The following is a 144,179-nucleotide window of genomic DNA, read 5'->3' on the forward strand; positions in this document are numbered from 1 at the left end:
AGTCTGAAGCCCTTCAAGCAGCCGGTAGGGTTTTGTTTATACGGCCCAGTGACAGGATAATACACGACGCCCTCGGCATAGAAGACTTGCTTGAAGGGTTTAACTTACTAAAGGAAGATCTGAAAGCGAAGACCGAGAAGCTGCATGAGATCAGAGATCTGTGGTCAGCTTGCGCTTCTGGGCTCAGATCCCAACTCGGGGGCCGGGAATCGTTAGGTAATGGCTCGTTTTATGCAGGGACCGAGAGCCTGCGTTTCATCTGGCGTATTTCCCTACTGGTGTCTCTTGCATGCAAAAATAAGGGCCTGCATGTAGCAGATCTGTACCATCACACAACTGCATGGGCCAATCTCTGCAGCCACAGGCCGGATCTAGCTGATCCGAGCAAGCCCCAAGTTTTCCCAGAACCCAGGCAGCAGATCGGTGGGAAAATGCATAGAATAAGCAGAGGACATGCAGACCCTGCCATGCAAAGGGAAGAGCTCAGGCAGCTGATTGGTGGTTATATGCACCGATCCAACAGAGGGTGTGCAGATCGCGACAGGCAAATGGTAGAATGCCTCAATAGAAGCTCAGATCTGGAAGATCGCCGACAGCCAGACCATAAGGCAATCAGAAATGTCACAGTTTCAGGCAGAGCAGGACTGCAGCCAGATTGCAGACATCAGGTAACAAAAACCCGCTTTCAGATTTTCATAAAAAGCCCAGATTCGAAATCTTTTTTAGTATGGGTACATGCAGATAGTACTGTTCTGCAGCTGAAGCAGCAAATCTGTGCATTGACTGGATACCCTAGACAGATCCAACACTTAGTAAATGGCAGATGGTCTCTCCAAGACAACAGAACCATGGGAAGCTATGGGATCAGCCCAGGAGAAACCATTGGTTTGAATCTCAGACTGAGAGGAGGAGCCCCTCCTCAGGGTCAGACAAGCAGCTCAGGGGGAGACAAAAACCCCTCAGGAGGGGATAAGGGGAAAACGACAGCATCTCAGCAGCAACCCAAAGGAGGTTCCTCATACAAAAACATTCTTCAGGGTAACAAAGATACAGGATCCTCTCTAGATCAGGGCAGGTATACTCCTAGGCCATACATAGTAGATCAGTTAGGGCAAACCCCAGCCCTAAATTTTGACTCTACAGGGCTGGATGTTTTCGTTAAGTCCTATGAAACGCAGGCCCTAATCTGCCGTTTTAACAGTTTCTGGCCAAAACCAATGGATCTATTCCATTGGATTTTCAAAACTTGGACCATGGAATGTGAAATACATTTATGCTCCAAGGGTTTTTTTATAGTTAGATTCGCATCCCCGGAAGTCAGAGAAACAATCATCAGAGATGGGCCTTGGTTCTGGGGAACATCGGGGCTTTTTATGACCCCATGGTTCCCAGATTTCGATCCAAACAACATGACTGTATCCAAAGTGCCGGTTTGGGTCCGTCTATACAACCTTCCCCTTCACTTCTGGAGTGAACGAGTCTTGGAAGGAATTGGGAACAGCATAGGGAAATATATCAAAACAGATCTGGAGAGGATCGATGAAAGGGTTTTCACTTTTGCACGCATATGTGTAGAAGTTGATCTAAGCAAAGGGCTGCCAGATAACATAAGGCTGATCTACAAACAACAAAACTGGCTGCAAGCACTAGACTATGAAAATACTGCTTTCAGATGCAGGCTCTGCAGGCAGACAGGACACCTGCAAAGCACATGCCCAGAAGCAAAAAAAGCAAACAGTAAAAAGAAGCAGAAAGGGAAGCAGAGGAAAGGATGGCAATTTCCCCCCCCCCCGAACTCAGATGATGAAGAATCAGAAGCAGAAGAGGATGTCACTCCCGCAGAGAATGCAGAGGTACCCCAAGAAAGGGAGACGCAGAAGGAAACAACGCCAGAAAACAAGATCACAAAGCTCCACCAAAATCAGGCAGAGAAGACAAGCGTGGATCAAAGCATGGGAGGGATCAAACGGCATCACCACTCAGATACTTCAGACTCAGACAAGGACACAGCCACACAGATAGCAGAAACACAGTTAGTCATCGCTTCGATCGAGCCCACTCAAGGAGAGTGGCGCAAGGTCGAAAAGAAAAAGGGGAGAAAAACTTGAAGTGTGAGTTTTACTCACTGCCGGAATTCAGTTTTTTGCCTCTTTCTTTCTCTCCCCTCTCTTCTCTTTTCTTATTCCTTATTTTGCACGTTAGCCTTCTAACGCTGCGTTGGGTGCGAATGCACTCGAGCCCATATGGGCAGATTATGGAAATGCTTCAATGCATCTGTTAGTGTAACTTTTCATTTTTTAAATAAAAGGTTACCGTTTTTTTTCCTTGGAAAAAAAAGTCTAAACTTAGGGAAATTAAAATATTAATGTGAATTAATATAAAATTGTGTTAGAATGGTCCAAAAGTCATGGATCAGGCTAGATCTAATCTTAGCCATTGATTAGAGACTTAATCTCGACCGTTGAATTTTCAACGAGAAAAGTATAAGAGGTGGCTTGAGGGTCACTTGGAGAATACATCGAGTTGATCAAGATTTCGACTTTCTGAGAATGGGTTTGCTGAAGAAGTTGAGAGAGTGATCAGAGTTGCAGTTGAGGGGCAGTGAATACAGAAGCATAGAGGTAGAGATAGCACTAGAAGGATCAGCGCAGTATCCGAGAGTGAGGGACACAAAACCAGCCAGGGGTTCACGCAGAGCCAAGCAGGGCTCACGCAGAAGCAGCCAAGAGTTGTGCAGTGCCTCAGAGGGCCAGCGTGGATGACAAAGAGGGACAGAGGGTTGACGCAGTGCCTCCAGAGGCTGACGCAAGCCAAGCTAGAGTGATGTTGGGAAAACGTCTGGCCAAAAAGGGCTGACGTTGTCCTTAGAGGCTGACATTTGGGTTTCGTGGGGCAGATTGGAGCTGTGAAGCTGCCAGAGTGATTATCCGGGGTTTCAACCAGAACATCTGTCTCCGACTGATAGGTACTACTACCGAGATTATTCTCTGTTGGGTGAGCCGGTTTTGGCACCCAGATTGTATTCAGAAACTAAATAATAATAAAACCCTCAAATAGTTGCACCGGTTTTCCCGCATTGGGTTTTTCGGGGACATTTGTCCAGAAATAACGGTGTCACTTGTGTGCTTGTTTTGTTTCCTTTAGTTGATGATCTGTAATGTGTTGAGCATGTACTTGTATTTATTTTCAGTATTTACATGGTAAATAACTTGTTAATTAATCAAAACAAGTAGGCAAAAATAAATCAGAAAATACATGAAGGGTTTCTAATTGTTAGACTTAGAAACTTCAACAGTCCACAAAACAGATGATTGTCCTAGTCCGAGTTGTCCACAAGCCTAAGGTAACCCAATCACATAATTTACCCAAACAAACCAAACAATAAACTTTTGTGTCCTCCTCAGCCTCTTATCTGCTACTATACTTCTTATCTGAATTGATCACCAAATTGATGCTCAAAAACAGAGGTCTAACCTCTTATTTATATACCTTTTGTCGTTCTTAAACGAACATCCACATCTAAAATGCAAGCTGACATGTGTTGAAATGTTTAGGTCGGCTCAATGACCAGAATTAATTTCCTCAACTTGTAAAATTCATATCTCCTAAACTGCTTAGAGTTTCAAGCTGAGTAATAGCTCGTTGGAAAGGAAAAATTATGCTCTTTAAGATGGTGCGGGTCTCATGGAAGAATTATGCCTCTAAGGAGGTGAAAATTCATTTTTAATGTGACTTTTCTTAAATTATTTAGTGCAAATAATGATTAGGAAAGTATGGCTTCTTTATTTGGTTTCTCTATTGTTTATCTTCTATGTTATTTGGCTTCTTTATCGTCAAAGGATCATTTAGGACATCCATGTCATCATGATAATGTACAACAATGAGTGTATCATCCATGTCATCATGATAGTGTACAACAATGAGTGTATCATCCATGTCATCACATAATGGTGCAGTGATATGTTATAGGGCAGCCTCCATTAATTTGTCATTCCAATCATCAAGTGAGATCATCCATCTAATCTTCCAATCATGTGATCATTCAAGGGTATGGCATTATCACGTGTAGTCCTCCATATGTCATCAAGGGTTAAAGTCTAGATCATCAAGTGCATGCAACATTAGATCAAGTACTTCTTAGGGCTTCCCTAATTGGTGGTTTGACTTCTTCGTGACTTGACATCTTCATTGATGTTGTCCTAGTCAACCAACCACCAAGAGTCATGGTATCATCGTTTGGAACTAGGCATCTCAAGAATATTGACATCTCATTTAATGCCATATTGACATCAATGGCAACCTTGATTAACAGGAGTTACAAAATTTCCCCTTTACCAAAATTAGTAGAATTAACTTTGAATGACACCATAACATTCGGCTCATCTTTTCAGTGATATATTTTTTATCTCAATCTAGCCTTTAGATAAGGAGTTATGCCCATTTAAATTTTTATCTCAATCTAGCCTCTAAATAAGGAGTTATGCCCATTTGAATTTTTATACCCTTAACCTTGCCACATAAAAAAGGGATAGTCGTGCAGCTCTACCACCTTACAGGAGGTATAGCGTGGCAGCTACCATATCATAGTGTTGTAGTACCACCGCACCATCATTTCAATCCACTAGCCTACATTATATCCAAAGCTTTGCGCGGCGACATACTTATTCCCACCAATCGAAGGAAAGATCCTTATCTAGCGCTCCCATCAAGAAACAGATTTTTCTTCTCATTGTACACAGTTCCAACCCCTCCAGCATGTCATGAATATTCTTGTTACGTAACCAAGAGATTCATCGTTACGCGCCTTTCATCTATTCCACACGTTCCGCTAACTCTGCGCCGCATTACAAAATGGCACAACTATTTTCCTCTACAGTTCGAGCTTCGCAGTGATGTAGCCCCTGTCAATGTGAGCCACCATGTCATCAACACATGGAAATGTTCGGTCCAAATGGCCCCACGACCCACAACCACGTGTCCTTTGGATGACACATCAGCTCAACTCCATTCCACTTGCACCTACTATGTCGTGTTGATCTCAAGGTGACGTTATCCTACCTCGTGGCATTTCTCAAAAGTGTCATGTGTCACCCAAAATCTAACCTTAGTCATTTAAAAATACCATAACATACACTACATGTCACGTTGTCAGTGTGACACATCAACAATATTGCCATGTCATGATTACATGTCAATTGTGTCTCACGTGGCATATGACACCTTATATTGAGCTGAGGGTCCCACTAGGTCACAGACATTTGTGCACGAAGTGATTTCTTGTTTATGGATGGATAGGGATCTCTATAACGCCCTCCGTCCACTGTGCCAACACGCCCAATCTTGGAAGAACTCCTCATCACACCTTTGCATCGTGACAACAATTTTGGTAGCAAGTGGCGGAGATTTTCCAATCCAACACCCTTTGTCAACCATGGCTCTTTTAACAAACAATATCGTGGATCAGTGCAGTTTGACATGAATATTTTATGGCAATTAATGGATATTTTTTTGTCTCGTGCTCCATTAGCTCGACACCTTCATAGATCAAGGTTCTTCCATGGGAAATTTTCAAGGCTCGTCCAAACCATATACAAACCAAATCTAAGCGAGCCTAGACTTGATGTCTTAAGAACTTCAACAACATTGTGTAGCCACTCCCGGCACTTGTAACGCAAATCTAAAGTATTAGACTATGGCCTTCATGCATAACAGATTACCACAATTTCACAAGTCGTAGACAACATTGAACCATAGAGCTCATAAGCTCTAAAGCATGGAGGTCTCCCTCTCCATCCTAGCAGACAACCCATGGACTCAAGCACACCACATGGTTCAATGATATTTATTAACCATTATTCACACATTACATACAATGGAAATCAGACACAATCACAGTTAACTAGCCATACTAATATTTAACATGAGTATATATAAATGACTTTCCATTTAGGAGCATATCGACATCATAGGGATCCAAAAGTCCCTAACAACCATAAGAAAAACTCACAAATCATCAAAATACAATATGCAAGAATACGCATCCTTAAATTGATTGCATAATTAAAGTGTTGGTCATTAATAGAATGCACTTGTATGTTGATTTGGGGTAGCATCGAATGTGCTCTAGCCATGAAATTTGGCGGAGAGGTTGGGGCACATGAGATCTCCAATACCCAGAAAGGGTTTGGGAAAATTCTAAATATTTTAAGAGATATTAAAATAATTAATATTTTTAATGGAGTCCCTATGTCTAAACTTAGGGAAATTAAAATATTAATGTGGATTAATATAAAATTGTGTTAGAATGGTCCAGAAGACATGGATCAAGCCAGATCTTATCTTAGTCGTTGATTAGGGACTTAATCTCGGCCGTTGATATGTCAACGAGAAAAGTGTTGAGCTAATTTGTGTACCTAAATTAACACAATTATTTCTTATCAATCCGGGTTGTTTATGCTTTGAGGCAAGTTCACTAAATGTGAAGATCAGATGTAATCAAACCTTGAAATATAAGTTATTCAAAAGCTTAAAGTAATACATCCTACAACTCTAATTCAATTAGTTTTAAAAGAGGAAAAACATTGAAATGGTTCTTGATTCAAGAAGTCCACTTTTGCCTCAATTACCACTTAATGAATCAGAAGTTAAAACCAAGAACTTAAGATGGATAAATTATTAATGAAAGAAGCTCTTAACTTAAGAGACACATAAGGTATTTCATCATAATTCATTCATCTCAATATTAAAATCTCAATAAGAAACTACTTGCATGCAAACAAAGGAAACTAGTTTTAATTCATCATTTTAGTAGAAGGGATGCTCAACTTGAACACTTGTTTTTCCAACTTGATAAAGTGATGAATAAGCTAAGAACTAATGAAATCAATCACTATGCATGAACCATAAAGCAATCTGAAATAAAGCTTTGAAAAACTAGTTCTACAATAACCAGATTACAAGAAATAAAACTAGTTAACAAGGAAGTGTACTTAGCATGGAATGGGGGCCCTCCACCCTTGCCTTGCACACTTGAGAGGTGATATCAGAAGCTTAAATTCAGTCACACATCCATAGCATTGAACAGAAAAATAATAATAACACAAGTTTTCAAATTAACTCTTCAATCCAAAGGTGTCACAGCATAAAAGTATAATAAGTCAATACATAAGCCATCAAAGTTTTGGCTCTTAAATAATAAGTCTCATGAAACAAACTGATATATATTCACTCAAACAAACCCATCTACTCTCATCCACCTATCCAAGTCGAATTCACTACTTCCATCCCAAGTAATATGACCAATCCTATAGAATCTCAAAACTGCCCTATTTCTATGAGATTTCTGAATGACAAGTCATGATTGACTAGCACCAAATGGGCCTAATAAAGCTTGTTCTGTTCGAACTAAGCATAGCTGGCTTAGTCATAGTTCCCAAGCTGTCCATCCATGCATTCAATTCGTGCCCAAGTGTCCTGCAACCATATCAACCATAGAGCTATTACGGGAATTTTTGAATCTGCCAATTTTGCACTAAAAACCAAATTTTCATAAAAACTTTAGAAATTGAAAAATTAAAATTAAATACCTGAATGGATATCAAATATACATCAAAATGGGATGAATGAAGGGAAAATGGATGGCAAATAGATGGATTAGTAAGTTTCTTAGAGCAAAAATAAGACCAAAACTAAGGCCCAACAAAAAGTATAAGAAGAGGCTTGAGGGTCACTTGGAGAGCACACCAGATGATCAATCAATTTTCTCTAGAGCGGGGTTTGCTAAAAGAGATACAATCAATGATCGAAGTTGCAGCTGAGGGGCAGTGAATACAGAGAGAAAGAGAGGCAAAGATAGTGTCGAGAGATCAGCGCAGGAGCCAGAGAGAGTGAAGCAAAACCATCCAGGGCCACGCAAAGGCAGCCAGGAGTTGCACAGTGCTTCAGAGAGGCTAGCGTTGCTGACACAGAGGGCCAGAAGGCTAACGCAAGGCCTCTTGAGCCTAACGCAGGCCCATTCAAGGTGACGCAGGGCCAACACTGGGCAGAGAGAGGCTGACGCAGTCTAGAAAGGCAGACGTTGGGGTTTTTAGGGCAGATTGGAGCTGAGGAGCTGCCGGAGGGTTTATCCAGGGTTTCAGCCAGGACATTTGTCTCAGACTGGGAGGTACTACTGCCAAGGGAATTTTCTGTTGGGTAAGCCGGTTTTGGCACCCAGATTGTACTCTGAAATTGCTTAATAAGAAAACCCTCAGATAGTTGCACTGGTTTTCCGCATTGGGTTTTTCCGGGGACATTGGTCTAAAAATAAAGGTGTCATTTTGTGTGCTTGTTTCTGTTTCCTTCAATTGATGATCTGTAATATGTTGAGCATGCACTAATGTTTATTTTCAGTATTTACATTGTAAATAACTTGTTAAGTAACGAAACAAGTAGGTATGAATAAATAAATAAAGTGCATGGAGGGTTTCTAACTAGTAGACTTAGAAAATTCAACATGGTATTGGAGCGTGATTGCAGATCACAGGAGAACTGAGGACATTAGCCGAGCAGAGCAATAGCAGTAGAAAACAGCGTTCCCGAGTGACAGAAGTTGTTTCTAGCAGAGCAGCAACAAGGGAAGGGTGGCGCAGTGCCTGCGTCATCAAGGGTGAGCCAGGAAGAGGCAGCGCAGAGGCTAAGGGAGGCAAAGGGAGACTCACACAAAAGCTAGGAGGTCTGACGCAGTGGACTGAGGAGGCTGAGTTGTTGGTGTTGGGATTGCGCAGAGCCTAGGAGCTCTCACCTTCAGGTTGATGGGATTTAGGAGGCTGTGGGAAAGTTGCAGAGTGGAGTTGATGGGGTACTGTAGTCAAAACAATACCTAACAGGGCAAGGAGGAGGGAGTGACTACCGAGGGTTTCTAACCAAGAAATCTGGATCAGTGGTGCAGTTGCACAGACGATCAGAGTAGGGGACATCTTGACATCGACAAAAGGATTTCCGGGAGGGAAATCTAGACTCAGAGGGAGTCACATCGAAAACTTCCAGGAGGGAAGTAGAAGAGCAGCATGGCACTACACGGAGTAAGAGACCGAGATAGACTGGACGGAACCTCAAACTTCGCAGTCTCGAAGGCCAAAATCTTATCTGTATTTGACAGAAATTGTGTCAAGCACTTCGCCTTGAGGACGACAACGCTCCCAGTTGACCCAGCTGATAACGACAAGTACGAGGAGGCAATGGCGAGGACCAAGAGCATTATCCTTGACGGGGTTAAGGACCATGTAGTACCACACATTGCCAAAAAGGAAACGGAAAATGAGATGTGGGAGGCCCTAAAGAAATTGTACCAGCATACTTCTGTGCAGAGAAGGATGTTACTAGAAAATCAGATGAGGTCATATCAGATGAAGAAGGGAGAACTGATCGACGCCTTCCTCGGAGGACTGAATGAGATCCGAGATCAGTTGAATTTCATAGGAGCCACGCCGGATCAGGAATTGATGGTGAGGACAGTACTGAATGCAGTCTCAAAATACTGGGAGGTATTTTTCCAGAGTATACTGAGCAGAGGGACCCTTCCACCATGGGAGGAGATGTGGACAGCTCTTCGCCAAGAAGAGATCAGACGGCAAACCAAGGCGAGAAGCAGCAGTAAGGGGATCAGAGTCAAAAAGGAGGAGGAAGATGTTGCCCTAGCACTTGAGGGAAAGCAAGAAAAACGGAAGAAGAAGGATATCTCCAAGATCAAGTGCTTCCACTGTGAGGAGTTGGGTCATTATGCGACCCAGTGTCCAAGGAAGAAGAGTAAGGGAGAGTCTTCCAAGACTAAGGCAGCGCGAACAAGGGCAGAGAAGGAAGTGGAAACAAACAATGATTGTACCATTAGTGCACACGCACCACTTGAGCAGAAGTGGGGAGACATCGATTTGTAGTCAGGCGAACTACAAGCGATGAGGGGAAATATCCTCAAGGTACCCAGCCTCTTATATTAGACCTTGCTACAAGAGCCCCAAAGAGGAGTAGCGGGACTGGAGGAAGTGGGTAGAGACAGATGCGGATGAAGCGACAGAGAGAGCTATAGTGCAAGATTCCCAAGACAGCGCAAGGCTAGCAGGCTGCAACGGTGCGAGAGGCACGGGAGTGTTGCACCAGTGCAGGATGGCATAAAGAGGTGTGCAACGGTGCGAGATGCGAGGAATTGTTGCAGCAGCGCAGAGGTCAGAGAGGGAGCAATTGTCAGCGGTAGAGGGAGCTTCAGCATCAGCGGGTGTCTCTAGCCCAACAGAGAGGTCAAAATTGGGAGATCAGTTACTTACTTCTCAGAGACTAAGTTGCAGTGCAGCAGTGGGCAGCACGATGTAGCATGATGAGAGGAGATGCAGTGCAGATGCAGCAGTGGCAGTGGCAGAGCCATGAGCAGCAGCACGGATGCAGAGGGAGTTGTCGTACAGATGCAGCAGTGGCAGTGGCAGAGCCACAGGTAGCAGTACAGGATGCAACAGTGCAGAGGATGATGGGCAACAGGGCTAACATCATCACAGGGACCGATCCCGGATGATCAGGGTGATACTCAGTGAGAAGTATTACTAGAGCACACTCCTCGCTAAGAGGGAGTGTTGATTTGGGGTAGCACCAGATGTGCTCTATCCACGAAATTTGGTGGAGAGGTTGGGGCACATGAGATCTCCAATACCCAGAAAGGGTTTGGGAAGATTCTGAACAGTTTGGGAGATATTAAAATAATTAATATTTTTAATGGAGTCCCTAAGTCTTAACTTAGGGAAATTAAAATATTAATGTGGATTAATATAACACTGTATTAGAATGGTCCAAAAGACATGGATCAAGCCAGATCTAATCTTAGTCGTTGATTAGGGACTTAATCTCGGTCGTTGATATGTCAACGAGAAAAGTATAAGAGGAAGCTTGAGGGTCACTTTGAGAGTACACCAGATGATCAGTAATTCTATTCTCTAGAGCGGGGTTTGCTAAGAGAGATAGAATCAGTGATCGAAGTTGCAGCGAAGGGGCTGTGAGTACAGAGAGACAAAGAGGCAGAGATAATGTCAAGAGATCAGCGTAGGAGACAGAGTGTCGCAAAACCAGCCAAGGCTAACGCAGGGCCACGTAAAGGCAGCCAAGGGTTGCGCAATGCTTTAGAGAGGCCAGTGTTGTTGACACAGAGGGCCATAAGGTTGACACGGGGCCTCCCGAGACTGACGCAGGCCCATTCAGGGTGATGTGGGGCCAGTGCTGGGTAGAGAGAGGCTAACGCGGTCCAAAAAGGCAAGCGCTAGGGTTTCGGGGGCAGATTGGAGCTGAGGAGCTGCCAGAGGGTTTATCTGGGGTTTCAGCTGGGACATTTGTCTCAGACTGAGAGGTACTACTACCAAGGGCATTCTCTGTTGGGTAAGATGGATTTGGCACCCAAATTGTACTTTGAAATTGCTTAATAAGAAAACCCTCAGATAGCTGCACCGGTTTTCCCGCATTGGGTTTTTCCGGGGACATTGGTCCAAAAATAACGGTGTCATTTTGTGTGCTTGTTTCTGTTTCCTTCAATTGATGATCTGTAATATGTTGAGCATGCACTAGTGTTTATTTTCAGTATTTACATTGTAAATAACTTGTTAAGTAACAGAACAAGTAGGTAGGAATAAATCAGTAAAGTGCATGGAGGGTTTCTAACTGGTAGACTTAGAAACTTCAACATTGTAGAGGGGAAAGCCCCACTATGAACAAACTTCACACCCATCCAATACATGGCCATAGCACTCTATGATTTTGGCCACAACAACACAAGATACTTTTGATATAAACGTACATTTACATATATGTTCCTGATTTCTTATTATCACTCCGTGAGTAATGAAAACATAATCATTCAAGCATAGTAGATCCATGTTAATTCATAACAAGACATATACAGTTCATTAACAACAAAACTCTCTAATGCTCGAACACAAAGATTCTCCAACAGTGAAAGCATTTAAACCATGGAATTTCACACATGCCAAAGCAATTCAACTGAGCTCTTTACAAACAATATAAATCATTCAAATAGCTAAGAATACATCAACGGTTACAGGGATCTACAAAGCCCTTATATCATGAGCAAAATCATGCAACATATATTATTGCACACACATACAGAATTACTCACGTCTTCATCAATAGTGTTGATACACCCTTGATATATAACAACAACATTTATCTTTCAAGTGATAGATATGCACAGAGGCATGAGTAAGAAACCTATCTTATCATTTTAATGAGTGGAAACTGAGAGAGGGACTTCGACTCTCCACCAAACCATAGGCCAACTACATTGTAATTATTTCTTGTAATTGACCATCCCCGAGCCAAATTCAAAGACTGAGGAGGGAAGTGCTCAAGGGAAATGTACACCAATCAGTCAATAAAACCACCTAGGAATCTAGAGAACATAGTAGTTCCACCTACTAAACCCAGCGGGAAACCTCGAACTCCCTATGTCTTCACCTACTAAACACCAAGAGATTTTCATGAGTGCACAACTTCTCCGCCTGATATATAGGAGCCCAAAGCCTATTGTAACTCTACTTCTCAACACAAAAACTTCTTATTTACACCACGTTTATCCCATGCCTTCAAACCCTCACATATGCTTAAGGTATTAAGCCTATCTTCCACCTTTCTCTTGTGTTCCATGTCCGCATTTTCCCCTATTCCCTTTCATTCCTTTTCTTGTGTGTTGACTACCACAATCTCGTTCCATGAGAGAAACAATTCGTCATCCTTTTCTCAAGAGCGCATACACCACCTTTAATAATTGTGCAACTTTTTCATACTTCCCTCAAGGTGATAGGTGGAAATTAAATGCAAAATTCTAATTTTGGAAACTTCCCCAAGCAATTTCCCAAGCAACTTCTCCTCCTCATAGCTCTGAATCTGTGTCCTTCCTCAGCCCAGTCATTTTTTTGTTTTACATAGTTATTTTTAATGGAATTTGTACATAGTATTTACATGAGGTGCAGTAAAAGGGCTATTACATCCTCTAATGGGGTGGGGTTTGTAACAACCCTTTTTGTCACCCTTCATGTAAATATTATTATATGAACTGATCATGTAAATTGATGTGAAATATAATTGAGGACTAGACTGAGAGAGAGGACATGGATTCAAAGTTGGGAGGAGTTGCTTGGGAATGGCTTAGGGAAGTACCTAAGGTTTAAATATTGTAATTAATCCTCACCCATATCCCTATTAGATTGTACAAGAATTAACACTAGCTTATCGGTGCTAGAGGAAAAGGATGAGCTAGACCTGTGGGACAGTTGGCGTTGGTCAACACACAAAGGAAATTAGGGGAGGATTAGGAGGAGATACACTCTCGCGAGGAGAGCATTATCAAATAGACGAGAAGAGCAAGTGGAGACCAGTGAAAAAGCACACATTAAGACCAAGGTACTGTGACTTCATCGCAGCGAGAAGAAATACACAGTAACCATGTGTCAAAGCGTTGGATGAGACTCAGAATATGCTCAAGCTTGGGAGCTACTTAGGAAACATTGCATGAAGGTGAAGTTGTGGTGTTAGTAAGGTGGGGTGGGAGTGGACTATGGATTCTTGCATAGTAGGTGGAGGCACTAGTTACTCTAGGGATTCTCTTGGTTTTCATGGGTGGAGACCTTGAGGGTAAACTCTAGATTCCTATTAAATCTATGAGGTGGAGGCATGGTATGCTCTAGATTCTTGCCGGATTGCAAGTGGAGGCATGGTATGCTCTAGATTCATCTGGGATTGCAAGTGGAGGAACTATGGGATTTCGATTCTTGTAGTGTAATCGAGTGGAGATACTGAGCTATGGATTCCAATGAGTCATTGTTGGGTGGAGACATTGTGCGATTTGGATTTCGACCGAACTAGGTGGAGACACTATGGACTCTGAATTAATGGAAGTGACTATTTGGGTGGAGGCACTGTGTTCTCTGGATTCCTACCAGATTGTAGGTGAAGGCATTGTGCGCTCTGTATTCCCATGTGTTGTGAATGACTGATGTGAATTTCCCTTAAGCATTTTATTCCTCAGGCTTTGAATATGGCTTGGTGGTGGTTAAATTCAAGAAAGGATAGAAGCGCAGATGACCTATTGTTGGGAGGAGAGTTGAAGTCCCTCTCTCAGTTGCCTGTCATTGTAAGGACCAGTTCTATACTATATATATATATATATATATATATATATATATATATATATATTCTTTTTAAAATAAATCACAATAAAATACAACCAGAAGAGAAAAAAACATTGGGAATTCAAATTTATTCAGCACTGTCTAACACATTTCTGAATTTCATTCACATATCATAAAATTTACATATATTTAACTAAGGCCATAAAGAAATCATACAAAATAATATTGCAACACATATGTACCATTCACCAGAAGACGAGACTCCACTTGATTTGTCGTTACTTGTCTTCCCTTGTTGTCGGTCACCTTCGAGAGTGAATGACGACGTACTTGATCCGAATGCGATGACCCACCGGTTAACCTCCCAGCCTACTCCTTGGGTACTCTTCTTCCCCGCGGACCCTCGAGCTGCAATGGGGTTGTACAATGGAGGAATGCAATCGCTGGTAGAGGAAAGCACTCCTTGGCTCAAGAGTCCCCTCTCTACAATCCTCTACCTCACCAAACTCACTATAGTTTCGTAATCACTGCTCTGACATAGTCTCATCCATCCAACAATAAAATTCCCAAAAAGTTCCTTCTCCCATGCTTGCCCTTTCTTTTACAGGAGTCCTCATATGTGACACTTGGCATGTCATGCATAATTAAGTATTTTTTTATAATTCAATAGTTTCATTATTCACCCACCCATGTGTCACTCTCTCATCAAGGGTCTCCAAAATTATTTACTTAAATTTTAATTTAAAACTAATATTTTCCTCACCTCAGCAAGATTCGTATTTCTTCTCCTAGTTGCCTCTTGATCCCACTTTTTACTCCTTAATTTGTGTTCATTACTAAAGTCAATTAATGAGTCAAGATCTGATCCCTTATCTACTCCCTAATTTAACTCAAGTTATCTCTTAGATGGATATTCTTATGTTGGTTGTTGCCACATGGAGGTTCTCTACATTTCTCTAAAATTTAATTTATTAATACTATTTTAATTCACCATCCTCTTCTCTTAATTAGGTTTAACTATTTTAGGATTAATCTTTATCCTTACAATTATGTCTCTCTTTCCCCTTTTACCTAATTAAACTACATAATCTACCTACTATTTTCCAACATGGGAAGGGTAGAGTTTTTAAGGTAACTTATTTTATTTCTTCATATGATCCTCTTAACTCAAGTTTTATTTTTGATTTAATTACCTCGGTTTCTAACATCGTTTACCCTTGATGTAAATTTACCTAGTTTTCATTTCTTGATTATATTTATTAATTTATTTATTTTAATGATTCCAAGGGTGCCAAGTTTGGTCGTGCCCTTCAAGAACTTCCCTTGAAGTTCCAAGGGTGCCACGCCTAATAGTTTATTTGTGATGCCAAGGGTGCCAAGTTGGTCGTGCGCTTCAAGAAATTCCCTTGAAGTTCCAAAGGTGCCACACCACTTGCCCTTCAAGCATTCAGTGACTACGAGGGGAAAGTATAGGTGCAATGTCATAGACCACTATCATCTCTTATGTTGCCTGTTATAGTGAGACTAATGGTGTCGGGGATCAAGGAATCTGCCTTGATGCGCGAACCCCGGTAAAATCCTCATGAGCGACCCAACTTTGGGACCTGCCCTCAGGACATCGTGATATTCAAGGCGAAGGTGTTTCAACCTTTCCAGCCCAAGTCACGGCGGGAGTGCTAGTGGGTGAGATCGGGGACACTGTCCCACCCCTCCCATGTAGTTCCATCCACTTGTACAACCCCATCACCCATATGTGAGTCATTCAGCCAAGCAACTAATCTGTGCCTACAACCACTAACATCTCATCAGAATATAGATAAACATATATAGCAGGTTTCAAAATTGACTTTGAATTTCAAAGATAAAATAATATAATTCTTTTTTTATCAAACCAGATGTCATCAACTCGTCAAATGCGAGTGTCTTTGGTGGTTTCCTGCCATACTCAATAATCATCAGTAACAAGGTTTCTCAGTGTTAGTCATTGTCATAATAGCATCATTAACAACACCTACTCATTCACATCATTGTTCATAGTAAGCAGAACTAATGCAAGTAGGTAACATAGGGGACACATCCACCATGGCTATCATCATCATAACATCAATGGGAACATACATATCTATCAAATCTATCAACATCGTAACCTCAATAGAAAACATACCTATCCATCAAAGCTATCATCATCATGATATCAATACAGAGCATACATATCCTTTACTGCTATCATCATAAATTCAATAGAGACCAAACATAACCATTTATGCTACAATCATCATAATATCAATAGAGAACATGCATAACAATTAATGCTACAATCATCATAATACCAATAGATAACATACATAAACATCACAACCACTAAGAATAGAGTCACGTGTCCGGATCCTCAACCTGAGGTCCTCAAAGAATAAAGTGTGGACCTTAGGGTTAAATAAATGTTAATGTCATATCACTGTCAGTCGACTAAACCAGGGCACTACAGTCATCTAGTTACTGAGATAAGTTGCTTACCTATAACTTGTGTATGTTTATGCAATACCAATGATGATTGTTGTTATCTGGTTGTAATGGGTATATCAGCACCATCAATGAGGAACATGTATTCATGTATGTTGCAATGTGATGGTTTGTGAATGATTCCCATGGTCGTAAGGGACTTGCAAATCCATGTAATGTTGATATGTTCCTGAATGGAAAAGTTATTTATTTATGCTCATGTTAATTGTTGATATAACAAGTTGACTGTGGATGTGTGGGATTCCCATTATATGTATCATGTGAATAATGGTTAATGCATCTCACTAAACCACATGGTGTGCTTAAATCCATGGGTTGTATGATATGATGGAGATGGAACCTCCATGCCTTAGATATGATGAGATATTTTGTTCAATGTTGTTTACAACATGTTAAGGATTGTGTGGCCGACTCTATTATACATGTTAGACGCAATCTAATACTTTTTGTGTTACAAGTGTCAGGAATGGTTGTGTAATGTTGTTGAAATTATTAAGACTTTGAGTTGGGGCTTGCTTAGAGTGGGCATGTATTCGAATTGAACAAACCTTGAAAATTTTCCAAAGGAAGAAGTGTGACCTACGAAGGCATTGAGTTAACAAAATGTTGAATGGGAAAATTCCTGTTATCCATTGTAAATATTTATGTTTTGTTGCATCGAGTGAGCTAGCAGGTTATTGTGGAAGGAGGTGTGGTTGACAAAGGCTTCAGCATGGGAAAGTTCCCGTCACATGTTTCCAATATTGTCGTCGCATCGTGGAGGTGTGACGAGTGGTTCTTCCATATTGGAATGTTGGCATTGTAAATGAAGGGCGTGACAAAGATCCCTCTCCATTCACAAACAAGAAATAATGACTTTACACGGAGTTCTGGGACCCTGATGGGACCCAAGACCTAAGTTGAAGTGACACCTTCGAGGACTGCCATGTGACCGAACAATGTCACCCTAATCTCAGGGAAACATTAGCAAAAGGTTGTAGGAGTGGGTGAGGTGGAGGTTAGTTGATGTGTAACCTAGAAGACATGTGGTTGTGGATCATGATGACACATATGCATGGAATTCTCATGCAGTAATGACATGGTGGCTCACATGGATAGGGGTCATGTCATCACATACTGCGCTATCGTGGAGGATAATTAGTGGTATCATTTCGTAGCGGACCACAAAGATAATAGGACCTGCAGAATAAATGGAAGGCGCGTAGCGTAGATTCTCTCCATTACTTAACAGAAATGTTCATGATGTGTTGCGAAGATCAAAACTATGTACATAAAAGAGGGAAAGGCACAGTGCAATGAAAGCGCTAGATGAGGACCTTTTTGTCATTCGACAGAAATAATTTTGTCGCATCGCGAAGCTTGGAATTAAATATCCTTAGAAGAATCGGGCAATGGCAAGGTGGTGTTACGGAACTATGGCAAGTCAGGTTCCACCCTAAACCTTGTGTGATGTGGCAGTGCCATGTGTTTTCCACATGGCTAACCCTTGCTAATGTGGTAGGGTTGTGGGGCCCAATTTTCAAATGGACATAACTTTCAATTTGGAGGTTGGATTGAGGAAAAAATTATATCACCAAAAAGCTTTCGACGAGCTAAACGTGATGGTGCAGACCGAAGTTAATTTTGCTAACTTTGGAAAAAGGAGGAATTTCATAACCCAACATTGTAATGAAGACCATGGAGATCGGGCTAGTTAAAAGTAACACCTCCCACATAGTCGAGATTCTTCTAACAAGGTGGGAGGGAGCATTATACTAAATATGTATTGAATCTATCACAAAGGTTAAAAATGGAAGACTATCAACTATGTTCCACTCCTTGCCAACTAGGATTGATACTACTCTCTATAGGAAACTTGTTGGTAGCCTTATTTATCTAAATCATAGTTGATATGATACTTTGTTTGTTGTCAGTGTGGTCTCTCAATTCATGTGGTATTTACGAGAGTGTGACTTGAAGGTTGCAAAGAGGATTTCTCATTATATCAAGGGAACTTATCAACTTGGTACAAAATATTGCAGTACTAAGAACCAATTAGTCAGGCGCATTGAATCAAATTTGGTTGGAGATCATAATCACACAAAGTCTACATTAGGATAGTTTATCTTGTCTCTAGACCTATAATCTAGCCTTGATTGGTTTGAGGAAATTGTCCAGAAAATATAACTCCAAGCAATCTCCCATAATATCATCAAAATCATTTGGGCAATGCTAGAGCATGGAAACGTGATCCAAGCATAAGTGACATACTTGCTCCTAAATATTAACTTGCAAATTTCGAGAAAATTTAGCTAGCAATGCTTCTTCAATCAACTCATTGTTTCCTTTATCTTGCATGATGATGCATTGTCTATTTGTTGTTATTTCCCTATGGAGATTGAAAAATTCATTATTCACTTCATACTTAGTCGCTTCTACCATTGATGTCTATATATAGATATTAGTAGCTCTAGATTGTACAAGATCAATGAATGATATATCGATGCTGACTCTTTTTTAAATATAAACATAATAATAAAAAACAAGTTTATCCTAGTCAATCTACATTTCATTCTATCCAAGAATTTTAATTGCAAAGAAAAATTCAAAGTTATACACATTGGATGAACTATTACGATCGATGAATATTTTATCAACCAACATTTGGAAATATTCCTACTCTCCATCATTACTCATTATTTTATTCTTGAAACAAAGATGTATAGTTTTATTATATGATAAACTAGTGGATGTTCCTATAAGTGGACATTATCAAACAAGGTCAAGTAGAGAAAATAGAGATTTTCAGAATTTGGAAATGATTCTTTGGTTAATGAGTTTTAACAAACCATAACAAGTCATTATTATTTTGTTTCGAGATGAAATGCTAATACAAGTTCAAAATAAATATCAACGGTTTCTTTCCACTTTGAGTTTGAGTTTCTATATTTTGATGACAATTCCTCTATTTTAGTGATTTACTAGTTATGAATCATGTTTTCTTCATTTTATTATTCTAGTTCATGACCCTCTTTAGAATATGTGATGTTAACTATTTCCCAATGCTAACCTATCATTCAAATCTACAATAGCCCCCGAAGTTGATTCTTCATTAAAAGCTAGTTTAAAATCATCTCCTACAATATTATTTCCATATTATATTTGAAATTAGATCACAATCTATGAGAGACTCGAAGATCAACATTGATGGTCTCTATGATTAATCTTATTTCCTCATGATGGGAAGAGGTTGAATTTTCGTTGTGATTCTAAATTAGAGCACTGAGAAATAATTTCATATAGGTTGGAAACCTTTTCATTTTCTAAGTTGTTTCCTTCTAAAATACCTTATAGACGATTGTCTCTTAGACTAATAGTTTCAATGAGAGGAAAAAAATTTCTTCAAGTAATTCTACATCAGGTAATGATAGTAGCAACTAAAAAGAAATGATAGGGCAATATGCTAGGGGGACACACCCAAGATTCTATAAATTCCCCTCATAGTCTAAAGGTACTTCATTTTCTCCATCGACGGAAAAAAGCTATAGAAACCATCCAAGGACTTTTCAGGTAGATGATTTATCAATTTCAAAAAACCTGAAGTAAAGTCGTATGATCGTTTTAGAGAAAAAATCTAGAGGTTGATTTATATTCCTATGGATTCCTTCAACCTCCTTATAAAGTTCTTTATAGCCATAATTTTCATGAGCGATCATAAATTATCTCCAAGTATGAATTGATTCAGACGATGATGTCCTATACCAAGCCTTGATTCATCCTTCCAAAGTCAAGGTAAACAATCAACACATTTCATTGTCCTAAATAATTTTAGGATTTGATGTGAAAAGTTAAATTGAATGAGATGCATGCAAAGACTTTCCCTTCACCATTGAACTTCAATTTTGACAAGAGATGAAGTGTCTTTATTAGGTTGCCACCCAAGGATCTCAAAAGACTCAAAGGGTGATCCCATATAGAGATAGAGAGAGGATCCATGTGTTGGTTAAAATATTTCAAGAAACTTTGCTCCGCATGGATAGACCTATCATCGGGCCCTCCTAGTGCCAATTCTATTGATGGGTCAAAATGATTAGAATTCCTAGATATACCCCACACCGTTTGGAATAGGGAACTCATCCGCATTTTACCCTGACAATCATTAATGGTTTTAGAGTTTTGTTGACTGTATTCTATTCCTAAATTGATGGTTTCTAAATTAGAGAATAAAATGCAACTAATATAAGATGAAAATGCACGTGTCCATATGAAAGTAATAGTAACCAGAAAGCAAACATGGATCCACACATGTTGTTGTCAATAGCCCAAGAAATAGTTCATTGAAAATAAAGACAAGAATATGAGATAATGACTACAAACCTATAATAACCCAGTGTTAGGCCAACTATTTATTGTCCTACGCTCATAGATTCAGACAACATTTTTAGAAGAACAAAGGAAAAATGTAGTAGCTACACATAAGAATAGTCTATAATGTGAGATACATCCTTGCACAACTCTATTTTCCTCCCATCAAACGCTGAAGTCAAATTAGTATCGGGGGGGTTGTTGCTAGCTCAACATAATCTACCGACAATAATAAGACAACATGATTTTACCATGGTTGTAGTAGATAAATTAACCAAGACTATATATTTCCATCTTCCTTCCCATCTTTGGCAAAGGATTTTAATGAATGAGAAGGATGTGAAGATCTTTCTTCTAGAGAATTAGGGGGAGCAAAGATTACACATTGTACAACGATGGTTGATTGAAATCTTGATGGTGGTCAGTTACAAAGAGATACGTTGTAGTTAGGCCTATGGTTGGGTAAAGAACCATCCCCCACAAGTTGGTTGCAATCAACCAAATTAAACATTGGAACTCAATATGTCAATGGGATTTATCTCAATTGGCTGGCAGAATTATTATTGTTCTCTCCACCAAGGTTCAATACTCACTAGAGTCATCCCCCACACTAGTTAAAGTCAACATATCAAAAACTAAAACTCAAAAATTCCACATTCACGAATCTAACAAGTTTCTCACCACTCATTACCCCTGTGGATTATGTAATTCTTCATGAAATTTTACTTCTTATTATCAATTAAAAGTTATAAATTTTGTTAATATAAGTATGCTAGATTTGTTTGTTAGGCATTAAAAGATATTTACTCACCATTCATGAATTCATATTCTTTCCAAATTTTGTTAATATACGTATGCTAGATTTGTTTGTTATGCATTAAAAGATATTTACTTACCATTCATGAATTCTACCACTTCAAGGCATTTTAAAGTGCAAGCTTGCTCACTTTAAATGGAAACAAAAAACAAGAAGAAAACAGTCCCAAAAAAAAACAAATAAGAGCAGCAAAAATAAAGAAGAGGCAACCATTTCCAGTCCCACATCTACACCTCTTACTTGGTCGTCAGATTTCTATGTCCAAGAACTGATGAAGGCCAGGGCAAGGTTGGAAATTTTGGAAGCCAAAGAGCAAGAAAGGGACCACAAATTTTCAAAGATTACACTTGCAAATCGATTTTTAATGTAAGGTAATAGGATCCTAAAAGAACAAGTAACAATACTACAAGAGACTTTAGAGACAAGAAAACAAAAATGGGAAAACATGAAAGAATCAATGGCAGCAAACAAGTGATAATATCTAAAGCAACTCAGGTGGATACACAAATATCTCAGCAAGTAGTCATGTCCGAAAAAAAAGGCAAAAGAGATCAGGGGGACAAACATTCCAAAAGAAATCAAAACCAGCGCTATGGACATTAATGATTACATAAGGATGGAAGGAAAAAAAGATGTAAGTGCTCGTAGAGCACATGAAAGAGAACACAAAGACAAAAAAGATAGGGACACAAACTTTATTTTAAGAGGAATAAGTGACGATGGAAAAAATGAAAGCACTCTCAATTTGACAAGAGACTTTTTAAAAGAGAAATTACATTGGAGAGGGAAAATTTGTCAAGCAAGAAGGGTGGGAAAAATATGTGAAGAGAGGCCTCGACCCATAAAAGTCATCATGGCAAGTGTGCAAGACAAACACTATCTTTTAAGCAAAAAGAAACTCTTAAAAGGCTCACACTTCTTCTTAGATGAAAATCTAACTAGCAAACAACAAGAAGAGAGAAAAAAAGAAGTGGAAAAAATTAGCGCAGTAAGAAACAAAGGGAAAAGAGCATGGTTGTACAATGGTAAAGCAGTTATTGCAATGTTTGGGCCTCATGACAAAGTAGGGCCGCAATTTGGCAGTAAAGAAAAAACAATTAATTCTATAATAGGGAGGAAAACAACGGGATCAACATGGATGAAAAGAGGTGAAGACTCAAATTTGAGTCTTGCATGCCAAGCCGTTTAGCAATCAAATCCTACCCAAGTCTACCTAAGTCTAGTTTGTTGGCACTGTAGAGGTTACCCTTGGAGGAGGGGACCTAGGTTAGGACCTATTGCAGAAGCTAGAGACATAATTTGTCTCACAGAAACTCATGAACATGATGGTTGTAAAACTCCTATGTTTGATGGTTATTTGAAATTAGCAATTTGGAACGAAGCAACAGAAAATGGCAAAGGGTATGGAGGAACACTGGTTTTAGTGAAAAAAAAAGAAGGTCGTCACAATCAGTTTATGAAAGAAAATACAAATAAACAATATTTATGGTTCAAAAGAAGAGGGAATGAGAACCACATAAGAATTGCAGTATGTTATTTTGCACCTCAAGTCTCAAAAACTTACAAAAATAAGGGGCTAGATAGCAAAGACCCTTATGCAACTTTAAAGCAAGATATTGATGTATATTCTCAGCAGGGAGAAGTTATTTTAGTGGGAGATTTCAATGCTAGAACAACAAATCAACAAGCTAGTATTTTTTGTTGCAAAGAGGATCACAATCCTATCTGGCTCATTGAAGAGGAGAATCCCCAATGGTTGAGATGTTCAGAAGATGAAAAAGTTAGCAATCATTTTGGAGAGGAGTTGCTCACATTGTGTGGTGCTTTCAACTTAATTATCTGCAATGGTCTAGATAAATGGAAAAAGTTTGGGAAGTTCACTTGCAACACATACAATGGGGCAAGTGTTGTTGACTACATTATTTGTTCACAAGGCTTGATAGAAAGGATAGATGAAGTTAAGATTGGCGAGCATATGTGGGACTTAAAATCAGACCATAACCCAATTTATATAAAGCTATCTTGGTTAGAGGTAAGTCAACATAGGAGGAAAACCCAATGTTCTCAGCAATCGATATCAAGGGGCAAAATTCTTCTAACACAAGAAAATTTCACTATCTTCAAAACAATGTTGGAGAGATCAATTCAGAAAGAGAAGAGTGGTTCCCAAAGCCTCAATTGTCATGAGCTAACAAATATATTTAGAGTGCACTTGAAAAGTACAAAAGAGCAAAAAATAGGAAATCTAAATCAAATTGTTTTCTTGTAAATGCTTGGTTCGATGAGGAATGCAAAATGGCAAGGAAAACCTTGAAAAAGGCAGGCGAGGAGAAGATGAATGTAAAGTTATATAAGCATATTTTAAAAAAGAAAAAAGATGAGTTCATGCAAACAAGGCGAGAAGAGTTAATATATCTAGGCAAGAATCACCCAAAGCGTTTTTGGCAAGAACTTCAATCAAGGAAGAAGCAAATTGAAAATAATATTACAGCTAATCAATGGTTTGACTATGCAAGACAACTCTATGAGAAAGAATCAGAGGAGAAGCCTCCTCCTAGGATCAACACAACCACAAAGATTTTCACATTACAAGAAGTAGAGACAGGAATTAAAAAGTTGAAAATAGGAAAGGCAAAGGACTTGGTTGAACTTCAAGCATAATATCTAAAGTGGGGAATGAACATTCTTGCACCACACATCATGGAAATATTCAACGTCATTTGACAAGGATTCCCAAGAGATTGGACAACTAGTCAAACAATACCCCTTTTTAAAAGTGGAGACATTAATAATCCTTCCAACTATAGAACCATTATGATCAATCCTTTGTTTGAATAACTCTTCAACAGCATGGTGGAAAATAGAATCAGTGAGTGGGCGGAAGTCAAAGAAAAGAGGGCAAAAGGGCAAGCAAGTTTTAGGCCGAAACATTCTACAGTAGATCATGGTATCACGCTGAAACACATTATAAAAAAGGTTTGGGAGGCCAAAGAAGTATTTTGTTGCTTTGTTGACTTCAAAAAGGCATTTGACACAATCCCTAGAGATAAGTTGTGGAGTTGAATGGAAAAACTTGAAATTCCTTTGCATTATAGAGTTGTTGTCCATAGGCTTTACGAAGAGGTGAAAGTCAAAATTAGAACTTCAACAGGCATTTCAAAAAGCTTTAGAAGTGACATCGAAGTTGAGCAAGGTTGTCCTTTATCCCCTACTCTTTTTGGTCTATATATTGATAAATTGGAAAAGTGGTTAAATCTGCAAGGTGGGGATGGTGTTTGCTTGGGGGAGTTTGTGATAAAGCTTCTTTTATATGCTGATGACCTTGTATTGATTTTTAAATCAGCCCAGGGATTGCAAAGGCACTTATATGCCCTTGAGCATTTTTGTAAAGCAGCGGGGATGCAAGTCAATACCAGCAAGACCAAAATAATGATTTTCTCAAATAAAAAGAAGCAGAGTCAGCATGTGTTCTTCTTTGAAGGCAACATATGAAGAAGTAAAGGAATACAAGTACCTCAGGATCGATTTCAACAAGCTTAATTGGGAGCACTACAAAAAGAAGAGAATTTTAGGAGGGTGAAAAGCATTATATGTCCTTCAAAACAGATGTAGGGAGGCAGTGTTATGGGATTGGAAAACAATTAAAGTGCTTTTTGGGCTCCTAGTTTGTCCAATGATATTAGATGGGTGTGAATTGTGGGCTAGCAACATCCCTGTTTCAAAATGGAAGCAATTTGAGAAAATCCAAAAACGCTTGATCATGAGCAAGTTTAAAATAAATAAAAAAATTGGTTTCTTATGAGATAATGCTGAGTGAAACAAGGGAAACTTCCATCGAAGCAATTGCATGGTGCGTCTCATAAGATATCTTCAGAGAATTGAACAAATGGGAAAAGGTAGATGGCCTAAAGTTATCTTCAATGACGGAATGAGTGAAAGAAAGAAACCATGGATGTGAGAAAACAACAAATGGATGCAAAAATGGAACATTTACATCAATGTGTGTCCCACAAATACCAAGGATTTGAAGAGTTATGTTATGGAGAAGTTTCATGAGCATATATGGGGAAAAGAGTTGGGTAGAAAGACGAAGTACTATGTTCAATAATTCAACCCCACGTGTGATCTCCAACAAAAAGAGTACATTGGAGCTAGCATTCCATGGAGAGCAAAGATTCTTATTGCTCAATTAAGAACTAACTCGCATCAATTACGGTGCAAAACAGGTCGGTGGAAAAGACCTAAAGAAGTTTGGGAAGAGCGGGTGTGTACTTTTTGCACTTCTGGGACAATGGAATTAGAAAAACATTTCATTTTGGAATGTGATGCTTTCAGAGACATCAAAGACAATTACAACAACATGTTAACTTCGGTTCCTTGGCATTGTCTTTCAGTGAGGAGACCCTTAGAAGGTTGGGTCAGCTCATCATTAATTTGAATAATAAGAGGATTGAATTGCAAAAGGCAAAAAGCAAGGAAGCTAGTGGTCCCATAGACTATAGCTAGTCTCGTGGACGTTAAAATTTCATTCATTCACTCATTATCCTGATGCCATGTAGCCCTGAATAAGCAACTCCTAATCTATGATTCTGTGTAGACTAGATTCAGAAACTTCTGAATATCTAATGCAAACAAACCAAGTAACCAGCAAGCAGCGCCTGTAACACGTTTATTCATTCAATTTTACGATGATTCATATTCTTTTACCAGGACAATGAACTATAACATGGGACCAAGAAGTAGAAATTATTTTTAACATCTGAAAGTAACATGAAAATTGATTTACTTATAACCTAGGAAAGACTAATACGGGAATATGCAATGGATTATAATCATGCTTCAAGTTTTGGAGCGAATTTCAGCAAATCTAATGGGGCTACCTGTAAGCATTTTAAACATGTGCAGCACTGGTACTCCAAAGATTATCGCTATCATGTCGAACCCCTTTAGCACTTGATTCAAAAATTAGCTTTCCCGCACATATCTAAATGTGAGATTTATTCTCAAACCTGGCAGTTTCATCCGTTTGGGAACTGAATGTTCCCAATCCCTTTGGGTATAACCTTTCATTACAAAAAGTGAACCATGCTTGAGCATAAAGGAGTATCGGTCTTTATAAACTTGTGAAACTTGTGAATGGCTGTCTCCCCTGTTTGTTTTCAACTTTTCAAATACGTTAACAGTGTTTGACTGAAACGCCCTCTTTGTGCATAGGGGGACTGTTGATACTGCAGACATTTGGGCTATAGTCCCCTGAACTTCTGACTCACTATGTTTGATCTTTTTATCTTCTTTGGTTTCAACGCCATTGTTTAATGCCTGAACACCCTCCCCTTTTGATATCTTTGTTTTTTTCTTCCGCAACAAGAATTCACGTTCTGCACCAAATGTTACAGAGGCAATTGTAGGAGTCGGACCATACAAGACTTCATTATCAGAGTGCCAACCAACATAGTCACCCCCATGTTTGTATCTGTTTAGTAACAAACTGTTGAAAGTACTTCCTGGAAGTGCCTCGTGAACCTGCGCATGAAACTAATTAATCAATATGTTCAAAAACCTTACATTGAGTGAAGTTCCTATTCAATAAGAAGAAAACCAACTCATGAGATTTAAACTCTCTAATCAATCACCGTTTATTCCAATGACATTGGTACACACATGAGACAATCCAATATACAGGTTTAATTCCAGGCAACTAAAAATGGCTCCTCTGAAAAATATAACTTTATCATGGCAAGGAACAACTTACAGCCTGTAGAATATCTTTGAGTGGAGGATAGTCATCCCATGAATGAATGACAGGCTCATACCCACTGTATTTATATGCTGGCAAGCCACTTTTGGATACATAGCATGTCTCTCTTGGCTGCACACACATTCCATTAACCAACATTGGATATAGAACAAAATAAGATGGGAAAAGGTCAATGGACATGAAATGATAGCTGCACAGCAATTACAAAAGCATGCAGAATTATTTCCGTTAGCTAATGAAATGCAGCAGTGACTTGATCACCCACATGGTAAGCACAAAAAGAACTTCTTGAACATATCTTCAAAAAACAAAACAAGCACAGTGATTTAGATGCATTTACATTGATTTAATACAAGGTGTTTGAACGAATGCAACATGATGTGAACCTGGACAAATATTTCATAGAATATACAAGCAAATGAAGCATTATAGATGGAAGAATATTTATGGACCCATTACATTGATGTCAAGGAACACAAATGATGGGAAAGCAGACCCTGAGAAAAGGAAATGTGCATATGAACAGTGGTCCCAATTCTACGAGCAAGCAAAAAGCAAAAGAGTGGAAAAGAATTTCCATGTCAAAGGCAAAAATTCGCACTTAAGGAAACCATGATGTGAGCAGAGAGCGGAGAGCCAAAGAGAGTGAACAAGATAGAAAGAAAATGGAAGGAAATACAAGCTACTCTATGTTAGATGGCTTTAAAGAAATGTAGAAATCAAGGTTACTTGGGAGCGGGTGCGAAAATGGAGAGCGGGAGCGACATTTTCAAAAGCTCCCGGTTTGGGAGCGAATCCTGGAGCCATTTTTATATATATATATATATTGATGCATATATGTCAACAAAAACATGTAGAATGATGAATTAAATATAAAAAACATAGATTGAACCATATAACAACAATCATCTAGAAGTTATAATCGTCATCAACCACGTCCACAAGTTAGTAACATACAACATATTGAGTCTCATGAATCATGATTCATCAATCTTAAAGTTTGAAGCTTTCAAAATTCAATATATAACATTTATCATCATTGATCACCAAAGTTGCACTTGTAAGCTAAGTGTAATCATGTTAAAATTGGCAACTAGGGTCAAACTCCATGTGGGTCATCTTATTAATGGAAGCTCATATTTTTCATGGATCCCTCTCATCGAGAGATGTAGGATTGATCTAAAGATCATCCGATTCCGATAAGTATTCATGGAGATATGAATTTATTTGTGTTATGGGACAATTCGTCAAAGTCGGCCAGCAACCAAATAAACCCCACTTGTGCTCAACGTTTTAATATAAATAGAGGTGGCCTTCAAGTCATTTCAACACACTTGGAATCTCTTCCTCTCTACTTGTCTTTGGGTTTCAATAGGAGGAAGGATCCTAACGGATAACGTTGCCCTAATCCAAAGGGCAGAAGCTGAAACTAACAGAAAAAACCGGAACTGTCAGAACTGTCGAGAACAGCCGAAACTGCTGGGAACAGCCAGAACTGCCGGGAACTATCAGAACTGTCGAGAAAAGCCAGAACTGCCAGGAACTATCGGAACTGGCGGCAAAAGCCGGAACTGTCGGAATTGCCGAAACTGTCGGAACTGTCGAGAATCTCCGGAACTGTCAGGAACAGCCAAAATTGCCGGAACAACCGGGAACGCTGACGCAGAGGGCAGATGCCAGAACAGCGAGGAACTAGCGGGAAAAGTCGGAACTGTCGGGAATAGCCAGAACCGCCAAAACTGCTGGGAACAACCGAAATTGCCGAAACTACCGGAACAGCGTGAGCATCTGTCTTCGAAGAAGAGCAACATGCAAGGGACAACTAACTAACATTGGGACAGTTGTATGGTACTTAGCAGCAAATACACCAAGCATGCAATATTACAACTAGCATGCAACAACAAGCATGCTAAGGACAACAAGCATGCTAGGGACAACAAGCAAACAAGATGCAGCCAACACATAGGTGTTAAAATGGGCAACTAGGGCCAAACTCCATGTGGGTCATCTTATTTATGGCAACTGATATTTTTCTTGGATCTCTCTCATCGAGGTGTAGGATTGATCTAAAGATCATCCGACTCCAATAAGTATTCATGGAGTTATGAATTTATTTGCGTTATAAGACAATTCGTCAAGGTCGGCCAGCAACCAAATAAACCCCACATGTGCTCAACGTTTTAGTATAAATAGAGGTGGCCTTCAAGTCATTTCAACACACTTGGGATCTCTTTCTCTCTCTACTTGTCTTTGGGTTTTAGTAAGAGGAGAGATCCTAAGGAATAACGTTGCCCTGATCCAGAGGGCAGAAAGTCGGAACTGCCGAAAATGCCAGAAAAGCCGGAAAAGCCAAAACTGCCGGAAAAGTCAGAAATGTTGGAAAAGCCGAAACTGCAAGAAAAGTTGGAAAAGCTGAAACTGCCAGAAAAGCTGGAACTGCCGGAAAAGCCGGAACTGCCGGAAGAGCCGGAACTGCCAGAAAAACCGGAACTGCCGAAAAAGCCGGAACTACCAGAAAAAGTCGGAAATGTCGGAACTGCCGAAAAAGTCGGAACTGCGGGAACTGCCAGAAAAGCCGGAAAAACCGGAAAATCCAGAAATGCTGGAAATGCCAGAACTGCCGGAAAAGCCGGAACTATCGGGACAGTCCGAATTGCCAGGAACTGCCGGGAACGGCCGGAACTGTCGACACTGCCGGAAACTACCGAAACAGCGGGAGCATTTGTCTCCGAAGGAGAGCAACATGCAAGGGACAGCTAACTAACATTGGGACAGTTGTATGGTACTTAGCAGCAAATACACCAAGCATGCAATGTTACAGCTAGCATGCAAGGGACGACTAGCATGCAACAACAAGCATGCCAGGGACAACAAGGAAGCAAGGTGCAGCCAACACATAGGTCAGGATGGCAACATGGTGCAGCAATGGCACATAATGCAGTACAGTGATGGGTACAGTCATGATTAAAGAAGCGTGATGAGATGCGGCATAGTGATGATGGGTGCAGCATGGTGCAGCGCGGTGAGGTGTAGCATGATGACGAAATGCAACACAACTATACGTGAAGGAGTCACCTTGGAGAATTAGTTGAAGCAGCATGTCTTCAACTGATCTCATGTATCATCTTCTTAGAGATGATCTATGCTCTTATCTAAATAAGTCAAAGTGTTGACTTCTGTTGTAAACGTACTCTCTCTCTCTCTCTCTGTTGAACTATTGAAGGACATATAAGAAGAAATGATCAAGGGTTCCCCACATTGGGGTTTGTCCCTGGCTAGCGCCACATCTTGTGTCCTCTTGCCTTGGCTTGTCTTCTACGATTTATGTTTATGTTCTATCTGCAGTTTACTTTAATGCTGATGTGATTGCTAATCTGGAAAAGATATGGAGCTAACTGTAAAAATTGAAATAAATTGCTCTAAGATAGAACATACCTAAAATTAACAATAGGTCAGTATGGCAACATGCTGCAACAATGACACATAATGCAATACAATAATGGGTACTGTCATGATTAATGAAGTGCGATGAGATGCAGCATAGTGATGATGGGGGCAGCGCGGTGAGGTGTAGCATGATGACGAAATGAAGCACAACAATAGGTGAAGGAGTCACCTTGGAGAATAAGTTGAAGCAGCTTGTCTTCAACTGATCTCATGTATCATCTTCTTAGAGATGATCTATGCTCTTATCTAGATAATTCAAAGTGTTGACTTCTATTGTAAATGTACTATCTCTCTCTCTCTGCTGAACTATTGAAGAACATATAAGAAGAATTGATCAAGGGTTTCCCCACATTGGGGTTTGTCCCTGGCTAGCGTCACATCTTGTGTCCTCTTGTCTTGGCTTGTTTTCTGCGATTTATGTTTATGTTCTATCTGCAGTTTACTTTAATGTTGATGTGATTGCTAATCTGGAAAAGATTTTGAGCTAACTGTGAAAATTGAAATAAATTGCTCTAAGCATAGAACATACCTAAAATTAACATGGCATCGGAGCTGAGATGAAGACAATGACCAAGCAAGAGTGAGAGCAATCACCGAAGACAGTTGGGAAAGGAGAAAAAGATCAATGGATTCCTCATCCCTCTTCAAATTCACTAAGGGTGAAGTCGAAGCAGAAAATATTATCAGAATGGCATAGCATAAGTTTCTGATGGCCTACCTAAAGATGACTTCAATGGGAAGTCCGGATCTAAGGGTGAAAGGAAACGCAGATGGCTTGGTTGTAATAAGTTCGGCCATTATGCGAAGGAGTGTGAGGTAGGGACACATCACTTGATGATGATAAAAATCACTCTAGGGACATCTTCAATGATCAAAGGAATGACCGGTAATGCAGGTCATCAAGGAAATGGTCGACTCTTCAAAGAAAGCAAGGAACCCCAGGTATGAAGAATCAAATGTTGTTTCTGATAAGATAAAGAAGCATTATCTTGTATTGGCCCTCTCCTTCAGATTCTTTGGGAATCTGGCTTATTGATCGTAGTGCTTCAAGGCACCTCATCAGATAGAAGGGTGATCTCTCGAATTTGGTAGAGACGGAAACAACCATGGGATTATACTTGGAGTCGATGCCACCTATCTCGGAAATGGTGTAGGGAATGTTACCCCTCAATTGAATGAGGGTAACTCTATTCATTTTCAAGAATCTCTTTTATGTACATAATCGCAAGAAGAACGTGGTGTCCATCTCGGAAATGGAAGTCAACGGTTTCAGGGTGGCATTCATCGATGGAAAGGTACGTGTTAAAAAATAAAATTTTCAAAGATGTTTTTTCTCATGGGTTCAAGGTTGGCAATTTGTATCAAGTTACAGGATGGTCCATTGGGGATCATGTCAATTGACATATCGCATCTATAACACCGGAGGTCTACCTATGGGGCCCTACCCGATGCAAGTCAGATGGTGATAGGGATGCCTGAATTCAAGAAGAGCATGAAGGTACATGTCTGAGATGTACCGAAGGAAAATCTTATAAGGGGACCATTCCCCTCATGCAGCAGGTCCACAAGTTTGGAACAACCCGAGGAGTTTGAGATTGATGATCAGGAATCTCAAGTATGCAGGTGGAAGAAATCCCTCTATGGCTTGAAGCAAAACTCCCCCGGCGTAGTATGAGAGGATTGATAGCTGTCAGATGAAGCTGAGATTCACTAAGAGTGAAGTCGATCCAAACCATTGTTTGAAGGTTGTGGATGATAGACCTCTCATACCAGCGCCTTATGAGGACGACCTATTTTTGACGGGTGCAAACCCTCTCATTTGTAGAAGTAAGCGGGAGTTGGATTCCGGATGTGGAATGATAAACTGCAACACTGTGACTACCTCGAGGATCTTAACTTTCAGAAATTATATGGTAGTGATGTTAGAGCAGATTTGGGAAATGCCTCTGAGTTTCATAAACTCATTCGCATTGATGTTCTTGGTGAACTTCTGTCCGGATATATGTTTTTTAGTTAGCATGGTGAGCTCATATTTGGTTGAGTCTCACTAGATTGGTGCCAAGAATCTTTTGAGATATCTTCGGGGCACAATCTCTCATGGATTGAGATACACTACCAGAAATATGAAACTGCATGATTATTCGAATGCTGACTGGACAAGCAGTGTGGAGGATCACTAGAGCACTTCTCAATGCTAGTTCTCTTTGGATTCTGCTTCGATATCATGGATGAGTAGGAGCAGAAGTCGATTGCTATAAGCACCGCCGAGACCAAATACATAGCTACGAGTATGATCTCGTGTGAAGCTGCATGGTTGCAGAAACTCTTAAGTGAGTTGTTTGTACACATGATGAATACCACTGTGATTCTTTGTGACAACCAGAGGGGGGATTCGATTATTAAGGAATCCTGTATTCGATGATTGCTCCAACAGATAGACATCAGATACTGCCTTATCTGGGATACGGTAAGTCGATGAGCGAGGAGGCTCCATCGCATTAAGACTAATGTACAGGTCGCAGAAATTTTGTCAAAGCCCCGAGGAAAAGTCAAATTTGTGACTTTCCCGAACGACTTGGAGTCGTTGAGAGACCTTCTTATAAGGGTCCTGCATGTTGCATGCATTGAGCTCTGGGAGCTCTAGGGGGCTTGGGGTACTTACTGGAGCAACATACGACCACAGGGCAACTCACCCTCCCCTGGTGGTGCGCTATGTACAAGACAACATGTTCAACCTTCCCCTGTGATACCCCGTGGCGACTGTGGAACAGGATGATTAGTTCTCTTGTGGGCTGGGATGATTAGTTCTCCTGTGGAAACTATGGAACAGGATGATTAGTTCTCCTGTGGGCCAAGATGATTAGTTCTCCCGTGGCAAATGTGGAACATGATGATTAGTTCTCATGTGGGCTGGGATGATTAGTTCTCCCATGGCAATTGTGGAACACGATGATTAGTTCTCCTGTGGACCGGGATGATTAGTTCTCCCGTGCCAACTATGGAACAGGATGATTAGTTCTCCTATGGGCCGGGATGATTAGTTCTCCCGTGGCAACTGTGGAACAGGATAATTAGTTCTCCTATGGGCCGGGATGATTAGTTCTCCCGTGGCACTGTGGTACAGGATGATTAGTTCTCCCGTGGCAACTGTGAAACAGGATGATTAGTTCTCCTATGGGCCGGGATGATTACTTCTCCTATGGCGACTGTGGGGCAGGATGATTCGTTCTCCTGTGGACAGGATGATTAGTTCTCTTGTCGAGGCATCCTACCCATGCAGTTTGGGACTCATGGGAAGTACCTCTCATCTGATCAATGAGTAAGGAAATGGGGTTAGGGACCATAGTAGTACTATTGATGGACGCATCAATGTATCTAGCGTACTCCCTATGCTAAGATGACCTCCATTGATCTGGGATCAATGAAGCTGATCTGGGATCAGTATGAGTGGTTTGAGATACTCTCTTGTGATATTAATCTAGGATCAATAAACTGACTTCGGGCCAGTAAGAGTGAGGTGACACACTCTCTTCAGATGAAACTGACTTCGGGTCAATAGAGAATGGTATGAGACATTCTTGATCAATTCTTCTTCTTCATGGTTCAGCAGAGCAGAGCAGTGCAGGGCACTAATGGCAGAGATAGTACAGTCGGACATATGGATCAGCGGATGGAGTTCTCCCTAGTTGAGAGGGAGTGTTAAAATTGGCAACTAGGGCCAAACTCCATGTGGGTCATCTTATTAATGGAAGCTAATATTTTTCTTGGATCCCTCTCATCGAGAGGTATAGGATTGATCTAAAGATCATCCGATTCCAATAAGTATTCATGGAGATATGAATTTATTTGTGTTACGGGACAATTCGTCAAGGTCGGCCAGCAACCAAATAAACCCCACTTGTGCTCAACATTTTAGTATAAATAAAGGTGGCCTTCAAGTCATTTCAACACACTTGGGATCTCTTCCTCTCTACTTGTTTTTGGGTTTTAGTAGGAGGAGGGATCCTGAGGGATAACGCTGCCCTAATCCAGAGGGCAGAAGCCGGAACTACCAAGAAAAGCCGAAACTGTCGGAACTGTCGAGAAATGTCGGAACTGCAAGAACTGCCAGGAACTGTCGGAACTACTGGGAATAGCCAAAACTGTCGGAACTGCCGAGGACTGCTGGAACTGCTGAGAAACGCCGAAACTGCCGAGAAAAGCCGGAACTGCCAGGAACTATCAAAACTGTTGGGAAAAGCCGGAACTGCCGGAATTGCCGGAACTGTCGGGAATAGCCGAAACTACCGAGAACAGCGAGAATTGCCGGAACAGCTGAGAAAGCTGACGCAGAGGGCAGATGCCGGAACTGCCGGAACTGCCGAGAATAACTGGAATTGCCGGAACTGTCGGAACTGCTGGGAACAGCCAAAATTGCCGAAACTACCGGAACAGCTTGAGCATCTGTCTCCAAAGGAGAGCAGCATGCAAGGGACAACCAACTAACATTGGGACAGTTGTAGGGTACTTAGCAGCAAATACACCAAGCATGCAATGTTACAGCTAGCATGCAAGGGACAGCTAGCATGCTAAGGACAACAAGCATGCTAGGGACAACAAGCAAGCAAGGGACAACAAGAAAACAAGATGCAGCCAACACATAGGTAAGTATGGCAACATGGTGCAACAATGACACAATGCAATACAGTAATGGGTACAACCATGATTAATAAAGCGTGATGAGATGCAGCATAGTGATGATGGGTGCAGCACGGTGAGGTGCAGCATGATGACGAAATGAAGCACAACGATAGGTGAAGGAGTCACCTTGGAGAATCAGTTGAAGCAGCATGTCTTCAACTGATCTCATCTATCATCTTCGTAGAGATGATCTATGCTCTTATCTAGATAAGTCAAAGTGTTGACTTTTGTTGTAAATGTACTATCTCTCTCTCTGCTGAACTATTGAAGAACATATAAGAAGAATTGATCAAGGGTTTCCCCACATTGGGGTTTGTCCTTGGCTAGCGCCACATCTTGTGTCCTCTTGTCTTGGCTTGTCTTCTACGATTTATGTTTATGTTTTGTCTGCAGTTTACTTTAATGCTGATGTGATTGCTAATTTGGAAAAGATTTTGAGCTAACTGTGAAAATTGAAATAAATTGCTCTAAACATAGAACATACCTAAAATTAACAAATCATTACAACAAATAATATCTAACATGAAATGAAATGTTATAAAATGAAATGAAACAAAACAACTTTCAATTTTCACAAAGCATCATATTCATAATTCTTTACCAATGAGTTATAATTGCCAACTTCAAACTTAAATTGTCATATATTGTTTACAAAATATATCATAATAAATATGAAAGAGTCAACACTTATAAAAACTACTAGAAACTAGAAAAGACAAGTAAATCTATCATGTACATCTTCCTCTTGCCACCACGAATAATGTTTAATTTCTGAGTAGGTCGTGGTGGTCTTCTAGGAGTCTCCTCCTGCACAGTCCCATGACCAAAACCAAAAGGCACATGCCCTCCACGTGAGGATGTACATGGAGGCGGCGACAACAAAGGAACAAGACTTGGAACTCGAGCACTGCTACTGGATGGTGGGGGTGGCATGGTTGTTGCTTCATCTTCCTTTCTCATAAGTTTTTGCTTCTAGTTCTTCAAGATGTGTAGTGCCATCCTCCAATTTTTTTTCCTCTGGGTGGTTGTCCCAAATTTTATATGTTGGATCCTCATAAGCCCGATCACAGTGATGACTCGACAACCTCAAGTTATAGTGCACATAAACCAAGCTTTCTACCCGGTTTTCATTGAGTCTATTTCTTCTCACATTATGTATGAAGTTGTAGGTGCTCCAACACCTCTCTGCAGAAGAAGTATTTACAACCTGTGAGAGAACTTTTTTTGCCAGTTTTGGCAAAAGTCCCTAGCCGCCATATGCTCCCCACCATGTGAGAGCATCAAATCTATTTCTATCTTCCATTGCATGGAAAGAACCAAACAAACCAGTGCAACTGAAGTATTTGCCTATTTCAAGACGCAGATTAGCACATTCCTCCCTGTCAAGTATCAACTTGTTTAATGGTTGCAAATATACTGTAGATACCTCTTGATCTATATGGGGTTTGACCCTAACCCCACCCCTAGGTGCAGGTTGGCCCAAACAAGATGGAGAGTAGTATTTTGGCATAAGGATATACGCCAAGGCATGAAGTGGAACATTAAGTTTATTCCACCGTGTACACACACAATTGTGAATCAGTGTATACGAGTTGGGATCATCTTTCTAAACAATATCTTTTATTTACCCCAACATGGTATCCATTTGCTCATACACCTCCCCAATCACTGGTTTATTTGTATCTGCAAAACGAATCATGTGATAAATGGGCTTGGTTAATTCCAATACTTGCCTCACATATGCGCAAAATTGACCATCAAGAACAGTGTCCTCCACTTGTTCAAAACCTTGCTTTTCAGATGCATTTGTAGCTCTTTCCTTTAATACCTGCCAGTGTGGACTTGATACCATGCTAGCCAATGACTCTCTTACCTTCAGAAGGCCACTGAAGGTGAGGTAATAGCTAGAAAATCTAGTCTTCGCAATCTTCAACAGCTCCAATCTTGAGTGGCTGCGGAAAAGCCCATGGGTATTGCTATGATTTGTAATAAATTTTATCATTTGTTTGCCTCTCTTGTACAAATCACCAATCCATTTGTATTGTTGGTTTTTGTTCTTAATAATATCATGCATCAAAAGGTTCATTGTGTGAACCAAACACCCAGACCAAAATATGTTGGGGTATTTATCCTCAATAATTTCTCCCGTTGCCTTACAATTAGCAGCATTATCAGTGATGACATTGTATGGCCCAATACGTTCAATTGTTTCAAGTAATGGTTCTGCAATGTTGATGCCGGTCTTGAACTTGTCTGAGTAATCATATGTTGAAAGAAAGATGGCACCACTAACAAACACAGCAAGAACACTTATCAATGGCTTGTCTTTTATATTTGTCCATCCATCAGATATAATGGACACCCCATGCTCAATCCAAGAATTTGTCATTCTACTCAAAGAATGTGATATTTTTGCTTTTTCATGATCAAGTCCAATGGTTCTAGCCTTGTCATACCTAGGGCTCTTGTATCCTTTAGGGGCATCATTTATGGCAGAAACCATTTCATGCCAATAAGGTGAGCGAAGAACATTGAATGGTATCCCACATGCATAGAGAAACCGGTAAACTTTTGAATCCACATTATTCCTACACCCTTCATCAAGGAAATATGATATGGTTCTACACCTTAAAGAGATGTTTGGTGACCCTGTTCCTCCATATCCACTGTCATGGGAGGATGTTGAAGGAGTTCTTTATGCATGTGATTGTGAGCTTGGTTCAAAGAAACCCTTTGATTTTTTCGATTTGTATTGGGCTTCCTCCTCTTCCCTTATGTATTTGACTCTCTCTGTTGCTGACACACCTGTACAAGTTTTGATTCCTATTTGTTTATCTCCATCCCATGGCCTTTTCCGGCAGAGGTGCTTTCTGGCATAGGTGTAGGAACATGTGTAATTATTGTTGCAATGGAGGCAACGAAATTTAGTGGTTTTGCCCCCTTTCCCTGCTTCAGGCCTAGTAACATATTTTCACAATGGGGTTTGGTCTTGTTTAGTTTTTTGAGCTGAATCATGTTCACTCTCCTCCAGTGCCTCCTCACCAAGGTACTCCTCTCCGGGGTTTTCATCAAATCCACTATAACCCACTTCTTCATCCCCTTCTTCATGTTCAACCCTCCTTTTTCTACTCTCCAACACCATAATAACCAACAAAAAAAACCAAGAAGAAGAAAATGCCAAGCAATATAACCATGATGTTTTAAATTTGAAGTTTTGAATCTGCAAAAAAATGGAATGGGAATGAGAAATAGAGAAAAAAAAAATATTTATTTATTTAAAAAAAAAATAAAAAATAAAAAAATAAAAAAAAATAAAAATTTGCTAGATTAGAGTGTAGATCCTACCTCTTTGGCCTCCAATCCCAAGCTCCAATCTCCCCTTGCAAGCTCTTCAAACTCCTCCAAGCTCCTCTCCTTGCTTCAAACTCTCTCCAAACTCTCTTGCTCTCTCTCCAAATTCTCTTACTCTCTCTCAATGGGATGAAATGAATAATGGGAGGGGAGAGGATTTATTTATTGCCCCCCTCCCCTTCCCTCTCTCCCTTTTTCCCTCCCTTTCCCTCTCTCTCGGCCACGCAGGCGTCGCTTTCCGCCGATCAGGAGCGACTTTTCCAACTAGGAAGCAGTCAAGAGCGATCGCTCCCCAACCACTCCCCAATTGGAAAAGTTGCTCCCGACCGGAGCGCAAATTGGGAGCGAGATCGAGGGGGGGGGCGCTCCCCCACAACCCTAGTAGGAATACATTACGTTACACCATTTGGGCTTAAAACAACTTGACCAAGTCAAACATTGGTAATAAGAAATATAACATAATGTCCAAAATACATTATCATCGTTTCCTCCCGCTTAGAGGAAACTGTCAATAATATCTAATGATTAGTAGCAGTCAATCACTGCACATGGGACTACCAACCATGTGAGTGCTTGGTTGTCCATGTGTACCTTAATAACGAATAACAATTCTTTGACAATCCATGATATTTTGGTGTATCCAAAAATATGCTTCAAGACTTATCATCCATGCACCTAATTTTTCTCCACCGTGTGTGCCGTCAAAGTGCAATAAAGCGGTCTTTGTGCCCAGCTTAAGACCAAGTGGAATGGCCATAGGAGTTTATTGTTGTGTGGCTCTTAGTAATTGTTATACAATGAACTGTTGTTCCATTAACCGTTGGAACATGGACATCATATTGTGCATCATCTTTGCTTGGAACTCGATCCACTGTTGTCACCGATCTTGAAGCTCGTTAGCCAAGAGTTGGTCCTCAATCACCGTGTTCAGCAAAATTGAAGCTTCAAGTTCAAAGCAGTGAAACATGAATCTCCGATCACTCACGATTAATCGTGAGTCAAACTCTGCTCTTCCCTCAAACGATCTGATTCAACTCTGGGCAAGTCAAACTCGCGTTGACCGAGTTTGACTCGTGGTCAACATGAGTTTGACTTGCAACTCACCAATTAATTGTGATTTAGGCGACTGAGGCGATTTTCAGCGCTCAACTCGACGAGCACAGGTTTTAACTTTTAGGGTTTCCGCATTTTTCCCTGCATGGTTTAGTTAGGTTAAAAATTAAACGTCAGTGCGCAACTCACTTCTCACTACTCATGCCCGCAACTCATACACCGAGAAGGTAATAGAGGCATGGTTTCAGTTTCAGTTTACTCTACGCAATAGAGTCGTAGTGTAATAGAGGCGTAGTGTGCAGTGTGCTCCAGTGTTAGCTTCAGTGTGTGCTCTGTTAGATATTTCAGTACCAAACCATTATCGTAACACTTCAGTAGCGATCAAGAGATTTCAGTTACTATTTTTTTCACTGATTAGTATGCAGTATTTTATAAACTTTTAGACACAGATGCTTCTGGTTCTATGTAGTCAATAGTTAGGAGTCAGGACTCAGTACTTTGGATCATGTTTGGACTCATAACATATATGAGATACTTATCCATTCATGATATTTTGGACATCTATTGATATTATGCATTGTTTGGACATGGCCTTATTGATTATCAATGAAAAATATTTTTTAATTCAATATGTGTATATCTTTATTTTTTGAATTGACCGATTTTTCCCAATCCGATTAAAACTTTTCACTCTTTTGCCTTGCCAATTTATTGTCGATTCCGAGTCTGGTAACATTGGTTCAAAGTCCATCAAACTTCAAAGTAAATTGAATTTGTTTGTTCCTATTCGCCAAGCATCGAGCCAAATATCAAGCCAACTGATTGGGCAAAAAAATTTGTTGGAATTGATTGGAATTCACCTGGATCATATTTGTTGGGGTTCATTTCTAAAAATATTATTAAAAACAAAAAAACCCTAATTCTCTAATACGCAGTTCCAACTCATGTTCATTTCCATCTAATTGCAAATCGCAGCCTGTTAAACAGTAGAATTAGACTGAGCCAACATCAATTCCAATGTCTTATAGTTTCACCCTTCCAATTCAATTATATCAAAGTTCAAAAAATAATATTAAAAATGTAGAAACTTAATCAAGATTCAAATGACACCTCAAAAATTCACTGTTGAGGGATAACAATATGTAAAGGATGGGGCTGACCTTGTATGCCTTTTATGCCATCATAACTTTACTGGATCCTTAACAAGAGCAGTGGATCACCTTTTTGATATCAATGATAGCACTGGAGGTGGTGTGGAGGGATGCCCAGTAAACTCTGTAGAGCAGAAAACAGCAATGGAAAAAGACTACGACAAGTCAAAATCAAAAAAAGGAAAAAGAGAATGAAGAGGCAGTGGGTTTAGGCGAGATGTGTCTTATTAAACCCTCATCCCATCTTTCACCTCAACCATCTGCGACTCTAGCACCTTTGTCCCAATAAAAATCAGTGAAACAGTGAAATTAAAATCAATTTGGAAACATGTAGAAAAATAGGTTATTGTCGAATTATTCATGCATGTACAATCCTAATTAATGTGGCCACAAGCCTGTATTTCCAAAATGCATGTTGCGTTTGCCAAGGGGTATGTTCCTCCCTGAATCTGAGGCTCTAAGGACCACTCTGCTAAAGAAAACAAAGGGAAAAGTGACAGAGAGGTAGATGATATCAAACAACCTTGAAAAATTACAAGTTGCACAATTCTCAGTAATGGTTGATAAGATTTCCCTCATCATCCGGTTGGAAAATGTAACTATGTTCGGTCTTCATTAATGTACTTGAGTCATCATGTAATGTACTTGTCAAATGAATAAATAAAAGAAAATTTTATTATTATTATTGTGACTTATTAAAGCATGGGTTTCATGCTTGGGTCACCTTGTTTTAGGTCAAAGTCCCCTTGAGGACTTCTAGGACTTATTCTGAGCGAAAAGAGTTATTGTACTTTTAAAGAGACCCTTCTTGGGCTTTTGAATCATGTAAAAAAGTCAAGTATTGAGTCAAATATGATTTATGTATCCTCCACACCATGTCGGCCTAGAAGAAGATCAAGTCAGCCTAAGGACCCTATTCAACCTCACATGGAGCCTATAAATACAAGCTCATCGAATTCATTTGAAGCATTATTCTCTCACACAAATTCAATATCTCTTGTAGCTGGGAAAAGGTGTGAAGTTCTCTTGTAGCTAGGAAAAAGTGCGAAGTCTGTTGTCGGGAAGCCGAAATGAATGCGAGTTTGGGAAAATCTAAGGAGAAAAGAAAAGTCGAAATTTTGGTGCCTCTCTCTCTCTGTTTCGTGCTTTGGATTGGGAGATCAAACTCTCTTAAGTTTCGTTGTTGCTGGAAGTTGCCTGTTGCCGAAAGCTGCTGCCTAGTCGAAGTTGCTGGAAGGGGTCGAAGATCTGGGAGGCTGACTTGGTGTGGAGGGAAAGTCTAATCTTGGTCTACAGTGAAGAGTCTCAAAGAATAGTATTGAAAGGAAGAATTATCTTGACTGGGTTAACCCCTTAAGGGGGGTTTTTCCCTGGCATAGTACCTATATCTTGTGTCTCTTGTTTTGTGATCTTCATACACACATAATATGGTAATTGCTTAACGAAAGACAAGATAATAAAGAAGTAAAAGAAGCCAACACACTCAAGTAATTATCAAGAAAGGAGAATCAAACCCTAATATAATTGCTTTGATTTTCCAACATGGTATCGGAGCTAAGGTCAAGAAGAGTCGAAGATCACTTTGTTGGCATAGATTCTCCCTCTATGATGAACTATATAAGAATAGGTATCAACATTGCTGGAAGCTGGATCAAGAAGGTCATCTATTACTAAAGAGTCAAGGATTCTTGGCTGCTCTTACAAGTTCTCTTACTGATGACAATGCATGGATCATTGATAGTAGAACATCAAGACACATGACAGGTGAAAGTAAACAACTTCATACACTATCAAAGGAGCCACTTTCTCATGCAATGGAATTGGGTGACAACAAAAGCTATGTTGTTAGAGGCCTAGGATCAACATTGTTGAAACTGAATAATGGATCGAAGCTGCATGTCAACAACATTCTGTATGTTCTAGGTTTGAAAAAGAGTTTTCTTTCTATTTCTTGTTTAGTAGATAAAGGGGAAAGAATTGCTTTTGTTGATAGCTCGCAACTCATTAAAACCAGAGAGGAATTCACTGCCAACCTCAAGATAGATTCATCTGCGAACAACTGCTTTTCTTGTGGGCTTAGATAGCGAGCAAAGGAGCCATCAACCTAAGTTATCACCAACTTTTGATCCATTAACTCAATGTGATTTATCCCATCCTTGCTACATGTGGTGAGACTACAACTAATACTTCTCGAGGTGGTGTGGACATTAACCATTATGGTGAGAAGTGGGAACCTCTAGAGTGACCTACTTCCTCCATGTGGATTTAATTTCGCCTTCATGCCCCGGCTAATTCCAACTAGGGTGACACTTGGAGAAACCGTGAAATGATGGGACAGGTTGTGTGACATGTTGCCCGTTGAAAATAACAATAAAAACCCTTTTTATTTAGTTGGATTATGAAATTTTCCTAGGAATTGGCCAATTGATTATTGCTTCATTGGACATGGAACCATTTGATTTGGAAATCCATGTTATCAGCTAGAAACCAAATTCTATTGAGAATTGCTTCCAATAGATCCTTCGCTTGGGTTTGTTGCTACAAGTGTTTATTGATGAAAAGAGAATCTCCTACAACTGTGAGATGTCTGGGATGAAGAGAACGAGGCAAATAATGCCTTGAAGGTGCTAGATTCTTTTCTCAAAGTATCTGTAGGAAAAATTAAGAATCACAAATTTCTGATGTGTCCAACAATAGTGGCAAATATGGCCAAAGGCAGTCCACATTAAACATTGGGTGCAGGCCAAGGAATGGGGGGATACTTAGCTCAAAAGCATTGTCACCCACAACCTTGGTGATGGTATAAGGTCCATAGCGGAGTGGCTGAAGCTTCTGATGGGCCCCTGCAAGGCATTCCTTCTACAGATGCAACCAAACCTTGTCTCCCACTTGAAACTTGTGTGGCACCCGGTGTTGATCATGGCATTGTTTATACTTAGTATTGGCATTCTGCAATATATCATGGACCTATTTGTGAATGTGTTGAATTCGTTCAATAAGCTTGGTAGCTTTGTTGGTTTCAGATTGAACATGTGCAAATTTTGCCTGTGTAGTGGTAAGGGGCAGTGCAACATCAATGGGACCTAATGGTTGAAATCCCAGGCCCACCTGAAAGGGGTTGTGACCAATTAAGCTATGGAGTGCTCTGTTGTAGCTGTGTTGAACATAGGACAGACTCTCATTCCATGTGTAAAATATGCGCAAAACATGCATGATCATCCTGTTGACGACCTCTATCTGGCCATCAGTCTGGGGGTTGTGAGCTTAGTGTCCAACAATGACCAGAGTCTCAACTAGAATGCGCTTAGGAACCTACTATCCTGATCTGATATAATGGTCTGCGAGATCCCAAATGTACCACACCCATTCGAAGAAGAGCATGGCAGTGGCTTCTGCTAGGATACTCTTTTTGCAGGCAATCAGGATGGCCATCTTAGAAAATCTATCGAGAACCACAAACACACAGTCATTACCATGCTTGGTAAAAGGAAGGCCACACATATAGTCCATCGAGATGGATTCTCAAGGCCGATTAGGAGTAGGAAGAGGGGTGTACAAGCCTTGCTTCTTAATGGTTGGTTAGGCAATGGCACAACCAGCATAAAGTTTGATATACTTGCAAACATTATGTCGAAGTTTCGTACAATAAAAATGCTTCTGCAATACCGCCACTATCTTCTCCACACCAAAGTGCCTTGTTACCCGACTGTAATGTGCCTCCCAAATCAGCTTGGCACACATGCTTGAACGAACACAAAGGTGTCCCAAATAGCACAACAATGCATCCTGGAGGTGGAAGTTTGAAACTTGCTTGCCTACCATCAACATCTGGTATGTGGCAACGAATTATGAATCAATGTTGTATAGTTGTGGTCATCCAGAGGGGTCTCGTGCCCACAAAAGTTGAGAACGGTGGCGAGTGCCACAATTGCAGGCTAACTGAGGCAATCAGCGACGTGATTGGTGAGACCCTTCTTATATTTAATGTTCAAATGGACTTGTTGCAAATATGTGGACCATTTCTGATGGCAATTGTTTTGCAACTTTCCATGTGTCTGCATAAATTGAAGACATCGGTGATTCGTGTGGATGATCGTCTCCTTCCCTAGAATATAATGTTTTTGTTGCCAACAAGCCTACACGATGGAATACATCTCCTTATCATAGATGGGGTATCTCTGAACAGTACCGGAGAGTTTCTCACTATGATATGCCACCGGATGTCCGTGTTGAATGAGGACTGCACCAATAGCATAGTCGGAGGCATCTGTCTCAATCTGAAATGGTTGTTCTAATTCCGGCAAGGTGAGGAATATGGCAGAGCAAAGGCAGTGTTTCAATTCATCGAACGACTTCTGTTGTGACTCGAACCAAAAAAAACTTTGCTTTTGCTCCACCTTTGGTAACTTGACTTAAGGGCCAAGCGATATAAAAGAACCCCAACAAAAACTTTTGGTAGAAATTCTCAAAGCCCAAGATGTTGTGAAACTCTATTAGAGTCGTCAGGACCAACCAATCCCAAATGACTTGTATCTTAGTTGGATCCACATGCACACCTTGCTCATCAATAATGTAATCAAGATATTGAACCTTGTCCATTCCAAAGGAGCATTTCTCCAAGTTAGCACATAGCTTATGCTACCATAAGGTGTGAAGGACCTACCGAATATGTTGCAAGTGCCTTGCCCAACTTCTGCTGAAAATGAGGATATCATCCAAATATACAACCACGAAAGAGTTGGTGACAGCTCGCTACATGTCATCCATTAGCCTCATAAAAGTTATTGGGGCATTCACCAAACCAAAGGGCATGACCAACCATTCAAAAAGACTCGCTTTGGACTTGAAAGTGGTCTTCCACACATCAGTTGGTACTATCAAAACTTATGGATAACCGAACTTCAAATCAATCTTGTTGAAGTATTTGGCCCACTTGAGCTGGTAAAGAAGGTCGTCAATCTGGGGAATTGGGTACCTATTCCTAACTATGATTTTGTTCAAAGTGTAATGACCCACCTATAGCTATAAATAAAATACAAATATTAGCATACATACGAGGCCTCCATATGATAGCTACGTATGCATGGACCTGTATGTAATGCACTATATATAAAATAAACCCTCAAACGAACAAAAAATGTTAGTTTTAATGTTAAAATTTTAATTTGTAAATTAAAATTTATGAAATTAAATAAAATTAATTAAATTAAAATTATAAATTAAATTAATTAAATTAAATCATTAAAATAAATAATAAACTTTATTAAATCAAATTTAGATATGCAAATAAAATCACCAAATCAAATCAGATTTTGTTTTATATAAAATCAACACGTATCAAAATTAGGACACGGAGATGGAGGGAGGCAGTGAATGGAGATTTAAAAGATGGAAGGTTGTCTTGAGAATGGGGGGGGAAGAAACGAATAATCAAAAGGCGGTTGGAGGAAGTACAGTAACATGAAGTTATCCACAGTAAGGACTGAGCCTTGTTTGTTCTGAAGTTTTTGGGCACGAGGGAACAGATTGCAGCAATTGAGAAGCAATCTGGACTGAGTACCTAGGTTGTACTTAGTTTGGCTGGGAGGTTATGGTCTTTTGGTAACGGGAGCGAAAGCTGGAGCAAATCTGAAGCCTCTTCATCCGCAGGAAACCAGGTAGGTACTTCTCATCAAATCAATCAATTTGATACATGAAATTTTGTTAAATTTTAAAACAGGTTCATGAAGATTTCATAATCTGTTCAGATTAAGTAGTTTAATTATTTACAGGCTTTACAATTGGTAGATTTCATAATCTGTTCAGCGTAAATAGTTGTTTAAATCATTTACAGGCTTTACATTATGTATGTGATGACCCACCTATAGCTATAAATAAAATACAAGTATTAGCATACATACGAGGCCTCCATATGATAGCTACGTATGCATGGACCCGTATGTAGCGCACTATATATATAATAAACCCTCAAATGAATAGAAAATGTTAGTTTTAATGTTAAAAGTTTAATTTGTAAATTAAAATTTACAAAATTAAATAAAATTAATTAAATTAAAATTATAAATTAAATCATTAAAATAATAAATAAACTTTATTAAATCAAATTTAGATATTCAAATAAAATCACCAAATCAAATCAGATTTTGTTTTATATAAAATCAACACGTATCAAAATTAGGACATGGAGATGGAGGGAGGCGGTGAATGGAGATTTAAAAGAAGGAAGGTTGTCTTGAAAATGGGGGGGGAAGAAACGAATAATCAGAAGGCGGTTGGAGGAAGTACAGTAACACAAAGTTATCCACAGTAAGGATTGAGCCTTGTTTGTTCTGAAGTTTTTGGGCACGAGGGAACAGATTGCAGCAATTGAGAAGCAATTTGGACTGAGTACCTAGGTTGTACTTAGTTTGGCTGGGAGGTTATGGTCTTTTGGTAACGAGAGTGAAAGCTGGAGCAAATCTGAAGCCTCTTCATCCACAGGAAACCAGGTAGGTACTTCTCATCAAATCAATCAATTTGATACATGAAATTTTGTTAAATTTTAAAACAGGTTCATGAAGATTTCATAATCTGTTCAGGGTAAATAGCTGTTTAATTATTTACAGGCTTTACATTTGGTAGATTTCATAATCTGTTCAGGGTAAATAGTTGTTTAAATTATTTACAAGCTTTACACAAAGCCTAATAATCAATGCAAAGTCTCTGAGTCCCATACTTTTGCATGAGTACAATTGGGCTCCCACAAGGTGAGGAACATTACAAACTTCAAGGGGAGCAACGTAACACAGTACCCCGTCCGTGGAAGGCTTGGTGTTGTAGAGCATGTGACATTGTTAGTTGACGCGAAGATCTCGCCCTTGCTAGAGCCACCTGATGGTGTATGGCTACAAGTGTGGTTCTACATTAATGATTTGTTTCCCCTTGTCTAGGTCTGGTTCAAAGTCAGAACCTACTTTTGACTCTAAAGCTTTTAGCTCAACCACCAGTGGCTACTTTGTGTGACATTCATTTGTGTTATGAGTGGGGCTCTTGTGGAACACACGCCACTTTCTTGTTTCTTTTTTCATCTTCCCATTACTATTCTTTGTTCGTGGCTTCTATGTGTTGTCCTGGGGTGGTCCATCCTAGCTTTATCCTTTGTTATGTGGTTTGGGGATTCCCTTGCCCTGCTTTTGTTGTGAAGGATTCGCAGATCCAAAGCCTCACTTCTTCTGTTTAAATTTTTGCTCGATTTTGACAACATATCAATATGCTACACCAAGCGAAGATATGTCCAAGAACTACATTTCAGTCTGGATGTATTTGTGCAGACAGCCATGGTACTTGAGCACCAGATGTCGCTCAGAGTGCTTGATACCCAACTTGGTGTGTAAGGTATGAAAGATGTTTGTGAACTTTAGCACTACTTGGTCTCTTTCCTGTCGTAGTGTGGTCCATCTCAAGTACTAATCTTCGTAGCTTCCAACATTGTAATATTATTCCTTAAGAGCCTCCCTAAAAGAGTTCCAAGTGGGTGCAACTGAAAATAGTGTGGATTCCTTCGTGGCCCTTTTCTCACAGTAAGTTTCCCACCAATCCTTGACATGGGGGGCAGCCTTAAGGAGTGCAAAAGTAATATTTTCTCTATTGGAAAAATTATGGACTGAAAAATATCCTTCTAGCAGATTAACCATTTGTCTAAAGCATTTGCATCTATCTGGCCTTCAAATATAGGAATATCAAAATTAACTTGTACCTTAAAGGGAGCGGCACCTCTGAAGTGGCCACTAGATGAAGATGTGTCACCTAATGGTAGGTGTCGAAGGATATGGGAAAAAATATCCATCATCTCATTCCTTTGTCACTGGAGGGCTTCTTCGAGCAACAATTTGGTAGGATCTCCAACTCCCTCGTATTTATTTTCTTCTGCCATGGATGGTCATCAGGGTCAATGAGGACAGGCTTGCAAGGGCTCAAGCAATTCGAGTCCCAACCCCTTATACCCTGACCTTGTTGGGGGCATGCAAAACAAAACAAAAAAAACTAAAAAAGAGAGTAAATCGCTTTGATACCATTGATCTGAATTTATGACGGGAACGAAATGAAATACAGATTTAAAACCAAAACACAGACATACAATGAAACTGACTTCAATTAACAAATGGAAAATGTTGAAATTGTATACATGCATAATGAAAGAAAACTAACTCGAACAGTGGTAGCGCATCTCTGAAAAGAGATGTGACCGCTACGCACCTTCTTGAACTATGTTACAATGAGGCTCTGAGGCCTTTTTATAATGAAGAAGTAATGAGAAATCCTAAACATCCAAAAACCTAACCCTAGGATATGAAATGCCAAAGGCTTATGGGCCCCGATGGGGTAAGTTGGAACATCAACTTCTTGGGGTCGTAACTTTGGCATACAATCTCCATTTGGCATGCACGACAGACCATTGGAAAGGTATATCTAAGGAATACAATTTCTAACTACTGACGACAGTCAAACCACTGTCAACTTGTTTCCCCAAAAAAAGATCGTTTAGGGCCTCAAAACAACTCTAAAAGTTCAGGGCCTGAAAACTGCCAAAATAGGAAAATTGTGCTATGAGCCAGTGGAATAGGTGGGTGGCCACCAATATCCACCTAGATTAAACATTGTGCAACAAATTGGAGAATGGGCTTCACAAATATAGCTTCAATATGAATGCAACCACAAGGAGGATAGCCAATAAATGAAGGGTTGCAATGAAGAGGTCATCACTCAATAATAAGAATAAAAGAGTGATGGACAAAGAAGATTTTTTTTTGTGAGGTCAAAGAATAAAAGAGCATATCATGGCCACAAAAAAACAAAAGAAAGAAAATCAAAATGCAAAAGATGGCGGGACATAGAGACTAGCACGTGGACAAAAGCCTAGCATGAGCTCTACCTTCCTCCTTTGGCCATCACCCAGTTCCTGAGCACATGACACTTCATTACATCAAAAAGGAACCCTTGCATGTCTTAGCACTAATGAGAAATGAACTAACTCCTCTTAAGGGGGAATAAAGCAACTATATCATAAAGAGAAATCTCTAACCCTTGAATTATAAGCGGTAATTCAAGGAAGAATTGTTGATTTGGGGTAGCATCAAATGTGCTCTAAGCCTCATATTTTGCAAGGAGGCTTGGCCACATGCATTCCAAAGAACCCGAAAACCGTTTTGGGAAATTCCACCCATATACGATTTTATTAAAATAATTAATATTTTTAATGGAGTTCCTAAGGCTAAACTTAGGAAAATTAAAATATTAATGGGATAATCTAATTGTGGGTGTAACTTCTTGGAAAAAGACAAAGATCAAGTCAAAACGATCTGAGCCTTTAATTAGGAGTTAATCTAGGTCGTTGGTTGTCCAACAGGAAAATATAAGAAGGGGCTTGAGGGTCATTTGGAAAACACACCAAGAGAGATCAAGAAATCGATTTTCTGAAGTGAGAAGTTCTCAGGAGGAAAATTCGATAGAGGAGATTTCTTGCAATTGAGGGGCAGGAATAGTTGGGGTTGGAGTATCTTCTTCGAGACCCCGAATACTCAGCCAAGAGGCAGAGAAGCACCAGTGGAGGCAGCGCAGACCCAGGAGGGCGCACACAGTGCTTGATGCAGAGCCAGAAGGGCCAGCGCAGAGGCAACGCTGCCTTCCAGCGGAAGTCTAAAATTTGCCAGGGAGTTGTCGAATCAATCGAGAGGGTTGACGTCAGAGCTCCAAGAGGCAAGGAGACCCAGCGCAGAGCTGACGCAAAGCCTCAAAGAGCTCCACGCAAGCCCACGTGGTTACTGCGAAGGGGCAACGCAGTTGTAGCCGGGGATAGTCAATTCAATTGTCGAATCAGCCAAGATTTGCCGGGTGAAGTGATGTAATCTCACTAAGTTTTCTGCCAGTGTCTTTTTCTCTGTAACTAGATTGCCAGAAGGGCATCCAGAGTTGTATTCAAAACTACAGCTTAATAATAATAAACCCTCAAAACTGTTGCACTGGTTTTCCCGCATTGGGTTTTTTCCAAAGACATTTGTCCAAAAACAACAGTGTCTATTGTGTTGTATTTTCTTTCTTTCTTAGTATCTTGTTTCCGCTTATAATTTAATTAAGAAGGTTGCACTAGTATTTACTTTGATATTTGTCGTAGCGCATAGTAAATAACTTGTAGGGATTAACAAGTAGGAGAAGCAACATCAATTTGCTGCAGTAGGGGTTCCTCTTGTGGAATTTTCACAATAATCAAGAAGAAGTAAAAGGCACAAAAGAGGGGTGTTAAAATCAGACCAAACAGATAACTTATGTCTCCACGATTGCTCCCCCCTTTACATACATACACTCAAGGTGTCGACACCCCATCAATTGGTCCTTTTGACCATGGCACTTCGCCATGAAGCCTTTTCCCCTCCATTACCACTAACACCTATTGATTGAGGGGTCGACCTTGGAATTGTCACTTCCCCTCGAGGGTTGGAAGCACCTAATAGGGTTTGCCATTTGCCACCTTTGCTAAAGTAGGGAACAGCTTTACGAGACTTGGTCTAGTTAGATATCGAAAGGTGAACCTTGTTTGAAGTACTAAAACGCCCTTAACATTCAAGTTTGGTCCACCTAGATACATATATGATCATAGTCTCTGATGGATGGTTGCTTTCACTTTTCATGTTTTCGTCAAGTGGTCCACAACAACCCAATCCTTGAGGGCACCCACTCCACGGGTAACCAAGCCTTTCAAAGAAGTGCATGGCCTTAGCAGCATTGAGAGACTGGAGCCTCCTAATAGCATGCGCAGATGCTACATGTCCCAGAGCACATTCAATACCCAAGACATTGGTCAACTTTGACCTAGCTTTGAGTATTCTTCATGATGACACCATTGAGAGACTAGGGAGGGCTTGTTGCACCAAAGAAATCCCTAATGTTGGAGAGAAGGAGGCCTTATTTGACAATTGGAGACCACATGATAGCACCCAACTGTACTTGGGACCCCATGGGAGGATTTGAGGTGGATTTGAGGACAATCCCTCAAATTTTGGATCATCCAGGCACCTTCACACATTTGGACACCTCAACACACCTTGGCATGGCATTTGGAGCCTTAATTGGGCATGATGTCAGCATTTAGAGAGGCTATGGCTCACACGTGTGGGAAATTATGGTCTATTTTGTCATTAGCTAGTGGGTTGGCTTGTAACCCAAGTTCATTTCATGTCAAACTTGTTATTAGGGGCTTCATTAGGCTAAATTACTTGAGGTAAACCTCATATAAGTAGAGGTCACCTTCATTTCATTTGGATCATCACTTGTGGATCAATTTGGCCCTCTTAGAGATTTTGGCCTAGCTAAAATTTGTCTTGTATCTTGTGGAGATGTGATCTATTGTGGAGTTTTTGCTTATGGAGCTATTCTTTGGTTTTGGAGATGTCATTTTGGAGCAATAAAGGATTGGTTCATGCATCTATCTTGTAAGTGTTCTTTGTATTGGAATTTATTTTATGGCTATTGCATGGAATGGTTATTGTCTAGGGTTTCTATGTGCTAGTTATTATTGAAAAAATTTCCATCGAATCATTAGCAATGGTATTGTATGCATTAACCATTCTAGAATTTATGTGACAATCCCATGAGTGATTCTTCATGATAAGCTCTCGGTGTTGACTTTTCTCCCTCATAAAATGATAGCTAGGGTTTGAAACTAGGGTTTCTTATTCCCTTACTTCTTGCTAGAGTTTAGTCTTTTCTCCTAAGTAGACCTCCCTTAAACTCCATCACTTAAGGTCAAGGCACTAGCGACTGCCCTTATTCACATTGTTAATCACACCCTAAATCATCTTACAACCTAACCTTTCTCTCCATTTTTTGATTTTTGGCCTCTTAAGGAAAGTCGCTAGGCTAGGGTTAGGGTTAAAATTCAACTAGGGTTGACTGTGTTACCTTATGGAGGGATTGAACACTTGATAGTCAAGTCATTGCCTCAAAATCAACCTCTTCCTGTGGCTAATTCTTCCATTCTACGGCTAACATCCTTTTCCCTAGATAATTTTTGCCCTAGCTAAAACCCTAGTCTTGCCCTAGGCTTCAACTTAGGGCTTGTTGAAGACTTGTGCCACAAATTAATCATTTTCATCTAGTCCAAGCCTTTTCTTGGCCTTGTGATCCTAGATAAGCCTGTTGACCTTGCTTATTCTAAAACCCTATCCCATATTGTGCCCTAATTAGGGTTTCTGGAGAGAACACATTGCCTTGTTTAAGCTAGTTGAGCCATGTTCTTAAGTAGAGCATCTCTCCTTGGCCTATCCTCGTCACCTCTAACCCTTGGACTTGGTATATCCCTCAGATGACCTAACATAGGGAAGCCTCCCTTGTGGTGCAAATCCACTAAAAAGCAAGAGGTAGTGGTTGTGGTAACAGAGGGCCACACCTCGTAGTGTTGTCACTTAGTCTAGCTTTTGTCTTGTGAGCTCCCCTCACAAGCCCTATTAGATTTTGAGACAACAAGGCCCGAGGAGCTTGTTTTAGCCCATAAAGAGACTTCTTCAACTTACAAGTTTAGAAGTACCAACCTCAACAAAACTTCATATCCATCTGCTTAATTTCCCGATGAAGATACCAATTAAGAAAAGAAAACTTCACACCCATCCACTAAATCTCTTGATGAAAAATAGAAGCATGTGAAATTACCATATAAATGGTATCCATTTTGGCAATAGAAACAAGTCTCAATGTAGTTAATACCTTTGTTCTAAGAGAATCCCAAAGAAACCAACTGGGCTTATGCTTCTCAAGACTACCATCCAAACAAAACCTAGTTTTGTAGACCAATTCACCTCCAAAAACATTTTCCGCAATGGAAGAGGTACCATTTCCCAAGTATGACTTATAATCATTAGCCATAGCATCTTCCCACTCTCACTTTCCATAAGCTTCTTCATAGGACTAAGCATTGAATGTTATGACTCTTGATATAGAAGTGAATCTACATTGTTGTTTCTAACCATTTGGAGTGTCCAAAACATCACTTACATCAAAACCTTTTGCCTTTGAGAGTTTTTGTAGCCCACTTGAGGCAATGTTGTTTTTGTAGCCCATGGAATGGAATGTGCATTGGACCACAAGTCACTATGAATAATCCATAATTGAGTCGTTGTACATCTTGATTTTACCCAATCAAATTTCTTTCTATACTACTTGTCAAGGACACATCCTTCACAAACTCCATCCTTGGGAGCCATAACATGTAACCCATGATCCATCTTCAACCTGTCCGTAAGTTGCAAACTTTTGAAATTCAAGTGACCTAGTCTTTCATGCCATAAATGGGCTCACATCATTAGTGTGAACAAGGTCATAAAAACTTTGGCATAGATTAAACAAACTTGAAAAATTGTAAAGTTTCTCATCTTCAACAAGAACACTAGAAGCCAAACCATTACACTTAGTCTTACACAACAAATTTGTTAGGCCAAAATCCAACTTTCCACCTAGTTTGGATCATCTGGTAAATGGTGAGTGCATTTCTTAGCACCAAGATGTAGAAAATGATAAATATCATTGACGATGCCATTTTCAACTTCAAATTTTTCAATACTATAAATATATTGTGCAATATTATCACCAATATAAACTTTTCTAATCATATTTTTTGTCATTAACTAGGGAAAAAAAAAGAGTGAAGCATCCATAGCCATGTCATGAGTATAACTTTAATCTACAATCTCATCACTAGAATAAATATAAGCATGCAAAGTAGACGAAGTTGTTGCAGAAAAGGATTTGCCATCAAATCAAGAATAAATATGTTGCTTATGTTGCTTTTCAAATTGTTTAGTATGGTCCACAAGCTCCTCATGATATTTAAATTCAAAATGTCATAGTTTGCCACAACGCTCACAAGGTTTCTTTCCAAACTTGTTTCCTTCTTATTATATCTTCTCTTGGACTCTTAAGACACCTCGTAAAATGCTTTTGTTGTTGTTTCCCTTTGGCTACATGAGCCTTTGGCTTGAAGCCAATCTTACCCAAATTCACAACTTATTTTGTTCCTCAATCAATGTATTACAAAAGCTATCAAAATTTATACTAGAAGAATTACTACTATGTAAATTCCTCATAAAGCAGTGAGTGGAAGAAAAGACCTCACATAGAGCAAGTGGATTTTGGAGAATAGTTTGAATCATCCAGTAATCCCCTTTCATGAAGCCAAGCAATAATCAATGCAATCAAACTCCTACAAGTCCAAATGTCAATTTGTTGTTCCACTGAATAACATATGCCTCATTAGTTTGGAGAATACCCTCTCTAGAGTGCCCATTGCAAATTTAGGAGTTTCCTCCTTTTAAATAATAAAAAAATGTAACTCATCTGACACATGTATGTCCATGAAACCTCGAGCTTCATATGGCAATTACGTCATTTTTCCTTCTTACCATCATTTTTGGATTCCTTGTCCTCGTCACTTTTAATAATCCATCCCAAGTCACACTTAGGTAGAATTTATGACTTGTAAGCTTCATATCAATGGGATTGGGGGAATTGGTAACTAGGTCAAATATCACCCACATCTATATTTATGGATCCCACAATGAGATCTAAGAAAAAAAATTGCTTTCAGACAATATATTTAGTGACCTTTGAAAAATAACTATTCTCCTAACTAAAAAATTTTACCTTAAGATAAAATAACTAAGCCATTTTTTTGACTTTTTACTCCAAATTTTATTTTCGCAAAAAGGCATTTTTTCTCGTTTTTACCCCAAAGGGTGCAAAAAGTATCAAAAGCAATGTTACATTTATTGTTATTGGCAATTTATCATCGTGCCGAAAATTTAAATTATCGGCAATATCGAGGAAAATACCAGAAATTATCAAGGAATTTTAAAAAATACAAAAATAATCATTTTTTCTCATTTTTTTTACTTTTGAAACAACATCAACATCAAACAAACACATTGCTACATAAATATGAAATAAAATCGATATATAAGATGTATAAGATGTCAAGTGATACATCAAACATCAATATTGAAATATGATATTTGTCCTAAGTCATAAGATCTAACAGAATGATACAAAATCATATCAAAACAAAAAAAAATGTATCTCATGAGATGAATCATGGCAATGAAAACAACGAATTTCCCCTTCTTTGCTTGATGGAAAATGGTCATAACATCCTCAACAATGTGGGCGGAACTGGACCAAAAGATTTGATCGACCAAAAAATACATAAAATATTCAAATTTTGAAAAGAACATATAATTCATGTGCATCCATATGAATCCAAATTATTATACACATATGCAAAATTTCTCATGTATATAGCAAGGGTGCATATAAACAAAATATCACCAATTGAATCAAAATAGATCAATAGAGATGGCCTCTGAAATCCAAACAAAATCATGCTACAACAAATAGCTACATAACATCAAAATCATTGCCTATATTGGGATCCTTCTCATCAAGATCACCCTCTAAGCATTAAAATAAAATAGAAAAAACTTAACATCTTAATCAATGATTTTGCTTGAGTGAAGTGTACATTTTTACTAAGGCCATGAATAATTGAGTGAAGTGTACATTTTTACAAGGAGTCAACAATCAATGCCACCAACATCAAGGTACATATAGGGCTTAGTGATCTTGTTTAAATGTTAGTTCCATACCCTCATACATCACAAAATGTAGTAGAAATGTTTCAACCTCACCAATCCTAAAATCCTCAAAACTATTAAATCTATTGGATTTTGAGTGGGATCTAAATTTCTACTTTCTCCATATGCAATCCAATAAGGTCAGAACAACTCTCAAAAATCCCAAGTCAATTAATGATAATGTCAAAAATTTAAGTAAAAGGAAGAAAATGAAAGATGAAGGAAATTTCAAAAGGGCAAATTATCGCGATAATTACTGCCGATATTATAGTTGAAGTTGGTTTTGGCAACTATCGTGATCATTCTAATAATATCACAATAAGTGCAACATTGGACAAAAGACTTTTACAAGTATCCTAAGGGACCTTATCATCAATTACTCATATAGAGAGTAGAGGATACAATAACCATAATTAATCCTATAATGGGAATCCTTTATATATTTGATGGTGACCAATCATGGTTGGGGATGTTTATGAGGGCATATATCAAATGAGGGAGAAGCTTCAACATCTTGCTCGGTGAGAGTTCTAGAATTGACCCAAACAGTGGGGATGAATAGTAGAATCTTAGTTAGCAAAGGTCAGATACTTCACAACATTATTCAAACAATGGCATTTCTACTAAATCCAAAACGATTTAATAAGAAACCAAAAGATGATGTAAAGGTCATGCTAAATTGAACCAACTTTACAACAAGTGTGGATTTGGGGAATCTTCAAAATTATAGGGTGTTAAAATTGGCAATTAGGGCCAAATTCGACCTTGAGATAGCTCATTTCATGGAGATGATGATTGCATTGGATTCCTTTTTTCGAGAGGTCCAAGATTGATATAAAGATGATCTCATTCGAACAAGCAGAAGTGTGATTTTGAATTTATGCCCACTCATGTGCAAATTGTTCAGGTCGGCCCCATCATCATGTAGGTTCAAGAAGCCCAATGGATGTGTCTCTTCACCCACAACGAATTGTATAAATACAAGAGACCCCACTCCTCATTTTGCACATTCATCACTCACACATTCTTCTCTCTCTCCATCAGATTGGTTCGTACAGCTATTGGGAAGCCTCTCTCTCTCACACGTGTGGCAAGGAGGACGATTCTCTGGGTAGAATTACAAGCCGAAATTTAAGACTTCAGAGACAAGTTTGACCAACGTTGACCGAGGGGTTAATAACCAAGTTTGACTGTGTTTTTGAAAGTCAAAGGTTTGATTTTTCTAGGCCGCATTGTTGGGCACAAAACCGAGAAATTCTGGGTTGTTTGACCTGCGTTGACTTTAGGGTTGACTATTATTTGACTTCATAAAATTACAGCAGTTTTCTCTCCTTTGACTGAGTTTGACCAAGTTGTTTTGGGCTAAATTCATCCTCCTGATCAGGTCGAGTTTGACCAAGGAAGACCAAGTTGCTTTGAGGACGATTCGCTATTGTTTTGACCAACGTTGACTTTCTGGTTAGGGTTGAAGTTTGACTGCAGAAATTTACAGGGTTGTTTTGACTTTGTATTGGGTAAGTCAATTTTACTTTTGTACTCTCTCTCTCAGTTGAACTTTTGATTTAATAATAAGAAGAATTGATCAAAGGGTTTCCCCACATTGGGATTTTTCCTTGGCATCCACCAAATTTGGTGTCATCTTGTCTTGGCTTGTCTTCTGCAGTTTGTTTTATGTTCTATTTGCTTTTACTGTCAATGTGATTATTGTGATTGCTATTGGAAATTGTTATTGGGTTGCTAAGGAACATTGAAGTAAATTGTGCTAAGCATAGAACATACCATTGTTAACTAAAATTAACATAGTATCAAAGCCCAAGTGAACACAAAGCCCAAGCAAGAGTGAGAAAAGAAATCACTAGGGAAAGTTGATGGACAAGAATATTGTTCTAGCTTCAATGACGACTACATCATACTTCAAATCCAAGGACAAGCTCAAGGACAAATCTAACTATCATGCATGGAAGATGACTTTGGATTTGACTTTGGAAAAGAATGATGCTATGGACTATACAAAGGGGAAAGTGGTGGAGCCTCTTTCAAATGCACCTGTTGCCACAAAAATCAAAGTACAAAAAAGGTGAGGTCAAAGCCAAGAAAATTATTGTAGATTCCATTCATAAGCCTTTGGTTGCCTATATTTCTTATTTGGAAACATCTAAGGATATGTATGATAAGCTGGTTGGGATGTTCGAAGTAAACAATGCAAATGAAATCCTCTTTCTCAAGAACAAGTTGAAAGACATCAAGATGGATAGAGGAGAGTCCATACAATCCTACTTTGTGAGGATTACCAAAATCAAGAATGATCTTCTATCTATTGGAGAAGTTGTTGCTGACAGGGAGCTCACTCTTATTGCACTTGGAGGTCTTACAAGAGCATGGGATGTGTTTAACACCACCATCATCAACAATGACAGGATTCCGGGCTTCGATGAATTATTGGCTAGATGCACTCAAGAAGAAATAAGGATGATGGAGAGGGATAAGCCCTCAAATGGAAATGATCCTACTGCTTTCTTTGCTCATGCTAAGAGGAAGAACAACGTTGGTCCAAGGAAACAAGATCAGGGATTTAAGTTGGGATTCAAAGAAGGAAGAAAAGTAAGATGCTACAATTGCAACAGGTTTGGCTACTATGCTAGAGAGTGTCCTCACAAGAAGGATACTCCAAGGGAAGATGGCAACAACAACTGCAAAGGCAATGGCAATCAAAGGAACAACAAGTTCAACAACAAAGGAAAGAGGAATGCTCCCACTATTCGATATGGAAATGGTCGTCCTCCCAAAAGACCAAGAAATTCCAAGTATGAGGAAAGTAATGTTGTAGAAAAACAAAATGAATTTTATCTTATTTCCGCTTTATCTACTGCCTCTCCTCCAGATACACTGAATCATTAGTTGATTGATAATGGAGCCTCAAGGCACTTCACTGGGTACAAAGAGGCCCTCTCGAATTTGGTTGAAAAGAAGACTAACTTGCAAATCATACTTGGAGATAATGCCACCTATCCCGTGAAAGGAATAGGTATCGTCACTCTTCACTTGAATCAAGGTCAAACCATTCATCTACAAGAAGTATTGTATGTGCCCGATTTGAAGAAGAACCTAGTATCTATTTCTGCAATGGAAGATAAAGGCTTCAAGGTAGCATTCGTTGATGGAAAGGTACGTCTTTGACAAAGAAACCCTAAAGATGCATTTACGCTTGGATTTTGGGTTGATGGTCTTTATCAAGTTGAAGGAAATCCTTTAGGAGCCATGTCCTGCAACACTTCCCTTCAATCCAAATTATGGCACCGCAAATTTGCCCACCTTCACTACAAAGCCTTACCTTGTTTGTCAGGGTTGTGCAGTTAGGAAACTTACAAGGGGACCATTCCCCTCAAGTGAAAGTCAAACTTCTGATATTCTTCAACTGGTCCATTCTGACCTATCTAGTATGTTGCTCGTAACATCATTAGGAGGATACTTATATTATGCTATCTTTGTGGATGACTTTTCTCGCAAAACATGGATGTATTTCTTGAAAAAAGATGAAGTATTCAGATGGTTCCATGCGTTCAAAGCCTTGGTGGAGAATCAAACAGGGAAGAAGATCAAAATATTGAGGACCGACAGTGGGACCGAATATGAATCAAATGAATTCAATGACTATTGTACAGAATTTGGCATTAAGAGGGAGACAATCGTTGCATACACTGCTGAGCAAAATGGAGTTGCTGAAGCAAAATGGATTTGTTCAAAGAAAGAATCAAACGATCATGGAAGCCACTCGTGCCATGCTTAATGATCTAGTTATACCGAAATTCTTATGGGGAGAAGCTGCAAATACTGTCGTATATGTTCAAAACAGGTGTCCACATCAATCATTGAATTTCAAGACACCCGAAGAAGTTTTCACTGGTAAGAAACCTGATGTTTCTCATTTTAGAATATTTGGTTGTCCTGTATATTTTCATGTGTTTAAAGAGAAGAGAAACAAGTTGGGAGCATGTAGGAAGAAAGGAACTTTTATGGGCTACAGTGAAAACTCAAAGGCATATAAAATCTATGTGCCTGGTCAACGAGATGTGGAAGTAAGCCATGATGTTACATTCGATGAAGACACTACTCTTGGGAAAGCCAGAGATCTCCCCATTCTAGGAAAAGAAAATGATGATGCTACAAGAAAGTAGGAAGAACCTTCGTCCGATGAGCCTATGCCCGATGTTGAAGGTCTGATGGATACCATTGATCCACCTCTTAGTCATCCCTCTACCTCAAAGAAAAGACCATTGTGGCTCAAAGACACTCTCAAAGATGTTGAAAAGCATATTGCTCCAAGAGGGACATTTCGTGAAAGTAAGAAGCCCACCAAGTATCAAGGATACCTTCATGAGTACCATTGTTCAATTTGAGCCTTGTACGTTCGAAGAAGCCGTGAAACACCATGGAAGGATGAGATGAATGAGGAGTACAAATTCATCATGAAGAATAATGTCTAGGATGTGGTTCCTATACCCAAGGACAAGTCTGTGGTCGCGTCTAAATGGCTTTACAAAATCAAACATGGAGTTGATGGGAGTGTTGAAAAATACAAAGTCAGGTTCGTTGCTCGAGGCTTCTCTCAAAAGGAAGGAGTGGACTATGATGAGATATTTCCACTAGTTGCACGATATACCACTTTCTGTTCAATTATTGCTCTTGCTACCTCTCAAGGATGGAGCTTACACCATATGGATGTTACGAATGCTTTCTTGCCTGGCTTACTTAAGGAAGAAGTTTACTTGGAACAACATGAGGGGTTCAAAGTACAAGATCGAAGGACACGTATGCAGGTTGAAGAAAGCACTCTATGGGTTGAAGCAAGCCCCCAGGGCTTGGTATGAGAGGATTGATAGCTATCTTATGAAGTTGGGATTTACAAGGAGCGATGTTGACCCTAACCTATATTTCAAGGTTGAGAATGACAGGCCTCTCATTCTGGTCCTTTATGTGGATGATCTCTTTTTGACAGGTGCAGACCCTCTCATTTATCAATGCAAGAGGGAGTTGGCTTTTGAGTTCGAGATGAAGGACCTAGGACTGATGCACTACTTCCTAGGCCTGGAGGTCTGGAAAAAGCCAAGTGAGATTTTCTTTTCTCAAGGAAAATACAATGTGAAGTTGCTTGAGAGACGTGGGATGGTGGATTGCAAGTTCGTGTCTAATCCAATAGAACTCAACTTCAAGAAGCTATGTGGAAGTGTTGTTGGGCCCGAATTGGTGAACCCTTTTGAATATAGACAACTTGTGGGGGCCCTGATATTCTTGGTAAACTCTTGTCCTGATATATGCTTCGTTGTGAACACGTTGAGTCAATTTATGGTCGAGCCTCATCACATACATTGGATTGCTGCTAAGAATCTCTTGAGATATCTCCGAGACACAATTTATTATGGACTGAGATACACTGTCAGGAATTTGAGGTTGCATGGATATATAAATGTTGATTGGGCTGGCAGTGTGGTGGATCGTAAGAGCACGTCTGGATGTTGCTTCTCATTAGGATCTGCTTCAATTTCTTGGATGAGCAGGAAGAAGAAATTGGTTGAACTAAGCACCAACAAGGCCAAATACATTGCAGCTTGTATGGCCTGTTGTGAATTTGTTTGGTTGAGGAAGCTCTTCAGTGAGCTATTTGAGCACGTGTTGGATACCTCTGTGATTTTCTGCAACAACCAGAGTGGGATTCACCTTTCAAAGAATCTCATGTTCCACGACCACTCAAAGCACATCGATACCAGGTACCACTTTATCCAGGATATGGTACAACGAAGAGCGATAAGGCTCCAACACATCAGAACTGACGAGCAGGTTGCAAATATCCTCGCGAAGTCTTTGGGGAAGGTCAAATTCTTAACCTTTCGAGAGAGACTTGGAGTCATGGAAAGACACTCCCATGAGGGTCCCGCTTGAGTTGGACACTGAGCTCTGGGAGCTCTTGGGGGCTTGGGGTACTTCTTGGAGCTATGAGCGACCATAGGGTGAGTGGTTCACCTTCCCCTATGTGGTGCATTGTGTACAAGGTGAGTGGTTCAGCTTCCCCTGTGATACCCCATGGTGACATGCATGTAGGGTGAGTGGTTCACCTTCCCCTACTACACACGTGTGTTGGGTGAGTGGTTCATCTTCCCTTACAAAGGACCTATGCATAAGATGAGTGGTTCACCTTCTCGTATGGCATATGAGCAGGATGAGTGGTTCACCTTCTCCTGTTGATGCCCCAGCATACATCCTACCCATGTAGTCTAGGACTCATGGGAAGTATCACTCATCTGGCCAATGAGTTGGGAAACGTGGATAGGGACCATAGTATTACCGATGGACGCATCGTGTACTACCATACTCCTTATGTCTAGGATGCATGGTGTTCAACAACTTGATCTAGGATCATTTGAGGTTCTACCTTTGGGTTGACTTTTGTCAGTGAAGAGTGGTAAGATCTTGCGACTCACTCTCGATCGATTTTTCTTCATTATTACTTCAGTTCAACATAGCAGAGATGAGATGACAGAGATGGTACATGACGACAAGATGGCATGATGACGACAAATGGATTGGCAAGTGGAATTCTCCCTAGTTGACAGGGAGTGTTAAAATTGGCAACTAAGGCCAAATTCCACCTTGAGATAGCTCATTTGATGGAGATGATGATTGCATTGGATTCCTCTTTTCGAAAGGTCCAAGATTGATATAAAGATTATCTCATTTGGACAAGCAGAAGTGTGATTTGAATTTATGCCCACTCATGTGCAAATTGCTCAGGTCGGCCTCATAATCATGTAGGCTCATGAAGCCCAATGGATGTGTCTCTTCACCCACAACGAATTGTATAAATACAAGAGACCTCACTCCTCATTTTGCACATTCATCACTCACACATTCTTCTCTCTCTTCATCAGATTGGTTCGTACAGCTATTGCGCAACCTCTCTCTCTCTCTCACGTGTGGCAAGGAGGACGATTTTCTAGGCGAAATTACAGGCCGAAATTTCAAACTTTAGAGACAAGTTTGACCAACGTTGACTGAGGGGTTGCTGACCAAGTTTGACTGTGTTTTGAGGGTCAAAGGTTTGATTTTTCTAGGCCACATTGTTGGGCACAAAAAACAAGAAATTCTGGGTTGTTTAACTTACGTTGACTTCAGGGTTTACTATTATTTGACCGCAGAAAATTACAGCAATTTTCTCTCCTTTGATTGAGTTTGACCAAGTTGTTTTGGGCTAAATTCATCCTCCTGATCAGGCCAAGTTTGACCAAGGAAGACTGAGTTGCTTTGAGGATGATTTGTTGTTGTTTGATCAACATTGACTGTCTGGTTAGGGCTAAAGTTTGACTGCAGTTGACGGCAAAAATTTACAGGGTTTTTTGACTTTGTATTGGGCAAGTCAATTTGACTTTTGTACTCTCTCTCTGCTGAACTTTTGATTTGATAATAAGAAAAATTGATCAAAAGGTTTTCCCCACATTGGGGTTTTTCCGTGGCATCCGCTAAATCTGGTGTCGTCTTGTCTTGGCGTGTCTTCTTCAGTTTGTTTTATGTTCTATCTGCTTTTATTGTCAATGTGATTATTGTGATTGCTATTGGAAATTGGAAATTTTTATTGGGCTGCTGAGGAACATTGAAGTAAATTGTGCTAAGCATAGAACATACCATTGTTAACTAAAATTAACATAGGATCAACTTGCAAATGAGTAGTGCGCATACAACAAACTCAACTAAGTCTTGTAGACTTCTAGGACCAGCATGGAGCAAGGATTTGTTTGCTTCATTGGTTGGCTACTTGCTTGTTTTTCCAAGTAGCCTTAAAAGGATTCGTAAATTTTAAATCTAAAAATTTGATTTTCTTTATATTTCAGGCTTGAGGTTTTTTATTATTAAATTTCAACAAAAAGATTGAATTCTTTTCTTCACACGAATAGGTCACTAGTTCATCAGCAAATGTGAGAGATGGAATCAATATGCATTCATCTAATTTGTCAATTGGAATCACCTTACCTCACAAAAGGCACAAGATTCAATGAATGCTCGATGACATGTTCACCTTTTATTTCAACAATAGCTAGATTGCTTAGTTGGACCCAATGTTCCACCAAGTTTCCAAGTTGGGGGGACGCGGGAAAAGGGAGACGCATAGGGGGGCATGTGGGAGCACCCCCAAATTTTAGGGAAATTTAGGGGGGACATCGAGGTCTGTGTGTGTTTGTGTGTATTATAAACACGATTTAAATTCAATAACGAATACATTGATTCATAAATCATAAATGATTCAACAAGATAGAAATAGTAAAATATTGTATACAATGATTTAAATTCATCATTCATTATTTTAGAATCTGATAAGTACTAAGCAAAATAGTAGAAATTAAAGTCAAAAGACTGGAATAGTAAATTGATATTACTCAAATACAAAAATAGTAAAAAGTGATGAGTCAAAGACTTGGTCTAAGGTCATCAGTACCTGGACTCAGGACTCAAAATTTAAAACTAAAAATGAACAATGGACAATGAATCAATGTTATCAAAACTAGACTAGTTATCGAACCGGTTGACCCCAAAATTGGGAACTAGAAAAAAAATGGACCAAAAAATTGGTCAACCAAAAAATACATAAATATTCAAATTTTGAAAAAACATATACTTAATATTCATGTTCATCCATCCATATGAATCTAAACCATTATTCACAAATATGGAAAGTTTCTGATATATAGGGCAAGGTGCATATAACCAAAATAGTACCGAATGCAATCCATATTTAAACCAAAAATACATCAACAAAGAGGCTCTAAATGGCTTCTATAGTCCAAAAAAAATCATGCTACAACAAATACCTACATATCATCAAAATCATTGTGTATATTGGGATCCTCATCATCAATATCACCCTCTAAGCATTAAAATAAGATATAAAAAGCTTAACATGTCAAGTCGAGATTTTGTTTGAGTGATAGGTACAATTTTACTAGGGTTATGACAAAGGAGTTCAATAATCAATGCCACCAACATCGAGGCACATAGAGGGCTTGGTGCTCTTGATTAAATGCTAGTTCCATACCCTCATACATGATAGAATCCAATGGAAATGTTGCAATCCCCCAAATCTTGAAATCTTGAAAATTGTTAAGTCTATTGGATTTTGAGTGGGATCTAAAATTGTACTTTCTCCATATGAAATCCAATGAGGTCAGAACCACTCTCAAACAACTTGAGTCAATTAATGGTAATGTTAAAATTTCAAGTAAAAGGACATTATTACATTGCATTAATAGGGCCCTAGGGTTGAATATTAGGCTTCTCCACTTATAAATTATTGTTTGCAAGCAAAATTCAAGGGGGACGCCCAGCTCTTTTTGAGGGGGTGCCCACAAGCACCCGTTTTGGGAAAAAATTTCCCCTGTGTCTCCCTGAGTTTCCCCAAAAGGGGAGCATGGGAAAACGTTTCCCCGGGCTTCCCCCATCCCGAGTGCATGGGTGGGGAGCACGCACCCCACCCTAGGGGTACGCATCCCAACTCCCCACGGAACACTGGTTGGACCCACTAGAATGTGAAATTGTGGTGAATGGCAAAATGACAGTGACAATGACCTTACTTTAAGAGGTTTTCAAGTAGAATGCAAGGAGATATTTATGAACTAAACAGTGGTGATCAATATTAACTTGATGGCTCTGGCTCTAGCTCGGTGAGCACTCCACCAATGGCAACAAATGAAACAAGACATGACATAATTTTGGATGAATTCGATCACCAGTCTACATCCTAATACGACTTTCCCAGTGCCCAGTGTTTGGTAGGTTTATCATTTAATTTTGTTATCACTTGGCACTATGTTCATGAATCTGTAAGCTGACTTCCACATATATAACACAGTTTGGACATTATTATGATTCTAACTTTATGTACATTGTAGAGTAGAATGACGAATCTATGTCTATTGCGATGTAAATATTAGTTGTCTTCCTTTGAATGAATTGGATTATGATGTGATTTGATGGCCTGTAATCCATTATGACGTTAAATTGTGAATCTACTTTCATTTATATCCAACGCATATCTTTTTGGACCTGAGAGAAATGGATTTTTAATATGCATAATACTCTAATAGAACCATTACAGGTCCCTCTGGCCCCATTTGTTGTTTTTCCTAACATATTCTGACAGTTCACTATGCCACTGGCAAATTTAATTTAATAGATACTACAACTCATATAAGCTGGGAAAAATAAAAGAATCCAACACAAATAATATTTCTGTGATCTAAAAACAAAGAAAAGGTTCGTGTTGTTGCACTTTTGAGTAGCAGAAGAAGTCGCTGCTAAGCTAAGTCTAATGGAAACAAATACAGATTTTGAAAAGTCAAGATTTAGATACGAGGAAACAACATATATAACAATATCTTCAAATATATCTTGCTCCAAATCACTCTCACAAACTCATAAATGTACACTACTATTAAAAAAAACTTCAAATGGTGTGCTTTAAAATGAAAGGTCATTTCATAGGCAAACATTAGGATTTTAAGGCCGCATAATTTGACTTTTATATTTTTTCTGCTTTATGCTTTTATGTGTTTTCTAAAAAATAGTTTTTTTTGGGAATCTGCTTGCTTGACAACGAACATTTCTGGCAAGCCAAAAACAGATCTGGAGCAGATCCTGCGGTGATTCCAAACTGTTGAGATTTTCTGTTTTATTAAATTTGGGAAAAATCTCATGTTTGTGACAACAATAGGATTAGTTGCTATATTAGCTCCAGTATTTTTTGAGGAGGAGTTAATGCATCCTATATTTGTTGTGAGGGAATTTATGATTCAGTTTTATGCTCTAGCTATATAGAAATGTAATCCCGTAGAGGATTGTAAGAGTGTGTAGAGAAAGTAGAGAAAATAGGGGAGAGCTGAGAGCATGTGTGAATTATTAGATTTGTTGTAATCTCCTTTGAATAATAAGATTGCCAATGCCTCTGTTCTGGTGGACGTAGCCCAGATTGGTTGGGTGAACCACGTTAAATCTCTGTGTTATGGTTTTGTGAGGTTTTTTGTTTGTGTTGTGTATGTTTCTATTATTTCAGCTGCGCTTTGTTAAGTCTAACAAGTGGTATCAAAGCGGCGCAGCGGAGCGTGGAGGGCCCATCACCTACAAGTCTCTGGTTGTGGAGCTGGTGCGCGTGAGAGATCGGCTGAAGGTGGAGTTTTGGCAATTGGCGCGGTTTTAGCAGAGACAGTCGCGCCAATTTGGCAATGAACGGGTTGGCGCGTTTTATTTTTTGAACAGACGCGCCAATTGGCGCGGATCCGAGTCTGATACTCGCGCCAGAGATCCAATATTCAGATTGGCGCGGAATCGACGGGATTAAGCGCGCCAATTTTGCGACACTTAAACGGATTTTGCTCTGGCGCGGTTGATCGGCTGTCAGCGGAGCGCCAGGCAGTGGATGTGTTTTAGGCGCGGTTTTTCACTGTCCAGGAGCGCCCGGCAGATTTTCCCTCTGGTAAACTTGCAATTTTGGTTTTTTCTTTTAAAATTGTGATTACACGGTACGACAGAGGCATTTTTTAATTCAGAATTGGAGATTGTTTGTTTGATACAACATGGCAAAAACTCAAAGTGCTTGTTTTGAGATCAACAAGTTTAATGGAAAAAATAACTTCGAGATCTGGAAAGTGAAGATGCACGATCTACTTGTGCAACAAGGCGTGGCGAAGGCGCTGTTGGGAAGATCCAAACAGCGTTACCCCATGACAGATGATGAATGGAATGAATTGGATGGAAGAGCTCTGAGCGGTATTCGACTGTGTTTGGCGGATGATGTTTTGTTTAACATCGTGTCAGAGAAAACTGCTGCTGGTTTGTGGACAAAGCTGGAGAAGCTGTACATGACAAAATCCTTGACCAATAGGATTCTTCTGAAGTGACAATTGTACAGTCTGCGTATGAAGGAAGGTACAGCTATTACTGATCATTTGAATGTCTTTAATACTCTCATGGTGCAATTAGAAAGTATAGAAGTAAAATTTGAATCAGAAGATAAAGCTATAACTTTATTGTGCTCGTTGCCCGAGTCATGGGATCATTTTGTTACTTCTATCAGTCTAAGTATATCAGAAACCCTTGAATTTGATGATATTGTTGGAGCTTTGTTGTCCGAAGAGACAAGGAAGAGGTCAAATGCCGACACCTCTACATCAGAAGCAATGATGGCTAGAGGTCGTTCGAGAGAAAGACGCTCTGGTAAGCACAGCGACTCACGATCAAAATCGAAAGGGAAGAAGAGTAAGGTAAAGTGCTAGTTTTGTGGCAAATCGGGACATTTGAAGAAGGACTGTTGGAAGAGACAGCAAGCATCCAAAGAAGACTCTTCGACAGCGAAGCAAGAAGCAAACACGACAGATACAGGTTCGGCATCTGGTTCAGGTATGAGTGATGAAGTGTTATCAGTTAATTTGTCAAATCATGATCAACATTGGCTGTTAGATTCTGGTGCATCAAACCACATGTGTATTCATAGAGAATGGTTTAAGACGTATAAATCAATTAATGATGGAGTCGTGTACATGGGTAATGATGTCACGTGTAATATTGTGGGAATAGGGAGTATACAGCTGCAAATGTTTGATGGGACAACCAAAATGTTAACTGATGTAAGACATATACCAGATTTAAGGAAAAATCTAATTTCACTAGGAGCACTTGACACAAATGGATATAAAACTATAATTCAAGGTGGAGTAATGAGAATTTACAAAGGTATTTTACTAGTAATGAAAGCTAAGAAGGTAGGAAATCTACTTCAGTTAGAAGGAAGAACAGGGTCAGATCATGTGTCTACGGTGTATGAACATGACAGTAGTTCCATTCGCTTATGGCATGAAAGGTTGGGCCATATAAGCGAAAGAGGGTTAAAAATTTTGGCTGATCGCAAGTTACTTCCGAATCTAAAGTCTGGAAAGTTAGATTTCTGTAAACATTGTCTGTTTGGAAAACAAAGTAAGCAAAAGTTTAAAATAGGCAAACATACTAGTAAAGGAATACTTGATTATATCCATTCAAATGTTTGGGGTCCAGCCCCTACAACTTCATATGGTGGCTCATCATATTTTGTATCGTTTATTGATGATTTTTCTAGGAAAGTGTGGGTCTACATGTTGAAAAGGAAGTCTGATGTTTTTACAATTTTCAAACAGTTTAGAGCATTGGTAGAAAACATCACTGGTAGAACTATAAAATGTTTAAGAACTGACAATGGTGGTGAGTTTACTTCCAAGGAGTTTGAAAACTATTGCAAGGATGCAGGGATCGAGAGACATAAGACCACTGTTTATACTCCTCAGCAAAATGGAGTTGTTGAACGCATGAATAGGACTCTTTTAGAGAGAGCATGGAGTATGCTGAGTAACGCCGATTTGCAGAAGGAATTGTGGACAGAAGCGGTGGCTACAGCTTGTTATGTGATAAATTGATCACCATCCACGGCGATAGGTTGCAAGATTCCTCAAGAGGTATGGAAAGGTCACCCTTGTGATTATTCTAAACTCAGAGTGTTTGGTTGTGATGCATATGCTCTAGTGCCTAAACATCAGCAAACTAAATTAGATCCAAAGTCAAAAAGGTATATCTTTGTTGGATATGGTGATGGAACAAAGGGATATAGATTGTGGGATCCTACTACCCGCAAGATCATCATCAACAGAGATGTAAAGTTTAATGAATCCTCTCTTGTACAGTTAGATGTAGATAATAGATTGAAACAGGATGATGTATCTGATTTTCAGCACATTCAGTTTGAAAGCACTTCTAATGATAGTCATGATGACCATAGTTCAGATACTAGTCATGAATAGGTTTCAGAATCAGATCATGAATAGGGTTCAGATGTAGATCATGAACAGGTCTCAGATGTTGATCATGAAGAAGTTCCTACAGATGGTAGTTAGCAGTACCAGAAACATCTTTAAGGAGGTCCACGAGAATTAAACGTCCTCCTAAAAGGTATGATGATTATGTTACTTCAGTCGCTTTAACCGCTAACGATGATGAACCTTTGTGTTATCAGGAAGCTGTAGAAGGTTCAAAAAGTGAAAAGTGGAAAGAAGCTATGAAGGACGAGATGATGGCATTACACAAGAATGGCACTTGGGATCTGGTTGAACTTCCAAAAGACAGGAAAACTGTGGGATGTAAATGGGTTTTCAAGTTGAAACGGGGTGTGAATGATACTGAGGACAGGTACAAAGCGAGGCTGGTCGCAAAAGGTTTTTCTCAGAAAGCAGGCATTGACTTTCATGAGATTTTTTCACCAATTGTTAAAATAGTTTCAATTAGAATTGTGTTAGCATTAGTCGCTTTGCTTGATTTAGAATTGCAGCAACTAGATGTTAAGACTGCATTTTTACATGGAGACTTAGATGAGGAAATTTATATGGAACAACCGGAAGGGTTTGTTCAGCATCGCAATAAGAAATTTGTCTGCAGGCTCAAGAAATCATTGTATGGCCTGAAGCAGTCGCCTCGGCAATGGTACAAGAAGTTTGATTCTTTCATGTTGAGTCAGAAATATATAAGAAGTGAATATGATCATTGTGTTTATTTTAAGCAAGTAAATGATGGCATGTTCATTATCTTAGTGTTATATGTTGACGATATGCTTTTAACAAGCAAAAGCATAGTGGAGATCAACAGGTTAAAGGCTCAAATGGCAAGGACGTTTGATATGAAAGATCTGGGAGCAGCAAGACAGATTTTGGGCATGGAGATTTTCAAAGACAGGAGCAATGGTAAGCTGTGGCTATCACAACAGAAGTATATTGAGAAAATACTCTTGAGGTTTGGTATGAATAATGTGAAGCCTGTTTCAGTCCCTTTAGCTTCCCATTTTAAGCTTTCTTCCAGTTTATGTCCTAATACAGATGAAGTAAAGGAATATATGTCTCGAATTCCGTATGCCAATGTAGTAGGATGTTTGATGTATGCCATGGTTTGTACTCGACCAGATATTTCACATGCAGTTCGGGTTGTCAACAGGTATATGGCAAATCCAAGTAAACAACACTGGTCAGCAGTGAAATGGGTGCTTCGGTATTTGAGAGGCACAAGTGATTATTGTATCACTTATAATAAAAGTAGTGAATTTGTTTGTGGATATGTTGATTCCGATTTTGCAGGTGATTTGGATAAGAGAAGGTCAACTTCAGGGTATGTCTTTACTCTTGCAAGTGGAGCTATTAGCTGGATGTCAAAGCTACAGAATATTGTTGCTTTATCCACTACTGAAGCAGAATACATAGCTGCTTCACATGCTTGCAAAGAAGCAGTTTGGTTAAAAGGTTTGATTGGTGAGTTTGGGAGGTTACAGGACAACATCAAGTTATTTTGTGATAGTCAAAGTGCAATTCACTTGGCTAAGAATCCAGCCTATCATAGTAAATCAAAGCATATACCAATCAAGAACCATTTTATAAGACAGGTTATCACTGAAAGGGGTGTTTCTCTTGAAAAGAAGCATACGAAGGAAAATTGTGCAGACATGTTCACGAAACCAGTTTTGTTAGAGAAGCTGCGTTGGTGTTTGGCTTCTCTTGGCTTGCAGAAAAGATAAAAATAATAAATGAACAAGGCATCAGGCTAATTGTTGTCAAGGGGGAGATTGTTGAGATTTTCTGTTTTATTAAATTTGGGAAAAATCTCATGTTTGTGACAACAATAGGATTAGTTGATATATTAGCTCCAGTATTTTTTGAGGAGTTAATGCATCCTATATTTGTTGTGAGGGAATTTATGATTCAATTTTATGCTCCAGCTATATAGAAATGTAATCCCGTAGAAGATTGTAAGAGTGTGTAGAGAAAGTAGAGAAAATAGGGGAGAGCTGAGAGCATGTGTGAATTATTAGATTTGTTGTAATCTCCTTTGAATAATAAGATTTCCGATGCCTCTGTTCTGGTGGACGTAGCCCAGATTGGTTGGGTGAACCACGTTAAATCTCTGTGTTATGGTTTTGTGTGGTTTTTTGTTTGTGCTGTGTATGTTTCTATTATTTCAACTGCGCTTTGTTAAGTCTAACACAAACAAGAAACATATCTTGAGCAGGTTGGGATCAGGATCTGCGGAAATGCAGATCTTGGATCCCCCATAGGCAGATATGGTAACTATGCCGGCAACATTTTGCAATGTAGATGAGCCTTCAACTATTTAGCGATAAAGGAGATGGCCTTAAATCATCGTAGACTCATTTCAAATCATTTAGATGGAAAAACTGATTCAACTCAACCGTTGGTAGGCATATCAATATATAATTAGTTATATCAGCAATGTTAAAAGAATCAAATTTGAAGATTGCAACAGTAGCATTGTATAAGACACTTGCTTTAACTAGAGTTAGTGCCAGAGAAAAGGAAGATACAACCAAACAATTAGTGCTAACTACTGGATGACCTTTTGAGCATAGCAAAGAGAAATGAAACGTCCTTGATCTTTTTGAATTCAAGAGAAAGGAAGCATAGCCCACAAAGCTATTGGCCATATAAACGGTAACCTTACTTTTGAAGCATTCAAAGGGCAGCGTTAACCTTACTTTTGAAGCATTCAAAGGGCAGCGTTAACTTTAATTTGCATATCTGTAATGTAATATTTTGCCAGAAGACCTCCCTTCTCAATGCAAATTATTCCTTCCGATCAAAATAATCTCACTCAGAGATCAATGTCAACGAGGGCTTGGTTAGATGATAAGTGGGTTGTTTCACATCAGAGACACGTTTCACCCTTGGGAGAGAGCCATCTTACCCATGAAAGCGAAGAAGATAGCGCTTCGTAAGGTGACAACCAGAAGCTGCCACGTTGAGCCACAGATGTGTAGACAGGAAGGGTGCGAGTGACTATTCAGATGGGCATTGGGGATCACTGGAAAGGCTTATAATATACCCTGCTCTGATTAGCTTAGTCTAACTAATAGCCGACGTATTGGCCTCTTTTTTTAGATTCCTTTGGCTAGTGTTAATTATGTAATTTGAGGAATTGTGTTGAAGGGTTTTTCAGAATTTATTTATATATTTTATACACATTTTAAACCATAAAAATTTATAAATTATAATCTACACCAAAATTGTATCACTGAAGTTCAAAAATACACATTTTAAACCATTAAAAATAAAAATCACAAACTAGACCAAAATTGTATCCCTAAATTCCAAAAAACCAAAACATTGGTTAGACTACACCATTCTGATTCCCCAAATATAGAGAAAATTAGCAATTAAATGACAATTCCGTATTTGGTATTCAACTGCATTACCTTCCCATAACAGGGAGTTCTGTAGTTTCAGATTCCATTCATCCATACACAGACCACATATGAGTTCTGTAGTTTCAGGTTCCATTCATCCATACACAGGCCACATATTTACAAACAGTTTAAAAAGAGAGAGAGAGAGAAACGGAAAGAAATAAATGGGTAGGTGTAATTGGGCAGAGATTGATTTGATGAACCTGTGAACAAGTACGTCCGAAGATGAAGAGAGAAGGCCTTGTCCATGGAATGTGCTGATCCAGATAACTGAGCCACTCTAAAGACTGAGCATGAGGAAATAAACGTGGAAAGTACACAAGTTCGGATCCATTTCCCAGGTCAATCCATGTCTTCTCTTCTTTATTATTGGTATTATTCTTGCTGCTGGAATTCATCCTTCCCGCCTCCACTTCCACTGCCTTCGCTGCCAAAACCCCGCGTCAAATACTCCTAAATGGAAGGGCTTTTGTTTGAAATGAATATGAAACCGCGAACATGCGCGTAGAATCGACCACTGTGATATAGACGGAAAGGTTGATTTATACATCAAATTTTCCACTTTTCTTTGGTTCGATAGATTACTCGATTACTCATTTAAATTGATATAAATTCTCTTAAAAAGGCAATAATTTCGCTTGCATGGTATGTTAAGGATGTTAAATTATCGTAAGGGTGGGAATAATTTAATTACCATAATATTTTAAATTATGGTTAAGTTAGAAATTAAATAGGTGTTAGAAAGAAGGATTTTTTTCGTGAGCTTTAGATGTAATATTTTTTAAATATTATCTTTTAAAATATTTTTTAAATTTTATTTATTTTAAATATTTTTAAATTTTGATTTTATTAATAAAATTATAAACAAATTTTTAGATAAGAGAAAATTATAATATATATATCACATCAAAATATAACAAATAATTTGATCTCTTGGGAGCTTTGTAGATCCAGAGTTAAGATGGATCTATGTTGTTTTAATTTTCCCTTTAAAATAAGTTGCATTCCACATGAATACCATGGTTCAATACTATGGGTCATTTTATTTTTATTTTTATAGGGATATTTTTTTTACCAAGTTAGAATGTTTAGATTACATTACATTAATTTTTTTATTTAATTTCTTTTTATGTAATTTGATTTAGTCAAAATGTTAAACATTACATTACAACATTTCTACCACATGAATACCATAATTCAATATTATGGGTCATTTTATTTTTATTTTTATAGGGATATTTTTTTTACCAAGTTAGAATATTTAGATTACAGTACATTTATTTTTTATTTAATTTATTTTTTATGTAATTTGACTTAGTTAAAATGTTAAACATTACATTACAACATTTCTACCAAATTGGGCTAGAGAGCGGGGCAATGATTCCATATTCATATTTAAATTTAATTAATAAACACACAAAAATTTAATACTTACAATATAATAAGATTATTGACCATGAATATTCACCCCATTTTACCATAGATATTATTAACTTCTAAATAGGCTTTCTTACAATACCATGGGCCAATATCATGGTTTATCAAAACCACATACCCAAAAACCATAACCCATTTCAAAAATAAAATAAAATAAATTATAAATAATGTCATTCTCCCAAGCATTTGTGATTGTGATTTTTCCTCTCGTTTGTCTCCCCATGCTCTATCATATAGCAGTGTATCTATATATGTTAGATTGCACACAAAATCTGGTGATGGTAACCCTCCCACAAGTTTTGTGTCTATTTCTTTAAGCTCTCCTGATGTTTTCTCCTATAACCGAGATGGTGACTTGCCCCTTCATCATGGTTCCTTGTAGCCTTGATTATGCCCCCTCTGTTGGTTGTTCCCAACCCTGATCATCCACGTAATAATGTGGCCACCCATCCCTCTATGTTTTATGTTAACCCTTCCTCCCTCAGTTAGTCATCATTGTGCGATGGCATTGAGGTTGCTTCCTCCTTGATAACTTTTGTAAATCTTGTTCTCCCCATACCCATCCCTTATACCCCTATCTCTGTTAATTCTTCTGAAATCTTGTCCCCATTCCCACCTCTCAATATACTCCCCTTGAACTCCAACTCATTCCCTAACATAGTCCCTTCATCGAATTCTTTGAATCCCTCTATTTCCTCCACCGTCGTTGAATGCACTGTGAACCTAGATTATCCCTCTGTCGTCGTCGTAAAAACCCCCCCTCAATGAAGGACCCCCCTCTTATCCTCTTTCTTTGGTCCCTACCCCTTTACCTTTCCTTAACAACAATATGGTATCCCCCTCTGTTAATAAGAGCTATTAATCTCTCTAAGTTTTCTTTCGATCCTCCAATATATAGTCTTTTGGAGAAAAGGGTTAAACTTTGCCCTTGCTCCGAGAAAAAAAAATCCATGTGGAGGAAATTATTTGTGACATTGAATTTGGTATAAAGGATTTCCCTGGCAATATAAAAGATGTCACCAGGCAAGATTGCGTGATTGTTCTTAGGAAGGCAAAACCTCCTAAGAGCAATATCAACAAGTTAGAATTTGAAGCCCTTAAGGCCTTGAACAATAACCCTGATATTGTTATTCTCAAATCCAACAAGGTTGAGGTTGTTGTTGTCTTAGATAAGGATGACTACCAAAAAAAAATGTTGGATCACCTTTGTAACAGCACTACTTATAGAAATCTAAGTAAGAACCCTATAAAGAAGGTATCGAAAGTTTTTGTTTTAGCTATTAAATCTAATAACATCGTGAGTTTCATAAACCATAAACTTATTGAGAGCAGCCCTCTTACTCCCAATATATATGGGCTCCCCAAGATCCATAAGGAGGGAGACCCCCTTAAACCCACTGTCAATACAATTGGTGGGTTGACTTATCTTCTAGCTAAATATTTAGCCCGGAAGATCAAACCCCTTGTTGGCCTTACAAAATCCTTTGTTAAGGACTCTTCATCTTTTGTTAATGAGTTAAAGGATATTAAGCTTCAATCTGGTGATATTCTTGTTAGTTTTGATGTGATCTCTCTTTACACCAATATCCCTATCAACAAGGCTATTAAGGTGATAATCGCATTACTAATCATGATACATCCAAGTTAGTCGAGATATGCCTTATTGATGAGCCCTGGTATTGCACCAAGGATGTTGCAACTCCCAAGGCTTCTCAACTTAAATTATCAACCCAAGGTTCGTACAAACTTAGAGGTGACAGTGCTATATGCACAGCAGGTTAGGTTCTACTCATGTCACCCTCAATCATTAGATCAGATCAAGGTATTCAAAGACCACTCCTTCAACTAACTACAAAGAGAATTTCTTATGAAAGCATATCATGATTGCAAGGAGATGAACATGATTCTAACTACATAAATGAAAATGTCATTCATTAAATGTAAATGCTAATTGAAATTGCATGAAAGGAAGAGGTTAGTCTAGTTGTAGAAGTAAACCATGCTACTCTATTTGCACACTTAATCAAATCAATAGCCTACTTGCATGAATCATTTATCTATTTGCAACTTGCTTAAAAATGAGGAATTCAATCTTCAACACAACTATGAAAAAATGCTAAGTCTAATTCTACTTGTTGTCTTATGTTTGCAGTGAGGAAAGGATGGGGTTGGAGTGGTCTTAGAATCTTCCTTAATCATGAAATCAAAGCTTGGGGGGTCATTATTCAACTTCAAAATGCAAGGGTCAAAGTCTGGAGCGAATCTGGTTAAAGTAAGCAATGCTCTAAGATTGCTATAGGAAGTGCTACAAGAGGGGGGTCCGAGAGAATTTTGCGGACAAGAATGGTATCTTGAAGGTGAAGGAAGGTGGATGAAGGTGAATGAATGTGAATGAAGGGTGTGGGAGCCCCTTAGCCAAGCTTAGTACCCCTCAGAGGCTTATCTTGCACCAAATTTTAGGCCCACGGTGTCCTTCATTTACCTTGGAAGAGTGATCTTGGCGGTAGAGTTTGGAAGCAATGTAAAGTGTCCAGGAGAGAGATGGAATGGTCTGGGTGGATGTGGAAGAGTGTGCCCAACCTTGCAAGTCAACAACAATACCTGCAGACTTATCAAGCACATGCATCAAATGATCAATTTTACAGCAAAATAAATTAACATGGAAAGGATGAGTTGAATTTTATTAAAATCTACTCTACCCTAAAACACAACTCTAATTGCCAAATCAATGTTACTAACTTCTAAGTTGCAAAAACCAAGCATGCAGAAGGATTACAACCCAACATTTAACAATTTCCAATAAAACATAAAGTTTTGGGTTGTTGTTGTAGATCTTCCAACCACTCTTCCCACAAGAGAGGTGATAGGCAAACCTACAACTACAAGTTTTGTGATGTAATTCCTACTTAAACAAGAAAAGAATTGCAATGAATTGAACAAGAACAAGGAAAGAATACAAGAGAGGGACTAAAGCCTTTGGGTTGGGCCCAAACCCAAGGGTTTCATCCCTCCAAAACTAACTCAAATGTAGGCCAATAGTGAACTTCTCATTGACAAAAAATAAGAGTCACATACATCATATGAAAGATGAAAATGATAGTATCAAGCACGAGGCTCTTAGTAGCTACTCCTATCTTCCACAAAAATTTGAATCCTAATGAGCCTTTAGGCTTGTTTATTTATACAAAAAGTAGTTGAGGGAAACTCCCTTGAAAAGAGGAGTGATTCCCTCCAAAATCTCGAGATTGGTGGACCTGGTTCCCTTGGATCTTCTCAAGCACTTGAATTCCTCAACTACTAGTGAATTCGAGTTGCTGGTGAGGAATCTTTGATCTCAAGCCGAAATGGAGAGTTAATGTAGTGGAAAAGCCCCCTATATTCTCTCTGGATGTCTCCACCAAGCCCCTACATAGTAAATATCTCCAAAAATGCTTCTTTTTCCTACATATTAATCACATTAGCCATGCAATATGACAAGTACCCTTTAGTCTTCTTACTAAGCATATTATGGCTAAAAATGAGAATTAATGTGAGAAAATGAGAGTTTTAAGGGCTCGATCATAACACAATAGACCTCAAAATATACCTATTGATGGGACCCATCAGCAACCCCCTGCTGAAGGTGTTGCTCACCCTTTGAGCAACTCAATCACTGATGTGAAGTTCATTCATGGCCTTGGTGGCCTCTCTGACATCACAAGGCATCTCAGACTGTGTGACTTCTTATGGATAAAAACTTGCATTTGCTTTGGTGCATGTCCATTCCTTTTGTTCTTCTGCTTGGTTTCTTCTCTCTTGTAGGCCTAATAGTAAGGGAGCGCTAAGTTTGAGTCATATCCACTTGATCTTCAACTTTTGCATGATTCTTTTGTATAGTAGGGTTCTCTCCAAGGAATTCTTTCATTTTTTTTAGAGTGATACTCTCTGATTTTCAAATTGTGAGGTAGGGCATGCCATCTTCTTTAACAAGCCTCCAAACTTTTTTCCCCAACATCCTAAATGTGTCCTCAAAATGGAGGATAGTTTGTTCTTGGGCTGCCATATACCGAGACGCCAATTCAAGATCACTGGAGATGAGGTTTGTTGAAAATGGCAACAAGAAATGCTAAAAATAGAAGTGCTAAAAATAGCAATGCTATAAATAGCAATTTGGGTAGTTGGACAAAGCAACAAGGAATGAAAAATGGAAGTGCTAAAAATAGCATTGCTATAAATAGCATTTTGGGATGGATTCCAATTATAGTTAGTCCCTGAACTAAAATTGAGAAGTAAAATTCGAATTTGATCTTAACAGCTGTTTGTAAAATAATTGATTAATTAATCTCGAGTTATTTAGTTGTAGAAAATCAAACATGAAGTCTATGTGGGGACATGCAACAGATATCCCATTGATTGAGGAATTTATCCATCAGTTAAAGAGATAAGGATGAGTTGTAATTTGAGTTGTAATTAGTTAGCTCAGTTAACTAAGTTAAGTCCAGTTAGATTAGTTCCAACAGTTTGTGGAATTAATTGTGAGTTTAGTTAGTTAATGCTTGCATGCATGCCACTGCTGCTCTCAAGATAACTGAATATTCTCTCATAAATAACTCATGCATGTCAGTTCAGTCAAAGACCCAGTTGAGATCAGAGGAAGGGACAAGGTACTATCAGTTGGAGGATTTTCCCTATATAAGAAACTCATCCATGCAGAAGGAATTATCTCCTTCAGGTTTGTGCAGTTATTTCTGAGCCAAGTGAGCAGTGTGAGGTGGGAATTCACACATGTGGAAGCACTGGACCCCAGGAAAAATTGCACAAGGAAATAGGATGCTTAGAGGGCAGAGGAGAAGGTTGTGAGAGCCTTTGACTGTCTATGAGCAGTATTGTTTGATTGCAGAGAGAGCAGAGCTTGAGAGTTGATTCTTTTTGTAACTTGAACAAGATTTCCACTTGTATGATAGTACAAAGATTGGGGTTTTAGGCTGAAGCTTTCACTGGGTTATTTCTTTTGTGTTATATGTGATTGATTTCTCATTCTCAATTATATGTGTTCTCTTGATCTTGCTCAATTAGATTAAGCTTCCGCAAAGTGTTGTAGAAGTAGATCTTGTATTATGTTTTAGTATATTGCATAATATCCTGATCTACAATGGCAATTTCAACATGGTATTAGAGCAAAGGTGATCAAAGCAAAGAACAGTATATGAAGAAGAAAATTCGAAGTAAAAAAAAATAATAATAAATAAATAAATTGGGCCGCGAGTTTTCAGAGCATATTTGAAAATTTTTATGCAAAATTTTCGGAAACAAATAACAGATCTGGATTCCTTGCGGAAAAAGACCCAAATTCAAAAAAAAAAAAAAATCGGCTGAATCGAAGTTCGGATGAGGGAGATATCGCTGATTTAAAATCAACTCTTTTTCTAGAAAATTTTGTGACGGCGGGAAAGATGAAAAACATTGGTGTGCTAGTCAAGAACCTGTATGCTCTTGAGTTTCAAGATGCATGCAAAGCCTTGAGGAGCAAAGCGACTGATGGAGGCTTGGTGGTTGAGAGGGAGAGTACATTACCTCTCAACATGCAGCGCCAGAAGAAGTCTCAGACAATTGTGGAGAAGCCACAGTTGGTGAAGCAGCTTCAAGAGGTTATGGAGCAACAACTGGAGAAGTCGAGAGGAGATCGAGTAGAGACATCGACTCATGCAGAGACCTCCAGCAGGGGGAAATTTCGAGCCAAGTGGGCAGAGGGAACACATGCATCCATACCTTCAGGTTGGAGGTGGGGTGATGTGGAGTGACAGTCCCAAAAAGGCTGGAAAAGGGGCAGGATCATTGAGGTACCCAACCTCTTTGATTAGACCTTGCTATGGGAGCCTCGATGAGGAGTAGTAGGACTGGCTGAGTGGGTAGAGACAGATGCGGATGGAGCGGCAGAGAGAGCTACAGTGCAGGAATCCCGAGACAGCACAGAGCTAGCAGGCTGCAACAATGCAAGAGGCACAGGAGTGTTGCACTAGTGCAGGATGGCATAGAGAGGTGTGCAACAGTGCGATATGCATGGAGTGTTGCAGCAACTCAGAGGTCAGAGAGGGAGCACTTGTTAGCGGCAGATGGAGCTTCAGCATCAAAGGATGTTTCTAGCCCAACAAGAAGGTTAGTTGGGAGTTTTTTTTGTTTCTAGAGTTGCTAGAGTAACAACACTTTGAAGAAGTGTTGCATGCAGAACATTCCAAAGGTTCAGGACCGGGTTCGAGTTGAATGCCTTTCTTGTTGAGAGGGAGTGTTGAAAATGGCAACAATAAATGCTAAAAATAGAAGTGCTAAAAATAACACTGTTATAAATAGAAGTTCGGGTACCAGTGTTGGACATAGCAACAAGGAATGAAAAATGGAAGTGCTAAAAATAACATTGCTATAAATAGCATTCTGGGATGGATTCAAATTTTAGTTAGTCCCTGAACTAAAATTGAGAAGTAAAATTCGAATTTGATCTTAACAGTTGTTTGTAAAATTATTAATTAATTAATTAATCTTGAGTTAATTAGTTGTAGAAAATCAAACATGAAGTTTATGTAGGGACATGCAACAATTATCCCATTGATTGAGGAATTTATCCATCAGTTAAAGAGATAAGGATGAGTTGTAATTTGAGTTGTAAATAGTTAGCTCAGTTAACTGAGTTAAGTCCAGTTAGATTAGTTCCAACAGTCTGTGGAATTAATTGTGAGTTCAGTTAGTTAATGCTTGCATGCATGTAACTGTTGCTCTCCAGATAAATGAATATTCTCTCATAAATAATTCATGCATGTCAGTTCAGTCAAAGACCCAGTTGAGATCAGAGGAAGGGACAGTGTACTATCAATTGGAGGATTTTTCCTATATAGGAAACTCATCCATTCAGAAGGAATTATCTCTTTCAAGTTTGTGTAGTTATTTCTTAGCCAAGTGAGTAGTGTGAGGTGGGAATTCACACATGTGGAAGCACTGGACCCCAGGAAAAACTGCACAAGGAAATAGGAAGCTTGGACGGCAGAGGAGAAGGTTGTGAGAGCCTTTGACTGTCTATGAGTAGTATTGTTTGATTGCAAAGAGAGCAGGATATCTTGAGAGCTGATTCTTTTTGTAACTTGAACAAGATTTCCACTTGTATGATAATACAAAGATTGGGGTTTTAGGCTGAGGCTTTCCCTGGGTTTTTCTTTTATGTTATGTGTGATTGATTTCTCATTCTCAGTTATATGTGTTCTCTTGATCTTGCACAATTCGATTAAGCTTCTGTAAAGTGTTGTAGAAGTAGATCTTGTATTGTGTTTTAGTATATTGCATAATCTATTGATCTACTGTGGGAATTTCTACATGGTATCAGAGCAAAGCTGATCAAAGCGAAGAACAGTATACGAAGAAGAAAATTCGAAGTAAAAAAAACAAACTAGGCCACGAGTTTTCAGAGCATATGTGAATTTTTTTTTGCAAAATTTTCAGAAACGAATAGCAGTTCTGGATTCCTTATGGAAAAAGACCCAAATTCCAAAAAAAAATAAAAAATCGGCTGAATTGGAGTTCGGATGAGGGAGACATCGCTAATTTAAAATCAGCTCTTTTTCTAGAAAATTTCGTGACGGCGGGAAAGATGAAACAGATTGGTGTGCTAGTCAAGAACCTGTATGCTCTTGAGGTTCAAGATGCATGCAAAGTCTTGAGGAGCAAGGCGACTGATGGAGAATTGGTGGTTGAGAGGGAGAGTACATTACCTCTCAACATGCAGTGCCAGAAGAAGTCTCAAACAATTGTGGAGGAGCCACAAATGGTGAAGCAACTTCAGGAGGATGTGGAGCAACCATAACTCGAGGACCCGAGAGGAGATCGAGTAGAGACAACGACTCATGCAGAGACCTCTAGTAGGGGAAATTTCGAGCCAAGTGGGCAGAGGGATCACATGCATCCATACCTCCAGGTCAGAGGTGGGGCGATGTGGAGTGACAATCCCAAGAAGGTTGGAATAGGGGCAGGATCATTGAGGTACCCAACCTCTTTGATTAGACCTTGCTACGAGAGCCCTGATGAGGAGTAGCAGGACTGGTTGAGTGGGTAGAGACAGATGCGGATGGAGCGGCAGAGAGAGCTACAGTGCAAGAATCCCAAGACAGCACAGAACTAGCAGGCTGTAACAATGCAAGAGGCACAAGAGTGTTGCACCAGTGCAGGATGGCACAGAGAGGTGTGCAACGGTGCGAGATGCATGGAGTGTTGCAGCAGCTCAAAGGTCAGAGAGGGAGCACTTGTCAGCGGCAGATGGAGCTTCAGCATCAGAGGATGTTTCTAGCCCAACATTAAGGTCAGTTGGGCGTTTTTTTTGTTTCTAGAGTTGATGGAATAACAACACTTGGAAGAAGTGTTGCATGCAGAACATTCCAAAGGTTTATGATCTCGTTCGAGTTGAATGCCTTTCTTGTTGAAAGGGAGTGTTGAAAATGGCAATAAGAAATGATAAAAATAGAAGTGCTAAAAATAACATTGTTAAAAATAGCATTTCGGGATGGATTCCAATTTTAGCTAGTCCCCGAAGTAAAATTGAGAAGCAAAATTCGAATTTGATCTTAATAGCTGTTTGTAAAATAATTAATAAATTAATTAATATTGAGTTAATTAGTTGTAGAAAATCAAACATGAAGTCTATGTGGGGACATGCAACAATTATCCCATTGATTGAGGAATTTATCCATCAGTTAAAGAGATGAGGATGAGTTGTAATTTGAGTTGTAATTAGTTAGCTTAGTTAACCGAGTTAAGTTCAGTTGGATTAGTTCCAACAGTTTGTGGAATTAATTGTGAGTTCAGTTAGTTAATGCTTGCATGCATGTAACTGCTGCTCTCCAGATAACTGAATATTCTCTCATAAATAACTCATGCATGTCAGTTCAGTCAGAGACCCAGTTGAGATCAGAGGAAGGGACAACGTACTATCAGTTGGAGGATTTTTCCTATTTAGGAAACTCATCCATGCAGAAGGAATTATATCCTTCAGGTTTGTGAAGTTATTTTTGAGCCAAGTGAATAGTGTGAGGTGGGAATTCACACATGTGGAAGCACTGGACCCCAGGAAAACCTGCGCAAGGAAATAGGAGGCTTGGAGGGTAGAGGAGAAGGTTGTGAGAGCCTTTGATTGTCTATGAGCAGTATTGTTTGATTGCAGAGAGAGCAGGATAGCTTGAGAGCTGATTCTTTTTGTAACTTGAATAAGATTTCCACTTATATGATAATACAGAGATTAGGGTTTTAGGCAGAGGTTTTCCCTGAGTTATTTCTTCTGTGTTATGTGTGATTGATTTCTAATTCTCAGTTATATGTGTTCTCTTGATCTTGCTCAATTCGATTAAGCTTTTGCAAAGTGTTGTAGAAGTAGATCTTATATTGTGTTTTAATATATTGCATAATCTGTTGATCTACAGTGGGAATTTCTACATGGTATTAGAGAAAAGGTGATCAAAGCGAAGAACAGTATACGAAGAAGAAAATTCGAAGTAAAAACAAAATTGGGCCGCGACTTTTCAGAGCATATCTGAAAATTTTTGTGTAAAATTTTCAGAAACAAATAGCAAATCTGGATTCCTTGTGAAAAAAGACCCAAAAAAAAATTGGCTAAATCGGAGTTCGAATGAGGGAGATATCGTTGATTTAAAATCAGCTCTTTTTCTAGAAAATTTTGTGACGCCGGGAAAGATGAAACAAATTGATGTGCTAATCAAGAACTTGTATGCTCTTGAGGTTTAAGATGCATGAAAAGCCTCGAGGAGCAAGGCGACTGATGGAGACTTGGTGGTTGAGAGGGAGAGTACATTACCTCTCAACATGCAGCGCCAGAAGAAGTCTCAGACAATTATGGAGAAGCCACAATTGGTGAAGCAGCTTCAGGAGGTTGTGGAGCAACCACAACTGGAGAAGTCGAGAGGAGATCGAGTAGAAACATTGACTAATGCAGAGACCTCTAGTAGGGGGAAATTTCGAGCTAAGTAGGCAGAGGGATCACATGCATCCATACCTCCAGGTCGGAGGTGGGGCGATGTGGAGTGACAGTCCCAAGAAGGCTGGAATAGGGGCATGATCATTTAGGTACCAAACCTCTTTGATTAAACCTTGCTACGGGAGCCCCGGTGAGGAGTAGCAGGACTAGCTGAGTGAGTAGAGACAGATGCGGATGGAGTGGCAGAGAGAGCTATAGTGCAGGAATCCCAAGACAGCACAGAGCTAGTGTTGGAAATAATATTGAGAGGGGGGGGGGGGGGTGAATCAGTATTATCAGATCAATAAAACTTTTTCAATGCTCAGAAACATATACGCTACTTCAGTTAAGTGAACCAGCGTGTACACGCTACTGTGTCTAAAGAAAACAACGTATAACCAGAAAACTTATAATTCAGTTAGTTTTTCTTCAGTTAAGTGCATCAGGTCATTATTCACCATATTAAGAGTAAACAGATGCAGTATAACAGAACAGATCATCACACAAAAGCCACACACATGAACACCATGATATAAGGTGGAAACCCAATGTGGGTGAAAACCACCTGCTGCAAGTCGTCTCTATCTTTCTTTAATAAGAACTTCAGTTTACAATCTTTTATACTGGTGCAGCCTTATACCAGTACGCAGGCTACAACCTGCAGAAGGCTTCAACCTTCTCTCGTTCTCCAAACTTCCTTGGAAGGGAGCTCCAACCCCCTTTGCTCTTGTACTAGCTAAGATACTAGTACATAGGTGCTGGCCTACAATCTTCTTTCCTTCAGGTACCACTTTTCATCAATTTTCAGACTGGATATTCCTGAAGCACAACATTACAATCTGAAGACTATGATTCATTCACAAATCATTGAAGCATAAAACAACCAATACTAGCATCATCAATCTTTGAATCACTGAAACACTGAAACCCTGTCAACACCTGTCACCAGAACACAGAGCAGACTACAGAACTCTGTAATATCAGTCAGACCCAACTGCAAACCAAAAAATCATGCTTCAAAAGATATACGCTACTTCAATGAGAGCAACCCGCGTATACACGCGCTTTTACCGAAGACAACCTGCGTACAGATCTAAAAATAAATTCTCTTAACTTGCAGCTGTACCAGACATCAGTTAGACCCAGAACATAACATTGCGTCAGTATGTAGATCTAGAAATACGCATAATCAACCATATCATAATAGATCCTTTCAAACCATTTGATCCCGATCTCTCCTTAGATCTTGTTCTTCATCAACCGGTGAGATCTCTCCTTAGCTCAGATCAAGCAATGCATCATCAACCAATAACCTGCATACTGGATCTAATACTTCATCAGATATTCAAGCCTTTTCAGATACATTTGCCTAATGATCTTCTTCTCCTTATATAGCCTTAGGCCTTGCTCAATACCAAGAGCCAAAACCATAGAAATCCAATACCATCAGCTTCAAAACGAGGGATCAACACGTCCGTCGAGACACCATGGTCCAAAACCGTAGGCACAACTTCCAAGGAATAACCGCCACGGACCAAAGATAAGTTTTCCACATACACGCTCTTTTACTGAAGCCAACCTGCGTGTACACGCGACTTGGTATATAGCGAACCAGCGTGTATATATTTTTCTTCATACTTGTAGACTGATCATCAATTCCTTGCTGCTATCCTTCTGCACTATGATTTGTCATCAGTGTGATTTGCCAATAGAGTTCAAGCTTCTGTGATCCATATCAATTTAGAAAGAATTCTTCGGCGAAAATCACAAGGAATATCATTTGTCGACGCATTTCGAACCAACCAGTGTGGTTCATCGTCAGGACAAGTTGAAGAACAAATCCAGCTTAGCATGTTTAAATAGCTAGAGCAGAGACGCCAACGGTTACCTGGGCAAGAGGTTGACTCAAGGAGCAAGGTCAAATTTAGTTGAATTAGGTAAAAAATAAATAAATAAATAACCAAATATATAAATGATAAATTATAATATAATAATGAAAATATATAAAATATAAATTTAGTTACATTAGGTGTAAGAAAAATAATAATAAATTATTTATTTAATATATAAATGAGGAATAATAATAAACTACTTATTTCTTAATTAAATTAATAAATAAAAATAAAATAAAAATATATAAAATTTTTATATAAAAATATAAAATATAGTTATATTAGGTGTAAGAAAAATAATTTATTTATCTAATATATAAATGAGGAATAACAATAAACAACCTATTTATTAATTAGATAAATGAAAAAACATATAAATAGGTTGTTTTATTATTATATTTTTTAATTTATATGTTTTTTCATTTATCTAATTAATAAATAGGTTGTTTATTGTTATTCCTCATTTATATATTAAATAAATAAATTATTTTTCTTACACCTAATATAACTGTATTTTATATTTTTATATAAAATTTTTATATATTTTTATTTTATTTATATTTATTAATTTAATTAAGAAATAAGTAGTTTATTATTATTCCTCATTTATATATTAAATAAATAATTTATTATTATTTTTCTTACACCTAATGTAACTAAATTTATATTTTATATATTTTCATTATTATATTATAATTTATCATTTATATATTTGGTTATTTATTTATTTATTTTTTACCTAATTCAACTAAATTTGACCTTGCTCCTTGAGTCAACCTCTTGCCCAGGTAACCGTTGGTGTCTCTGCTCTAGCTATTTAAACATGCTAAGCTGGATCTGTTCTTCAACTTGTCCTGACGATGAACCACACTGGTTGGTTCGAAACGTGTCGACAAATGATATTCCTTGTGATTTTCGCCGAATAATTCTTTCTAAAGTGTGGTTTGCCATGAAGGACAACACTTGACTCATAATGCCAACAATCTCCCCCTTTGGACTTGATGGCAACAACACCAAATCAAATCACTCTCCCCCTTTGTCATCAAGGGCAAAGGGCTGTGCTCCCCCTGAGTACATGCTGATATCTTTGCTTGGCTGTGCTGAAACATGCTCCCTCTGACTGTAGGCAAGATCTGCAAAAGACGTTCTACAAAAGAACCAAGACTTATACACCATAAGGGACCTTCCTATCACCAAAAGACTCAATACATACATCCATACTCCCAACCAAGAGAGGATACATCAGAAATTTACATATAATAACCAATATTCATCCCAGGCATAGTGGGGAAACCAACATAGGCCGTTACATGACCTTGACACCATAAAGAGATATCACAAAAGAGGTACATGACATAGAGACGAAAAAATCTAGACCAAGACTTATGAAAGACACCAGCAGCATCTGATGAACATCTTTTATATCAGCAGCTAAGATTTCCTTCTGAGCTCCTTCTCCTGAAACTAACAACAGTTGTGAAACAGGACCAAAAGCATCTAAATGCCAACAATGCTTTATGAGACTTTAAGCTGCTCCCCCTGAACCTGTGCCTGCTGCACCCCCTGAAACTGTGCCTGAAGAATTCTGGCATACCCATCTCAGACCTTCTCCAACCAGAGTCTGCCCTTGTTGTTCAGAACTCCATATACGCGACTTCTCCTGCATAAAATGGCGTATGTACGCGGATATAATTTCTGCAACATGCGTACACCATACACGCGACTTTCCCTGCATAAATCGGCGTATATACGCGGATATCCCTTACGCAACTCGCGTATACCAACTTTTCTGTAGAACAGACAAGCTTCAACAGCAGGATGAAGCATCAATTACTCCCAGCTTTTGTCTGAGATATTCAAAAGTTTCCCTGGGCAGTGGTTTTGTGAGAATATCAGCAACTTGTTCCTTAGAAGGAACATACTCCAACTTGACCTTCTGCTCAAGCACTTGTTCCCGAAGAAAATGGTACTTGATTGGTATGTGCTTGGTCTTTGAATGCATGACTGGATTCTTTGAAATGCTGATTGCACTTGTATTATCACATAAGATAGAGACTGGTGGAGTGCAAGTGATTTGAAAATCCTGCAAGGTCTGCATCATCCAAAGAAGTTGTGTGCAACAAGATGTCGCAGCCACATATTCTGCTTCAGCTGTAGATAAAGCAATCGAACTCTGTTTCTTGCTGAACCAAGACACTAATCTGGAACCCATGAAGAAAGCACCACCACTTGTGCTCTTCCTATCATCTACACTTCCGGCCCAATCTGCATCTGTGTAAGCATGAAGAGTGAGATCTGTATCTCTAGGATACCATAAGCCATAGTTTTGGGTCCCTTGAAGATACTTGAAGATTCTTTTGACTGCCTGAAGATGAGTTTCCTTTGGGTTGGCTTGAAATCTTCCAACAATTCCTACTGCATGCATAATATCTGGTCTGGTACCTGTCAAATAAAGCAAACTCCCAATCATGGATCTATAAGTTGGTTGATGAACTGCTGTTGATTCATCATTTGCACTGAGGCTGCATCCTGTAACCATGGGTGTACATACTGGCTTTGAATCTTCCATGCCATACTTCTTCAACATCTGCTTGAGGTACTTGGTTTGAGACAAGAAAATACCTCCTTCATTTTGTTGAATTTGCAATCCAAGAAAGTATGTCAATTCTCCAAGCAATGACATTTCAAATTCTTTCTGCATAACCAAGGCAAAGTTCTGACTCATAGCCTCTTCATTGCTGCCAAAGATAATATCATCTACATACACAACAAGTATTAGCAATTTGTTATTTTCAACTTTCATATAGAGATTGCTATCTACTGATCCTTTTGAAAAACCTTGTTGGTGAAGATATTTGTCAAATCGATAGTACCAAGCCCTTGGAGCTTGTTTGAGACCATAGAGAGCCTTTTTCAATCTGCATACAAGGTTTGGATCATTCCCAAGAATGAAACCATCTGGCTGCTCAATATATACTTCTTCTTCTAAGTCTCCATTCAAAAAGGCTGATTTTACGTCCATTTGGAATACCTTGAAGTTTTGAAAGCTTGAGAGAGCAAGGAACATTCGGATGGCCTCAAGTCATGCAACAGGAGCAAAGGTCTCTTCAAAATCTATTCCTTCTTGCTGCGCATACCCTTTACAAACAAGTCTGGCCTTGTTTCTAATTACTTCTCCATTTTCATTCAATTTATTTTTGAAGACCCATTTAGTCCCTATAACAATTTTATCTTTTGGTCTAGGAACCAATTCCCAAGTATTGTTCTTTTCGATCTGTTCAAGTTCTTCATCCATTGCTTTGACCCAGCATTCATCTTTGCATGCCTCTTTCACATTTTGTGGTTCAGTGGAAGAGAGCAATGCCAAATACCTTGAAGCTTCTGCAATTCTTCTTCTTGTTTGTATTCCTGCTTCTTTCTGCCCCACAATCTGAGATTCTGGATGATTCTTTTGAACATATCTGGATGGAGTCTTTTCTTCTATTCTTGTCTGCTCCTCTGGTTCTTCTTGAGGTTCTTCTTCTTCATCATTCTGCCTTTGAGAATAGCCTTCATCTTCTTCAATGTCTTCATGATGAACTTGCCTAGGAATATATCCCTTCTCATCAACCACTACATCAATGCTGTCAACAATTCTGCCAAGTCTTTTATTGTAGCACTTGTATGATTTGCTATGTGGAGAATAACCAAGAAGAATGCCTTCATCTGCTCTTGGTTCAAGTTTGCCAAGTTGCTCATCAGTATTCTTAATATAACATTTGCTCCCAAAGATTTTGAAGTGGTTCACCGAAGGAGTCTTACCACACCAGAGCTCATGAGGAGTTTGAGTGCTATTTACTCGGACATTTGTTTTGTTGAGAATAATAACCGCAGCATGTGCAGCTTCACCCCAGAAAGTTGCGGGAGTACCTGACTCATCAAGCATAGCACGAGCCATTTGTTGGATTGTTCTGTTCATTCTTTCCACAACTCCATTTTGTTGAGGAGTTCTAGCTGTAGAGAATTCTCTTCTTATCCCATGTTCTTCACAGAAATCGAAGAATTCATTTGAAGTAAACTCCCCACCTTTGTCAGATCTGAGGCACTTAATTTTGTGTCCTGATTCATTTTCTGCCAAGGCTTTGAAGGATTTGAATTTTTCGAATGCTTCATCTTTGTGCTTCATAAGTCCTAACCAGACAAACCTGGAGAAATCGTCAATGAATAATATCAAATATTCTTCTCCTCGAGGTGTCCTTTTCCTAAATGGACCACATACATCTGTATGGACTAGCTCAAGAGGTATGCTGGCTGATCCTTCCTTCTCTGGAAAGTTAGTTCTGGTTTGCTTTCCAAACTGACAAGATTTGCATATAGTGTTGTCTGGAATTTTGATATCTGGAAGACCGCGAACTGCCTGATATTTGCATGCTTTCCTTATTTGTGAAAAACTTAGATGCCCCAACCTCCTATGCCATAGCCAGTGTTCATCATCCTTGCTCAAATAGCATTGTTGTGGTCTTTCTTCAAATATGTATAGATTATTTGGAGTCCTTCTTCCTTTGATCACTGTTTTGCCTGTATCAAGATCACGAACACAACATCCATTTGATCTAAATATTACCTCTGTTCCTTGATCGCACATCTGACTGACACTCAGAAGATTATGCTTCAATCCATCAACATACAAAACATTTCCAGCTTTGACCTTCTCTTTCAATGGAGCAACACCTTTTCCTTTTATGGCTGCAGAGATATCGTTTCCAAAAGAAACTTTCTTCCCCTTTTCTAATGCGGTATATGACTCAAGCTTTTCTTTGTCCCCTGTCATATGCTTCAAACATCCGCTGTCAATGTACCATAGACTTTCTTGACCTTCTGCATAAAAGGCTATCCCACATCTTTCTGGTTGTGGTTCCTTTATTCTCCATGTTCTGACATTTGAGTTTTGCTCCTTCTGAATTGTCTTCCGGAACCTGCTCCTGCATTCAGAGTCTTCATGACCAAAGTTATTACAAATAGAGCATTCAACTTCATTTTCAAGAACCGAAAAGTTGTTATAAGTCCTTTTCATGGTTTCAGTCATTCTCCCTTGCTTTTGAGCTTCTCTAGTCATGATTGTCTTGTAGGCAACACATTGAGCTGCTTTGTGACCGAAGTTATGGCAAGAAAAGCATTGGCCATTAAAGAAACTTCTGCGATAATCAGATCTATCATCCAACCGATTGTAGCTTCTATTTATTCTTGGAGCAAATTGGGAAGATTTTACCTGTGGCTGATTGTAGCTTCTGTTTGTCCTTAAGGCAGTTTGTCCCCAAATTTCTTGATGGTCTTTATTTGTTCTTGAGGTAAACTGTCCCTGATTCACCTGATTACTTTTATTTGGCCTTTGCTCGCTTCTCCTTGCTGCATCAAGATAACTTTTAGAGGTAGAGGCTTGAGATGTTTCTCCATTATATCCAAGACCTGTCTTGATCAGAGGAGATCGCTGCACATTGATAATCTCATCAAAGGTTTCAGATCCTTTAACAAATTTAAGATTAATAGCTTTTGTTTTCTCAATCTCTTTTCTAAGACCAAAAATTTCACCTTCTAGTTTTTCAAGATGTTTTTCCTTTTCATCAATTTGAAATTGTAGAGTATCAATGATCATATTCTTTTCTTCTATACATCTCTTGAGTCTAGTAATTTCATCATAAAGGTTATCCACATCTATAGCATCCATATAATCATCATCTTCAAATGCCATTAACAACTTATATTCATTACCTCGTTCATCTTCATCACTATTCGATAGACCATCACTATCTTCATGAGTGTAGTAGCTTTTCTTATTTGCACTCTGTTTCTTGTTCCATCTAGCAGGTTCCTTTCCTTTATCCTTATAAGGACATTTTGCAGCATAATGACCTACTCTTCCACAAGCAAAGCATTTAAAAGGTAACTTACCTCTGAACCTTCCAGAACCCCTTTGAAGATTTATGACAAAATTTGATTCTTCTTCCTCTTCTTCTGGGATGTGGCTTGCTTCATAATAATCTTCTTTGCCTGATGCCTTGAAAGCAACTTCTCTTCTGTCTGATGGACCTCCCTTTCTCATTTCATAAGCAGTTAGAATTCCATGTAGCTGAGACATAGTAAGAATTCGTAGATTTTCCTTTTCTTCTATTGCAGATACTTTAGATTCAAACTTGGGGGACAATGATCTTAGAACCTTTTCAACCACTATAGCCTCTTTTATTTCTTCACCCAAATTTTTCATACAATTAACAATCTCATCTACCCGAAGAAAATAGTTAGCCACACTTTCATCATTATACATCTTGAGAGTCTCATACTGAATCCTGAGAGTTTGAAGTTTAGCACGCTTTACCTGTTCATCTCCTTCATAGCTCGTGACAATTTTGTCCCATATCTCTTTTGCGGATTTGTAGTGCATTACCTTCATGAATTCCGTTTGGGATATACATCCTAATAGGGTACTGACTGCTTTCGCATTTGTTTCATACTTCTTTTTCTCAGCTGCATCTGTAGGAGTAGCTGAAGGAAAAGCGTAGCCTGTTTCTACGATGTCCCAAACTTCTGTACCAAGAGATTGAAGATAGGCAGTAACTCTTACCTTCCAATAATTGAAGTTTGTCCCATCAAAAACTGGTGGCCTGATTGATGCTTCTCTCTCGTAGTTGCTCATGATGAATGATCTACCTTCAAGCGATCAAGCTTCTCTGAAGGACCTGCTCTGATACCAATTGTTGGAAATAATACCGAGAGGGGGGGGAGGGGGGTGGGGGTGAATCAGTATTATCAGATCAATAAAACTTTTTCAATGCTCAGAAACATATACGCTACTTCAGTTAAGTGAACCAGCGTGTACACGCTACTGTGTCTAAAGAAAACAACGTATAACCAGAAAACTTATAATTCAGTTAGTTTTTCTTCAGTTAAGTGCGTCAGGTCATTATTCACCATATTAAGAGTAAACAAATGCAGTATAACAGAACAGATCATCACACAAAAGCCACACACATGAACACCATGATATAAGGTGGAAACCCAATGTGGGTGAAAACCACCTGCTGCAAGTCGTCTCTATCTTTCTTTAATAAGAACTTCAGTTTACAATCTTTTGTACTGGTGCAGCCTTATACCAGTACGCAGGCTACAACCTGCAGAAGGCTTCAACCTTCTCTCGTTCTCCAAACTTCCTTGGAAGGGAGCTCCAACCCCCTTTGCTCTTGTACTAGCTAAGATACTAGTACGTAGGTGCTGGCCTACAATCTTCTTTCCTTCAGGTACCACTTTTCATCAATTTTCAGACTGGATATTCCTGAAGCACAACATTACAATCTGAAGACTATGATTCATTCACAAATCATTGAAGCATAAAACAACCAATACTAGCATCATCAATCTTTGAATCACTGAAACACTGAAACCCTGTCAACACATGTCACCAGAACACAGAGCAGACTACAGAACTCTGTAATATCAGTCAGACCCAATTGCAAACCAAAAAATCATGCTTCAAAAGATATACGCTACTTCAATGAGAGCAACCCGCGTATACACGCGCTTTTACCGAAGACAACCTGCGTACAGATCTAAAAATAAATTCTCTTAACTTGCAGCTGTACCAGACATCAGTTAGACCCAGAACATAACATTGCGTCAGTATGTAGATCTAGAAATACGCATAATCAACCATATCATAATAGAGCTTTTCAAACCATTTGATCCCGATCTCTCCTTAGATCTTGTTCTTCATCAACCGGTGAGATCTCTCCTTAGCTCAGATCAAGCAATGCATCATCAACCCATAACCTGCGTACTGGATCTAATACTTCATCAGATATTCAAGCCTTTTCAGATACATTTGCCTAATGATCTTCTTCTCCTTATATAGCCTTAGGCCTTGCTCAATACCAAGAGCCAAAACCATAGAAATCCAATACCATCAGCTTCAAAACGAGGGATCAACACGTCCGTCGAGACACCATGGTCCAAAACCGTAGGCACAACTTCCAAGGAATAACCGCCACGGACCAAAGATAAGTTTTCCACATACACGCTCTTTTACTGAAGCCAACCTGCGTGTACACGCGACTTGGTATATAGCGAACCAGCGTGTATATATTTTTCTTCATACTTGTAGACTGATCATCAATTCCTTGCTGCTATCCTTCTGCACTATGATTTGTCATCAGTGTGATTTTCCATCAAGGACAACACTTGACTCATAATGCCAACAGCTAGCAGGCTGCAACAATGCAAGAGGCATAGGAGTGTTGCACTAGTGCACGATGGCACAGAGAGGTGTGGAACGGTGCGAGATGGATGGAGTGTTACAACAGCTCAGAGGTCAGAGAGGGAGCACTTGTCAGCGACAGATGGAGCTTTAGTATCAGAGGATGTTTCTAGCCCAGCAGGAAGGTCAGTTGGGAGTTTTTTTTCTGTTTCTAGAGTTGCTGGAGTAACAACACTTGGAAGAAGTGTTGCATGCAGAACATTCCAAAGGTTCAAGATTGGGTTCGAGTTGAATGCCTTTCTTGTTGAGAGGGAGTGTTGAAAATGGCAACAAGAAATGCTAAAAATAAAAGTGCTAAAAATAGCACTGCTATAAATAACAATTTGGGTACCAGTGTTGGACATAGCAACAAGGAATGAAAAATGGAAGTGCTAAAAATAACATTGTCATAAATAACATTTCAGGATGGATTCCAATTTTAGTTAGTCCCTGAAATAAAATTGAGAAGTAAAATTCGAATTTGATCTTAATAGTTGTTTGTAAAATAATTAATTAATTAATCTTGAGTTAATTAGTTGTAGAAAATCAAACATGAAGTCTATGTAGGGACATCCAACAGTTATCCCATTGATTGAGGAATTTATCCATCAGTTAAAGTGATAAGGATGAGTTGTAATTAGTTAGATCAGTTAACTGAGTTAAGTCCAGTTAGATTAGTTCCAACAGTTTGTGGAATTAATTGTGAGTTCAGTTAGTTAATGCTTGTATGCATGTAACTGATGCTTTCTAGATAACTGAATATTCTCTCATAAATAACTCATGCATGTTAGTTCAGTCAAAGACCTAGTTGAGATCAGAGGAAGGGACAATGTACTATCAGTTGGAGGATTTTTTCCTATATAGGAAACTCATCCATGCAGAAGGAATTATCTCCTTCAAGTTTGTGCAATTATTTCTAAGCCAAGTGAGCAGTGTGAGGTGGGAATTCACACATGTGGAAGCACTAGAACCCGGGAAAAATTGCGCAAGGAAATAGGAGGTTGGAGGGCAGAGGAGAAGGTTTTGAGAGCCTTTGACTGTCTATGAACAGTATGTTGGAAATAATACTGAGAGGGGGGGGTGAATCAGTATTATCAAGCAATTTACCAAATCTTCCTTATTTGATCTTTTGAATTATTCTTGCATATCAGTACCATAAAATAATGAGCATGAATAAAGAAAATAGACAGTCACACCAAAGAACACAAGATGTAAGGTGGAAACCCAATGCGGGAGAAAACCACCTGCTGCAATATGTCTCTATCTTCTTTCAAGAAATTCTTTTTACAATGATTTTGTACTGGTGCAGTCCTTTGCCAGCACGCAGGCTGCAACCTGCAGAGAGCTACAACTCTCTCTCGTTTTCCAGTCTCTCCTGGAAGGGAGCTACAACCCCCTACTTATTTTTATGAAGAATCAAATGATCAACAAGAATACAACAGATACAGTCCACTACAGATATCAGATCAGTAATTACAGAAATAACCCAGAACACCTTATGAACAGAAATATACAGTCAACAGATCATCTTAAGACAGGGACGCATATTTTCTTTCTGTGACCTGCGACTGGACGCAGTCTACCTTCCACTGTTCTGCGTGCCGACGCACTGTTCCTCTATGCTTTGCTGCGACCGTCGCACCCAGAAACACTATCGCGCCGCGTCTTTTGCTTCAGAGACGCACCCAATAACACAGTCGCGCCGCGTCCTTTGCCTCAGAGACGCACCTGAGCCTTTACTGTACTGCGTCCCGGCGCACTTTCCCTTCACTGAACCTGCGTCCCTTCAGATATAAAAGATATGAGGACTTCAGAACCAACCCAAACACTCAGATCCACAGATCTGATCATGCGCCATAGAGATCACAGTCCATTAGAAGATTCGCCTTCATAGATCTGGACTAGATCTCACCAAAAGATATTCAACCAAGATGATGCCTAATCCAAATGAACTCCTTTGCTTTATATAGGCAAGCTTCTCCCCAAAACATGGAACAAAACCACGAGCCGACACCATAGAAACACAAAACCGTCGGCTAGATACCACACAAGAAACCCCCACGTGCTTTTCTCTGCCTTGAAATGTGTGCACTGGGCGGACGCACCTCCTGAACGGCTGGCCTGCGTCCCTGGACGCGGGTTCTGTATGGTATACCTGCGGGGACGCACTTGCTGAACATATTTCCTGCGTCCTTCTTGATTTATCACCTGAATGGGTTTGCCATCAAGGACAACACCTGAATCATAATGCCAACACAGTATTGTTTGATTGCAGAGAGAGGAAGATAGCTTAAGAGCTGATTCTTTTTGTAACTTGAACAAGATTTCCACTTGTATGGTAATACAGAGATTGGGGTTTTAGGTGGAGGCTTTTTGCGGGTTATTTCTTCTATGTTATGTGTGATTGATTTCTCATTCTCAGTTATATGTGTTCTCTTGATCTTGCTCAATTCGATTAAGTTTCCGCAAAGTGTTGTAGAAGTAGATCTTGTATTGTGTTTTATTATATTGCATAATCTATTGATCTACAGTGGGAATTTCTACGTGGTATCAGAGCAAAGGTGATCAAAGCGAAGAAAAGTATACGAAGAAGAAAATTCGAAGTAAAAAATAAAAAATATAAATAAATATAAATAAATAAATAATAAAAAAAATAAAAAAATAAAAAATAAAAAAATTGGGCTGCAAGTTTTCAGAGCATATCTGAAAATTTTTGTGCAAAATTTTCAGAAACAAATAGCAAATTTGGATTCCTTACGGAAAAAGACCCAAATTCAAACAAAAAATCGGCTTAATCGGAGTTCGGATGAGGGAGATATCGCTAATTTAAAATCAGCTCTTTTTCAAGAAAATTTTGTGATGGAGGGAAAGATGAAATAGATTGGTGTGCTAGTCAAGAACCTGTATGCTCTTAAGGTTCAAGATGCATGCAAAGCCTTGAGGAGCAAGGCGACTGATGGAGACTAGGTGGTTGAGAGAGAGAGTACATTACCTCTCAACATGCAGCACCAGAAGAAGTCTCAGACAATTATGGAGGAGCCACAATTGGTGAAGTAGCTTCAGGAGGTTGTGGTGCAACCACAACTGGAGAAGCCGAGAGGAGATCGAGTAGAGACATCGACTCATGCAAAAACCTCCAGTAGGGAAAATTTTTTAGCCAAGTGGGCAGAGGGATCACATGCATCCATACCTCCAGGTCGGAGGTGGGGTGATGTGGAGTGATAGTCCCAAGAAGGCTGGAATAGAGGCATGATCATTGATGTACCTAACCTCTTTAATTAAACCTTGCTACGGAAGCCCCGATGAGGAGTAGCAGGACAGGCTGAGTTGGTAGAGACAGATGTGGATGGAGCGGCAGAGAGAGCTACAATGCAGGAATCCCAAGACAACACAGAGCTAGCAGGCTGCAACAATGCAAGAGGCACAGGAGTGTTGCACCAGTGCAGGATGGCATAGAGAGGTGTGCAATGGTGCGAGATGCATGGAGTGTTGCAGAAGCTCAGAGGTCAGAGAGGGAGCACTTGTCAGAGGCGAAAGGAGCTTCAGCATCAGAGGATGTTTCTAGCCCAACATTAAGGTCAGTTGGGAGTTTTTTTTGTTTCTAGAGTTGATGGAGTAACAAAACTTGGAAGAAGTGTTGCATGCAGAAAATTCCAAAGGTTTAGGATCGGGTTCGAGTTGAATGCCCTTCTTGTTGAGAGGGAGTGTTGAAAATGGCAACAAGAAATGTTAAAAATAGATGTGCTAAAAATAGCACTGCTATTAATAGCAGTTCGGGTACCAGTGTTGGACATAGCAACAAGGAATGAAAAATGGAAGTGCTAAATATAGCATTGCTATAAATAGCATTTCGGGATGGATTCCAATTTTAGTTAGTCCCTAAACTAAAACTGAGAAGTAAAATTCGAATTTGATCTTAACAGTTGTTTGTAAAATAAATAATTAATTAATCTTAAGTTAATTAGTTGTAGAAAATCAAACATGAAGTCTATATGGAGACATGCAACAATTATCCCATTGATTGAGGAATTTATCCATCAGTTAAAGAGATAAGGATGAGTTGTAATTAGTTAGATCAGTTAACTGAGTTAAGTCCAGTTTGATTAGTTCCAACAGTTTGTGGAATTAATTGAGTTCAGTTAGTTAATGTTTGCACGCATGTAACTTCTGCTCTCCAGATAACTGAATATTCTCTCATAACTAACTCATGCATGTCAGTTTAGTCAGAGACCAGTTGAGATCAGAGGAAGGGACAATGTACTATCAGTTGGAGGATTTTTCCTATATAGGAAACTCATCCATGCAAAAGGAATTATCTCATTCAGGTTTGTGGAGTTATTTCTGAGCCAAGTGAGTAGTGTGAGGTGGGAATTCACACATGTGGAAGCACTTGACCCCAGGAAAAACTGCGCAAGGAAATAGGAGGCTTGGAGGGCATAGGAGAAGGTTGTGAGAGCCTTTGACTATCTATGAGCAATATTGTTTGATTGCAGAAAGAGCAGGATAGCTTGAGAGCTGATTCTTTTTGTAACTTAAACAAGATTTCCACTTGTATGATAATACAGAGATTGGGGTTTTAGGCGGAGGCTTTTGCCGGGTTATTTTCTTCTGTGTTACGTGTGATTGATTTCTCATTCTCAGTTATATGTGTTCTCTTAATTTTGCTCAATTCGATTAAGCTTCCGCAAAGTGTTGTAAAAGTAGATCTTGTATTGTGTTTTAGTATTTTGCATAATCTCTTGATCTACAGTGGGAAGTTCTACATGGTATTAGAGCAAAGGTGATCAAAGAGAAGAACAGTATAGGAAGAAGAAAATTCGAAGTAAAATAAAATAAAATTGGGAAGCGAGTTTTCAAAGCATATATGAAATTTTTTGTGCAAAATTTTCAGAAACCAATAACAGATCTAGATTCCTTGCAGAAAAAGACCCAAATTCAAAAAAAAATAAAAATAAATAAATAAATAAATAATAAAAAATAAAAATCGGCGTAATCGGAGTTCGGATGAGAGAGATATCGCTGATATAAAATCAGCTCTTTTTCCAGAAAATTTTGTGATGACGAGAAAGATGAAACAGATTGGTGTGCTAGTCAAGAACCTGTATGCTTTTGAGGTTCAAGATGAATGCAAAGCCTTGAGGAGCAAGGCGACTGATGGAGACTTGGTGGTTGAGAGGGAGAGTACATTACCTCTCAACATGCAGCGCCAAAAGAAATCTCAGACAATTGTGGAGGAGCCACAATTGGTGAAACAACTTTAGGAGGTTGTGGAGCAACCATAACTAGAGAAGCCGAGAGGAGATCGAGTAGAGACATCGACTCATGCAGAGACCTCCATTAGGGGGGGAATTTCAAGCCAAGTGGGCAGAGGGATCACATGCATCCATACCTTCAGGTCAGAGGTGGGGCGATGTGGAGTGACAATCCCAAGAAGGTTGGAATAGGGGCAGGATCATTGAGGTACCCAACCTCTTTGATTAGACCTTGATATGGGAGCGCCGATGAGGAGTAGCAGGACTTGCTGAGTGGGTAGAGACAAATGCGGATGGAGCGGCAGAGAGAGCTATAGTGCAGGAATCCCAAGACAGCACAGAGCTAGCAGGCTGCAACAATGCAAGAGGCACAGGAGTGTTGCACCAGTGCAAGATGGCACAGAGAGGTGTGAAACGGTGCGAGATGCATGGAGTGTTGCAGCAGCTTAGAGGTCAGAGAGGGAGCACTTGCTAGTGGCAGATGGAGCTTCAGAATCAGAGGATGTTTCTAGCCCAATAAGAAGGTCAATTGGGAGATTTTTTGTTTCTATAGTTGTTGGAGTAACAACACTTGGAAGAAGTGTTGCATGCAAAACATTCCAAAGGTTCAGGATCGGGTTCGAGTTTAATGCCTTTCTTATTGAGAGGGAGTGTTGAAAATGGCAACAAGAAATGCTAAAAATAGAAGTGCTAAAAATAACACTGCTATAAATAGAAGTTTAGGTACCAGTGTTGGACATAGCAACAATGAATGAAAAATGGAAGTGCTAAAAATAACATTGCTATCAATAGCATTTCGGGATGGATTCCAATTTTAGTTAGTCCCTGAATTAAAATTGCAAGTAAAATTCGAATTTAATCTAAACAGTTGTTTGTAAAATAATTAATTAATTAATCTTGAGTTAATTAGTTGTAGAAAATCAAACATAAAGTCTATGTGGGGACATGCAACAGTTATCCCATTGATTGAAGAATTTATCCATGAGTTAAAGAGATAAGGATGAGTTGTAATTAGTTAGTTCAGTTAACTAAGTTAAGTCTAGTTAGATTATTTCCAATAGTTTGTGGAATTAATTGTGAGTTCAACATGCATGTCACTGCTGCTCTCCAGATAACTGAATTTTCTCTCATTAATAACTCATGCATGTCAGTTCAGTCAGAGACCCAGTTGAGATCAGAGGAAGGGACAGTGTACTATCAGTTGGAGGATTTTTCCTATATTCGAAACTCATCCATGCAGAAGGAATTATCTCCTTCAGGTTTGTGCAATTATTTCTGAGCCAAGTGAGAAATGTGAGGTGGGAATTCACACATGTGGAAGAACTGGACCCCAGGAAAAACTGTGCAAGGAAATACGAGGCTTGTAGGGCAGAGGAGAAGGTTGTGAGAGCCTTTGACTGTCTATGAGTAGTATTGTTTGATTGCAGAGAGCGCAAGATAGCTTGAGAGCTGATTCTTTTTGTAACATGAACAAGATTTCCACTTGTATGATAATACAAAGATTGGGGTTTTAGGCTAAGGCTTTCCCCAGGTTATTTCTTATGTGTTATGTGTGATTGATTTCTCATTCTCAGTTATATGTGTTCTCTTGATCTTGCTAAATTCGATTAAGCTTACGCAAAGTGTTGTAGAAGTAGATCTTATATTGTGTTTTAGTATATTGCATAATTTGTTGATCTACAGTGGGAATTTCTACATGGTATAAGAGCAAAGGTGATCAAAGGGAAGAACAATATACGAAGAAGAAAATTGGAAGTAAAAAAGAAAATTGGGCCGCGAATTTTCAGAGCATATTTGAATTTTTTTGTGCAAAATTTTCAAAAACAAATAACAGATCTGGATTTCTTGCGGAAAAAGACCCAAATTGAAAAAAAAAAATCGGCTAAATCGGAGTGCGTATGAAGGAGATATCGCTGATTTAAAATCAGTTATTTTTCCAGAAAATTTCGTGACGGTAGGAAAGATGAAACATATTGGTGTGCTAATCAAGAACTTGTATGCTCTTGAGGTTCAAGATGCATGCAAAGCCTAGAGGAGCAAGGCGACTGATGGAGACTTGGTGGTTGAGAGGGAGAGTACATTACCTCTCAACATGCAACGCCAGAAGAAGTCTCGGACAATTGTGGAAGAGCCACAATTGGTGAAGCAACTTCAGGAGGTTGTGGAGCAACCACAACTGGAGAAGCCAAGAGGTGATCGAGTAGAGACATCGACTCATGCAGAGACCTCCAATAGGGGGAAATTTCGAGCCAAGTGGGCAAAGGGATCACATGCATCCATACCTCCAGGTCGTAGGTGGGGCGATGTGGAGTGACAGTCCCAAGAAGGCTGGAATAGGGGCAGGATCATTGAGCTACCCAACCTCTTTGATTAGACTTTTCTACGGGAGCCCCGATGAGGAGTAGCAGGACTGGCTGAGTGGGTAGAGACAAATGCGGATGGAGCGGCAGAGAGAGCTACAGTGCAAGAATCCCAAGACAACACAGAACTAGTAGGCTGCAACAATGCAAGAGGCACAGGAGTGTTGCAACAGTGCAGGATGGCACAGAGAGGTGTGCAACGGTGCAAGATGCATGGAGTGTTGCAACAGCTTAGAGGTCAGAGAGGGAGCACTTGTCAGCGACAGAAGGAGCTTCAGCATTAGAGGATGTTTCTAGCCCAATAGGAAGGTCAGTTGGGAGTTTTTTTTGTTTCTAGAGTTGCTGGAGTAACAACACTTGGAAGAAGTGTTGCATGTAGAATATTCCAAAGGTTCAGGATCGGGTTCGAGTTGAATGGCTTTCTTGTTGAGAGGGAGTGTTGAAAATGGCAACAAGAAATGCTAAAAATAAAAGTGCTAAAAATAGCAGTTCGGGTACCATTGTTGGACATAGCAACAAGGAATGAAAAATGGAAGTGCTAAAAATAACATTGCTATAAATACCATTTCGGGATGGATTCCAATTTTAGTTAGTCCCTAAACTAAAATTAAGAAGTAAAATTCGAATCTGATCTTATCAGTTGTTTGTAAAATAATTAATTAATTAATCTTGAGTTAATTAGTTGTAGAAAATCAAATATGATGTCTATGTAGGGACATGCAACAGTTATCCCATTGATTGAGGAATTTATCCATCAGTTAAAGATACAAGGATGAGTTGTAATTAGTTAGCTCAGTTAACTGAGTTAAGCCTAGTTAGATTAGTTCCAACAGTTTGTGGAATTAATTGTGAGTTCAGTTAGTTAATGCTTGCATGCATGTAACTGCTGCTCTCCAGATAATTGAATATTCTCTCATAAATAACTCATGGATGTCAGTTCAGTCAGAGAGCCAGTTGAGATCAGAGGAAGTGATAGTGTACTATCAGTTGGAGGATTTTTCCTGTATAGGAAACTAATCCATGCAAAAGGAATTATCTCCTTTAGGTTTGTGTAGTTATTTCTAAGCCAAGTGAGCAGTGTGAGGTGGGAATTCACACATGTGGAAGCAATGGACCCCAGGAAAAACTGCGCAAGGAAATAGGAGGCTTGGAGGGCAGAGGAGAAGGTTGTGAGAGCCTTTGACTGTCTCTGAGTAGTATTGTTTGACTGTAGAGAGAGCGGGATAGCTTGAGAGCTGATTCTTTTTGTAACTTGAACAAGATTTCCACTTGTATGATAATACAGAGATTGGTGTTTTAGGCTGACGCTTTCCCCGGGTTATTTCTTTTGTGTTATGTGTGGTTGATTTCTCATTCTCAGTTATATGTGTTCTCTTGATCTTGCTCAATTCGATTAAGCTTCCGCAAAGTGTTGTAGAAGTAGATCTTGTATTGTGTTTTAGTATATTGCATAATCTGTTGATCTACAATGGGAATTTCTACATGGTATCAGAGCAAAGTTGATCAAAGCGAAGGACAATATACGAAGAAGAAAATTCGAAGTAAGAAAAAAAATTGACCCTCGAGTTTTCAGAGCATATAGGAAAATTTTTGTGCAATTTTTTTTAGAAACAAATAGCAGATCTGGATTCCTTGCGGAAAAAGACCAAAAAAATAAAAATAAAAAAATTGGCTGAATCGGGGTTCGGATGAGGAAGATATCGCCGATTTAAAATCGGCTCTTTTTCTAGAAAATTTCATGACGTCGGAAAGATGAAACAGATTGGTGTGCTAGTCAAGAACCTGTATGCTCTTGAGGTTCAAGATGCATGCAAAGCCTTGATGAGTTGTAATTAGTTAGCTCAGTTAACTGAGTTAAGTCAGTAGATTAGTTCCAACAGTTTGTGGAATTAATTGTGAGTTCATTTAGTTAATGCTTGCATGCATGTAACTACTGCTCTCCAGACAACTGAATATTCTCTCATAAATAACTCATGCATGTCAGTTCAGTCAGAGACCCAGTTGAGATCAAAGGAAGGGACAATGTACTACCAGTTGGAGGATTTTTCCTATATAGGACACTCATCCATGCAGAAGGAATTATCTCCTTCAGGTTTGTGCAGTTATTTCTGAGCCAAGTGAGCAGTGTGAGGTGGGAATTCACACATGTGGAAGCACTGGACTCCACGAAAAACTGCGCAAGGAAATAGGAGGCTTGGAGGCCAGAGGAGAAGGTTGTGAGAGCCTTTGACTATCTATGAGCAGTATTGTTTGATTGCAGAGAGAGCATGATAGCTTGAGAGCTGATTCTTTTTGTAACTTGAACAAGATTTCCACTTGTATGATAATAAAAAGATTGGGGTTTTAGGTTGAGGCTTTCCCCGGGTTATTTCTTCTGTGTTATGTGTGATTGATTTCTCATTCTCGGTTATATGTGTTCTCTTGATTTTTCTCAATTCGATTAAGCTTCCGCAAAGTGTTGTAGAAGTAGATCTTGTATTGTGTTTTAGTATATTGCATAATCTATTGATCTACAATGGGAATTTATACATGGTATCAGAGAAAAGGTGATCAAAGCGAAGAACAATATACGAGGTATAAAAAATAATAATAATAATAATAATAATAATAAAAAAATTAAAAATAAATAAAAAATAAATTATGCCGCGAGTTTTGAGACCATATCGGAAAATTTTTGTGCAAAATTTTCAGAAATAAATAGCAGATTTGGATTCCTTGCTGAAAAAGACCCAAATTCAAAAAAAAAAATCGGCTGAATCGGAGTTCGGATGAGGGAGATATCGCTGATTTAAAATCAGCTCTTTTTCCAGAAAATTTTGTGACAATGGGAAAGATGAAACAGATTGGTGTGCTAGTCAAGAACCTGTATGCTCTTGAGGTTCAAGATGCATGCAAAGCCTTGAGGAGCAAGGTGACTGATGGGGACTTGGTGGTTGAGAGGGAGAGTACATTACCTCTCAACATGCAACGCCAGAAGAAGTCTCAGACAATTGTGGAGGAGCCACTATTGGTGAAGCAGCTTCAGGAGGTTGTGGAACAACCACAACTAGAGAAGCCGAGAGGAGATCAAGTAGAGACATCGACTCATGCAAAGACCTCCAGTAGGGGGAAATTTCGAGCCAAGTGGGAAGAGGGATCACATGCATCCATACCTCCAGGTCGGAGGTGGGGCGATGTGGAGTGACAGTTCCAAGAAGGCTGGAATAGGGGCAAGATCATTGAGGTACCCAACCTCTTTGATTAAACCTTGCTACAGGAGCCCTGATGAGGAGTAGCAGGATTGGATGAGTGGGTAGAGACAGATACGGATGGAGCGGTAGAGAGAGCTACAGTGTAGGAATCCCAAAACAACACAGAGCTAGCAGGCTGCAACAATGCAAGAGGCACAGGAGTGTTGCACCAACGCATGATGGCACAGAGAGGTGTGCAATGGTGCGAGATGCATGGAGTGTTGCAGCATCTCAGAGGTCAAAGAGGGAGCACTTGTCAATGGAAGATGGAGCTTCAACATCAGAGGATGTTTCTAGCCCAACAGGAAGGTTAGTTGGGAGTTTTTTTTTGTTTCTAGAGTTGTTGAAGTAACAACACTTGGAAGAAGTGTTGCATGCAGAACATTCCAAAGGTTCAGGATCAGGTTTGAATTGAATGCCTTTCTTGTTGAGAGGGAGTGTTGAAAATGGCAACAAGAAATGCTAAAAATAGCATTGTTATAAATAACAGTTCAGGTACCAGTGTTGGACATAGCAACAAGGAATGAAAAATGGAAGTGCTAAAAATAGCATTGCTATAAATAGCATTTCGAGATGGATTCCAATTTCAGTTAGTCCCTGAACTAAAATTGAGAAGTAAAATTCGAATTTGATCTTAACAACTGTTTGTAAAATAATTAATTAATTAATCTTGAGTTAATTAGCTGTAGAAAATCAAACATGAAGTCTATGTGGGGACATGCAATAGTTATCCCATTGATTGAGGAATTTATCCATCACTTAAAGAGATAAGGATGAGTTGTAATTAGTTAGCTCAGTTAACTGAGTTAAGTCAGTTAGATTAGTTCCAACAGTTTGTGGAATTAATTGTGAGTTCAGTTAGTTAATCCTTGCATGCCTGTAATTGCTGCTCTCTAGACAACTAAATATTCTCTCATAAATATCTCATGCATGTTATTTCAGTCAGAGACCCAGTTGAGATCAGAGGAAGGGACAATGTACTATCGGTTGGAGGATTTTTCCTATATAGGAAACTCATCCATGCAGAAGGAATTATCTCCTTCACGTTTGTGCAGTTATTTCTAAGCCAAGTGAGTAGTGCGAGGTGGGAATTAACACATGTGGAAGCACTGGACCCCAGGAAAAACTGCACAAGGAAATAGGAGGCTTGGAGGGCAAGGGAGAAGGTTATGAGAGCCTTTGACTGTCTATGAGCAGTACTGTTTGATTGCAGAGAGAGCAAGATAGCTTGAGAGATGATTCTATTGGTAACTTGAACAAGATTTCCACTTTTATGGTAATACAGAGTTTGGGGTTTTAGGCTGAGGCTTTTCCCGGGTTATTTCTTCTGTGTTATGTGTGATTGATTTCTCATTCTCAGTTATATGTGTTCTCTTGATCTTGCTCAATTTGATTAAGCTTCCGCAAAGTGTTGTAGAAGTAGATCTTGTATTGTGTTTTAGTATATTGCATAATCTGTTGATCTACAGTGGGAATTTCTACAAGGTTGTGGTTACTAATGATAGCCTTGGGGCTCACTAATACTGCTCTAATGTATAAGGGCTCCCTCTCTTCTTTTGTCATCACCCTCTTTACTTTTTCAGCTCTTGTTTCCTCATGGGTCAACCAAGAGGTTAATACTATTAGTTGCATGTCCCTCAATCTTGTGTTGGGGTCCCAGAAGTTCATGTCTGTGAGGATCATACTGTGCATGTAAAACTCGTCCAGTTTAGCTCTATCCTCAATACTTTCCCTTTTGCAAAAATCGATGAACTTTCTATAGTCTTGGAAAGTTAAAGAGGAATAATGTGCTAATGTCTTTATATGGAATTGCAACTACTTCTCCTTGAGGAAGATGGCATAGGATTTGGTTGATTTCCTGCATTGTATGGCTTCCATGGATAAACTTGCCATAGTGGCAAGTTATACATCTTTTTCTTACAACTCTCTTAACCTTCTATTTTTTGTCTGTAGTTGCTCCCTGATGACTGAATCCCTTAGCCTTAAGTTATTCAATTCCTAGCTCATTTCATTCACTTTCTCCACCATGAGGCCAACATCTTCCACCTTCTTAGATTTGGCAATTTGCATCCACTTATGAGTCTCGACTCTTTCCTTTTCCAACTCAAAGAAGAGTGGTATAGAAAATTTCTTAGGTATAATCCTACCTCCTTCAATAAATTTGTAATAAGATTCAAGTTTAGGTTGTGGATCAGGCTCCTAGAGTTCTTGGAGACCTTCTTCTTTTCCTTTCGATGTGGCTGCCTCTTCCTGTAGCATCTCTTGTTGCTCTTGTAGCAACCCATGTTTCTCCTATAGTAGTCCCTGTTTCTCCTGTAGCTCCTTTGTTTTCTCCTGTAGTTCCTCTGTTTTTTCTTGTAACAGGGAAAATTGTGCTTTGAGCCTCTTAGATGTGACTGCTCTAATGGTGGGCCTCCCTATGGTTGACATAGGTTATCTACTCTTGGCTTTCAGAGAGGTAACTTTTTAATATTCCCTTCACTAGGTCCCACTTCTTCCATTTTGCTTGCTGATTCATTAATGGTGATAGGGACTTCTGAAGGAGGTTGAGGCTTCCCTTTCCTTATCCTAGTGCTCTTCCTTATTTTAAAGTACAAGGGGCCTTGCCTTGGTTGCCTTCTTTTCAGCTTGACTAGTGTGCCAAGTGTGGCCAATGTGGTAGCCACATCTTGCTTTGTGTTTCTTGGTGAGAGGCTTATTTGTTTCCCCTATCCTTTTGTCCCTTGAGGTTTGGAGGGCTTGTCAAGGTTCTCTTCCTTTGCTCTTTGTTTCTCTCCCTTTGTTTCTGTTGTTTCTACTTTCTCCTCCTCTTCTTCCTTCTCTTCCCTACCCCCAGTGCTAGAGGTAGATGTTTTTTGTTGTTGTGTGTAGGTGAGGGTTTGTGTTTCAATGAAAACCTCCCTGTCCATGTCTACAAAGTCAATCCATTACACAGGGTTCCTTAGGTGGCTTAAAGCATCCATGAAAATTAGCTTGATGGGGCCATGATGGGAAATGTTTTGGTGCTTCCCTTCCCTCACTTTTTGGCTCATTTCAATGATGGATTGTAAGAGGAAATGTGGGACATTAAGTCTGTTGGGAATTGGTAACTTTCTTTGGAACCTTAGCTCATAGAGAAGCCTAAATTGATATCAATACACAATGCTCAGACTCCCCTCATAAAATATGTACTTGAGGATGTGATAGGCCACTTCATCCCAAGGGAGGCTCTCTCTTCTTACCCCATTTTTGTCTTCCACAGACTTCTCTCTATAGAGGAAGAAGTTTTTCTTGGTTGTAACACCTATTTCCTTATCCTCCTTGCTCCATGGAACTCCTAAGGGTATGGTGGTTACTTTTCTTATAAGCCTTGCGTTCAAATGGTTGAAGGTTCTCTAATAACAATAGTAGTGGCACTATTTTCTCCCTGATAATTGAGGGCCATGGAAAATTCATGGATTACCTCATCATCATACCCTTTTAATTGCTCAAAGAATCCCATCCACTAATGTCTCAGAAAAATGTCCATAACAGAGGAATGTTGATCGATTCTTTTGGTGTCTGTGGGTTCTCTTCTATTGAAACCTTCTCCCATTTCTCCTACTACTCATCTCTAGGTTATCTTAGGTGTATTTCCAATATTTTCCTTAAATTAGTCTCAGGTGCAGAGATAGTGGTTATTTTTCCTTTTGACAAAGGAGGAGAAGGATGATAATTTTCACTATGAAAAAACTTTTCTTTGTCCCTATCTTGCCTTCTTATATGATAAATTTTCAAAGGAAATTGATGCACAATGGTTGCTACAGTGTTAGGTCCCTATAAGACAAGTGATTCCCTCTTTACTATTGTCATTGTAGCCCCTTATTGTTCGTGTTGTGCCCCCTTTGTCCCCATATTGCTATTATTGTGCCCCAAAGAAGTCCATTATTGTTATTGTTGTGCCCCTATATTATTATTGTTATGTCAGCTCTGATTATATTGTGACCCCTTAGACTCATATATATGGAAAGGAGGTTTTTTCATTTGCATCATCCAAGAATTGTTCATTTGTGTAATGTAAAGGAGGTTTCCCCCTCAAAAAGGCTTATTTTGAAGTTGTTGATCTATCTTTTCTTCTATTTTGTGAGTTGCTTACATAACATTTGGTAGCAGAGTTTTGGATTCTAGGGTTTTACTGCTTCAAACAGGTCATCGTGGAATTGTCACTATAACTTTTTTTTTACGAAGCTTCAGAAGCTAAAAAAAACCCATTTGAGACGAAATCATGATGAACGTCGTGGCCGAATTTCAAACTGTTTATCGATAATTTTTTGGATCTATGAATTGCGGAAGTTAGGGTTATTTCAGGATCCCGAATTCCATCTCAAATAGGTGGCCTTGGGAAAATTGTCATAACTTTCTCTCTAAGCATCAGATTCAAATTTTGTAATAAGAGACAGAAAGAGGGCAGACTTTAGTTTATTTGGGTATCATTTTCAGGGCCTAAGGTCAAAATAGTGACACGTGGCACTTCGTACAAGTTCACTCTACTGAACCAATCTATAATCAGGTCATTGTGGGAGATTGGGCATAACTCTTTCTTGGAAAATCCAATCTTGATTAGACTTGTGGCATTGGAAGGAGGACTCAAAGGGATACCACTGAACGAAATTTCAGCCTTGGAAATCCAAAATTACAGAGATATAATAGATTCAATATCGATCTCCTATAAAGCGAAAAAAAAAATGTGTGTAGTATTTTTAAAAATTTGCATAAGTTTTGTTTGAAAAATTAGTTTGAAGTGATTAAAAGGGCATAGTGAAGAAAATTATCATTAGTTGATGCCCTAAAGAAAGAAAATGGTGAAAAGGTAGTAGAGGAAATCCATGATGAGAACAAAAGAAGTGTTAATCATGATTTGAAGAATGACAACATTGAATATTTGAAGAAAGATGTGAAAGGTTTGACAAAGTCGCTACAAGAAAGGCTTCCTAATGGTGAAAAGGTAGTAGAGAAAACTCATGATGAGAACAAAAGACATGTTAATCATGATTTGAAGAATGACAACATTGAAGATTTGAAGAAATACGTGAAAGGTTTGACAAGGTTGCTACAATAAAGGCTTTCTAAAGGCGAAAAGGTAGTAGAGGAAACTCATGACGAGAACAAAATAAATGTTAATCATGATTTCATAGACTCTAACGTTGGATGAAGACCCACCACGTTCGAAAGATATGAGGAAGTTTTATGACAAGGATCTCGTAACATGGATACTACAAATGGAACAATATTTCGATCTCCATAATGTGCAAAACACACAAAAGGTACGCATTGACTTTATATTTGGAACCCAATCAGTTTGGATGGTATATATGGCTTTTCTCTTGTAAACAAATTGTCACTTGGTCAATTTTTACGGAGGAAATGATAGCGCATTATGAGAATACAAATAGAAACACCTTCTTTAACCAATTGATAAATCTCAAACAAAAGGGTTTAATGGTGGACCACATTGAGGACTTCTAAAAATTGAATATAAGGGTAAATGATATTCCAGAGGAGCATAGGATTGATGTGTTCATAGGGATTTTAAAGGGTAACATCCAACATGAGGTTTTCCTTTGGGAACTTGATTCATTGGAGAAGGCATTCAGGTTGGCAAGAAAAATTAAAAGCAAAATTATGGCAACAAGGAAGCCTACCACTCACAACTATAAATATGGAAGTGTTGCTGCCCCTAACCTTCTACAACCTACAAGGTTGACACCACAACAATTGGAAGAAAAAATAGCAAAAGGGCTTTGTTATAGTTGTGATAGAAAATACACTAAAGGCCATAAATGTGCTGAGAAGAAATTATTTTACATAGATTGTGAAGAGGAGAAAGAAAAGGAACAAGAAACGTCTAAAGAAGAGGATATACACCAGGAATCAACCCTAGAGAAAGAAAAAATGAATCCGACCATATCTTGTAATGCATTGGCAGGAATTACCACTCCTCAAACTCTCAAGATAGAAGGACATATCAAGAAGAAAAAGGTAATAGTGTTGATTGATTCAGGTAATACCCATAATTTTATTCATTGTAAGATAGCCAAGGAATTGAATTGCTTCCTATATCCAGCACTAGAGTGTCAAGTGACGGTTGCAAATGGAGGAACCACAAATTGCTCTGGAAAGTGTCATAATATCAAGATATCCATGGGAGAATATGTGTTGAATAGTCCATGCTTTCTATTCCAATGGGTGGTGCTAGTGTTGTACTATGAGTCCAATGGCTACAATCTGTGGGTACGATAGCTTTTAATTTTCAAGAACTTTTCTTGAATTTTTTTTGGGAAGGAAAGGAAGTTGAATTAAGGGGTATCACAGGGAAATTGGGAAATATAATCATCTCTAACGACATGAAAAAGCTTCTAAAGAAATAAAATTGGGGCATAATTGCACAATTATGTTCACTAGAATTTCCCACATTGAAATCATCTATTTCTCCATATCTCCAAAAAGTCTTGGACGATCATTCCAAGGTGTTTGACACTCCCAAAGGCCTCCCACCTATTCGTGATCATGATCATGTTATTCATTCGATTCCAGGAAATGTTCCTCCAAACATTAGGCCTTACAGATATCCCTATGCCCAAAAGAGTGAAATTGAATGTATGATTGTAGAAATGCTAGAGGTTGGTATAATTCCACCTAGTCAAAGTTCTTTCTCTGCTCTAGTAGTATTGGTGAACAAGAAGGACGGATCATGGCACATGTGTCCAGATTATAGGGAGCTCAACAAGCTCATTAATAAAGATAAATTTCCCATTCCTGTCATTGATGAATTATTGGATGAATTACATGGAGCAATTTACTTCCCCAAGTTGGATCTTCGTTTAGGATATCATCAAATTAGAATGAAGACTAAAGACATTCCAAAAACAACATCTAGAAATCATGAGGATCATTATGAATTTTTGGCCTTACCAATGCACCTTCTACATTTCAAGGTTTGATGAATTCCATTTTCAAACCCTTCCCTAGAAAATTTGTGTTAGTATTTTTTGATGATATACTAAACTACAACAAGTATTGGAAGGATCATGTTCAACATGTTGACATGATGCTCAAACTATTGGAGGAGAAACAATTATATGCAAAAACCTCCAAATGTTTCTTGGAGTACAAGAGGTGGAAGATATGGGTCATATTGTATCTCATGAAGGTGTTAAGGTAGACCCTAGCGAAATTAAAGCCATTAAGGAATGGAAAATCCCCACATCCATAAAGCATCTACGAGGATTTCTCGGGTTGATAGGGTATTATTGGAAATTTGTTAAGAATTATGGGAAAATAGCAGCACCTCTAACAACATTACTGAAGAAAGATGCATTTTCTTGGACTCCAGAAACAACGAAGGCCTTTGAACATCTTAAAGAGGCAATGAGCCAAGCACTGGTCTTAGCTACACTAGACTTCACAAAAACCTTTATTATGGAATCTGATGCCTCTGGAAATGGAACTGGTGTTGTTTTAACACAAGAAGGAAGACCCATTGCTTTTGAAAGTCGTCCAATCAAAGGAAAGTATTTACACAAAGCTATTTATGAGAAGGAAATGTTGGCAATACTACATGCACTTAAGAAATGGTGACCTTACCTAACAAGAAGACACTTCGAGGTAAAAACAAATTATGATAGTCTTAAATACTTTTTAGAACAAAGATTATCTTCATAAGAGCAGAAAAAACGAGTCACAAAGATGTTGGTTTATGACTTTGAAATCATCTACAAAAAAGGGAAGCAAAATGTTGTTTCAGATGCACTCTCAAGAGAGGACGAGGATGTGAAATAATTTCTTTGTGCCATCTCTATCATCCAACTATATTGGATAAACGAAGAAAGGGATGAATGGAAGAATGACGAAGAAGTGTGGGCACTCATTCAAAATTTGCAGCAAGATCCGAGTACATCTAATACATTTAGCTGGAAAAAGGATTCTTTATGGTACAAAGATCGCTTATACCTCTGTAAGAATTCCCAACTCAAACAAAATATTCTTATGGAATTGCATGCCTCTCCCTTAGGAGGGCACTCATGATTTTTAAAAACTTACCATAGGGTTAAGAAGGAATTTTTTTGGGATGGCCTTAAATCTGATATTCAAAAGTTTATGGCGGAATGTTTGGTTTGCCAACAAAATAATGTTGAGACAATTAAGACCCCGGGTCTGTTACAACCTTTATCCATTCCAAGTCAACGTTGGGAAGAGGTTTCAATGGATTTTATCACAAGTTTACCCAAGTCTGAAGGAAAGAGTGTCATCATGGTGGTAGTTGATAGATTTACCAAGTACACACAATTTTGTGCATTATCTCATCCATTTAAAGCCAGTACAGTTGCTACTGCATTTATGGAAACAATTCAAAAGCTACATGGAAACCCAAAGATTATTGTAAGTGACAGAGATCCCATTTTCAGTAGAAATTGTTGGACCAAATTTTTTTCTTGCCTGGGTACTTAGTTAGCTCATAACTCATCTTATCATCCTCAATCTAATGGGTAAATTGAGATAGTGAAAAAATGTTTGGAAGGATATCTTCATTGCTTTGTATCTAATAAACAAACACGATGGGTCAAGTGGTTTCCTCTGGCTGAATGGTGGTATAAAATTTCCTTCCATACTACAGCGAAAATGAACCCATTTATGGCACTTTATGGATATCTTCCACCGTCCATCACAACACATTTAAGAGAAAATTCTAAGGTTCAAGCGGTGGAAGATCACATCGAGCATCAACAATAGGTTCTCCAACTCTTAAAGGATAATGTCACTTTAGCACAAAATAGAATGGAACAGCATGCAGATCAACATCGCAGTGAAAGAAGTTTTGATGTAGGTGACTAGGTATTTCTACGACTACAACCATACAAACAAATGTCCCTCGAGCAAGCTAAGAGGGATAATAAATTATCACCAAGTATTACGGTTCATACAAGGTGTTGCAAAATATTGGTACTATGGCATACAAATTGGAGCTTCTTGCATCTTCCCGAGTGCACTCAGTTTTCCATGTTTCATGCTTAAATAAGGTTATAGGTGACAACCTCCCAGTTCAAACAAAATTACCACAACTTTACAAGGAAAGAAAAATCATATTGGAACTTGAAGCAGTCACAGAAACAAGAACTCAACAACTACGAAATCGATCAATTTTAGAGTATCTCATCAATTGGAATAACTTACCCGCTGAAGATTCCGCATGAGAGGAGGAGAATTTTAAACAGAAGCATCTAGAACTATTCAAATGTTGAGGACAACACTCTTTTGAAGGAGAGGGGCATGTTAGGTCCCTATAAGACCAGTGATTTCCCAATTATTATTGTCATTGTAGCCCCTTATTGTTATTGTTGTACCCCTGTTGTCCCCATATTGTTATTATTGTGCTCCATAGAGGGCCACTATTGTTATTGTTGTGCCCTTATATTATTATTGTTATGGCGGCTCTGATTATATTGTGACCCCTTAGACTCCTATAGATAGAAAGGAGGTTTTGTCATTTGAATCATCCAAGAATTGTTTATTTGTGTAATGTAAAGGAGATTTCCCCCTCGAAGATGCTTATTTTGAAGTCGTTGATCTATCTTTTCTTCTATTTTGTGAGTTGGTTGCATAACATACAGGGTACCCAATTTAAGCAGAATTTTTCATGCAGGTGTATGGAAATTAGAGAGAGAGGAGGCCACTTACCCTTTCCAAGATGACTCTCTCATGTGCATGAGGGTTTGAGGAAAACTTCTAGTGGTTTTGGATCCATTTCTCCCCTTAATTAATCCCTGTAGCTTCTTTTCTGTGCTCCTGTAGCAATTCCCATCCTCCTGTAGTACTTGCAAACTAAGCCTGTAGCAATTCGATGGCATCCTAGACAAACTATAGTAGCATCTATCTCATCCTTTAGTATCTTGGTGGGTCTCTCTAACTGTTTTATAGAAATGGGAAAATATGCAAGTGGAATCGAGCCTTGTACTTTTATTCCCTTTTGTGGTAATGGCTCAGAGCGCTTTGGTGACTTGGCTCTTGCACGAATTTCCTTTTTTAACCGTTGCCCCCACTCCTCGTAATCATCACCCCACTTAATTTGACTTTTCCACGTTTCATGGGTGGCTGAGTGAACTATAGTTTACTAATCGAAGGTGGACAAGTTTACTGGCCACCTCCAGCCCATAAAAACTCTATTCTTGGTCATTAAACAATTTTTTTTACCATTATGTGCATAGGAAAGAGGTGATGGGTGTCATAATTGAGCCCACATGTGATGTCGAAGTGCTAGAGATGCACGCAAGTTTCTACTGAGCTGATGATTAATTAACTGACCCCTATAGGTGCTAATTTCCTTTGTTTACTTATGCATAGGTCTTCACAACATGATGATGTAGTCGATTGATGAAATATTTCTTCCATGTAGGCCTCCTTCCAGTGTTTGATCTGTTGTTTTTGGAGTGGATAGATGACCTTACATCTGCTCTTCATGGATGGTGTGACCTTTATAAGCTTCAGGAATGGCCTCATGATGCCTCAGGGTGGCTGGATCTTCTACTTTGGAGTTGTAAAAAAAAATTTGGTTCAAGATCTTGTTGGAACTGTGCAATCTGCTATATGACTGATCTCCTTCCTATAACAGTCACTTAGTTCCCCCTCAAGACCTCATATTTCATTCAGGGATTAGGACAAATCATAGTGGTTCTAGGGATAGGATTAGAATCATCAGAGGGTGGTGAAGGTGGTGAAAAGGTGAAGGCATAATCCTTTTTGTGTTTTTATTTTATTTTATTTTATTTTTATGTATGGCAGAAGTGGAATTTTGAGGATGAATTTGGTTGAATGGGGTGGATGAGTGATGAAGGAATTTTGGTGGACCTCTCCCAACATTTCCCAAGGAAAACATGACCTTTTGGCCCCTTTTTCCAAGTGGATCTCCCTCCTGTAGCATTTCAGGTTGCTCCTATAGCAATTCAGGACAATCCTATAACAGTTCAGGACAATCCTATAGAAGTTCAGGACAATCCTATAGCATTTCAAAAATGAGGCAAAACATGGTTCAATTGTTGGCTAGATGATGGAGAGAGGTAGGGAGGTGGATGAAGAGGATGAAAATGCAATGGATGGTTGGGAAATATGGAGAAATGAACTGTGGAACCTATTCTATAACCATTATCCTTCTGGTTGTTTGGAGTTCTACAAATAAGAAATGTTAGCAAAATTGATGTAAGGACTCCCCCCTTGTGTCTTATTTCCTTTTTCTCTTTTTTCGAGAGATGTAGACTTCCTCTAGAGAGGTTTTCAACCTGCAAGCCTGCCCTAGGCACCTCAGCGGAGGTTTTCACCTGGGGATCTTTTCATCTCATTTCTCTTTTATTTTTTTTCTTTTCTTTTTCCTTTTGCTCTTGTGCTGCCTCATAAAGGTTTTCAACCCTAGAGTTGGCCTTAGATGCCTCATGGAGGTTTTCATCTAGGCACTCTTTTTTTTAGAATCTTTTTGGACCGAGGGTTGTGAGCCTCCCAATCACATTCAATTATTTGATGATTGAACTAATAAACTCTTCCTTGGATAGAGGTATTTTATACAACTTCAACCTACAGCGATTGACAAGTAAGGGAATACCTTCCTCATCAATTATTTTGATTTCGACAGACCCATTGTCATGACATCTTTCCACTAGATGGGGACCCAACCTTCTTGTCATTAATTTCCTTAAAATCCTTGAACATGGAATCATACAGTAGGGCGCAATCACCTTCTTGAATACTTCTCTCCCTAATGTGTTTGTCATGCCAAATCTTCCTCTGTAGCTGGATTACCTCAGTGTGCAGGAGAGCTTGCAGCTTGAATTCATCTAAACCATTGAGTTGGAGAAACCTCTCTTGTGTTGTAGTGAGGTCCAAGTTTAATTGAGTTTCCATACTTAAGGTATTGTATTCAAATTCAATGGACAACAGGGCCTTCTTCCCATATACTAGTTCGAATGGAGTAAATCTAGTAGTGGTCTTCCAAGTGGTGTTGTAGGCCCAAGTGGCTTCTACAAGTCTGTCTGCCCAATACTTTTTGCTACTGCTAACAACCTTGGTCAAAATGTTCTCCAATGCTATGTTTGTGACCTCCACTTTCCCATTTGCCTGAGGGTGATAAGCAGTGGATGTCTTGTGCTTAATGTGGTGTTACTTCATGAGATCTTCGATCAGATTTGATGTGAATTGTGTTCCTTGATCAATGACCAAATATCTTGGAAAACCAAACTTGTAGAAGATGTTCTCCCTCAGAAAATCAACCACCTTTTGCTCATTTGTTGCCTTGACTACCTTTGTTTCAACCCATTTAGTCAAGTAATCAGTGCACACAATGATATACTTCTTCTGTCCTGATGGGGGATCAATGGGCCCAATGAAGTCCATGCCCCATTTTTCAAATGGCTCTAGAGTCACTTGAGGTTGTAAGGGAATTTTATCCTTAGGTGTAGGCTTAACCCTCCTTTGGAACTATACTTGGTGGTGTATCTTCTTGCATCTTGATGTAGAGTCGACCAGTAGTAACATGCTTGTAGAACCTTGAAGGTTGTTATCTTAGTAGCAAAGTGGCCTCCACGATGTCCATCATGGCATCCTGAGAGGATGTCAACGACCTCATCTTCCCTCACAAATCTCCTTAGGATATGATATGGCCTCAACTTGAAAAGATTCTCCCCAATCCAAGTGAATGGGGCACTTTTCCTAACAATCTTGCTTTTCTCCTTGGAGTATAGATTAGGAGGGAACCTCCCAACAACCAATTAGTTGGCTATATCAACAAACGAAGAAGAGAGCACTGATATGTAAAAGAGGCATTCATCTGGGAGTTAGTCATCTACCATTTCTTCCTTTTCTACAAGCAAGTTAATCTTGACAAGAAATCTAAAACCAAATTCTCTTTTTATGGTTTGTCAATAACAGTCAAATCAAATTGTTGTAATAACAACAACCATCTAATTATCCTAGCATTGACATCAATTCTATTCACTAAACACTTAATGGTTGCATGATCAATGTGAACAAATGTTTGATAACTACTGATGTAATGCCTAAACTTGTTCAAAGAATGTACCACATCCATGAATTCTTTTCCAGTGACTATATAATTTAACTTGGCTTTAGAAAGTTTCTTACTGATGAAATAGATAGCATAAGGCAATTTGTCTTCCACTTGTCCTAAGGAAACCCCTACAACTTTATCTGATGCATCTGTGTGAATATACAAAGGTAATACCCAGTTAGGACCTCTAACGATGGGTGCAGTGGTAAGCTTTTCTTTTAGCACTTCCAAGGTTTATTATAGTTGTTTTTCCAACAAAACTCTGAATCTTTAGCCAGTAGTTCAAACAAAAGTGAAGCTAATTTACTAAATTGTTTTATGAATCTTCAATAATACCCAACTAATCCAAGGAAGCTTCAGACATCTCTTTGTTTTTAGGGATAGGGCCCCTTTTAAAGATGGAAATTTTGTTTGGGTCAACCTTGATCCCCTCCTTGGATATGGAATAGACAAGGACATTCCCTACATTCATAAAAAATTCACATTTCTCAGGACTCACTAAAAGATTCATTTCAATGCATTTCTTTAAGACTTTGCACAAATTAGAAAGAGCTTCCTGGAAGTCACATCCATAAGGAGTGAAGTCATCCATGTATATCTCAACAGTGTCATGAACAAGTTCAACAAAGATACTTAGAACTACCCTCTGGAAGGTAGCAGGGGCATTGCACAGACTGAATGGAAGGACCCTATAGGCAAAGGTACCCCAAGGACATGTGAATGTGGTCTTATCTTGGTCTTCAGGGCTGATCTATATTTGGTTGTACCCACTAAATCCATCCAGGAAGGAGAATAATTTCTTCCCTGCAAGGCCATATAGGACTTGGTCAATGAAGGGCAAAGGAATATTGTCCTTATTTGTATTCTTGTTAATTTCTCAGTAGTAAACATAGATCCTCCACTTCCCATTTTTCTTGGGGACTAAAATGAGAGGGGACACCCACTCACTATCTGAAATGGGGTATATGAACCCTGCATCCAGTAGCTTTTGTAATTCCTCTTTCACAATGTCCTTAAGAGTTGGGTTCATCCTTCTCTAGGGTTGGCACACAAGATTGCATCCCTCTTTGATGTAGATATGATGAGTACAAACTAAGGGATGCACACCCTTCATCTCCTTATAATCCCAAGCAAAAGCATCCAGGTTTTGCCTCAACACACTGCATAATTGTTCTTCTTGCTTGGTTGAGAGAGAGGGGTTGATATTTAGAGTTCTAGATGGGCTAATTTCCACAACCTTGGCATGTTCTGGGCCAGAGTCAGCAGAGAAAAAATCATTCCAAGGACTACTTTCAGGTTCCTTTATTAGTTCATCAATTGGCATGGCAGTGGGAGGTTGATTATGTAAGATATGGTTAATAAGGTCATCTTCATCAAGTTCCCCCCCCCCTATAATAGTGTCCAAAGTGAAGACTAGGTAGGGGGTGTCTAATAAAATTATTCCTCTTCCTCATCCTCTAACCATAAGGAAAATCATGCTCAATAGAAGGTTGAGCAGGAGGATACAACACAAACTATTTTGATAGGTGCCCATTCTTAATGGTCATGTTCCCAACCCTGCAACTAATGTAGGCATTAACAGTGGCCAACCAAGGTCTTCCTAGGATGAGAGGATAACCATTAAACTTGGTTTTAGGCTGGAGGACCAGGAAATCAGTGGGGTACTCCGAGGATTCAATGGAGATCTTTACATCCTCAATAACTCCACCAGGAGCTATTGTGGATTTGTCTGCAAGTTGCAGCATTGTAGTGGTCTTCCTTAAGGCCCCTTGGAGGTTGAGATTCAATATGGTTTCGTTGGTCATCACATTGATCGCATCCCCAAGGTAAATCAAGGTATTAGGGACCAAAATTCCATTAATGTGCACATCCACTACTGGATTACGAGGATCCAAGTACTTCGGGGATATTACCCTCCCAAGCATCAAGTCAGATAGTTTTCAAACAACATTTATAGTGGGGGCATCTCTTCTTCTTCTCCTGAGTCTTTTGAAACACTCTTCCTTAATAATATTGTTGTAAATGGGGACATATTTGATGGCCCATAGAAGGGGTATTTTGACACACAATTTCTTCAATTCTCCCAGAAGTTCAACCTCTTATGGGGTGTGTTGTTTAGGGTGGACCAACCTTTCAAGGTAAGGAGGTGCATTGGATTGAGGGGCACTCTCTTCCTTCTCCTCTTCAAGATCTCCAGGTGGATAAGGTGGGTGATTATCTAGGATCACCTTCCCAGATTGAATGTTGATCTCTTGGATTTCCACAATATAAGCAGGATAAGATGTCTCCCCACTATAAACCTGTTGTGCCTGCTTATTGTTCGAGTTTAGATTGGGTTGAGAAGGCATTTGAGGTTGCTTAGGTGGGGTATGGTGAGGGATTTGTGGTTGAGGTTGAGGTGGAGGTAGTAAAGTAGGAGGTTGGGTTGTTTGAGGCCTCCACCCTGGTGAGAGGTTGCCCCATTGGGAAGATTGAGGTGGATATGGCTGGAAAGGAGGGTTAATAGGTTGAGGAGGATATTGAGGAGTATAAGGCCAAGGAGGAGGTGTGGTCCATGATGGATGAGTGGAAGGGTACCAAGGCTAGAAAGGTGCATTATTATTTGGATTCTAATGAGGATATTGCACATCTTGCATGCCCCGTTGATATGTCTAAGGGCTTTGAGGCGTCCTTTGGCTAATGAAGCAAAGTTGCTATGAACCACCTTCTTCCCTTGGTATATAGTCTTCAGACTTGATAGAGAGGGACATTTGTTTTTTGCATGGTTTTATTCACAGAAAAAATAGACTTCTATGACATTCAGTGGGCACTCATTCCTAGGGTGTCTCTTAGTGCATCTAGGGCAGAAGATAGCTAGTGCCCTTTCTGCTTCCTCTTGCTTCTTTTTAATTTGAATAATATCCATTTGCAGGGAAAAGGTATGCAACATTTCACTCTTAAAATCCTCCAACATACTTCCTATCTCATGTTTTAGGGTTGATGTAGAGGGAGATGAACTAACCAAGCCTTGGATAGACCTACCCTTTTTCCTAGTAGCCCTAGAGTGATTCCTGAATATTGTTTTGATGTCATCATAAGGCAATTTGTAGATGTCTCCTCCAGACAACATGTTGAGGTTTCCATTACATCCTCCCTGATCCCTCAGAGAAGAACTAGCTTGAGTGATTTAAGGTCAAGGGTACAATTATCCCTCCTATAATTGAGTTGGAATATTTCCTCATAGTCCTCTAAGGATTCATCTAGTCCTAGGGTCATCCTAAAGATTTCCTCCTTTGTTTCTTTGGACCTACAATAATCCATGTACTTTTCATTGAAGGCTTGTTGCATTTGGGCCCAGGTAGTGATGCTACCTCCAAGTAAACTCATAAACCAACGCAAGGCTACATCTTTGAGGGTAGATGGAAACAACTTCAACTTATGTTCATCTGAGGCATAGTCATAGGTCCTACAGACAACAACAAATTCAAACATGAAGGTGTCAGGATCCTTAGAGGTTAGGCCATGGAAATGTGGAAGGGTAGTAGGGCTTATATTCTTCATTTTAGCCTCCCATTGATTTCTCTGATAGGTAAAAGCTCATTTTTTCTATTTTCATCCATGGTTTGGGTAGGTGAGATAGGTTCTTCTTCCCCTGTGGGTTCCTCAAAATTTCCAGGTTGCTTTCCTAGAGGGTCTTTTAACTCCCATGTAGTCAGAGAGGGAAGTTAAAAGTCACCAAAGAATAATGAAGGTTGATTTCTTTAAGGGGTGGGGGTTTTGGGTAATAATTTCCCTTGACTATTCCTACTCCTATGAGGTATGAGAGAAATAGGTCTATTTTTTTTTTGAAGCTTTCAAATCAACAAGGTTGATGAAAATCAAAAAACAACTCCTAAGTAGAGACACCACCTACTTGAACACCTCCCCGACAACGATGCCAAAAAATGATGAGCCCTAGTATTGCACCAACGATGTTGCAGCTCCCAAGGCTTCTCAACTTAAATTATCAACCTGGATTTCATACAAACTTAGAGGTGACAATGCTATTTGCACAACATGTTAGGTTCTACTTATGTCACCCTCGGTCATTAAACCATATCAAGGTATTCAAAGACCATTCCCAAATAACTACAAAGATAATTTCTTATGAAAACATATCATGATTGCAAGGAGTTGAACATGATTCTAACTACAAAAATGAAAACGTCATTCATTAAATGTAAATGCTAAATACAATTTCATGAAAGGAAGAGGCTAGTTTGGTTGTAGAAGTAAAACATGCTCCACTATTTTCACACTTAACCAAATCAATAGCCTAATTGCATGAATCATTTATCTATTTGTAACTTGCTTAAAAATGAGGAATTCAATCTTCAACACAACTATGAAAAAAGTGATTTCTACTTGTTGTCTTATGTTTGCAGTGAGGAAAGGATGGGGTTTGTGTGGTATTAGCGTCTTATTTAATCATGAAAACAAAGCTTGGGGGGCATTATTCAACTTCAAAATGCAAGGGTCAAAGTCTGGAGCGAATTTGGTTGAAGTAAGCAATGCTACATGACTGTTATAGGAAGTGCTACAGGAGGCCCTGTTTTGCTACAGGAGGGGGTCCGAGAGATTTTTGAGGATAATAATGGTATCTTGAAGGTGAAGGAAGGTGGATGAAATTGAATGAAGGTAAGAGCCCCTTAGCCAAGCTTAGTACCCCTCGAAGGCCTATCTTGCACCAAAGTTTAGGCCCACGGTGTCCTTCATTTTCCCTGGAAGAGTGATCTCGGTGGCAAAGTTTGGAAGAAATGTGAAGTGTCCAGGAGAGAGATGGAATGGTCTAGGTGGATGTGGAAGAGTGTGCCCACCCCTGCAAGTCAACAAAAATCCCTGCAGACTAATCAAGCACATGCATCAAATGATCAATTTTACAGCAAAATAAATTAACATGGAAAGGATGAGTTGAATTTTATTAAAATCTATTCTACCCTACAACACAACTCTAATTGCCAAATCAATGCTACTAACTTCTAAGTTGCAGAAACCAAGCATGCAGAAGGATTACAATCCAACATTTAAACAATTTCCAAGAAATCATAAACACATGTTTTTGGGTTGTTGTTGTAGATCTTCAAACCATTCTTCCCATAAGAGAGGTGATAGGAAAACTTGCAACTACAAGTTTTGTGATGTAATTCCTACTTAAACAAGAAAATAATTGCAATGACTTGAACAAGAACAAGGAAAGAATACAAGAGAGGACTAAAGCCTCTAGGTTGGGCCCAAACCCAAGGGTTTCAACCCTCCAAAACTAACTTAGATGCAGGCCAATAATGAACTTCTCATTGAAATAAAATAAGAGTCACATACATCATATGAAAGATGAAAATGATAATATCAAGCATGAGGCTCTTAATAGCTACTCCTATCTTCCACAAAAATTTGAATCCTAATGATCCTTTAAGCTTTTTTATTTATACAAAAAATTGTTGAGGGCAGCTCCCTTGAAAAGAGGAGTGATTCCCTCCAAAATCTCGAGATTGGTGGATTTGGTTCCCTTGGATGTTCTCATGCACTTGAGTTCCTCAACTGTTAGTGAATTTGAGTTGTTGGTGAGGAATCTTTGATCTCAAGCCGAGTTGGAGAGTTAAAGCAATGGACAAGCCCCTTATATTCTCTTTGGATGTCTCCACCAAGCCCTTGCATAGTAAATATCTCCAAAAATGCTTATTTTTCCTGCATATTAATCACATTAGGCCATGCAATACGACAAGCACCCTTTAGTATTCTTACTAAGCATATTATGGCTAAAAATGTGAATTAATGTGAGAAAAGGAGAGTTTTAAGGGCTGGAGGATAGCACAATGGACCTCAAAATATACCTGTTGATGGGACCTATCACTTACCTCGACTTTTTTCAGCTTTGAGGGTGAATTCTATGAATGGACCTACAGAGTGGCCATGGGTTCTCCACTTTCCCTTGTCATAACTAACTTGTTCATGGAAGATTTTGAATCCAAGGCATTGGTTTTAGCTCAATTTCGTCCTAAATTATGGAAGATGTTTGTAGACTATACTTTCATCATTTGGCCTCATGGGCGGTGAAAAATAGATCTGTTTTTTCAACATCTTAATAGTCAATATAGCTCCATCAAGTTTACTATGGAGTCAAAATTTAATGGTAGCTTGCCTTTCCTTGATGTTCTTATATCTAATAAAGATGATAATTCTTTTTCTCACCAAGTCTTTTGTAAGAAGTCTTACACTGAGCAATATCTTCACGTCAGTTCCCATCATTATCTTTCCCAAAAGATGGGAGTTCTCAGTATGTTGGTTACTAATGCTTTAAGGGTTTCAGATGAAATTCGCCTAGATAATTAGAAAACCCATATCCTTAAAGTGTTTGAAAATAATCGTTATGGTAAGCACCTAGGTCGTAAAGCTTTCTTAAAGGCGAGCATATGTCCAAGGATAAGGAAAGAGCCCAGATATTTGATTACCAGTGTTCAACTTCCCTTTATCCAGAGGACCATCGACAAGATTGCTCGGATTCTTAAGAAGCACAAGGTCTCCTCTACCTTTAGACCCCTAAAGACCATTTAGAGCTCCCTAAGATCCGTTAAAGACCTAGTAGACCCTAAAAGCATGAAAGGTGTTTATATAGTGTCGTGTTCCTACGGGACCCCCTATATTGGAGAAATTGATTGATTCGTAAATCAAAGGATTCAGGAGCATGCAACTGACATCAAACATTGTAAGACTTGCTCCTCAACTTTGGCCGAACATGCTGAGAAGACAAGAAAACATATTTGTATATAAGAGTCTCAAGTCATTGCCAAGATTGACCATTTCCATTAGCAAAAGTTTAGGGAAGCCATAGAAATTAAGAGAAGATCCAGTACGTTGAATAGAGATGATGAGTGGAAAATTAGCAGTTGTTGTATCCCTGTCTTGTCTTCCTAGGAGTCTTCTTCTTGTTTTTCCCCTCCTCTCATTTCTTTGACCATTCCTTTCTTTAAGTTTCAATTTTCTCCCTTTTTTCTTTTTAATTAATTATCTTAACATTTTTTTTTATCTTCTTTCTATATATATATATATATATTCTCTTAACTTTTTTCTATAATATATGTATTAACACTTATATTTCATAGTTTTTTCCAATTTTTATCTTCATTCTTTATCAAATTTATTTAGGTGTTCCCTTTTTCCCATGGTTAATATTACTTTCTTATCTATTTTATTAATACATTTAACCTTTAATACATGAATAATATATTTTTATAAATTTAATTATTTATCTTAATATATATATATCAACTTTCTTAATCCCTATATATATATAATAATTTGTATTTATAATTTAATTTATCATTTTAATTAAAATATTAAATTATTTTTGTCTATTTTCTTTGTTTTATAAAAAAATTAATTCATTAAAACACACACATATATAATTGATGTGTTTTTAGAGGTTTTTTATTAAAACAAGTTTTTTTGAGTTATTGGAATTTAACTGTTATAATGTTCACATTTTTGTATTTTATATTTACAGTTTTAGATGACTTTTCATCTTAGTCTCATGATAAATCACATTATGTGGTTTGAAACGCGTCGACATAAACTATTTATGTGATTTTTCCTAAAAAATATTTTATAAACATTATGAATCGCAAAAGCTTATATTTAGAAATATTTTATTTTATTTTAATTTTTTAACATTTTTTAAATTATAATTTAATACTTACAATAAACATACAATATAACAATATTCTTAACCATAGATATTCACCCCATTTTACTATGGATTCTATTAAGTGGTAAATAGGTTTTGTTACAATACCATGGCTTATCAATACCACTTGACCAAAAACAATAACTCATTTCAAAATCAAGATATTTTATAAAGGCGTCATCTAACGAGGCAGAGGAATTGCCCGGATGGTCAAAAGTGGTCGAAATTCAACTAATTTTTTTTCAAAATTTCTCGTAGTAACAGTGTTTGAATCATGTTTTTGATGGTGGAAATGGATTCAGCACCATCAACAAACTCTGGGGCACCCAAAATCTTGAAGTTTGACAGTTGTAAAGTGGATTACAAAAATTCCTCTTGGATTTTATCAAAATCTTGCCAGAATTTCCATGGTTAGACTACGACTTTTATAAATATTTTATTTTATAACATTACGGGTAGATGTTGTAGTGGTGTAAATATTTGTAAATATTTACATGTGGACTCAATTAAAAAATAATAAAATGCCAAAAGTAATTGCCAAGGGAGGCGTTCTCAAGCCTAGTTTATAGAGATGCACTCCACAATGTAGAGATGTTGTAATGCCCTGTAAAAAAATTAACTCAATTAAAAAAATAAAAAAAAAAAATAAAAAAATAAAATAATTGATAATAATAACTATCAATAAAACATTTCTACTTTATCAAATTACATAATAGTAAAAATAAAATACAAAATACAAAATTAATAATTATAGTTATAGATAATTATAATTAATAATAAAATCAATTTAGATCCATCTAAACTCTGGATCCGCCAAGCGCGCAAAAAGAGAACAAATTTCTTAAAATGCAAATTTCTTTTAGAATAAAAAAATATCTAATCTCTCTCCATACGAGATAAATCCAAAATTAAAATAAATTAAAATTAATTTTATTAATTTTATTATTATTATATATATAATTACTAAAATCAAACCTGTGATTTCCCACGAGGAAACATATATCTTAATCATTAAAAACACATTCAAGTTATTCAAACAAGATAAGTGTACCTATATACATTTACAAAATTTAAAGAAAAAAAATGTGTTATTTCAAAGCTTTATATAAGTGTTTTACATGGTGTTTATAGTTTGTTGATAAAAAATCACTCACAACAATTATAACCTAACAAGTTAATTATGAAAATATGAAGAGCACAAATACAAAATTTTAAATGTTATAATGATTAATGTCAAACGCTCAATTATAAGCTTAGGAAAGAACCTCAACTTGAAAGAATAATGGAGCTATGTATGCATTTGGTAATAAACTAAAAAATAATTAATGTTGTGAGTCAACTAAAATATAATAACTTATGCATAAAGAAGCTCAAATTCTATTACGTTATCAAGCATGCTATTTTTGTGTATAAGGAATTACAAATAAAAGTGGAGGATACTAAGAGTAAAGATATGTATGTGATAAATTTTTAAAAGGATTGTGTGATATATGTAGCCCATGCACACTTCTCCAACAACTAGGGTGTCACCTTTAGCACTGCATCAAGTACTAGCACTAATTTGGTGTTATACCAATTTATTGCTTCAACGTTATGATGATGCGGGTTACATTTGAACCATTATCATACATTGGGTTGGAATTGTTAGTTTGTGTAATTCAAGTAGGTGTTTTAGTTTCAAGTGGTGTCAATGAGGTTAGAAACATAAATGGATTAATTATTTTCAATACCAAGGAAATATTTTTAAGAAAAATTGTCTTAATTAGATTTCATTAGCTAGTTTAATTATTTTCCTAAGTTTAATTTGGGAAAAGTGGTTAATTAATCAACATTAATTGAGACAAATCATTTTTTCTCTAGTGACTTCTAGAAAAGTGATTGAATGAAGTTGAGATGATCTTAGTCACTGATTGTGAATAGATCGTGACCATTGATTGCTTAACGAGATATTATAAGAGGAGATCAATGGGGCTTTTCGATACACAACGAATTGCAATGACAGCAAGGGCACAATGATAGCGTGGAGGACACCGGTAGTTAGGTTCAATAGTGATTAGAGAACGAGTTGTTAGAGAGAGATTTCTTCACAGTGATTTCTAGATTCTCAGTGACAGAGGGAGATTGAATTATTCTGTAGAAGGCGAATTTCTCTAGGTGGTGCGAACTGACTGAGGAGGCCGAGTTGCTGGAGGAAGAACGAATTTCCCATAAGAAGTCGATTTGCAAAGAGAGAAGTTGATTTTTCTAGTAGAGATTAAGGTTGTGATATTCTGCTAGGAAGTGTGAGTTGCCATTAGAGGTCGAGTTATTTGTCAGGGCCGCATGTGTGGATCAATTCAGGGTTCCAGAGGAGGGCCGAATTGATTTTGAGAGGTCGAATAGCTAATAGGAGATTAGATAATCTAGCATAAGTGAAGAAAATAATTGGTTGGAGGTTTGCTAATTTTATGACAAACAATGTATATAATTTCAATTACAAATTGTTGAATAATAATAAAACCCTCATCTACACAACTTGTTTCCCCACCCTAGAGTTTTTCTAAGGACAATTTCTCCAAAAATATCAGTGTCTATTATTCCGTGTGTGTGATATTTGTCCAAAAATATAGGTGTCTAGTGCTTTATTCAATATTTGTTGTATATAATTTATAGAAGACAAATAATCTCTTAATGATATGTGATTAATAACCAAATTAACTGCAATAGTCTTAAAAATTTCATAGGAACCTCAATAATGCTCATTGCACGAAAGTGTTGACAATACCCATGATGTTGGAGCCTAGATAATGATCATTGTTATCCCCGGAACTAGCATCCTAAGCAAGGTCTAGTTGAGGTGCTAAGTAGTAAGCACATAAGAGATATGCAAATTGTCAACTCATTACGATTTACTCACTTTAAGTCAACTCCTACAAAAATACGAAGGGTATCCCAATATCTAATCCCTTCACCAACAAGTTAGCAAATATGATGAAGGTTAGCAATGACTTAGATACAAGTGCTATTTTTTTTTGTTAATTAAGAACTTATATTGCCTCAAAATTATTGTCATACAAAATTCCGAGTTTGGTTTACTCACCACCGCAGTCTGCCATGAGGGAAACCAAACCAACGATGATGAGGGCCACTGACTTGTATCCAAACCATCAAAATTCTCTAGCTAGTCTACTTCTACGTAACTGTCTAAATATAATATCAAAACTACTACATCTCATCTACCAATTACAACTGGAAATACATTTAATGATAAAAGAAAGAAATTTCTGAAACCAAAACATGATCTAAGAAGACATGACGAGCATAATTTGTCTAAGATGTTACTGGAGCTAGATCCTAAGAACTTGAGCCTATTTGAGGTTTGAGGCCACACTGAAGGTGGCCTATTATATATGTTAGGAGGGCGTCGAGGTTGACCAAGCAGGAGCACTAGTGGCATCAGACTCTTTGGATTTCATTAAGTCATGCAATGATTTCATTATGGTCCTCATATTTTTATTTGAGCATCCGACCTAAGAGTGTCTTCATTTGCCAATGGCGGGTGATGGAATTAAGGTATTGGTTGCATCATGCCCTGGTATGTCCAAGGTCTAGAACCTAGTTAGCAACTTTTGTTTGAATCTCAGAATCGCATGGTGGTCATTGGTAGTTAAATACTTCCACTATTGGATTTCTGTCTGGATTTTGGGTGGAGTAGTAGAATGAAAGATTGCAACAACTGAATGGGCTTGGGTCTAAGCACGAGGTCTGCAGAAGGGCCTCAACCTCCAAACCCCCAACGAGAGTGCATGGGCTAGTGAGGCATAACATTCAGAAGAAAATAAGGCATGAGGATGGAGAACCCCCAAAGGAGGCACATACTAGTGCACCAAGCCAAACTAAATCGAGACAAAGTCATGAGGAGATTGTTGCCATGCGTGCAAGATTACTAGGGGATGAGGTGAGGAAAAAGTGATGAAGGGGGAAGGTTTAGGGGGTAGCTCTAGGCAAGGACAACAAGCCAAATTAACCAAAATAATCCCAAATATTTTAATGCCACCAAGACACCTTTCAAACCATAAACAAAATTTCACCATGTAGAGAAAATCAAGCTGGAAAACTTGCAAAGAGTAGACATGGGAGGAGTTACCCCTGTGTTGATGGCCAAATGCGCTCTGGAGTGCTAATTATGTCAATGCACCCTGCTCCTTTGGACATTGCAAATTCCCAAGTTGTCTATCCCTACGACTTCTCCCCTACTCTAGACTCAAAATTATATCATGAGATGGGTACAATAATGTTTCAATCCAGAAGGACGTAGGCCTCCATAAACCAGTGAGCCAGAAAAGCTAACGTCATGGTGGAAATATCCGGCCTACAACTGGAAGTCACCTCATATGCAACAAAAAAACAAAGAGTAGTGATAAGGAAGGAAAGAGTGCACAATGGAAGTGGAGGTTGTCATCTTAGTGCAAAGGAATGTTAAATCAGTTGGCATGTGTGAATACATGGGGTGCGATGGTCATGCCATCCCCCCCTCTTTAATGCAAGGAGAGGCGGTTGGGTGTTGGGCCTTCCCCCTATGTCCGTTGGCTCTATTTTTAACACCCCAATTAGAGAAGGTGCTAAATTTGATAAAAGAACAACCAAGATATAAAAAAATACCAACAAACATTTGAAAATGAATGAAATACCTCACCAAAAATGTTACATTTTAAGTTCAAGAGTGAGGAAGAGGTACACATACCAAGTGAGATGATCCTCCTTTGATTTTATCTTAATTTATGACCTGAATATGGACTAGGTCGTTGTTTTCATACATTTCTAGCCCCTTGTAAAATGATAAAAAAACACATAAAACACATGGTTGGAGTACTTTTCAAGCAACCTAGGAGTGTGGTAACATACTGGGATCAAGTATCCATGGGTGCTTAAGTTTGGGAAATGAAATCTAGGTGAAATAACATCCATCAACAGATTTATGCAATTAAAAGTGATGCAACAACAATATAAAGTATATTTTGCTTAAATAAGAGGGAAAATCCCCTTATGGTCAAACCTCGATTATCTTCTAATGAAAAATAAACACCTTAAAGCATTTTTGGAGGCTAAAATCACTTCTTAATAAAATAAATAAGCACTTAAAACAAATCAGAAGTGAAACTAAGGTTAAGAGGGTTAGATTTCACCTTTTTTCTTCAAACCTTGGGCTTGGGGCTTCAAAAATCCTTGAAGAATATCATTGTAAATTAACTGTAGATTTGAGAAATACCTTAAAAAATCCTTAACAACAAATGTTATATCAAATTTAAATTGTACATAAGAGGACCAATTTGTACTTGGGCTATTTATAATGCAAATTTGGCTCAAATCCCAAGACGTCAACATTTGAAGATGAATATTTTTTGTATATCTATCTTTTTGTATTTTTGTATTTTTATGGATTTTTGAATAACATAAATAAAGAAAATGACAAGAACTTGAAATTTGTAAAAAAAGTGGTTGGTTGTTGGATTTAGGACTAATGCCTTGTCTCCATTAGGATTTATTGGGGTCAAGATGAATGCCCCTCTTAAGTTGATTATCTAATGCTTGTGGATTAAGGCAAAAGGCTAAAACCCTAGAAGTTATAGCCTCTTTTGTTTAATCAAGCCAAGTTATGAAACTAAGCCCTACTATGAGAAATTCCTCCAAGGGGAAAGCCTTCAACCAAAAGATCAATTATGGAATGAAATAAAATCAAAACCCCTATCGAGGAATCTCTAGGGTATGGCCCAACAAGGTGATTCAATGCTTACCTTACACTAATAGAAGAGAAGTGAGAGATTTACCCTAGATGTCTCCCTCCAAGTGACAAATTTTCCCTTCAAATGGATTGATCTTGATAGTTTTACAGTAATCTTGAACTAGCATAGTATTGTCTTTAGAATTATGAAGCATAACCAAGAAAAAGAGATTTCAAAGTTGACATATTACATTATGTCATAATGATCTAATCAATTCACATTGATTTTAGAGGAGAGGGAGCTCTTATATTTATAGATCTGACTTCTAAGAATTCTCCTCCTTTAGCTCCTTAGTTTATGCTAAGAAACTTTAAGAAATCTTCACTTCCCATCCACAACATATTTGAATACTAAGTCATTACATTAAAATTCATCATTACATTTCTTAAAACCATCAAAGGAGGGGTGGTATCCACATATAAAGAAGTTGACTTGCTTGAAGGAGATAATGATTTTCTTTGTTTGGCTAACATGTTGCTTGAGAATGGTTTGGATTGATTCTTAGAAGTCTTCCAACATCAAGAAAGATTTAATGTTTCCCTTATATTCCTTAAATTTCCATGGGGAAGGCTCAACGTTCCAATATTAGGTGGGTATCTCCTTGAATTTGTTTCTCTTTTCTTTGACTTTGCTTCCTTTGATGTGTTAAGGCTTGATATCCTTACTTCTTGGCTCTAGAATGGTACATAAATTCTTTGTTGACTAGTTTTGACCCTTATTTCATTTGTAGAAGACAACTCATTGCCAAATTTGACCCCATGGATACCCCAAAGAGAAGCCAACCCCTCCAAAGGGGACAAAATTATCTGGAAAATGTATTTTGAACACTTTGACTTAGATTTGACTTGGCATGTTATGGAGATTGCAAAAGGCCTCTCTATTACCTTGGGAATGAGAAGTATTGCCTTGCGAAGCATGAAATCATTTTGAATTATGAGACCACTGTGTAAAATTAGGACCATGTCCAAAGAGGTATGCATATATAAGATAAATGGTCCATATGAGAAATAAAAGGTAGATGCGCTAAGATAATGATGAAATGGGTGTTTCCACCCTTTTATGGTGTGATCACCTTTACAGGGCTAATAATAACAAGTGTTCATATAAATCACTTGTCCTAATATGTCCACTCCAACTATCTTCAAAACCTACCTAACACATATGAATGCCCATCAAGGACAAGAGTAACCACCCATTATGGGGTAGTTAGTGCAAGAACCATAGACATAGAGACATTGAAGATTGGGACTAAGATGGTTGATTACGACCATCCACACAGGGGAAGTAGGATAACATTTGTACACTTCATCCCATGTGGCCTATAGGGCCATAAAATTGCACACATTTGGGCTTACAAATGGTGTTTTCTACAACCAAAAAATGTAGGGTACCCTTGCTAGAAGGAGGGGTCAAACTACCTCAAATTGTAGGACATGTGCTCTTCTCGGGAGCACCTAAGACCCCTAACATCTACTTCAACCTATGTACCTAAAGAAATCTCGCAAAATGGTCATCAAATACTAGGGAGGGATAGGGACACTAGTGTCTTATCCCATCTTGACAAGATTAATAAATCATAAATCCTTTTGATTTATGATTTAAGAGGAATATCTCATATTAATTTCTTTATCTCGTATGATTTATTGCCCTATTCTTTATCTCTTTGCCCTGTATTATGACTTTTGATCTAAGAGATAAATAAAAGTGCAACATACAAGTAAATGAAATCACACTAGAGAAAGTTAGGGAAAACTTAATATATTACAAGGATGCCCCTTAAGGCATTAGATGTTATCTTTGTAGAATATTTTTAAGGATTGGCCATATTCATGGGAAAGGGATATTTTTCTCGATCCAAATGGTTGAACTGGAAATATTTATTGCTTGCAACTTCATCAATTAGATAATGGCCTAACCAAATACTTTCAAACTTACCATGATCACCCGCTGTTTCACCTCTCTTGTTCTAAAGGAGGACAAAGTCACCTTTCTATAAGTTGCATTAGTGAGCTTTCTTGATAAACCTTTTCTTCATCCTTTTATAACTTTTCCACAAGTGATCATAAGCATAGCTTACACTTTCGTCAAGTTCTACTTAGTAATTAATTCCATTTTACTGGGCATCTTAATCCAAAGAAAACTAATGCATGAACTTGTATATAGGGATTTTCATATCAACTAACAACATTACTTCCTTCTTGTAGACCATCTCAAATGGGTTGTTTCCTATAAAGTCCTTTTTTGTCCTCTCAACCCACAGAGCATATTTTATATTTGTTATCCCGACTCTTCTTATTGCCTTCAATTGTCTTCTTGAAATGCTTTGGCATTTTTCTTTGTGATATTTTCCAACACTCTGAATCTTATTGTGATCTTATTTTATAGAAAGTCTATAACAAATTTATTGGTGGCCTTCTCTATTAGAATTACTTCAACTATTGTAGTTGTGAGAATCCATTTATGTTTATTGCTTGAATTATATTTGAATTCTCCAATGAAATCAAGGCCCCATTGTTGGAAGGCACTTCTACTAGCACTGGTTGGAGAGTGAGTGTCACTAACTTATTTTTTGTTGTGAATAGTTGGAAAGGTTAGCACTCTCTCACAAATTTGTGGACATATGTGAAGATACTAGGCCAATAATTGTTAAAATTACCAAAGAGAAAATTTATCAAGAGAAAAAATAAAACAACCAAAAACATTTCATAAAACATAAACAAAATATTTTATCCTAGAAAACCCCAATTTACAAAAAAATCAACCAAGAAAATTCTATTGGTGTCCTTGTCCAAAACCCAGCCAATTCAGCCAAGTGAGCCTTCATCGTTCACCTCCCATGGCCCATTGAAATGAAGTTTTCCCAAGGCTTTTAAAGGCTTCATTACATGCATTCCATGAGCACAAAACCTATGAGGGAGTTGATAATCATGAAAAATACCTTGTTGGCACAATGATTCCTACATCAAGTAATTTTTGTAATTCTTTTTGTACAAGAGGAATAAACTTTGGATTGATCTATCTCAACTTCTAGAAAAAAGGCTTGCCATCCTCCTTTAATGGAATTTCATACTAGATGACATCTTTGCTATAAGATTTTAAATCCTGATATGACCAAGCAAAGATATCTTTGGAATCTGCGACAATATTTTCAATGGCTTTCCTTTCCCCGTTTATTGTTCTTGTTCCAACTTTGATTATCCTTGGATCTTCATGTGAATCAACATAGATTTCCACATATTCATTTGGCTTGATGGCCTATGTCCTTCCCTTGTACATGTTGTTCCTATTGAAAATATTTTCAAGGGGGGCTAAACATGAAGGAATTTTGTTTTCCTTAAGTTGTAGAACTGAATCCTCTTTTGTCCCATCCACCTCATTCTCTAAAAATTCCTGCAAAAGGTTAATATGATCTTCATCTTCAAAGACTCATCAATGGATACTATTATCTAGAATGGATGGCCTATAAATTAACTTTGATTTTCCACCTTAAATTAATTCCTAATGCAATTGAAAAATCAAAGATGAAACTAATAGTGCATTTTCTTTCCCACAAATTGATCTTGGTTAGGATTCCCAAGACATAGCTTTAAATGGTTCCATGAAATTGAACACCCTCTACCTATATTGTCTCAAATTTTCATTCTTACAAGCACACAAACCTTTTATTTAGTATATAACAAGGTTAGGATCATTGATAATCTTTAAATTTGTAAACCAAAATTTTAACTAATTTTAAACCAAGCAAAATAACATCATATTAAGCTACATTATTAGTGGCTTGAAACTCAAAATGAAAAGAACAAAAATAAAAATCACCTGAAAGTGAAGTAAATACAATAGTTTCACCATTTCCTATCATGGAGGTAGAATCATCGCAGTTCATTCTCCACATGTAGTCAACATCCTTTTGAGTAGACTCGTCTATAGAAAATACTATATATGAACCAAAGCCATCACTAAAACATATCAACTCATTATCTGGATTTCTTGGGTCCTCTATATGGTTCCTTCTTAGTTGTTCTCGATGTAGAGGCACAAACTCTTCTTCACCAATGCGAATGGCAGAGTAGGACAAATCCATTTGAATGTAAACACGAAAATTACTTTCCCACTTCCTTGATAAAAGCAAGCCCCGAGCGGTTGGTGCATGAATCACCACAATATCCATTACCAAGCAAAGGTCTAGGTGAACTACTTAATGAACTATATATCTTTGATCAAACAACACACTAGCACTTCCTAAGAATCCATTTCACAAATATTCCCGCAAGCCTTGAAATCCTTAATTCCAGGTTCTTCATAACTTCAAGGGTCATCACAATCATGGTGGCTCCATAATCTAACAAACAATTATGCAGTATCCAATCTATAACTATTAATGTAATGAAGAATGAATGCTTCATTGGATTCTTGGCCCTTTTTCTAGTCATTGTTTGTAAGATGATATGGGCTTCTTCCCCTTCTTTTGTACTTGAAGCCAAATCTTCCGCAATCTTGAACTCCAATAACTTGTAGTTCAAGATCTAAGTTGCACGAGATATGAAATGAAATGTCAGAAATTTTATGGAACACACACACACACATAAATATAACATAGATTATAATAATACGATGAAAACCCAACCTCAATTAATAAATGAAATGACATAATACTGTAGAACACAAACTGGTTAGAATGGTGGTATATTTCTTTGAAAAAAGAGAGATGACAACTATGCGCATTCACAAAAAGCTATTAAAAAAGGCTGAAAGAATGACCTTTTAGCATAAAGAAAGAACTTTAGAGGTCCAAAAACCTTACTCTAGAAGATGAAATGCCAAAAGGTTTGTGGAACTTGATGTGGTTAGTTGGTGCATCAACTTCGCTGAGGCAGAACTTTTACACACAATATCCATTTGGGCTGCACAATAGCTCATTGGAAAGAAATATCTGAGGACTAGAACTTTTGATCATGACCCTAACATAGCTTGACCACCCAAATTGCCAAAAAACATAATTTAGAGCCTCAAAATGACCATGGAAGTTTGGAACCTAATAACAAGAAAACATGTCCTACATGTAATAGAGGATCATCACCTTATCAAAGACCCAATTTGGCCTATGTTTGTTTGGTATGGTGATGTCCACTGATATATAGGCTCGATTGTCACTTAGTGAATTGCACTTCGAAAGGAGACTTTCAAATATGTTTTCCTAAACTTAAATGTAGTCTAAGCTAATAACATAAATACAACTAACTAATCTAACTAATTCTATCTCCTATTGTATATCTAACTATTTCAATTGTGATAAAGAAGCAATTCATTGCACCGAAAGACACTCTACAACTTAGTACGAGGGAGATGTTGTAGTTTTTGTAAAATGAAGCATTTCATCAAATAATAATAATAATAGATCGATTCAATTATATTTATTATATTGTAATTTTGTTTTTATTAATAAACTTACAAATAATTTTTTTAAATCATAGCATACATATCACATTAAAATAGATTTAAATAACAATACTTCTTATGTGAGAAGAGAGAAGATATAATAAATAAGGATATAAAAACTTAATAAATTTAATATATATATATATATTTTAGAACTTTATATTTAAATTTAATTAACAAATATATAAAATTCAATATTTAAAATAATTTATTTTTTCTAAGTTATACATTTTCTACCAATTTAGACATATTACATTTAAAAAATCAAATAAATTAAAAAATGTGTATAAAATCTGTAACCATATTTTTATTATCAAGATTCTAATAAAATTAAAAATAAAAATGATTTTAAGATACTAAATTTATATAAATATAAATAAAATTGTTAAGATCCACCATATATCTATCTTAACTTTGGATCTACCAAGTACTTCGAAAGGAATCTAATCTAAAAAAGAGGCATGCATCTTAATAAATTTGATTTTTCTTTGTGCTTGGTGGATCCCGAATTAAGATGGATCTATGTTGGTATATCCCAATTGGGAGGAGAAACGCTTTAACTAAAAGATGTTAAGAGGAACATAAATTGATTAAAACAAGAAACAATTCACTACTTAAGTGACGCAGGAGGTTGATCAAAGTAAGGTGGTCGTCTTGAAAATGGACTATTAGTTAATTCATAACCAATAAGATGTGTTCAAGCAGATTCTATACGTGGCTTACTTTATCCTGAGGGTCCCGTTTTTTTCCTAAACACGTCGGTCCCACGTTGACTTTCCCTTTTTAAATAGGTGCTTCACTCTACGCCGTTGATCTCCTCTCTCCAGATCTAACGGTCATCACTCACCCCGATCACTAACTAGCCCATTGATTTTCTACCGTCGATCTGTCTGTCCGATCCAACGGTGGTTGCGTGATTTCATGTGGATTCAAGCATGGTCTTTATCACTTCGAAGGCACACGATAAAAGCAATTTTCTCTCTCCTCCGGTTGCGACATGTCGAGCGCTCAAGCTAATCGTGTGGACTCGGAATATTACCACTTACCACTTGAAAGGCACGCGATATACTGCTTCCCGCTTTTCCAATACAACCCATGTGCATTAAATCAAACTTTAATAAAGCACTTAATAAATGTTTAGCGCTTAATTCCAAGATTTCCCATTAACACTAAATGATCTCGATTAATGATAAACACATAAACGTTGAGATTTACAATTAAAGTGTGAAAACAAAGGAAAGGAAATACCTGGTTAGGTTTCAGAACGTAGATACACTTATGTAAGCGAGATTTTCAAATAGGATTAACACATTGTTGCACACTGAATCAATTTATTCAATATAATAGAAGTTACAAAGTCTTGGCCCTCTCAGCTCAATTACAACAATTTATTTGACCTCTGTCTCAATCTCAAAACCCTATCTATCACTCAAACTCTCGCTTCTCACTCAATTCTCAATCATCCTAGCCAATCCCTCTCCATTACATTTTCTTCTCTTTTATGAGTCAAATCCTATTCTAACTGCACTAACAACTCGATCGCTATTTTAATCAATCTAACAATCAAATCTCTATTCTTAAGCTCTGTTACACACCTATGCTAACAACTTATCCCTTAGTCTAAAATAATACAATTTTCTAATTATTACAATAATGAAGTAAAGATCATTTTCGAGAGATCCAACCTTCTCTACCAAAATTGACTTTCGACCACTCAGGTCAATGAAATTTAACTCATTTAGCCACAACATGTGAACAAACAATCACATTGCTGGCTAAGTCTAGATGCTCCTGCATCAGACTCCCGGGGAAGAAAAGAATCATTCCTCAGACTTTCAGGGTTTACTCCATACTTCTGCAACTCTGCTATTGTCAACCAACTAGCATCCTCCACTGGCTGTCCTTTCCATTTGACTAGATATTGAAAATAAACCTGTCCTCTGGTTCTTTTGGATACTCTTTTCTCCAAAACAACTTCCACCTCTTTCTTAACTGTCTTTGGCATTTGTTCTTCCCAGTTCAAAGTTTGAACTTCATCTTCTATAGTTTCCTTCTGTAGCTCTATCTCTGTCTCTTTGTATGGATACAAATCTGCAACATTGAAGATATGTGATATTCCAATTCCTTCTGGCAATCAATTTCGTAAGCATTAGTTGAAAACTTTCTTACAATTCTACATGGTCCTATCTTTTTCATTTTTAGTTTATTGTAAGTCTTATAAGGAAATCTTTCTTTTTTCAAATACACCATCACTAAATCTCCCACTTGGAATTCTTTCTCTCTTCTTTTGTATTTTCCACTACTTTCCTGCAATCTGCCTTTGACATCTTCTTGTAGTCTCTGCATTTGCTTTGCAAACTCTTCAAATTTTGCACTTCTTGTCTCCTGTTTCCCTAAATTTCTGAGCTCATACACACCTCTTGGATTCATCCCAAAAACAACCTAAAATGGACTCATTCCAATACTTCAGTTTGGAGTGTCATTATAAGCAAACTCAGCTTGAGCTAGTGCTAAATCCCACAACTTAGGATTTTGATACACTAAACTTCTCAATATGTTCCCCAAGCTTCTTTTTACCACTTCAGTCTATCCATCTGTTTGAGGATAGTATGCTGAACTGAAACCAAGGTTAGCACCTAGTTTCTTCCAAAGAGTTCTCCAGAAATGCCCTACAAAATTTGTGTCTCTATCAGACACAATACTTACAGGCAATCCATGTAATCATACAATTTCTGAAAAAAAAAATAGATTAGCAATATGTGTTGCATCACTAGTCTTCTTACATGCAAGGAAATGTGCCATCTTGGAAAATCTATCTACCACAACATAAATGGAATCATTCCCCCTTTGAGTTTTAGGTAACCCCAAAACAAAATCCATGCTAACTGCATCCCATGGTTGGTCTGGTATTGGCAATGGCTGGTACAATCCTGTATTATGGATTCTCCCTTTAGCATGCTGACATATCCTGCGCTTCTCAACAAATCTCTTAACATAAGTCTGCAGCCAATAGTAAAAAGCATTTACTTGAGCAAAGGTTTTGTCTTGTCCAAAGTGACCAGATAATCCTCCACTGTGTTTCTCCTTTATTATGTTTTCCCTCATAGAACATTTGGGAATGCACAACTTGTTGCCTTTAAACAATAAACCTCCTTGGATAAGATAATCTAACCACTGACTTCTGTTATGAACTATTGGATTTTGTACTGCTGCATAAATATCTTTGAAATTTGCATCATGTTTATACATATCAACCATTTATTCAAATCTTACAACACCAACTTTTAATTCTTGCACAATGAAATTTACTTTGCTTAAAGCATCAACAACTTTGTTCAACTTACCACTTGTGTGTTTTATCACAAAAGCAAAGCTTTGCAAAAACTCTACCCACTTAGCATGTTTATGGTTCAATTTTGGTTGGTTGTTTATGAACTGTAATGCATGATTGTCATAATACAATATAAACTCCTTTGGTAGCAAATAATGTCTCCATTTTTTAAGGCTTGTACAATAACATAAAATTCTTTATCACAAGAAGAATACTTCTTCTTAGCTTCATTTAATTTCCAACTAAAGTATGCTATTGGTCTCTGTTCCTGACTCAAAACTGCTCCAATGGCAACTCCACTAGCGTCTGTTTCAACTTGAAATACTTTTTCAAAATCAAGTAAAGCTAAAATTGGTTCCTCTGTGATTTTCCTCTTCAGAAACTTAAAATTCCTGTCTGCTGCTTCTGCCCACTTGAATGGCTGATTAGTCTCCTTGATTGTTTCAAGAATTGGTGCACAACTCTGACTAAAACCTCTAATAAATTTCCTATAAAAACTTGCAAGACCATAAAAACTTCTCACCTCAAATATATTCCTTGGAATAGGCCAGTTCCAAAGGGCTTGGAGTTTCTCTGGATCCATTTTCAACCCTTCTTTAGAAACTACAAATCCCAAGTAAATTAATTCTTCTTTCATGAAACTACATTTATTCAGATTTATCAGTAGTTTCTCTTTCTTCAGAGTTCTTAAAACCAACTTAAGATGCTCTAGATGTTCTTCCTTACTTCTACTAAAACCTATAATATCATCAAGATAAACAATAAAAAACTTGCTTGCATATTCCTGTTGCCATTATGATGCATGTGTTGTACTTGATGGCAACCCACTTGTAGCAGAATAACTCACTTGTATATGGTAACTAGATGAATCTACAGAAGAGATATCATAGGTGATAGAATGCATGACAGTTGTATTTACAGACGTGACAAAATGCAGGGCATTTCAAAGGAATCAGTTCAGAAGTAATGTACAATGGCAACTCTCTCAGATAACAATTCACAATACAACAGGTTAACAACGAAGAATTACAGATCAGACTACAAAGAATGAAGAAAGAGAGGTATACGCAGGTTCACCTTTACAAAGCTGCGTATACACGTAGGTTCACTAAACACAAGTAGTGTATACATACGCACACACTTTCATAGAAGGAAAAGCACGTATATGTTGGAAAACTAAGTTTTTGGTCCGAGGTATTTGGTCCAAGGTATTTCGATCCATGGTATTGGTCCAAGGTATTTGGTTTGAGGTATTGACCCAAGGTATTTAGTCCAAGGTATTGGTCCTAAGTGGTTTTGATCCATGGTATTGAGAAAGGCCTAAAACTATATAAGGAGGAGAAGATCATTAGGCCAAGTAGAGCAAGTATTGAATATCTGATGAAGTGTGAGATCTAGTATGCAGGTTATCGTCTTATGGTTCTTTGCTTGATCTGAACCAAGGATGAACCTTAGCGGTTGATGAGGGATAAGATCTAATGATGGATCGAGATCTTAAGGCTTGAAATGAATTATCATTATATGGTTTGATCATGTATAGTCTAGATTTGAATACTGATGCATGTGTTGTTCTGTAAATGTTATGATCTGGGTATGACTGAAGTTTGGAATAGCTGCAAAATTATGAATTAATATTTGCAGACATATACGCTGGTTGGCTTTGATAAAAGCGCATATACACGCTAGTTCAACACATCTAAGTAGCATATACATTATGAAATATGATATTTGAAGTTTCAGTTGGATCTGGGTATTGTTGTAGGATTCTGGGCTCTACTCTGTGTTTTGATGACAGTATACTGAATGTTCAGATTGATTGATTGTGATTTGCTTCAGTGACGATGGGCTTTCAGTGATTCAGTTGTGGGTGATTCAGAGATTTATGATTGAGTTTCAATGATTGGTTAATGCAGATGTATTTGATGGTTGTAGTGTAGTGTTGATTGATTTTGAGCTTCAATGTTGATAATGGGTTCAGTATGAAAATTGGATGAAACGTGGCCTTCAGATTATGGTGTTGTGTTCCAGGAGTATCTAGTCTGAAAATTCATGAAATGTGGTCCCTGGAGGAAGAAAGAAGGTTGTAGCCTTCTGTAGGTCAGCACCTACGTACTAGTAAACATATCGGCTAGTACAAAAGCTAGGGGGTTGTAGCTCTCTTCTAGTAGAAGCTGGAGAATGAAAGAAGGTTGTAACCTTCTACAGGTAGAAGCCTGCGTACTGGTATGAGTTTGCACCAG

The 144,179-nt window shown here is 38.5% G+C and overlaps 1 protein-coding gene across 2 annotated transcripts; it reads right to left on the reverse strand.

Annotated features, from left to right (window-relative positions):
• Positions 1–7,183: 7,183 nt before the first annotated feature.
• LOC149205632 (DNA oxidative demethylase ALKBH2-like) lies at positions 7,184–74,762 on the reverse strand. 2 transcript variants are annotated; one of them, XR_016251891.1, is made up of 4 exons: positions 74,433–74,762; positions 27,590–27,706; positions 26,718–27,360; positions 7,184–7,473 (listed from the first exon to the last, which is right to left on the reverse strand). XR_016251891.1 is itself a non-coding variant. In XM_089393517.1 (3 exons), the coding sequence occupies exons 1-3, from the start codon at positions 74,625–74,627 to the stop codon at positions 26,803–26,805; spliced, it is 870 nt and encodes a 289-aa protein (XP_089249643.1). In that variant the 5' UTR covers positions 74,628–74,762; the 3' UTR covers positions 26,533–26,802. The 2 variants fall into 2 exon arrangements, 1 of the variants encoding a protein (XP_089249643.1); XM_089393517.1 differs by lacking the exon at positions 7,184–7,473 and having other exon boundaries at positions 26,533–27,360.
• Between the last annotated feature and the right edge of the window lie 69,417 nt (positions 74,763–144,179).

The sequence above is a fragment of the Pinus tabuliformis genome, chromosome 1_2 (assembly GCF_031772625.1).
Source record: "Pinus tabuliformis cultivar Carrire ecotype Pingquan chromosome 1_2, CPIR1, whole genome shotgun sequence".
Lineage (NCBI taxonomy): Eukaryota > Viridiplantae > Streptophyta > Pinopsida > Pinales > Pinaceae > Pinus > Pinus tabuliformis.

Excerpts from the sequence above, each read along its gene's own strand:
- LOC149205632 (XM_089393517.1), bottom strand. The coding sequence starts at position 74,627 with ATGAATTCCAGCAGCAAGAATAATACCAATAATAAAGAAGAGAAGACA. Across the intron at positions 27,707-74,432 it reads TCGGACGTACTTGTTCACAG|CCAAGAGAGACATGCTATGT; the intron begins GTTCATCAAATC and ends ATGTGTGTGCAG. Across the intron at positions 27,361-27,589 it reads TCAAAGATATTCTACAGGCT|GTTCACGAGGCACTTCCAGG; the intron begins GTAAGTTGTTCC and ends TTTCATGCGCAG.